General features: G+C 29.1%; 4 protein-coding genes across 7 annotated transcripts; 1 reads left to right on the top strand and 3 right to left on the bottom strand.

Moving 5' to 3' along the window:
- Positions 1-15,020: 15,020 nt before the first annotated feature.
- On the bottom strand, positions 15,021-48,636 carry LOC107445555 (angiotensin-converting enzyme). Of its 2 annotated transcripts, XM_087167808.1 has the most exons (15): positions 48,489-48,636; positions 47,745-47,867; positions 44,861-45,129; positions 38,645-38,806; positions 36,533-36,635; positions 35,624-35,755; positions 33,485-33,649; positions 33,159-33,256; positions 27,228-27,397; positions 25,021-25,145; positions 22,646-22,744; positions 21,785-21,929; positions 19,238-19,336; positions 16,438-16,560; positions 15,021-15,831 (listed from the first exon to the last, which is right to left on the bottom strand). In XM_087167808.1, exons 3-15 carry the CDS (start codon positions 45,086-45,088, stop codon positions 15,639-15,641), a joined length of 1,842 nt encoding a protein of 613 aa, XP_087023934.1. In that variant the 5' UTR covers positions 45,089-45,129; positions 47,745-47,867; positions 48,489-48,636; the 3' UTR covers positions 15,021-15,638. The 2 variants fall into 2 exon arrangements, with proteins under 2 accessions (XP_087023934.1, XP_087023935.1); XM_087167809.1 differs by lacking the exon at positions 47,745-47,867.
- Positions 48,637-57,971: 9,335 nt separating this feature from the next.
- LOC107444859 (angiotensin-converting enzyme) lies at positions 57,972-87,662 on the bottom strand. The gene is made up of 14 exons (XM_087167807.1): positions 87,528-87,662; positions 85,555-85,823; positions 80,740-80,901; positions 77,477-77,579; positions 74,334-74,477; positions 73,303-73,473; positions 72,970-73,067; positions 69,907-70,076; positions 68,020-68,144; positions 65,853-65,951; positions 64,982-65,126; positions 64,528-64,626; positions 60,151-60,273; positions 57,972-59,524 (listed from the first exon to the last, which is right to left on the bottom strand). Exons 2-14 carry the CDS (start codon positions 85,780-85,782, stop codon positions 59,332-59,334), a joined length of 1,860 nt encoding a protein of 619 aa, XP_087023933.1. The 5' UTR covers positions 85,783-85,823; positions 87,528-87,662; the 3' UTR covers positions 57,972-59,331.
- Positions 87,663-89,626: 1,964 nt separating this feature from the next.
- Positions 89,627-94,276, top strand: LOC122269396 (uncharacterized). 2 transcript variants are annotated; one of them, XM_087167790.1, is made up of 2 exons: positions 89,627-89,850; positions 93,825-94,276. In XM_087167790.1, the coding sequence occupies exons 1-2, from the start codon at positions 89,791-89,793 to the stop codon at positions 94,185-94,187; spliced, it is 423 nt and encodes a 140-aa protein (XP_087023916.1). In that variant the 5' UTR covers positions 89,627-89,790; the 3' UTR covers positions 94,188-94,276. The 2 variants fall into 2 exon arrangements, with proteins under 2 accessions (XP_087023916.1, XP_087023915.1); XM_087167789.1 differs by having other exon boundaries at positions 89,645-89,850; positions 93,801-94,276.
- A 1,041-nt stretch (positions 94,277-95,317) lies between these two features.
- On the bottom strand, positions 95,318-133,698 carry LOC107448427 (plexin A3). 2 transcript variants are annotated; one of them, XM_043042263.3, is made up of 21 exons: positions 133,496-133,698; positions 129,502-130,639; positions 126,487-126,669; positions 123,737-123,865; positions 121,736-121,839; positions 119,733-119,859; positions 116,164-116,326; positions 115,985-116,078; positions 114,356-114,467; positions 112,817-112,945; positions 110,245-110,352; positions 108,485-108,578; positions 107,320-107,507; positions 105,788-105,957; positions 105,405-105,534; positions 104,000-104,136; positions 103,674-103,865; positions 101,577-101,670; positions 99,558-99,821; positions 97,796-97,972; positions 95,318-96,118 (listed from the first exon to the last, which is right to left on the bottom strand). In XM_043042263.3, exons 2-21 carry the CDS (start codon positions 130,606-130,608, stop codon positions 95,792-95,794), a joined length of 4,029 nt encoding a protein of 1,342 aa, XP_042898197.3. In that variant the 5' UTR covers positions 130,609-130,639; positions 133,496-133,698; the 3' UTR covers positions 95,318-95,791. The 2 variants fall into 2 exon arrangements, with proteins under 2 accessions (XP_042898197.3, XP_087023914.1); XM_087167788.1 differs by lacking the exon at positions 112,817-112,945.
- Between the last annotated feature and the right edge of the window lie 312 nt (positions 133,699-134,010).

Genomic DNA, 134,010 nt, shown 5'->3' with positions numbered 1-134,010 from the left:
GTTGTATTGAACATTCCATTGACATTGTTTGGTCTTGAATAGTTCATATTATGATTCCTCTCGTCTGTTTATAAATTTATGCGCACAATTGTTTGAAAAAGAGTTATCTCTGATTTACTTTCAGAGCCTTTAAGAACATAGACATTGTTTGGTCATCAATAGTTCATATTATGATTCCTCTTGTCTGTTTATAAATTAATTAACACAATTGTTTGAAAAAGAGTCATCTCTAATTTACTTTCAGAGCCTTTAAGGACATAGACATTGTTTGGTCTTCAATAGTTCATATTATGATTCCTCTGGTCTATTTATAAATTAATTAACACAATTGTTTGAAGAAGAGTCATATATGATTTAGCTTATTTAAAACAATTTTAAACTTATTCAAAACAATTTGTTCTCTTTGCAAGGCCTCTCTTTTAAGAAATTAGTTTGAAGAATGAATCCCATGATATTCTTTCAGAATTATTTAAAGTTCGAAAGTATGATCTCTCGCTAGATAGTATGGAGAATCTGGACTGATTTTACTTCATTCTATTTCGGAAGAAATTGATTCGGATTTCAATGTCAATATTTTTTGGTGTCTATGCTTGCAATTTGCTTGTTTAAAAAATGTTTTTTGCACTAAGGTTTGGTCTCTCTGAACCTATATGAGTTGCTCCGATTTACCCTGTTTAATATCGAATTTATGGTTTTACAACAAAAATAAGAATGTTTCAGGATCGTCAGACTTATATTTAGGCAGAGTTGTATGCGTTTATACTTACCATTTAGATCAAAATTAAAATAAATATTTGTTTTTCATAGAAATTTTGAAAAGAAAATTTTTACATTTTTATTGCAAAGTGTTACAATTCCTTTAACAAAAAGGCGGCTCATGTAACCACATAAACTTAATTTCTAACATTATTATTCTCTTAATTATCTGAAAAAAATGGGAGCATTATATGATTTACTAACATAACATGTTTCGTACTTTTAATTCACAGTAGTACATTCCTGCTTAGCTATTTACTTATAGAGGATCAAATTTTTTTTCTTCTTTAGTTTGGAAACGTTTTGGGGAGAAAAAATTGCCTGTTGTGATTGGAATAAAAAAGAATGAAACTTTTAAAATCAATTAATATCACACATCGTACATAAAATTATCAAAAATTTAGAAAAAATCTACCTTTTTCTTAAAAAAAAAATAAAGTCTCCTAAAACTTTTTATATGAACATGGTTTAGTGTTTTGTGATTGTTTTAGGGTTTGAAAATTCTAAATAAATTAAATTTTGCTCAATAATTTAAATTTTTATGCTCGCACAAAGTTAAAAATTAGAGTTGTATCCAATTTTTTTCCTAATTTTCATCTTTACTCATGTTAACTGAAAACGATCCACAATTCACTTCATAGAGATGAGTGCTCGTCGAGTACCACTTACACTTTACTCAAAAAGCTATTCAGTTTTTTGTGTTGCGTTATATTTATCGCCATTTACAAGAATTTTCAATGGAGTAGGATTTTTCTGGCTTGCTGTATTGTTTAGATTTCTTCCTTAAATTTAGATTTCTTCTTTATATCGTAGAATACCACTTACACCTTACCCAGACAGCTATTCAGTTTTTTGTGTTGCATTATATTTATCGCTATTTACAAGAATTTTTAATGGAGTAGGATTTTTCTAGCTTGCTGTATTGTTTAGATTTCTTCTTTATATTTAGATTTCTTCTTCATATCGTAGAATACCGCTTACACCTTACCCAAACAGCTATTCAGTTTTTTGTGTTGCATTATATTTATCGCTATTTACGAGAATTTTCAATGGAGTAGGATTTTTCTGACTTGCTGCATTGTTTACATTTCTTCTTTATACTACACATTAAAGATAGATTTTTTTAGAGAACTGAAACAAATTGATCTTGATTTAAGTGTTACTCGAATGTATCAATCACTAGCATTATGTTCTCCTTTTTTATTTAAGGGCTCTGTTCTAATTTTGACACACTTTACTGTTTCAAAATTTAACGAAACTTTGGTATTTCTTAAATGAGCGCAGTGTTGGAATTGATAGAAGTGAATATAATAGTGTTAAAATTGATAATCGAAGTGATTTAATGTAATTTCCCTTAAATCTAGCAGCATTGGGGGATGTCATACTATACTAAGAATGATTTCAAAGCTATCCGAAGTTTGAAACTTAATCTTCGCTAGTGCGACATTTGTTCTTTGCGAAGCAAACTCCTGTCAACAAAGATTGTCGGTTGGACATTTTAAATTCGATTTCCTTGGGGAAGATGACTTCGAACTCTGTCCTATTCCAGATGTCTCTCTGTTGTCAAACAAAGTCTTAGGTTGCATATAAAAAGGATTTTAAAAGTAAGACAAACCATCCCAAGGAAAAATGCATGTAAATTTTGTACTATGGAAGATAAACTCTCAAACCTGATTACATTAAAATCATTAATTAGAATTCTTGTGTAATATCCTCCCAGAATGCTGCAAGACTTAAGGTTGATATATATATATATATATATATATATATATATATATATATATATATATATATATATATATATATATATATATATATAGCAGAATAAACAAAAAAATGTGTTAGTACGGGTATGGTCCCCTCTTACAGGTATACACGTCTTGCAGCGTGATTTATACTAGAAATAAGGCAGTTTATCATTTCCTGCGGCAATTGGCTTAAATTGTATTGTGGCAGTTTCATACCTTCCGATTCCAGATAATGATATGCACTATCATGCGGTGTGCATTGCAATTGTTGAATGGTTATTTGTTTTGTACTGTATTATTGTATCAGCGTATTTCTTCGTTGTATGTACGTATAGAATTTCATTAAAATCGGCATAGTAGTTTTAGAGATAATCGACCAAGTCTGCATATTCTCTAAATTTTCAGACGTTGTATTTTATTGCATTTTTAAGGTAGGAACTAACTATGATAAACTATTCCTAAAGTCACTGAACGGAATAGTTTCGATGTATGACCTTTTATACTGGATTAGTTAAATACTTTTTTAAGTAGCTTCTTAATAATTTGTAGCCTCTGGAACTAACTTAAATTATTTTAATTGTCTAGTATAATAAATAGTTTATTATTATTATTTTATTTATTTATTATTATTATTATTTTGCTAGAAGGGAATGGGCTCTGGTTTATAAGCAACCAATTCCGATGATTGCAGGTGATACATATAGATTTTGAAATTATGTAAGGATGTATGAATGAAGGATAAAGTCTATAAACGGCTTTCTATCCATATGTGCAGGCTCTGACTTTTAAATAAGTCCCCCTATGAAAGATGGGATAGAAATGAATGAGTTATTCCTTATTTTAGTCTGTTAATTCAATTATAACGTTTACCAATTTTTTATTGTAATGAAATGACTAAAATTTTCTTCTTATTTTGGGTTTTATTAAATTGTTTTTCCGAATAAGTTATTTTTCTCATAGATGGCAGCAGCAATAGTATCGACCAAATATATTTTTTAATTTTTCTTTATTCGATTCAAGCTATAAGCACAACTTTAAAGATTTTACCCCTTCACGAAATTTGTTAACTGTTTAATTAGTATTTTACTTTTAAACCTAAACCGCATTTCGCTACACGCTGTTAAGTTTCGTTACCGCTTTCTTTTATTTCATACTCTTTTTCAAAAAAAAATTTTTTTTGGGGGGGGGGATATCGACGCATATAAAGAATAATTTTTATCTTAGGATAATTATTCTTTATTCAGAAATATCGCATTTAATTATACCAATAGATGAGTCTTGAGGAAGCCTGTTGGTCTTCACCCATTTATAGTCTTCTTTTTTTTACATTATATATTTATTGCAGTCTATGTTCCAGAGTGTTATTCTCAGCCTGAACTCCCACTATAGAAGACAACTAGCGATGCGTCTTTTAAGAACTATGAAGTAAAACAAGAACACGGAATACAACATCTTATTCCTAGAAGCAATCGTTTTGTTCGAAAAATCATGGAGTCAAGTCGCACCAACAACAATCCTCAACTTTTTCCAACACGCAGTCATTTGGAAGAACCTATCACTCAGAGGTTAGAGGCAAAGAATATACATTTTTCCTAAAAATGTTACGGAACCATTTGAATGTTGCGATGATGAATTGTACATTTCTGGTAATTCTAGCGATGGTGACATTGTCACCGAAATTAAACAAAAGAACGAAGCTAAGAATGAAGACTTATTAAACGAAAATGAATTTTCAGGATTTCTAGGTATGAAGAGAAATAAGAAGTAAAAATTCTGAATATATTTTTTCTACAGAAAATGTGGAATTGTAGATAAGAAAATTTCTGAACTCTTCTTAAAATCAAAATGCTCTTATTCAAAAATCATTAAATTTTTTCATAAAATGTAAAAAACAAACCAATTTTTAGCAAAGAAGTTTTTCTTTCTGTAATATTTATTATCCGTTTAATAATTTTTTAAATAAAATATGCGAAGTGTGTGTTGCTTTCCCTATTTTCAATAATTCAACTATCATATGCAGCTCTCATATCAGATTTAGAAAACTTAAATTTTAAAAAAGGAGCAAATATTTCATGTCTTATTTAATTTTAAGAACGATGCGTGAACGGAAAACAATTACCGATTTAAAATTTTTATGCCATTCATATTATTATTGAAATTTGAACTTTTATTGAATATGGAACTATTGAACTATTATTATTGAAGTATTATTATTGAATATTGAACTTTTTTCGTACTAAACGTTCCGCAACTTATATTCCATATAAGACTTAATATTTCTTTTACTTAATTTACTATTTTAATACAAAGCTTGAATATTTTTTTAAGAAACAAAATCGAACTAACTTACTTGTTTTTCGTATACTGAAATTTCTTACATATTTTGAACTAAGTAAAAAACCGAACACAAGTCATTAAAGTAAAAGTGCGAAAACTTACTTTAATGACCTTATGCAATTTTTTTCCTCCAGAATTTTTTTAATGAGTAGAAATGATTTTCTAATTAAAATGCATCCTGTTATGATTTTGAACCTCAATTAAATATCGGAAGAGGAAATAATTAAAGAGGAAAAAAAAACACACAACTTGTAAATGTAAATTCTTCAAATATACTCTATCCAGTATATGGAAGAGAAGAGTTTGGGGCATGACGATAAGTTAGTACACACAAATTACAATTTAAAAATCAGAAATTATTTAAGATGTCTATTTAATTTTTTTTTCTTCCTGGGTGAAACATTAGAGAAAATATAAAGTTATTAATTAAAACACAAATTAAAAAGCATATTACTCCTAGTGTCGTTTTCCAATAATGCAATTTAAGATAAACTTATGTCAGCAACAACAACTATTATAAAATGATGTTCAATATCCATTTCTTAAGCAGACATAGTTCAAAGCTCATTTCACCACTCATTTAGTTTTTATTCAGTCCTTTTGTTTATATTGTTAGATTTAACTTCATTCGGCTCATTGCAAAAAGCATTTTGTTTATTTAAACTAATCACAGAAGAATTGAAACAAGTAAAACCAACAGATCATTGGATAAATAATGTAATTTATAGTTAAGATAAGTGGTCTCATTGCAAAAAGTTTAAAAACTGTCAAGCTATCTAGAAAACACTCGATACTTTTCAAATTAACCTAGCTAATTGTAAAATAAAAGGATGCTGTTCGTTAAGAACCATATTTTTTATTAATCCTACAATATATATATATACATTTTCAGAAGTAATAAGCAAAATACTGTTTTAAAAATGAACACGGAGAGAGATGATAATTAATTAAAATGCAAATGTGATGCCTATTGTTTTCATAAATTTTTAAAACGTCCAATGTATAATTAAATATTAGGTATGTTTTTTTGCAAGGCCCATTTTTGACTGATGCTTTAGAAATATTTACTACCCAGAAGAAGAAAATTTTATGAGATTATTTTCAAAATGAACATGAGTGAAAATATTTATTTAAAATCGAAATATCCACTTTACAGTTTTTTTAATTTAAAGTTTTTAAACTTAAAAAAATATTATATATATATATATATATATATATATATATATATATATATATATATATATATATATATATATATATATATATATATATATATATATATATATATATATATATATATATATATATATATATAAGTTCAAAATGAAGAATAAAACAAAGAAAAATTTTAGACATAATTACTAAAAATTCCTTTACTAAATAATTTCCCTTGTTAATCTATACAGTTTTTCTATGTGCAAATCCATGTCGGGCAAATCCGTGGATAAAATTGTTTGCTAAATATTTCTTTATTAATTTATACAATTTTCCATGTGCAAATCCATTTCGGGCAAATCCGTGGTTAAAATTATCTGCTAAAATTTTTTCTTTGTTAATTTTTCCATGTGCAAATCCATTTCGGGCAAATCCGTGTTAAAATTATCTATTAAAAATTTTTTCTTTGATAATTTAAATAATTTTTCTATGTGCTAATCTATATCGTGCAAATCCGCGGCTAAAATTATTTGCAAAGCAGGCAATTTATGTTTCTCTTTACTATTTATGATCAATTTTTAAAATTATCCAGTATAATATTACCTTGCGCACATCCATTTCGGGCCCATCCTTGGTAACTAACAAATCAAAACTCAGAATAACAAATCACTTCAGCAGTGCAGTAAGAACGACACTTTAAAATCCTCTTGTTACACTCAATTTGCGCTTTTGTTTTCATCTTTTGTTTTCATATTTTGTAATCTGGCAATCTTTCTGCGAAAATATTTTTAAATCATTCTTGAAAAATATCCGTCCATGTAAGTTGTTATGATTTTGCTACTCGCTTTATAGTCCCCCCTTTTTAATGTTTTTTCTTTTTCTTTTATTTTATTATCTGTTTTTACATGTTATTTTTACTTTTTATGATCTATTTTATTTGTAGTTATTTTATAAAAATTTTTTTTGAGTGCTCCTCACACTATTGTATTAATATATTTTGCTTTGGCTTTATTGATACAATATCAGAAAGCACTCTGTTTTGCGGATATAATCGTGTGGGCTGAAGAAAAGATTATATCTTTTTTTCCGGTTTTTTAATTAACATTTAATTTTTTATTTAATAAAGTGTTGTTTTTTTTTTTACTTATTATTTCCCACCCCCCTTTTTTTCATATGTCTATAATTTTTCTTTGTTTTATTCTTCATTTTGAACTTATCTAATGAGTGCTGTTTACTTGCAGCTTAAGCGCAATAAATGATACTTATTGTTTTTCTTAACTTTCTTAGTGTTTTCTTGTATTTATATATATATATATATATATATATATATATATATATATATATATATATATATATATATATATATATATATATATATATATGTATATATATATGTATATATATATATATATATATATATATATATATATATATATATATATATATATATATATATATATATATATATATATAGCTTTGATAAATCTGGTAGAGTTATTGGAAGTACGAATCAACATTCTCTAAAGAAACTATTTACATTCCAATGTATCAAAATATATTGAACGGAGTTTATTTTAAAAAACTTGTATCTTTTATAAAAACATAATTTAGCAGCACAGAATTACCTGGAAAATAATCGTAGTGCTATCAATACACGACTGTGGAATGCGCGGCGAAGAAACGTTGAAGAGTCAAGACGTTTAAATGAAAACGAATACCTTGGTGAGTCTTTATCAGTCATTATACCCCCTTTTTCCGTTGGAACATTCAGTGATGAATGTGTAAACTGTGGTGCTCTTTCGTTTCCAGCAGAGCATGGCAGAACGGAATTTAATTGCTGACATCATGGCAAAGTTGAGCTCGCCAATCTGGAATATCCAGAAGCATTAAGAGATCTTTTACTTGGCAGCCATTCTGATGCAATTAACTTTAAACAGAATGTTCTGTCGTACAACTCTGCATTTGCGATGGCAGCTTTTTGCCTATCTCATGATATTTCTTTTAAAAGGATCTACTGTCTTTCTTTTAAAGGTGATGTCAATGTTACTGCGACAACAAGCTTTATCCCTCCTAATAATCAAAATCACAAATTTGCTCAAATTTATATCCAGGACAGTGATTATATCATTGTCGAGTATAATTTCAGATAAATGCCTTAGATAGAAATATCTTTCTTAGAAATGTCTTAGATATCACCATATAGGGAGCTTCCGGTATCCTATAAGATCATCAATGATTTGAGTTAGGCTCTGACACGCGTGCTTCGGATACGGAGATTACTCTCCGGCTAATGTCCTATAGTAATGTGTTAAATAATATTACTTCCTCGCTTTATATAAGTTTATAATATCGTTTGTATTAAAGTTGCTTTATATAAGATTATAATGCTGATAATAAGCACCTTTAACATTTTGCAATCCTATCATATTCTCTCTATGTGATGTTGGTGCAGAAAAATTGCCAGCTAATCTCCAGGAAAGAAGACGATCTTAATTTTGTTCGCGAAGCAAACAAAAATGTAATTGCGTAGCAATTATCGGGGGTTGGCGAGCGGAGGCGAGCAGGAGGCGGAGCCCTCTAGTATATATATAAATTGCACTTTTTTTTTCTAAATTGCAAACGTTTCTAAAAATCTCAGTCAAAATTCGGGCAATTTTGAAAATTTTTTATTTACATATTTTCATTTTATTCCTTTATATGATTTTTTTTGAATATTTTCCTCACTATAATTTTTTTTTCATTTTTTCCACGCTTTTCACATATTCCTCACTATTAGCATATTTCCACTCTATGTACAGTCTGCAAAAAAAAAAGATATCACCCTGAATAACTTTCGTTCTAATGATCGGATTTTCACGAACTAAGTGTTAATCTTAATGGTTCCTGAGGGTGACCTCAAATATGCTAATTAATTAGTGCTAACTATAAATTAAGTTACGAAATCAGACACAAAAACGTACTTTCTCTGAATAAACATATATTTTTTCTTACATATTTGGATTCTTAACCTTCAAAATATAGGGGGTAGCCGCAATCTGGGAAATATGGTCTCCATAGTTTGGTCAGGAGAGCGATCCAAAGTTCGTACCCCTTAATGTTAATTTCACTTTTTACGTTTTTAGTCATATTTTAAAAACTAATAAAGCAATTCGAAGAAAATTTCACCCAGTCATAAAACTCATTTACCCTAAGATAATTTCACGAAAAAAATAATTTTTAATAATTGTTAATTATTTTTTATTATTTAATTAAATTAAGGATGAAAAATTTTTGAATTATAAGGTATGAATTTTTTATACCATATTAATCTACATATTTTTCAATTGAAAAATCTAAAGTTTCAACTGTTTTTATTTAGTAGAAGCTGAGAAAAATTAAAATTAATTATTTTTAAAAAAATTAATTTGGCGACAATGAAGAAATGATTAAATGGGGCGATTAATATTAAAATGTGATAAACTTGCGAGGAACTTGACTTCGCGCGCTTAGCATAAAATTTCATTCATATTTTTTTTCGCTAATAATCATTTGCTTATCTTTTCATTTTTATTTTTTTAAGCTATGAAATACGATGTTTCTTTTTTAGTCGTCTAAAATTCTATTTGCAATTTAGTAAAGAAATTTGAATAAAACATTTTATTGAATAAAATACATTTTATTCAGAGAATGTGGAGTTTTATAAAAGCATACTTCTGATAGAATATGATTATACAACAGATTGTGCTTCTTTAATGTGATTATTTTTTATTTTTTAGTTTTTTTTCTCAATAACTGATAAAATTTCAATAATATACATACGAATGAATAAATTTGGAATAAAATATTCATCAATTTCTTGAATATATATTTTATGAATATTAATAAAAATACGTAGTCAACATTTTTAAGCATCTCTCACAACATCGCAAATTTCTCAAAATCTTATAGGGTAAACTAACCAGTGAAGGAATACTTAAGTTTAGCTTGTCTTTAAAAAAAAATCATAAAAATTTCAACATTTGTAATTTTAGCTAAATGACGTATTTGTTATTAAATGCAAATTATGTAAAAAAAATTTAGATAACTTACATAATATTGTTTTAAGCTTTTGGTGGTTTAAGTAATAAGTAGTAAGATAACCAAGTGAAGGAACAGTTCTTGAATTGAATAAACACTAAATTTTCCAGTGAATGAACACTTAATTTTGAGAATGTTTGATGCTCGTTAGGAATCCTTAGGCCACACAGATATCTGTCGCCCTGTAGATGCCTGAATTGACGGTTGTTAACACAGGTGGGCATTAGGAAAAAAAAATCTTTTAAGTTTTCGTGCCCCCATTTCAGTATCTTAAGGGCCTTACGAGCTCTGTTTAAAAAGAGAGTATCATATCAGATATATATATATATATATATATATATATATATATATATATATATAAGTTCAAAATGAAGAATAAAACAAAGAAAAATTATAGACATATGAAAAAAAGGGGGTGGGAAATAATAAGTAAAAAAAAAAAAAAAAACAACAAGCAATATTTTATTTAAAAAAAAAAAAAAAAAGTGAAATGTTAATTAAAAAACCGGAAAAAAAGCCGGAAAAAAAAAAGATATAATCTTTTCTTCAGCCCACACGATTATATCCGCAAAACAGAGTGCTTTCTGATATTGTATCAATAAAGCCAAAGCAAAATATATTAATACAATAGTGTGAGGAGCACTCAAAAAAAATTTTTTTTTTTATTTTTTTATTTTTTTTTTTTATTTTTTATAAAATAACTACGTAAAAATAGATCATAAAAAGTAAATATAACATGTAAAAACAGATAATAAAATAAAATAAAAATAAAAAATAAAATAAAAATAAAAAACATTAAAAAGGGGGGACTATAAAGCGAGTAGCAAAATCATAACAACTTACATGGACAGTTATTTTTCAAGAATGATTTAAAAATGTTTTCGCAGAAAGATTGCCAGATTACAAAATATGAAAACAAAAGCGCAAATTGAGTGTAACAAAAGGTAACAAAAGGTAAGGTTGAGTGTAAACCAAATATATATATATATATATATATATATATATATATATATATATATATATATATATATATATATAGAATCTATATATAAGAAAACAAAAATAATCATAGTAGCAGTATTTGGTGATAAATGTAGCTTATCGTAATTGAAGAATATGCTGTGCGACATTTTATGGTGAATTTGCGAACGTAAGTTTCAGAATGTATCGAAACATGTGGATGCTATTTGCTAATCATCTTTATCCAAAGAAAACCATGTAACGTAAATATCTAGCAAAATGAAGCAATTTCTTAAACAATGAATCATACAATATGCAACATGTTATTTCAATATCTTATTCTTAAACATAACATATTTCAATGTTTTTAAAATGCCACTAAACATTCAGCAATTCATTGAGTTATAGAAAAAAGAAATATCGTAAATTATAGAAAACCTTGTGAATGTGCATTAGAATTACTATACAATCTACATTTTATTATTCAAGCACTTTTTTTTTCTTCAAACTTTCATGCCTAGAAGACTCGATTAAAGCTGTAAAAATCTCTATCCCTAAAATTTTGTATATAGCTATTATAAGTTATGTTAATTTGATTTTAGTATGAAATCCTCGAATAAACATAGCAAAAATAGCATAATCTAAATAATATCAGATAAAAAGTTCATGTATTTAAATTCTAAAAATTTTTAAATCGATTCAAATTTTCTTTTCAAAGGAGATTAAAAAAATTTTTCTTTTTTCTTTTCTTTTTTGCTTTTTGGACATAAATAAACTTAAAAATTGTCTATTGCCTAGAAACTTCGAGATGTTTTCTATTAACTATTAATTAAACCTCTCAGAGCAATCACAAAACATTATTTCAATTTTTTTACAGTCAGAAATTGGTTGCCTAGCAACCTAGTAAAATTAAGCGTTTCTCTTTTGAATCAGTCAATGGGTTATCTTAAAATATTTATTTGCGCTGGCGACTTTTTTTGGCGGTTTTCTGGACTATCGCCAAATATATAAACCTTTATTGCAACCCAATTTACGACCCAATTGTTTTAAAATTTTGTCTACCCCCCCTAATTCAAGTGTCTAGATTCCAAATATGTAAAAAAAAATATATGTTTATTCAGAGAAAGTACGTTTTTGTGTCTGATTTCGTAACTTAATTAATAGTTAGCACTAATTAATTAGCATATTTGAGGTCACCCCCAGGAACCATTAAGATTGACACTTAGTTCGTGAAAATCGGATCATTAGAACGAAAGTTATTCAGGGTGATATCTTTTTTTTTTTTTTTTGCGGACTGTACAGCTTTTTGAAAACAAAAAGTCGGATTTTTTGGCACATCCTAACGTCTGTTTGCACTAAATAAAAGATGACTTACAACTTTGCAATTTTTATCCATATCTCGCACCAATTTCTAGATAGAAGTGCTAACTGACAAAAGGCTCATCTTATAGGGAATATCCATTTTACCACACCTAGTAAATGAATAAATAAATCTCACTACCTCCTATAAAAGAGGGATAAGTCAGTCACCATAGTTTGATATATCTGAGTTTAGTTTCTTTAAAACTCTTTAATTAAACCTTTGAAATCATAATTTATGTCCCGTGATTCTTTGTTATAATTGAGAAACTATATTAAAATAAGAAACCGCCATTTTAAACTAAGTATTAAAATGTAAACAGATTATTACTATTATATTTCCTAAGAGGCATAGACGTTAAAAAATTAAATTTGCCAAATAATCAATAAAATGAGTGAAAGTTCAAAAGATCATTTTGATAGTTTTATCGTGGTATTTCAGAGCGTGGCATAAAAGCTAATTATTTGGCTTAATTTACTTTTCAGTTTTGTGTTTGTTACTAAATGTTTGTTAATAAGAACTATAATTTTGGAAACCAGAATTTCCGATGAACCATTATCATAATAATCAGTAAAAGTTCTAAATGAATGGTTTGAATACCATGTAAATTGCTAGAATTGTGAATTTTTTTTCAAATAAATGTCTTTACCATTAGAAGTATTGCTATTTTTGCAGAACTTTTCTCACCGTGAAATATACTAAATATACACTTCGAATATTCTACGTATTTTTAATAAGTAGTATTACTTATTACTTACTCTTGTGTTTTAGAAATAATCGCGCAACTTTCCTGACAACCATTTTTGTGAAAATTAAAAATCTAAATTGGATTATTATTTTAAGTGATTATCAGAAGATTATTTCCTCATGGCTTTTTATATAGTGATCAATGTTTACGTATTACGATGCAATCTCGATCATTCTAGGGAATTTTATTACTAATTTGTGCAGACAATACAAGCCCGTACTATCTTTTATTAAACATAAATTTTTTTCAACGGATCTGGATCTTTATAAAATATGAGTCTACAGTTTAAAAAGCATGGTTGACAATTTGGGATCCTTAAAATTAAGTTTTATATTTTGAGTACCTATTTCGTCATTTCTTGTACTAAACATAATTTTATGCAAAAATTATTTTTCACAATTATTTATTTGATAAGGAGAAAAGTTTTTGTTGGTTCATAAAAAAGTTGTATGAGACACTCACTTTTATACCAAGTAATTTTGAACGTCTAATTCAAAATTTGAAAGGTATTGATTGAATAGAACTGAAAATTCGAACTAAAGATTTTTTAAAAATTTTATTATTGAGAAACAGATCGGACAATTCAAATATTGCATATTTTCTTCCTAAGTTGCACTGTTTGAAATGGGATAAAAATTTTTATATCTTGTGATTCAAAAACTTTTCAACCATTAGTTATTAAATAATAAAAAATTATAAATAAAAAAATTAATATTTTGCATGAAATTATATTTTGCGAAGCGAATTATATAAATGCTTGCAAACAACTTTTTATTCACTTATACAGTTACAGACATGCAGCTAAATACTCAATAACTGAAATTAACATTAAGAGACCGAACTTTCTTTTACTATCTTTTTATCGAAACTAACTTTCTTAAATTGCAATTACCTACTCCTATATTTTCAGGATCAAGAAGTTATAGATTGAAACAAATAATTGCTAACTTAAAGTTAACGCGGTTTTGAATCTGCCCAAACTGAATTTAAAGAAAACGCATCTTCTACCAATAGCAAATTTAATCTTTGAAATTAAAATATCATGCTTCTGCGTGAAAATTGGATAATTAAATCAAAGTTATCAAATGTCATGTTTTTTACTATGCGTACTGTGCATCTCATTTATCCCCTTAATTGTTAGTTAAAAGGAAACGTTTAACAGTAAATAAATTATTGCCTGGCAGCCTTAGCCTTTTTTTTTATTCAATCGCAATAAGTCTTTATATTCCTTAGACAATTTTATGCGTCTTTTATAATCTTCAGGGCCAGGATTGCCTGGTTGGTAGGGCACTGGGCCCATGTCCAATAGGTCGTGAGTTCGATTCCCGCAGACCGAAAACCCTCGGTGTAGTAAATGGTGACTGATGCACTTTGAATCTGTCGGGCTCAAAAAGTCCTCCAAGTTTCCATAACAAATCACTACGTCTGGGGGTACTGATTCAGGAGTTCCCTTGTCTTCTGGATTGAGTTCAAAATTACAAGGCTACGGAGTTGAACATTGGTTGTCGTAAACCCAGAATTGGGTCTGTTGTTTAACGACGGTTATAAAAATTCATCTGAGAATAAAATATTTATCTTCAGATGCATTGAAGTTGATAAAATGTTTGAATTCACAAATTCAATAGATGCCGATTTTGTTTTGTTTTGATCTAGTTTTTCCGAGAAAAGGTTGGACTGTGCCATTTATAAAGTGCTGGATTAGTTTAATAGTTTTGGCACAATTAAATGAAGTTAGTACATAAATGAACGTTTGATTATGCATGTTTGATTGTTAAAAGGATTTCTTAAACAACTTTGTTGTAGTGCTTGACGAAGAGATTGGTTTCTTAAACAATCTTAGAAACTAGAACATTTTTTGAATCATTGGACACTCAATCCGTACATAAAACAACACGAAACAGAATATTTCAAATTATTTTATTTAATCGTCAATAGCTTTAATAGTAAATGATTTCAGACATAAAATATTTTGTAATAAAAAAATTAATAATATATATGCAAATGTTAAGCGAAAAATCATCCTTTTTTTTACACAAAAACGGCGGAACACAGAAAGATCTAATTAAGAAAAACATATAAATGTAGACAATATTATTTAAAGTCTTGACTTTAACTGAGTCATACCATCAACCGGAAATCACGAGAATTGTTAGTGTTTTATAGATATGCGAATCTATAATAGGAATGGGAATCTATAATAGGAATCTGTTGGATCACAAAATCCTCCATGTTCCCTCAATAAATCAATTGGAGATTGACCATTATCTGGTTCAGGGCAAAATTATGATCTGTGGATGTATTAATGGGTCCGCCCTATAAACGGGTTTTGACGTATATATGTGGACAAAGTCGAAATCTTGGCCATAGATGGCACCACTGGAAAATAAGAAGAAGCGCACCCTCTTGATATACTATATAATGGTATACTGGTATACGACAACAACAACTACAAATCCATAATGTAATTTAGATACCTAAAATTTAGACACATAAAATTGAGTTCCATTTTTAATCTTTACTATGGACACTTCATAGGATCGCCACTAGTGTTCCACCCTACAAATTCATTCCTGTTTTGCTTTTTTAACCAGGCATATAGAGGTTGAAAATATTCCAGAATTGAGGCAGAATCCATTTTATCAGTTTTTCCTTTTGTTATCAGTTTCATGGCTTCTGTCCATGGTACTGAGCTACCCAATTTGAGCATGTCACTGAAAACGAAATAATATCTTACTTTTTTTAAAAAAAGTTCTTCAGTATGTTTAGTTTTAACGAAATAACAGTTTAGAAAACAAAATTTTATTTAATGTCAAGAATAGACAATCGAATGGTTAAAAATCTATTCTGCGGTTCTGATTTAAAAATAACTTTACATTTTTATTTCTTGAAAAATGTGTATTTATTTATTTAACGTCGGTGGTTAGTAATTAAACTTGAAAATCTGAAAGAATATTCAAACTTATCTTTTTTTCGGTTTAGAAGTGTAACACTTATTGTTTGAAAGAAATATTAAGTAAAATATTTTTGGATGTATTTAATATTGTTTATGAGTTTACAGCTAAAAATTAAGAAAGATAAATAAAAGATATTCAGAAACTGTAGCCAGGCAATAGTCTCTGAAGTCAGGCTTAAGGAGCTTCGCTTTTGTCGAAATGATCCTTTTTTACCACATTATTTGGAAGCTTGGGCAATAAACAATACTTACGAGACATATTTTTGTTAAAATGCCAAGATAATAAAATTTTTTTGGAGTGTTCAAAATAGTGTAGTTTCAAAAGAAATTTAGTTACTGTTTTAATTAATGTTGCGATAATTACCTTAGAAGTTTTCCTGCCTTTTTGTTTTTATATATACTGCATTTATGTAGAGGGCCTTTGTGGCCGGCTTCCTCACAAAGAGCTTGATGAAATTGAAATTGAACTATTATACTTGCAAAATACCTGAAAATTATATAAAAAATATTTCATTATTCTTGATGTGACAAAAAAATGCAAAAAAGCAGTAGCAATAACAATAATAACTTTTCTAAATTCTTAATGTCTCATTTTATATAAAGTTACAATAGTTGGTTTACTTTATTTACAAATACTATTATCTCAGATTATAAGACTTTGTATTTATAAAAAAATTTAGATTTCTTCTTTTATACTTATTTTAGGTAACATTATTTTTGAATTATTGTGTCAATAAAAAATTAAAGAAATATAAACATGTATACAGTGAGCGAAATAAAAAAAGTGGGACATCCAAATAACTTATGGTCTAATTATCGGATTTATACGTTCTGGAATGAAATTGTAATGTTTTGAGAGATAAAATTAGAATATACAAGCTCAACAAACAATATCCTAAGTTATGGATTTAGATTCAAAAACTATACTTTCTCCAGATTAACATCGATTTTTTTCCGATGGATTCGCATTTGTAGCATAAAAAAATAGCATATAAAATTTCAACATCAGCTGTGAAAGAATGGAAATCTTTTCTCTTTTCTCAGGGTCAGCATTTAGAACGGTATCATATACCTCGATATCTAAAGTCAAAGCCTGCTCAAGTGCTCCGTTTGGGATGTTACCAAGTGCAGATTCATATGAATTAACGATAACCTCTCTACTTTGTTACAAAACAAAATGCATTAATCACATTTGTCTAGTTCATAAAAAGTAAAAACTTTCTTACAGCGATGAAGGCAGCCTTAAATGTCACAGTAAGGGATTTTTTTTCATTAGGCACAATATTTACTTCATCTTAAGTGCAAGTAGCTTGTTTCTATGTTCGTATAAAAGAATGCAATTTTTATTGTTTCCTAAGATAGTGTAACGAGGAAAATGTTTTATTTCGTCTTCAGTAAAAACTCGTGTTGAGCTATTTCTAATTAACGAGGCCCGACACTGACTTATAAATTCCTTAAAGATTTGTTAGAGCGTGATAAACCTATTTTTCGATATAAAATTTAACTTTTCTTGCTCATTCCATAATGCAACGTTTTGAGATAATTCAAGTTAATATTTGGTAATGATGTTAAATAACTGATATAAATATTTTAAATTCAATTCAAATAAAAAAAAATCCTCAATTCATTGCTAAAAAATCATTTAAGGAAAATTAAAAAGTTTGACATCATATTTTTTTATTATAAATGTTAAAACCTCACTCATGGGGAAAGATTTTTTAACACTCGAGAATTATCACAGGGAATTACTTGAAATTACTAATTGAAATTTTAAATTTGGCAGGTCTCTTGTAGATCTCGGAAACATTTTTAACTTAGTTGTTTCCGCCTGAAATCATACATAAAGTACAGTTCGCAAAAGAAAAAAAAATTAAATAAAAAAAAAACACGTACCTCCCTGAATAACTTTTGATTTAATGATCGGATCTTCACATTCTAGGACTGATTCTTAAGAAGGGGTCGTCTGAAATGTGCTATTTAATTAGCGCAGATGATATTTTAAGTTACGAAATCAGACACAAAAACGTGCTTTCTCTGAATAAACATATCTTTTTACAAAGGAATCAGACTTCTGATCCGCAAAATATAGAGATCAGCCGCAATCTGGGAAATATGGTCCCCATAGTTTGGTTAGAAGAGCAATAAAAAGTTAAGTCTCCTTAATGTTAATTTCACTTTTTGCGCATTTTGCCATATGTCGAGAATTTTCTGAGCAAATTGAAATTTTTTGTACATTATTAAAAAGGTCGTTTATCCAAAGATAAGAAAATTCCTTGTAAAAAAATTTTAGTAAAATTTTTTTAATTATTTTATTTAAGAAAACTCGAAAAAAATTTGAATTGTAAGGCATTTAGTGTTTTTACGTCACCTAAAAATACATAATTTTGCGTGTTAAAATACAAATTTGAGGAAACTCGTCGAATAGTTTCTGAGAAATCGAATTTTAAATAGGAGACTTCTTTAGAATTAAATTCCTCAGGAGCTATTCAGCCAATTTTGCTCAAATTTTACCTTTAAACCTTTATACCTTTTTCGAAGATTCAAAAGTTTTTATACCTTTCAATTTTTATACCTTTTTCGACTATTATTTTACAAAACAATAATAAATAATAAATATTTACTAAAATTTATTTTTGCGTGGAAATATCGTTGGGTAAACGAATTTTATAATTGTACACAAAAATGTCTCAATTCACTTAAAAGGTTCTCGAAATAGGATGATATACGCAAAAAGAAAAAATAACTATAAGAGCTCCAAACTTTGGACCGCTCTCCTGAGCAAATGATTGGGACCATATTTCCCAGATTGCGGCTACCCCTACATTTTGGTAGTCAGAAATCTAAATCAGTCGAAAAAAGGCATATTTACTCAGAAAGTAGGTTATGTGCCTGATTTCAAAATATCTTCTGCTATTTAATTAGCATCAATTGATCAGCCGTTTAGCCGGTGGTCTATTTTTTTTATTTTGCACACTGTACATTCGCAGTTGTTCATACGCAATTTTTTTTCTGTCAGATGTCTTAATATTTTTCCCTTTACCCAGTCCTTTTTTAATTCAAAATCCGCACATTAAAATGGTCTTCTATTAAGTCTCGTAAGATATTTAATTTCATGGTTGAGGAATAATTTTTTTTCTCATTTCTGAAATTATTAAAATAAATACCTTAAGTAAGTTATATCGGCTCCTACGTGGTACAATGCACCAGCATCAAAATCATCTTCACTTCGTAAAACCGGAGGACACACCCCCTGATAATCGAGCCTGAAAGAATATCAAGAATAAATATTATATTACAGTCAAACTTGGATCATTGGAAGTAGAATGAGTTAGAGAAAAAAACTCGAACAATCATAAATATGAATTGCATATATTCAACTGAACATAAGAGATAAATAAAAAGATTAGTTCAAAAATCAAAGGTGTAACACATAAACTTAATTATGACCGGTTTTACAATTTAAAAAAAATTATAAATCGAACCTTTTTCCTTGCGTAGCTATTCCAGAGCAATGAAACATTTAATACAAGTATGTTCCAACCGTATTGAATCTCTCGCAAGAAGTGGCTCTAAGACCGGAAAGAATATATATATATATATATATATATATATATATATATATATATATATATATATATATATATATATATATATATATATATATATATATATATATATATATATATATATATATATATATATATATATATATATATATATATATATATATATATATATATATGCATATAATTATATACACTGTTGGGGATACACTGCCTGCCAGCACACTGGAGCCTGGAGCCTCTGTGTTGTCAGTAGAAAAACCAAAGCTGACAGTGCCCCGAGACCCCGTAATGGATAGACAAATGAGAGAAAATTATTACAAGAATTGAAAAGCACGGAAAAATAATGAACCACCAAACACTACTTAAAAGTACACATAGTAAGATTTGAAAATGAAACTCCCACTTGTAAATAAAAAATAGTTACAGTAACAGTAAGAATGAAATAGAAATTGCCAAATCAGTAAGAAAATAATATAAATAAATCACGTGCTGATCCCTATTTGTAAATCTTGAACAATAAAACAAAAATATATTCAATGAGCAAAAATTTTTTTTAAAAAAGTGCTGCCATCTGCTTTGGAAACGAAATCCTAAATTTCACTGCCTATTTATGCGGCCTTCAATATCGGCCGAGCTATTTGAACGTTTTTAAAATATTTTGAACTAAAACATCAAAAATATAACAATTAAAATGAAAACTATTATTCTTTAAGGTAATCCTGAAAGTCCATACAGCTGAAAGAAAATCTGTTTTATTATTACAAATAAATTTAAACCTAATAGTGTGACTAATAAAAGTATTTTTCTTAAAAATCTTAAAGTAAAGGTTGGAATTAGAATGTGTTAAACTAATTACATTAAATTTAAAATACTTCCTTTTATCGTGGAATCCAATGAAAATTTTATTGTTAAGAATTTTAATATGATACAACGCAATGAATATTTATGATGCAACGAATATAAAATATTTAAATATCTAAGAATGTCATAAAATTCTATTTTTGGTTAATGAGATCTTTAAAACAGTGAACATCATTGATGCTATCTTAAAAATATTTGGAAAAAAAGATCAGTATAGTCTCTAGTTTTGTTCATATAAATGGAGCTAGATGTAAACGAATGAGAAAATTAATAAATCTCTCTCCTGAACGATCTAGAAGATTTTTGAACTATTTTTAGGATTGGGGGCTGAAAATTACACTTTTTCTTCACTGTCCAAACTTTGAGGACACTGCATGAATAGTTTCGGAGTTATACGGGAGAAAGATACACAGGCAAACTATACATTTTATTAATATAGATTGCAGAAATGATGGACATGTAAAATTCAGACCACATAGGTGAATATTTGTTGCAAAATTTTTAAGAATTTTCAATGATTTTAGTTTAGCGCCTAAAATGATTATGGTAAAAGACGTAAAGTATGATAAATATAGTTTCACTTTTTAAGGTCATTTTTTGTATTCTACCTGCTTTTTTAGCATGATGACATAAAACATTAAACGCGTCTTGCCAAAATAAAGGTCATCAAATGCATTGATGTCTTACTGAACCAAATTTCTAAATTTATCTAAAATTTATTAAATTTAATTTAAAATGATTTATTCATTTAAAATTCTCATAATTTTATTCATTATCTAAAAAACGTATCTACAATAATAGTCTGCAATTTAATTATGTGCTCTGTTGTGGATTATACAAAATTAAATTTTAAGTGCTAAAAAAGTCCCTGAATTTAGAGCCATTCTGCAAGAAAGTCACTTATAGAGAGATATATATGATCTCTCTCTCTCTCACACACACACTTATATAGAGAGAGATATTATATCTCTTAAGGGACTTTCCTGCAAAATGGCTCTAAATTTAGGGACTTTTTTAGCACTTAAAATTTAATTTGTATAATTAATAACAATGCAGATAATTAAATTGCAGATTATCATTGCAGATAAGTTTTTTAGATAATGAATAAAATGAATAAAATTTTAAATGAAATTATGAAATTTAATAAATTTTAAATAAATTCAGAAATTTGGTTTTATATATATATATATACGAAAGCACTAGGCTCCGCTAATAAATAGTTATGAAAAGAAGCAGCAGCTGAATAGAAATCAAAAAGCTAACAGGCGTATTTTTATGCTTTACCTTAATTTCCACCAAGCTTTATTGAGTTCACTTTTGTCTGTAGACCCATTAAAAATATTCGATCGCCAAAGATCTACGATCAGTCCATGTGGCTGAAATGCTATTTTTTCTAATGCCATGTAAAGTAGAATATTGATTTCAGTTTCTGTAGAACAAATAAATTAGCTTATTAGTACAAAACATTTGTTTTAAATTAAAATTTTAATGGTAGAATAAATAATTGTATCAGTAATTCGCATTTTCTACTAAATAATAAGTTGTTTATTTTAAAAGGAAACAATGATTTCCCTGAAGTAAAAGCTTTAAGTTCGGAAATACTAGTTACCATAGTTATTAAATATTATAAATAAATTTTTATTTGAATTATATTCAAATGTTTTACAATGAAATTGCTAAAATAGTGTTCTAGTAATATTTTAGGAATTATCTTTGAAAAGGCAACAAAGTCTTTTTTTTTTAAAAATTCCTTTCTGTTCTATTTTACAAATTTCTATGTTTAATATCATATAAAAGCTTTATGTTGCATTTGCTAGAAATGAAAAAAACCATAATAATTAATTACTTAAAGTTTTTAATTTGGAATAGACTCTATGATATAATTTACTTAATTACTCTTTTAAAGTAATTTATATGCATCTTTTTATTTCAGTAAGTTTAGCATAAAGATTTTATGTGACACTAAAGAACCATACCATGACTGAATAGAAAAAAGATCCAAGAAGAAAAAAGGCAAATACAGTTTCATTTCTAGTTGAATGTATACACTCATAGTAAAATTATTAAATAATTTTGTTTACATTGAACTCTATTTTGAAAATCATAAATGTTGTTTTTTGCTCTTGGTCATGTTGATCAAATTACCTGGATCGTCTGTAGCTTCTTCTAAGAGACCAATTCGTTCTAAATAATCAGTGGTTGTTACAGAAAGAGCTATCAGGTCACCAACAGCTTCATGAAATGCTAAAAGCAAAGGTGAAAAACGATTAAATAATCTCTCTCTATCACAAAATCGTTAGAGACCTCAACGTTGTTTAGGGTGGGCATTTTAAATTAAATTTTGCTTTGCTGATCAAAAACTTTTTAACTTAAAAAAATTACGGAGACTGTAGAAAAACGTACAAGTAATACGATGGAATAAGAAACTTAACATTAGTTAGTTTGAGAATTAGTATTTGTCAAACTTATAGCAAAAGAAATGCATGTAAAACTTCTTCTTTCGGGAATTTACATAAAAAATCATCAACATCATTTTTCAATAAATCAAGTGAATTTGTCTTAAGATGGCCTTACAACACGAAAACAAAACGTGAAAACATTTATTACGGTTGTTTCTACGTGATTGGAAAATTTCATCATTTATTTCAACAACCAAATTTCCGATATTCACACAAGAATTGGACTCCATTAAATTAGTAGTTATGTATGATTTGAATAAAAATTTAACCTTAAATAACAACACTTAAAAACAGAGATAAGGAAACCTATCTCCAAAATGTGTTCGTTTAATCCTTTTTTTTTGTGTCAATTGGTTACATCTAAGTTCTAACAAAAAGTTTGAACTAAAGATACGCTTTTAATGTAACATTTATGCAGTAGACAATTCTAATTGTAGTTGACACGGATCTATTGTTATGCGATGTCTTTTGAATGATTGCAGTGAAAATATGAGTTTTTTTTAATTGTTAAACCGTCAAAATCACCGTATTTACTAGAGAAAATAGTATGCTATTGTAAATTAAGTTTTGTTGGCGATAATTTTAACAGAAATAAGTTTTCCTCGAAGATAGTGGCGTTTCCACAAAACTCATGGCATGAATAAAACCTGAATAAGACTCAATTACGTACGTGTATAGTTTTTTTTTGAGTTTGAAGTTGTGTCACATACTATTTATTAATAGTTACTCTTTGATTTTGACGTAGTGGCACATACTATTTATTAATAGCTACTTACAGCCATTGAAATATAAATTTTATCTGACTCAACTACATAAAACTAATGCAACTACTAAAAGTAATACATGACATGCATATTATACATAAGAAACTACTTCCTTGATTATACCTTTTGTGATATTATGTATGGAAGGGGTATGTATGCAAGAGCATATGAAAGATATAGCAAACGGTACAGGGTACAGTACAAAACTGTACAGGAGAAATCTTTCAAGATGATTAAGCGAAAGTTCATTCTGAAATAATGCAGTTTTAACAGTTTATTTCCGTTTCTTTGATTTTACTTGCATACTAAGTAGCATAAAATGGTGGATATCACTGCAGTACCATTATTGGAATGAAAGCCTTTGCTCAAAATAATGATAAAAATAATTTTCAAGTAGTTTTGGAGAACGTTTTAATCGTTAAATAGCGCAGTTTCCATTTTAACACTTAGGTTTCTGAGTATTGTGCTGCTATCCAGTAGAAGATTGAAAAAAATCGTAAAGTACTTATCTGGTAACAATACTACGCAAGAGATTGATTAAAAAATATCACCGTCGTGTATTGTGTAGCTCTATAACTATACTGCTTCAACTCCATTAAGTGCATATAAACTGTAAAATAAGTCAGCTGTGCTAGTTCTTGAGCTACTATAGGTTGATTCCTTATTTTATTTTAGAGAAGACATTACATTGACCTAATTATGAGCTTACATCAGTACAAAAGTGAGTTTAATAATATCAAAGTTAAAATTCAACTCCGTAGCCTTGTAATTTTGTACAAAACCCTGAAGACAAGGGAACTCCTGGAATCTGGTATTGCTAAACCAATTCTTGATAGAAATATTCCGTATTTGCTTTACATGAAAAGGAAAAATACTAAAATTTCCCGCAGTTACGACAAGACAAGAGGACTCTATGGTCGACTTACCACTGAATATATTTTACGTTAGCACTGTGGTCAAGAAGGTGTATCGAGCAGTCATCGCTGGGATTCGAACCTGGGTCACCTTATTGGGAGGGGAGTGCTTAATTCCTTGAGCCATCCCCACTTAATTTTGATGAATAAAAAGTAACAGTTTCCATGTCAATATTTATGCATCTATTCATAGTGCTGTTTATATAGATAAATTATAAAGTAACTAATACTCGAAAACTGCGATAGTAGCTCGTCAGTTCCCGTGTTACTATCGGTAAATTTTTTATTTTATTCTTAAGAGCAGAGATTAAGTTGCAGATAAATTTAGTTAAGTGTAAAATATTCTATTTTTTTATAATGTTTTCCTAAACAGGAAATTATACCTGGATGAGCTCCATGTCTCTGATAAAGAGAAAGATCTTGTACATGCAAGTAGTATTCTATGTGTCCCATTTCATGATGCACAGTGGCTAAGTTATCCATATCAACTGAAGTGCACATCTTAATTCTGAAAAAAGCAATAAACTACTCATGCTGTGGAATACTGTCCATTACTTACAATTATGCTCTACACGAAAAATTACATTGATTTAAATTTCTGACTTAAACAAATTAAATCAAAATATTTATTTCTAAATTAAGGTGCTCTGCTTTCTGATCGCCTCTCTCATCATTCCCTTTTTCTTCAATCAGATTTTATCGCTTTACGATGAACGACTTGTTATAACTAAATTAAGAAGTGTTTAGTTGTAATATCTCGAAATGTTCAATCGTATGAATTGAGATTTTGTTTCACGAATTTAGTTTCCGATTCCTTCGAATTAAAATTTAATCTAATTATTCTACTTGGTTGCCATTTTTTTATACTTCCAATTTAATTTTTGGTTACTTTAAGAACGCGTTAAATGTTTTTGTCCCACGAGATTATTAAGTACTGGGGATAAGAGTCTATGCCTAATTCATGAATTATAAATATTCGCTATTTTAATAACGTATGCTAACTAGGCACATTTTTTCGCAAGATTGATAAAAGTAAATATAACGTATTTTTTATTTAAAAATTACAAAACGAGTAAAAATTATAGATACAGATTTAAATAAGTTTATCATTAAATGCTGAGAAAAGAGGTAATACCATAGAAATGCCTTTTAATAAAGATACGCCGCTTTTATTTTCGTTCTTTTTATTTGGAATAATGAACAAAATCGAATATTTAGTGAGAAAATAGGATAAATAAATATGATAAGTAAATCCCATTAAATTGGGGATAAAGAATATTTTATAGGCAAACAATACATTTATAACTTTCATTAATTTTTTACTGGTGGCAACAAAAGATAGCTTGATCTTTAATGAAAAAGCTACATCATACCTAACGATTTCTTTTTACAATGAGAATGTTCGGAGTGGTCATAATTTTCATGTACATAAATTATATAAAACCAATACAATAACTCATTGCATTATCTTTAAAAAATTATCTAAGTCGAAATTATTAAACATTTTGAAAGATCACGGTCAAAAAAGTTTTGAAAAAAGAAGTATTTGTTATGTGTTACGAAAGAATAGTGCTAAACAGAGACGCATTAAAATATCCATTGTGCATAAGTTAAGACTAGGGCAGTTCAAATGAATGTTGGAATTTTGCCAAATGGTAGTTTGCGAAAAAGGCAAAGCATAAACCTTTCTTCTTCAGAGACACTAAAGAGGAAAGCATTAACATCAAGTTAAATTATTCAAACTCACTAAAATTTCACTTAGTATCTTTTCCCAATCTTCTTTTTAATTGGTTCATACCAAATTCAAGTAGTATTTCATCAATTATTATGAATTTAGCCCTTTTATAATGAAATAAGAGCTCGAAATTAATTATTGATTTGTAATATTTGAATTTGAAGCCTCATTTAAAATGCATAAACATATATTCAGAACAGACATTTAATATAGGCTTTAGATTCGATAGTAAAAATGCAGCTTCAAAGTTGAAACTCAGAAGAAAAAGAAGGAAACAGAAAGATGCAGAAGAAAATTGCAAATAAATTACGACAAGGAAGAGAAAGATGCTTAACAGAGTAGAGGAACAAGATCAAAAAAGATAATCGAATAAAAGAAGGGATGTTTTGGAGGAGAGAATCAGATTTGGATGGAGAAGAAAACAGATTTCTAAACATCTGGAAAGAAAACGATACTGGAAAAGTAATTATCGATGAAATATTTCAAAATCTGAAATGAAATCAAGGTTGGTGTCTGAGGACTGGTAACCATTGTTGAATATTTTCTCCAATCCAATTCATATTTTCTCTGTTTCCTTCTTGTAACTTGTTAGTAATTTGTATCTCTGTGTGTCCTCTTTTCAATCTCAGTTTTGACCGTGATAAGAACCCAAATTGTATTATATATTTTTGTTGTCATTATTTGTTAATCACTAAATAATCTTTTCATGACAATAGCATTTTATAAAATAATCAGCGTTTTAAACATTAATAACTTATTAATCACAATTGAAATTTGAAGAAATATTTATAAATTCTATTTCAAATTTGAAAATTATTGTTCACAATAAAAAAGAAAACATTGTCTCCATCTCACCTAACATCGTTTCCATCAAAGAAATACCAAGCAGAGGGGTGGCACACCATTTCTCTGTTGAGGGGCTTTTCGATAATGGATTTATTCCAGAATTCTGGTGGCATAGGCTTCAAGCCAATAGACGTAAAGAATTTTTCAGCTATCTTGAACATATCCAGAGGAGTTATGTTCTAAGAAATATGAAGGAAGGAAATAAATTAGTTACCAGTTGTTCTTTGCACATTATTTTTGATGTATAATGCAGTTCCTTTTAAAACGCATCAAATATTTTGACAACAGTATTTTCATATAATTGTACAGTTTTTCTTAATACTAGTGGGCTGCGTCCCCTGCGCGCTAACGCTCGCCAACCCCTGAAAATTGCTACGCAATCTTATATGGTTTGCTTCGCGTACCAAGATCGCTTCGCTCGTTACTAACTTAGGTACATTGCAAATGCACACAATTCTAAGAATTCAAAACAATCATTCAAATCCATATACAATCCATTTTTAGTAAATACTAAGTCATTAAAATAAATTTGAATTCAAATAAATGACGTGTAATTCGTTGAACTTATTAGAAATGTGCTATAGTATAATTCGTGATGTAAATCAAAAATCGTCAAATAAATTCGTAATGTATAAATTCGTGAAAAAAAGCGCTTTCGACAAAATACTAAAATAGAGATCTATCGACGAAGAATACTCACTTCTGCCTAGCTTAATAGTATGAGATTGCCGCAGCTGATGCTCTCTGGTTATTTCAGTTTCCGTTTTTAAAAGCGCTATATGTTGAGTCACCTCAGATAGATTTGGCATGTGACATTTTTAGCGGCAATCATGGGTCGATTCGCCGTGTAACAGAAATAGTAGCGTAAGCAAAACAAAGCAAACGTTGCCACCGGCGGAAAAGAAATACAGCCAAAATTTGGGAGCCACGTAAGAGATATATATTAGACTAGGAGGCTTTGCCCCCTGCTCGCTGGCGCTCGCCAACCCCCGGAACTGTTTTCGCAATTCATTTCGGATTGCTTCGCAATCCAATGCTCGCTTTGCTCGCTCATTGGATACGTTCTTAACGTCTAGCTTTAGTATACTTTTTTGAATACTGGAGTTCCGAAAACTTTTCACTGTAGAAAATTCTAAACCTGTACATTTTAATATTAATTTGAAATTGCAAACAGTTCGCATATTTTTCTTAATCACACTATTCTAAATTTCAGTTGAGAAAAGTAACTGTTGTAAGTTTTGTTTTAAAGTCTTTCCCACCAGAGGGCTAAAGCCATGTGTTGTAAAACAATATAAAATAGTAGTCTGCCATTGAACGCGGGATGCAGAGCATCAGCTTTGATGAAGATAATTTTGTAATTTTAATTCTCTGAAGGGCGTCACCTTAATAATATGGAATTTGTAAAATAAATGTATATATTTTTGATTGTTGATGAAGCCCATCATTTTGTGTTTTCATCAGTGTTCAGAAGCAGAACAACTATAAGTTTTTTATTTTATCACAAAAATATAAAATGTATAAAAATCAAAGAAAGGAGTAAGAAAATGAGTATAGTTATAGAAAAAGTTAAAATTATAATATAGTATTTGTCAGTTAAAGTAAAACTTTTTGTTTAAGTCATTGCTAACAATTCAAATTTCTCCGAGGCAATTCTAAAGTATAAATTAAGGTATTATTGTTAAGTTGAAACACAATACTTTTAGTTTTGATGTCAACAATACAATTCAATTTTTCACAAAACTGATTGTTTCCATTGTTAAGTTCAATGTCAACAATTCAAATTTTTCTGAGGCAACTCTTAACCTCTAAATATTATTTTTTTATGTACACATTTCTAAATGTCAGTATTCAACCACAAAACAACTTAAAGTCCTCAAATTTACCATGAAGTTGTAAAATGTAATGAAAGAGGGTCATAGCAATAATGAAATAAGAAGTAAAGTAAGTACTGCAAAATTAAAACAATATTTTTAATCAATGGACCAAGTTCTTCTAAAAGCAGATGTGTAAGTAGGTTGTTTATTTAAAACTTTTTATAGAATTTTTTTAAGAACACAATTGTTAATTTGAGCATTTGGTGATACAACACTTTTAGAATTGAAGGATTTGTTACGTCAAGCTCTCAGGTATCATAATTTTGATCTAGTTGCGCTTCTATGTCATTTTGATTTATGTTGCTAAGTTAACTTTCAAAAAATTCTATGGCTGGCAACAGCATTTTTATTTTTTAAGTTGTTTAGTTTTATTTCTTTTAGAATTCTTTATTTTTTTAGCGAAATTTTTTTTAACCTAACAGAATTCTTTGCCGACTGTTTTCTCTATGAATGAAGAAAATAAAGTAAATATTTAACTGTTGTGAAAAGAATCTTATTTAGTTGTACAAAGTACTTCAGCCAAAATTTGGGAGCCACGTAAGAGAATTATATATATTAGATCAGAAACACATCATTAAAAGGCAGAATGCTTTGGTGTTTTCAAAACAAAGCAAACGTTGCCACCGGCGGAAAAGAAATACAGCCAAAATTTGGGAGCCACGTAAGAGAATTATATATAATAGATATTTAGATCTATTGGTAAACAGAAGTGATTTTTCTAAGTAATCATTTTTTAAAATAACATTTATGTTGTTATAACGTTATATTGTTGAAACAAATTTGATGAGTTCACATCCTTAATTTAATATTTTCACTTACCAAACGGTAGGATATATTAAAAATTTTTTTTTTGCCTGCATCTCATTGTGCATGAAGCTGATCCTTAAGTTCTAAATCATTTAACAGATCTCTTTAACTGTAATTTATAACAGTATATTAATGTTATTTGCTCAAAAATAATAATTGTTAGACCACCTTTCTAAATAACTTTATCTTAAAATGTAAGGCAGATTTACATTATAATACTAATAAAAAAACAGCAATTCTCTTAGTTTTAAACTCTTGAATTAAAAGCGTAATAATAGCAGTACAGGAAAATAACTTTAAGTTAGGGATTCAAAAATATTTATAGAAAAGCATGACTTTTATTAATTTTATGCTGACTACAACCAAAACAATAAGGAGACGAATGAGGAAAAACTGGATCACACCACGTGATTTTCTGGCCAATAAAAATGCACCGACAACAATGGAAAACTGCGACACCATCTATTATATATAATTCTAACACCAAAGCATTCTGCCTTTTAATGATGTGTTTCTGATCTAATATATATAATTTTCTTACGTAGCTCCCAAATTTCGGCTGAAGTACTTTGTACAACTAAATAACATACCTGCCAACTTTTACGCATTTGGCGTAAAATTTTATTTTTATATTTAAAGTGGTAGTAAACATATACTACTTTTTTCTTTAATAAACTTACTTTTTTAAATGATTTTGATCACCACTATTCTTAAAAAAATTAAGCATATACATTAATATGCGTTGTAATCCACGGTGGTCCGCTAAAGCGTTTTAAAATATAACAAAGTTTTTTGCTTACAATTGAAATTTTAATTCTATTCCACTACCACTGAGAAAAAACATAATGGAACGGATCAAAAGTTGGCAGGTATGAAATAAGATTCTTTTCACAACACTTAAATATTTACTTTATTTTCCTCATATATCAGTCGGCAAAGAATTCTGTTAGGTTAAAAAACATTTCGCTAAAAAAATAACGAATTCTAAAAGAAATAAAAATAAACAACTTAAAAAATAAAAATGCTGTTGCCAGCCATAGAATTTTTTGAAAGTTAACTTAGCAATATAAATCAAAATGACATAGAAGCTCAACTAGATCAAAATGATGATACCTGAGCTCTTGACGTAACAAATCCTTCAATTCTATAAGTGTTGTATCGCCAAATGCCCAAATTAACAATTGTGTTTTTAAAGAAATTCTATAAAAAGTTTTAAATAAGCAACCTACTTCAACTGATTCTTGAAGAACTTGGCTCATTGATCAAAAATATTGTTTTTATTTTACAATACTAACTTTACTTCTACTTTCATTACTGCTATGACCCTCTTTCATTACATTTTACAACTTCATGCTAAATTTGAGGACTTTAAGTTGTTTTGTGGTTCAATACTGACATTTAGAAATGTGTACTGAAAAAAGTAATTAGAGGTTAAGAGTTGGTTAAGGCGGGAAAGACTTTGAAACAAAACTTACAACAGTTACTTTTCTCAACAACTGAAATTTAGAATAGTGTGATTAAGAAAAATATGTGAACTGTTTGCAATTTCAAATTAATATTGAAATGTACAGGTTTAGAATTTTCTACAGTGAAAAGTTTTCGGAACTTCAGTATTCAAAAAAGTATACTAAAGCTAGACGTTAAGAACGTATCCAATGAGCGAGCAAAGCGAGCATTAGATTGCGAAGCAATCCGAAATGAATTGCGAAAACAGTTTCGGGGGTTGGCGAGCGCCAGCGAGCAGGGGGCAAAGCCTCCTAGTCATTAGAATTTTAAAAAAGAATAACTCACACTACATTATCTATCAGGAAAAAAATAAATGAAATGTTTTGAAACGCTTGTTAATGGAGATTATAGAGTTTAGTGGGAAAATTTGTTTAATGGCATTTTAGTGAATTTCCTAAAACTAGCTTTAAATTGTATAGAAATATAAAGTAGATATTCACATTTAATGGTAAAAAATTTAAATTTAAGTAGGTATTTACGTAGTAGGTATTATTTTTTATATTTTAAACCGCCTTAAATAACGACTAGGTTAAACTAAAAGATGTTCTATAATTAATTACATGCATAATATAAATAACAACATACATTTGTATAGTTAATAACATAAGTATAATTCAAACACGTCAAGTTGGTGATAGGCGGGAAAGCTTAGCGTAAGAGTTTGATTTCGATATCTATGTCAGAGAAATGCCATTCGGGAGGAGACGAGCTTTATTCGTGGTGAAATCAGCGATTCCACACAATTCCAGAGAAGTATCTATAATTCAAGGACACATTCAGCAATGTCCTACTCGCAAGAAAGAGATGAAGAATACAGGCTTCGGGTGCCATTAGGAACCTCTGGTGATTTCGAGAAAAATCTCAAATGCAGTTTAATCAGTGCATGAAAAATTGAACGCAGAATATGATCCTTCAAATTTAGCTTTTAATATACAATGGAATCCGCAAGTTAAGCGAAGACTAAAATAGCTTGTTACAACTGTGTTAACTTGTGTCTTTGTCATGATCTTAGAATTGTATTTATTTTGCTTATTTATTTTAAGCAATAAAAGAACTGAGTTGGTGTATGCTTATTTTGATCTCTTAACAAATATTCGAGGACTGTGTTAACTTGTGTCTTTGTCATGATTTTAGAATTGTATTTATTTTGCTTATTCATTTTAAGCAATAAAAGAACTGAGTTGGTGTATGCTTATTTTGATCTCTTAACAAATATTCGAGGACAAAAACTCGAGTACAAAGACTTGTCAATAGATTTAATGACGAAGCAGGAGTGCTTATCCTAATAAGTCCGTAGAAGAAAAATGCAGATTTAATGTTAAATCTGTAGCACACGGTTCCACATTAAAAAATCGCTATTGAAATTACGGTAAAAAGTAATGTGCCTCTTTTACAGTCAAATTCAATTTCATCGTAAAATTTTACCGAACAAAAAGTATTAAATACCGCAATGTTTACAGTAGTATTTACTTGATCCTTGTATATTATTATAAATATGTGTATATTATACGGTAAAAATTGCGAAATAAAACTTTAAGGTAAAAACGAATTATATGGTAAAATAGATTAAATGAATGCTGCCTTCAGGCTGCCAGTACTTTTTATCCGGAATTTTTTCAGCTCAAAAATCATGTGGTACATCCCAGTGTTACAAATACTGAGCTTATTAGTTATATGGGTAATGTGAGTAGTTATATGGATACCCATTTTCTTCACACATCATTTACTTTAGTAACACATTTTTTTCAATTACCTTTTCCCGCATTGCCTTTGTCACGTCTACTGATTTCTTATTCGGATAAGGTATAACAAGGTCAAAAATATTTCCCCAAGAATAAGCCCACAAGTTCCCTAAAATCAGAAAAGAACTCATTAATATGTTGCAAGTTCATTAATTTCAAGTAAATTATTTATTTCTATGATTAATATAAAAATAATGCCTTTTACCAGAAAACAAAGATATTATCTGAAATATAAACAAAAATATTAGGAAAAGATGAATTTAAAAAATACAATTATTTTTATTCAAGCATCAAACAGATAATAGGAAAATTAATCAAAAAGTTTACAAAATCTTACCTAATAAATGGGCTGGTATAGGACCATTAGGTTTTATGTAAGATTCTGAGTATTTTCCAATTAACTTTCGTCTCACATAAGCATGCAGTTCTCTGTATAATGGCTTGAGAGTTTCCCACATCAAAAAGTAGTCTTCATCTACTTCAAATTGCGTATTTGAGTAACCTGATAAAATATTTTTCTTATAATTTAGTATGATTAAATTGCTAGCAATACTGGTAAAACTTAAAATGCATAAGTGCTCAATAATTTTATATATACACCGAAGAGCCATTACATTATGACCACCCTACTGATAACATGTAGGACCACCTTTAGCCCTCGAAACTGCTAGTACCTGCCATGGCATTGATTCCACAAGGTGCTGATAGGTAGTCTGAGGTATCTGGTACCAAGCGCTCACCAACTGGTCCTGCAATTCCCTCACATTGCGAGGGGGTAGCGTGGCAGCACAAATTTGGTTTTCCAAGTAGGACCCCAAATGCTCTATTGGATTATGGTCAGGTGAATTTGGGGGCCAAGACATGACTTGGAAGTCACTGGTATGTTCCTCGAGGATTCGGCCCTTATGACATGGTGCATTATCCTGATGGTAAACACCATCCCCCGCAGGAAAAACTATTGCCATGAATGGGTGAACCTGGTCTGCAACTATGTTCAAGTAGCTTACAGACGTCAGGGATTGTTCTATGAGGATTATGGGTCCTAATGAGCCCCATGAAAATATTGTTCCTGGGCGAGAAACCATGAAAACCTGGGCGAGCCCATTGTTATAGATAGAGGGGGGTCAGGCTCTTCGGTGGCTCTTTGTAGAGGCTCTTCGGTGTATATATATTTATAAAATACTTGCCTGGCAAAGATCTTAAATTAGTATTTAATTAATGAAATATTTAAAATTTCATTATAGTATGACGAATCATTGTCAACATCAACCACAGCAAAGGAGAAACAACGCAAGCAGTTTGGTAAAACGATGAAATTGAAAACTGAAGATAATGAAAAGAGATTGTCAGAAATGCATCCCGTCAAACTGTTTCATATTTTTCTTCACTATTACCTCGATTAAGGGCTATCCAATTGGTACAGGAATAAAGATCTTCCTAATATGGCTAGCAAGGTTATAATCCCGAAAATGTTAGGTCGTTTCGAACAATACTGGCAGTTCTTACTGACGCAAATATCCCCTTCTCAGTCGCCGAATCATCGGATAGAACTCTTTTGTTGCCTAGTTTAACTTAAGTGGTTTTTATAGTTTTCATTTCCATGTTGTTCAAACGTTTTTTTCTTTTTTCTTTCTTTTTTTTTAATGGCGGGCACTTGGTTCTATTTTCCATTGGTCATAGAAAGTGCCAGAACTGCTAACTCTCCTTTCGTTGTTCAAACGCAGGTTATATTAATCGGAAGCTCTATCGGAATCGGTAATCGGAATCGGAAGCTCTATATCATCGGTGGCTCAAGCACAATGCTAGATCTAAAATTTCTCTTTTCTGCTGAGTTGGGTTCAACATTACTAGGTTACAAAACTAAACCATATTAGCTGATCTGGTCAACGCCGGTCATAAAATAAATAAAATGATTAATTATAGTTTGGTAAAGACTTTTTTCTCACTTAAAAGCAAAATCTGTAACTGCTAATGTTTATTTCATTACTTCATTTTTTGAAGGACTCTAAAAATCAAATATTAGAGCAGTGTTTCCCAAAGTGTGGTACGCCTACCCCCAGGGGTACGGGAACAGCTTAGCGGGGCTACGCGTTCTTATGCGAAATATCTTGCAACAAACGAAAATTTCAATTTTTTTTAAAAAACAAAGCTAGAAATGAAAATTTACGATTATGTATTTTTCAATTGGCTAGTTTTTGCAGAGTTAACAGTTAATAATTCGTTGCTTCAACAGACAGTAGTGATTTTTAACTTTAGTGTAATTTTTTATTGTAAAAAATGCATTCATTTTTTTATTAGTGGTACACAGCGTTACGATACACAAAAGTCAAAAGTTTGTGAAACACTGTATTAGAGGATATGAATGTTTATAGATTAATATATAGACATATTTTTGGGATTTGGAGGAGAAAAAAATGTCACTTTGCACTCTCTATATATATGTTTATAATTGTTATTATTATCATGATTATCTCACCATTTTCATTATTAAGATCGATGTATCTGAGATAATCTCCTCTCATTTTCCTTCCTGTCTCGTCTCGCCACTGAGTCCAAAAATGTTTGAGCTCCTGATAATTTCTTGATTCTTTCATAATTTCAGATATATCTAAAATCAAATATTAAAAGTAATTAAAATTTTTTGCATGTATAAAATGAAATTGATTTCGTTGGTGCATATATCTCAGTTTCTGAAAGTAGTCAAGATCATAGAAATCCGATTTTTAAATTTGAGAGGTTGCAAAAGATGTAACATTTATACTAAACAGATCTGTTTTAGTGTAATATTTCAAATTTAATTTTTTAATGGAAACTTCATTTTTAAAATAGTTACTCCATCTAAACATGTTTATATTTTAGTAAAATTTTACCATCGCAAATTTTTATAGTGATCGCTTTGGTCTTCTCATATAGAGAAAGAAAACACCGCAAATTTTACTATATTCTGGTAGTTTCGATCATACTTGTTTTCTCAGCGTGAAATAAATTTGAAAACGCAGAAGATCTCACTTTTATGAATAATGTTGATGTGACGAACTTGGAGAAAAACACGTGAATAGTTACAATGTTTAAGTACTCTCTAAATGAGTTATAAAGTTATGGTGCTACAATTTCAAGACCAACAGCAGTGTCAGCATTACGCTGAAGCGGCTTTTATTTCAGCTGGTACCTATCGATATGAAGCTGGGTGCGGTTTTTCAAGCCGCTACTGAGGATCAAATCCCAATCATTTGCAATGATAGCTCAGCGCCTTTTACCACTGAATCATCGCAGTTCAGTTACAATATTAACAGTTTAAAATATTTCCTTCTTACGCCCCTCAGCAAATTTTAAAAAAACAGAATATCATATACTGCGCTTTTGGGAAAAGGAATTTTATAATTACCTGGGTCTAATTCTAATGTACAAGGCTGGAGGAAAGTTGACAGGTAGCTGCATACTTTAGCTTTTCCATAAATTTCTTCCATTTCTGTAATAACTTTTTTGAGCTGCAAAAATTATAAATAAGCTACAAAATGATAAACATCTGGAATAAAAAGATCTTAGCATTTTTCAAACTAAGTATAGCTTTTACCGTTGCTGGAAATATGTTCTTTCCTTCGTTAGTTCGCAACATACATGTTACTGTAATTGTCGAAATTCGTTTTTATATGCGTAGACCAACGACTCCTAAATGGTGCTTCGTGGAATCCTGGAGTTCCCAGGAAAAGTCTTATTGTTTTTGAGCGTTAGTAAATTTCTTAACCAGTTATGATTTTCGAAACCTGTTATTAAATTTATATTCTATTAATAATTAATTATTTATTTAGTATTTCAGTCATTTTCATAAATTTTTTTTTATTAAGATCCTTTTTAAGAATGAAATTTCAAAACAATGTTTTGTATAATAATAAAATAAATGAATTATGAGGAAGATGCATTTATGAAAACAATTTAGTACCATTCTGCACCGAATAAAAGCATTCAAATTCAGGACTGAGGAAGTATTTCTCTGATAAAACTATTTTCAACTTTTATTTTCTTTCTTCTTTTTTGCTTGAATGAAAAACCTATTTCAGTTAATTCATTTTCAGCTTATGCAAACTATACCACTCCAGTTATGTGAATTTAATTGTTTGATATAAAACCCAATTTTAAAACTAATATTGTTAAAATCATTAAATGAAAAAATTTGTTCTTCATTCATTCATTCACAAAACGTTTTTTAAGTAATTAATACAATTTAGATCATTACTTACTTTAAATATAATTAATAGTCTTTCATTAATTAATATATTCAGAATTGCTAATGAAATTTGCTCATTGAGTAGCGGGGTTGCTAATTTAAAGTTTCAAAGCCCCCCCCCCCAAAAAAAAAGTTGGAAAATATAGGCTATTAAGAATGCGAATTATATATGAGTAACTGCGATTTTTTTTCGAGCGTTTTATCATTTGGTGCTGTTACAACAGATATCAATATTTGAGAGAAATTAAACATTCAGAGAAAGTATGTTTTTTGTGTTTGACTCGGTATTTTAATTAATAGTAAGCACTAATTAATTAGTATATTTAAGGTTGACCATTTGAATCATTATGTTTGGCACTTTGTTTGCGAAAATCTAATATTTAGTTAAAAAGTTATTCCGGATGACAATCTTTTGGCATTTTTAACTGGTTAAACCTTTCCAACTTTTAAAATATAGCAGCTGTTTTTACGCTGTATAGCAGGCCTTACTCGACTTCATAGTTAAAACTATAGTTAGAAACTCCATAATTTCACTTTTTTCTTACCTGTTCATTTATTTATTTATTTTCCAATTGAGGCACTCATTATGAAGTTCTTTCTTCCTAATTAAACTAACTTAATTAATATTAAATAAAATACTAATTGTGCATACACAACATGGAGGAAAAAATTCTGATAAAACTTCGGTACTGTACTACGGTAATGACATTTCTGAATGAAAAAAAAAACGCACAATTTGGGTTACAAAATCTAAAATATTTAAACCATTCATTTGAAAATTTTTCCGTTCATATGATAATGGTTTACTAGAAATTCTGGATTTCAAAATCACAACTTTCATGACCAAACATTTAGAAAAAAATATAGATTTGTAAAGTATATTTAACCAATAAATGGGTTTTATGTCGTGCTCTTAGGTCTCATGATAAAAGTACCAAATTTTATGTCATTTTCCAAATTTTATCACAGATTATAAAACCATATTTAATAGTTGATTTGAACAAATTCTTTTGAAAAAATTATCGAGCTTTTTAGTGTTTCCATCGAGCCAGAAGAATGATAAATTTTGCAATATTAAGTTAGTTTTAACCATTCTTTTTTTTTCTCAGCGTAGTTGACAATTACATACATTGCAGTTAACTATTACCTGCATTGCAGTTGATTATTATATAGTTTGTAGTTGAATATTATACATTAGTTGTTCAGTCTAAACGTCAATATTTTTTAAAATGCTATGAAACACTATGGATATCTATAACATGAAAACTTAACCTTCGCAGCATTTTCTACTACTTTTTCATCAGGTTTTTTGGACATATAAAGAAACCAATTCAATGCAGCCACATCAATATCCTCCAAGTTCTCCCATGCAAAGGAAGTAGCATTTTTCCTTGTTTCATCATGGAATGCCTTAATTTCTTCATTCATCTTATTCTAAAGATATGAATTAAAGATATAGACTTAATACCAATCCTAAAAGTCAAGAAAACAATCGCATTTTTTTTTACACGAAAATCAGAATTTTTTAAATAATTAACTGAAACAGACAGAAATTTATGCATATGTAGTAAAATAAATAAATAAATAAAATTAAATAAAATTAAATCAAATTAAATGTAATGAATAAATTAAGTAAAGTAATTAAAAAAATAAAATAATATAAATTAAATTAAATTAATTAATTTAAATAAATAGAATAAAATATATTAAATAAAATACATTAAATAAAGTATATTAAATAAAATAAATTAAATAAAATAAAATACATCAATTAAAATAAATAAAAAAAAAACACATATGTTAAATGTAATCTAATAATACAGATTACAATCTTATATATATATAATTCTCTGAATAACCAGAGAGCATCAGCTGCGGCAATCTCATACTATTAAGCTAGGCAGAAGTGAGTAGTCTTTGTCGATAGATCTACAATTTTAGTATTTTGTCGAAAGCGCTTTTTTTCACGAATTTATATATTACGAATTTATTTGACGATTTTTGATTTATATCACGAATTTATTTGTTTTATTATTGTTATTAGTTATTCATTGAAAAATGAGTCTCAGCCAATGAGTCTTTATTTGAATTCAAATTAATTTCAATGACTTAGTATTTACTAAAAAGATGTAATTTTTTTTAAAAAAAAAGTTGTTATATGGATTTGAATGATTCTTTTTAATTCTTAGAATTTTGTGCATTTGCAATGCATCTAAGTTAGTAGCGAGCGAAGCCAGCTTGGTTTGCGAAGCAAACCATATAAGATTGCGTCGCAATTTTCGGGGGTTGGCGAGCGTTAGTGAGCAGGGGGCGAAGCCCACTAGTATTGTATATTTGGCTGAAAACTTCTCGTGAATTACTTAAAACTTACCGTATCACTTTTACATTACCAAGTTTTCATGCATCCAGTTTGCATTAAAAAAATAATCTATTATATACAATTCTCTTACGTGGCTCCCAAATTTTGGCTGAAGTACTTTGTACAACTAAATAGGATTCTTTTCACAACACTTAAGTATTTACTTTATTTTCTTCATTTATAGAAAGAACAGTCGGCAAAGAATTCTGTAAGGTTAAAAAACATTTCGCTAAAAAAAGAACGAATTCTAAAAGAAATAAAAAAAAACTTAAAAAATAAAAATGCTGTTGTCAGCCATAGAATTTTTTGAAAGTTAACTTAGCAACATAAATCATAATGACATAGAAGCGCAACTAGATCAAAATTAAGATACCTGAGCGCTTGACGTAACAAATCCTTCAATTCTATAAGTGTTTTATCGCCAAATGCCCAAATTAACAATTGTGTTTTTAAAGAAATTCTCTCTCTCCCTCTCTCTCTCTACTATTCAGACTACTATTTCATATTAATTTACAAAACATGACTTTAACACTCTGGTGGGAAAGACTTTAAAACAAAACTTACAACAGTTACTTTTCTCAACAACTGAAATTTAGAATAAGGTGATTAAGAAAAATATGTGAACTGTTTGCAATTTCAAATTAATATTGAAATGTACAGGAACAATGAAATGTTTTTCAGGTACAATGAAATGTTTTTCAAAACTATATTTTCCGGTAAAATAATGCAGGTTAATAAGTAATTAAATTCAAAAATACTTAGATTCGTGTTGTTAAGAATAAAAAAAATTAAAAGCGGGAAGAAGCTCTTCATTTTTGAGTAAGCTTCATTATTCGCGATCGCAACGAACTATAGGGGGCGTTGTTGTATGAGACGCTTACCTGCGATTTCCATATGAACCGTCATTCAGTTACTCTGGAGACGTCGTTAATGTAGCGTGTAGCATTGCAACGTTCCTTCTTTAATGTGGCTTATTAAATTTAAAAAAGAAAAATGTTTGATCTTCTTTCTTGTACAACCGAAAACAAAATGGTATCTCTTTTTATTAGAGAAGGAATATCCAAAACACATCGGAAAAATATTTGTACATTAACAGAAAAAAATATGTATATTCTTATAAGAGTTAAAACCTAATGCCCGAGAAATAGTATTACTAAATGTAATGATATAACATGAAAGGCCCATTTAAACTTTACATTCTATAGTTTTAAGAATCATATTACTTCAAAAATTAAAATGAACAAAAAGTATACATAAGCCTCATAATTTTATGAAATTTAATTTTGTAAACAACGTTTTTTGACAACAATTTTTATCAAAAAATTTCAAGTTTCAATAAAAATCATTATTTAGAAACTAAGAAACGTAAAATAAAGAATGCTGACGAAACAAAACAAACAAAAAAAAAAAAACAATTCTTTTTTGTCGCCATTTTTAGTGCTACGAATATTCGTCTTTGGGATTTGCCAAAAACAAAACAAGATGCAATTTTATTTTTTCAGGAGGGAAATATTTTACCGAAAAAACGAAAATGTACCAATTCCCACAACATAAAACTTTATCTTGGCAAACGTACGTTTTGGAAATGTTATTTCATTTGGAATCTTATTCATCAGAGTTCATATGGCGATATGATTGTTTTGAATCTATGCTAAACTCTATATCGGCTCATTTTCCACCGGAATCCAATTAACTATTTTGATTTTAAATAAAGTGTTTTATTTTATGAACTGTCGCAAAAATTTTAAGTGTAGATTGGCGGCACTTAAAAACCGCCAAATCTGTAGCGGCGGTGGCGTTAATACGTCGTAAGTACCGAATTTTTATTCCATACTTTTCTGAATCATATTATTTCAAACATTGGAATATACAAGAAGTATACATAAACACATAATGTTATACCATTTAATTTTTCAAAAGTATTTTGAGAACAATTTTTATCAAAAAATTATAAACTAAAAAACGGAAAATAAAGAATTCTTAGGATAAAAAAAACGATTTTAAGAATTATTAACATTGAAATAAGAAGTTTCATATTGTTTCTTTTTTTATTATTCTTATAGTTCTTAATCAGACGTAAAAAACCATTCTGTAGAGAACCATCATCAAATGAAAAAAAAATATTTACAAGCAAATTTTTTATTGTAAAAATCATTGCACTTACCTGATTTATGATTCCCGGAGAATTCCAAAATGATAAGTTCCTTGTTTGAAAACTTTATTCTCAAATAATAGATGCATAGTTTATACCTTCATTACTTTTAGATAACATACTACACAGCAAAATTTTATAATTGATATGGATTTGAATATGTAGCTAAAAACAGAATAGCTGAATTCTAGTTGAACTTATTCTTTCAAAATTAAAAAAAACTTACCAAGAAAACGATTTAAATTAATTAAGAATCAGCACAAATGGCACTATTTCAAGTAACTTGGATAATTTTTTATTGTTGTTTTCCGAATTATATGGATACAGAAATATATACTATTCTATAACGAAGAAGAATATGCTATAACTATTACAATTCTGTATGTTCTGAATTCATATTTATTCACTGGAATGACGAAAGCAATGTTGACTTCACTTTAATTCGTAATGAATTGAAGACAGAAGAAATGCATTTTACCTTAATACACACATCTGTAACAGTATCCGAAATCGGAAGTCATCAGTTGCAAGTTTGTTGATAATAGAAATTAAAAATTATTGAGGAATTTTTCTTCAAATGTTTGGCGTGTTCAGTTCCTGAAAGATTTACTAATATTCTGGAGATTTTTTTCAAGTTCTTCGGCCTTTTCCTTAGGGAAATTTTGTTTCTTATTTGCTGCTAAAAAATAGCGTCTGATTCAGTCAATGACTTTGATGGAACTAAATGAAAACGTGATAAATTAATGTCCGATATTTACAGGCTCCCGCTAGACGGCGTACTCGAGCGTTGCGATCGCGAATAATAAAATATATGTTTATTGAAATGATTATGCCTGCCATTTTATTTGAGTAATATCTTATTAAATATTAGACAATTTAAAAAAAGAAAGGCAGAATCTAAAGATATGAATTAAAGAGATAGATTTAATACTAATCCTAAAAGTCAAGAAAATTGGAATTTGTTGAATAATTAACTGAAACAGTCGAAATTTATTCATGTGTGTGTAGTGAAATAAATAAATAAATAAAATAAGATTAAATGAAATGAATAAATTAAGTAAATTAAGGTGACCACTTTACCATAATTCCACTGAATTAAAATTCTGCACAAGCGTAACGTTTGGTGTGCTTCAACCAGTAATTTCAGCTTGGTTATTAAGAAACTGATGGAATACATGCATTTCTAAAATTGCACTTATTTTTATGAATAGTTTAAATATTACTGTAAATCTAAACATGGTGCTGTCAAACATAAATGAGTTTTACCCGCCAATGGATACCCGGTTAAAGTAGCTGGTTCTGGGAAAAACTTAGTAATCCTCAAAATACAGCAGATTGACATCCTGTCGTATTTTTAGTTCAAAAATTTCCTAAACCGTTCTTCCTCTTTGATCTTTAAATATGAGTCGGAAGCAACCACAGGGGCTGGTGAGCAACGCGGGAGTGGGTAGAGGGGGAGCATCTTTGCAATATATATAGTATCATATTCCTAGTAAAATCAGGTAAGATAAGATAATATATCAGGTTAGATAATATCAGTACTTTAGCATAACTTACAATAGTAAAACTGACATAGCTTTTATTTAAAACTGGATAATAACTGCACCATAAAAAAAAAGTTTTGCAAAATTCAGCTAAAATGTCTCAAAATAGCTCTGAAACAAATAATCGTCGAATCTAAAAACCCCATACATTAAAAATTGAAACAACATATACGCATTGTTGAGAAAAAAATGGAGTGAAAGATGTACGTTTCCTGCCACAGGATTCAAACCAAAGATCTTCGAGTTTTTAGGTGGAAGCTCTAAACAACATAGTAGTACAACCCAGACCAGGACGAGACACTATAATGACATAAACCCATATTTATTAAAATTAATAGGAGGTAGGGCCTCCTTTGGCTGCGATCACAGCTGCAACCCTTCTGGGCCTGCTTTCCACTAAATTAGCCATAGTGGCAAGAGGAATTTCCTTCCAAATGTTTAACAGGAAGTTCCATAGTTCATGCTTGCTTTTGGGGAGTGGGGTGCAAGCCCCCAACCGACGGTCTAATTCGTCCCAGAGATGTTCAATTGGGTTAAGATCAGGGCTCTGCGCCGGCCACTCCATGCGTTTAACGTTGTTGTTCAGATACCAATCAAGAGTCCTCCTTGCAACATGGGATCTTGCGTTGTCGTCTTGATTCAAGCAACCATCCATACCGTACGTTGCCCACAAGGTAGGAAGGACATGATTGTCGAGAATATCACATTATCCATCGGCATTCATCATACCATCAACCTTCACCAGTGGGCCAGCGCCATACCAGGAGAAACGGGCCAAACTTTACAGTTGTCCAGTCACTTTTTTCCAGATAGTGTATATAGCTTAGAAGTTTTAAAGTTATTGCGAAATAAGCAAAAAGTGGCATTGAAATTATCGATTTCCTGTGTGTTTTAAGATTTCTAACCTTAGTATCATTGAAGTTAGAAATTAATATTCCATTATGTGTTGTTCATAAGTCACTATATAAGGTTTCCGAGCTCTTCTGCAACAAGAGTAGTGCATCTTACTTCAAACCCGGATGTCGTTGGTTCAAATTCTGCCAACAGCCAACGAACATCGCGCTCAGTCTTTTCTCTCTTCACATATTTTTTGACACTATGCATTTTGCTGAAAAATGAGTTTATGGTGTTTAAATTTCTAAAGAATAGGGTTTCAAATTTGACTGTTATTTGTTCCGGAGCTATTTTGGCACATTTTTGCTCGATCTTGAGGAACCTTTTTTTACAGTGTGGGGTTTCAAATTTGACTATTATTTGCTCCGGTGCTATTTTGTGACAGTGTGGACTAAAAGCTTAATAAATTTTAAATTAAGTAAATACATTTTTTGACATGGAAGTGATGTCGTAGTGCTTGTATGATTTTTATAAGAATATTTAAATTTCTAATAAATAGTATTGAAAAACCTTACGAAACAAAAAAAAAAAATACATACGTATTCTCTTTTATTGTAGTCTGTCAAATTGGTTTTGTAGTTCCAAATTGATATAACTAATTTATTCATCATTTTTTCATGTCGTTTTTCGTAATTTTGGTACAGAAGAAGTGCGGCTTCCATATCGGTGTTATTTCCAACCTCGTAGTGTATGTTTCCTTCTAGCTCTAAAGTACATAATGTGATGACTGCGATGATGTTAAGAAGAAATATGGAATATGCCATCATTTTTTTAGGTAACTTTGAAACTTGTAAAAATTACTACTAATCTGAAAAAAAACATAAATAATTTAAAATTATTTCTGTACAACTTTCAAATAAGTTATGGACAAAACCAAAATGTATGCTTCGAATACAAATAGTCGTTTTTGTGTAAATTTATTTCCTCTTTCAATATTATGTAAGAGTCTTTTTTTTATTATTTTTCAGTTATTCGTAAAAATTGTTTTCTTGGGAAAATATTATAAATTATCGTTTTTTAATAAAATATATTTTGCTATAGAGAGATCAGTCGGGGATGTGTACAAGCGAACAGTTTTATCATAGTTAATAGTTCATATTATGATTCCTCTCGTCTATTTATAAATTTATGCACACAATTGTTTGAAGAAGCTGATTTACTTTCACAGCCCTTACGGACATAGACATTGTTTGGTTTTCAAAAGTTCATATTATGATTCCTCTCGTCTATTTATAAATTTATGCACACAATTGTTTGAAGAAGCTGATTTACTTTCACAGCCCTTACGGACATAGACATTGTTTGGTTTTCAATAGTTCATATTATGATTCCTCTCGTCTATTTATAAATTTATGCACACAATTGTTTGAAGAAGCTGATTTACTTTCACAGCCCTTACGGACATAGACATTGTTTGGTTATCAATAGTTCATATTATGATTCCTCTCGTCTATTTATAAATTTATGCACACAATTGTTTGAAGAAGCTGATTTACTTTCACAGCCCTTACGGACATAGACATTGTTTGGTTTTCAATAGTTCATATTATGATTCCTCACGTCTATTCATTTTTTAAAATTGTTTGAGGAAGAGTCATCTATGATTTATTTTTATAGCTTTCAGCTTATTCATAACAATTTATCCAATAGTGGTGGATTAAGACACTGTTCTCTTTGCAGGGCCTCTCTTTTAAGAAATTAATTTGAAGAGTGAGTCCCATGATATTCTTCCAGAAACATTTAAAGTCCAAAAATATGATCTCTTGTCAGATAGAAAGGAGAAACTAGACTGCTTTTATTTCATTCTATTTTGGAAGAAATTGATTCAAATTTCAGACTCATTATTTTTCGATCTCTGTACTTGGTATTTGTTTGTTTAAAAAAAATGCTTTTTTGCACTAAGGTTTGGTCTCTCTGAAGGTATATGAGTTGTTCCGATTTACCCTGTTTAATATCGAATTTATGATTTTACAGCAAAAATAAAAAAGTTTCAGGATCACCAGACTGTGCATGCAGTATTGTACGGGTTTATACTTACCCCAAATACATAAGCATATATTTTATAATTAAAATAAATTCTTGTTTTTCATAGAAATTTTGAAAAAAAAAATTCTTACTTTTTTATTGCAAAGGGTTACAATTCCTGAAATAAAAAGGCAACTCATGCAACGACATAAACGCAATTTCTAACATTATTATTCTCTTAGTTAACTGAAAGAAAAATGGGAGCATTATATGCTTTACTAACATAACAGGTTTCTTATTTTTAATTCAAAGTTACGTAAAGCAATTTCCTTTTGGAACATTCAAATTTAGCTATTCACTCAAAGAGGATCGACATTTTTTTTTTAGTTTGGGAACGATTTGGCGCGGAAAAGTTGCCTATTACAATCGGAACAAAAATGGTATAAAATTTTTAAAATCGGTTAATATCTTCCTGTTGCACATCGTACTTAAAATTAATAAAAAATTGGAAAATATCTACCCCTTTTTTTTTTAAAAAAAAAAAGAAATCTCCTAAAACTTTTCAAACAAACATGGTCTGATGTTTTATGATTGTTTTGTGGTTTGAACATCTTAAATAAATTAATTTCCAGTTAATAATTTATTTTTTTAATACTCGCATAAGGTTTTAGAAAAAAAATTAGAGGCTTATAAATTTTCTTCTAATTTTCATCCTTACTCATTATGTTAAATGAAAACGATCCACTATTCACTCCATGGAGATGGGTGCTCGTAGAGTATCACTTACACCTTACCCAACCAACTATTTAGTCTAATGTGAAGATGGTACTGAATTACTCATCAGTTTTGACACTACTTGCACTAAAGACGCATTTCCTGCCACTCCCAAGCTGTGTCAAACTTGTGACAAGGGTTTCGTCGGTGGACATAGAACTAGTGATAGATATATATACACAACACTGGAGTCTAGATCAGTTTTTTTCCTTATTCCTCCAAAAAAACAGATATTAAATGAGTAGAAGATAGTAAAAAGAAAACTTAGAAATTCAGTAGGTCAAAAAAATTTTTTATAAATAATATAATGTCACTATTAAGCGGGAAAATTGAATGGTTGGTGGGCTAGGGTAAGGGTCGTGGGTTCAACCACTTATACGTGGTGAATTCTGGATCGTTCTGTTCTAACACAGTTGCACAGTGGCAGTTACAATACATATATATATTTGGAACAGGGCGTTATTCTCAGCCTGAAGTCCCACTATAGAGGACAACTGGTGATGCGTCTTTTAAGAACTACGAAGAAAACAGAAACACAGAATGCATCTTATTTCTGGAAGCAATTGTTTTGTCAAAAAAATCATGGAGTCAAGTTGCCCGAACAACAATCCGCAATTTTTTCCTACACGCAGTTATTTGGAAGAAAGACTAGTGTGGAGGACGATGATGATGAACACAACTTACCTATCACTCTGAGGTTAGAAAATCAAAGAATATACATTTTTCCTAAAAATGTTATGAAACAATTTGAATGTTGCGAAGAGGAAATGTACATTTCTGGTACCTCCAGCGATGATGACATTGTCACTGAAATTAAACAAAAGAAACGAAGCTAAGAATGAAGACTTATTAAAAGAAAAGGAATTTTCAGGATTTCTATGTATGAAGTGAAATAAGCAGTAAAAATTCTGAATATATATTTTTTTCTACAGAAATTGTGGAATTATAGATAAGAAAATTCCTGAACGCTACCTAAAATCAAATTGTACTCAATCAACAATCACCAATTTAAAAAAAAGAAAAAATGTAAAACGAGTTTTTAGCAAACAAGTTTTTTTTCTCTGTAATGTTCATTATCCATTTAATTCGTTAATGAATTTTTAAACAAAATATGTGAAATGGTAATCCCTATTTTCAATAATTCCACAATCGCATGCAGCTGTCATATCAGATTTAGCAAACTTGAATTTTTAATAAGGAGCAAATATTTCAAGTTTTATTTATTTTTAAGTACGATACGTCAACGGAAGATAATTACTGATTTAAAAATTATATGCTATTTATATTATTATTGCAATAGGCAACTTTTTTTCTTACTAAAGCGTTCCGTATCTTAATTTTAAGACAAGACTTAATATTTTTTTACTTAACTAAATATTTTAACACAAAACTTAAATATTTTTAAGAAACAAAATCGAACCAACTTACTTGCTTTTCTCTACATAAATTTCTTACATATTTTAAACTAAATAAAAATCCGAGCAGAAGTCATTAAAATCAGAGTGCGAAAAGTTATTTTAATAACCTTATTGTAGTTTTATTTCACCAGTTTTTGTAATGAGAGCACTTAAAGTACGAATGATTATCTAATTAAAATGCATCCTGTTATGATTTTGAGCTTGAACTAAATATCGGAAGAGGAAATAATTAACGAGGAAAAAAAAAACACACAACGTGTCAATGCAAATTCTTCAATTATACTCTATCCAGTATATGGAAGAGAAGAGCTTGGGGCGAGACGATTGTAAGTTAGTGCACACAAATTATAATATAAAAATCAAAAATTATTTAAAACGTTTATTTAAATATTTATTTATTTTCTTCCTTGTTATAACATTGGAGAAGAAATAAAGTTATTAATTAAAACACAAATTAAAAAGCATGTTACTCCTAGTGGTCGTTTTCCAATAATCCAATTTAAGATGTCAATAGCAACAACTATTATAAAATGATGTTTAATATCCATCTCTTAAGCGGACATAGTTCAAAGATCGTTTCACTCCTCATTATATATATATATATATATATATATATATATAATAAAAAAATAAATACAAGAAAACACTAAGAAAATTAAGAAAACAATAAGTTTTGATTGTTAAGTTTTGATAAGTTTTGATAAAACAACAAGATTTTACTGTTTTATTGAGTGACATATACCCTGAGGAATTAATCTTACTTCGTAATCATGATGATAATATTAATTTCAATTTTTTGGATTTGGGTATTATGAAAGTTGAAAATATCTGCTTTGTTGATTTATACGATAAAAGAAATGATTTTAATTTTAATATTAATAAACTAGTTACTTGGAATTCTAATGTTTCTAGGAGCATCTATTTAAATACCACTTTTAATGAAATGAACAGAATTAAAAGAATATGTAGTAATATTTATTTATCCAAAATACAAATCGATAAACTCTTTCAAAATCTGATAAAAAACAATGGATACCCAACTAATGTAATAAAATTTTATATAAAATCATTGAATTAATCGTATATTTTGGTGGATATATTTTCTAAACATTTTTTTGTTAATTTTTATGATTTTCCCATGTGCAAATCCATTTCAGGCCAAAATTCATTGCCAAAATTATTTACTAAATAATTTCTTTGTTAATTTATGTAATTTTTCCATGTGCAAATCCATTTCGGGCAAATCCGTGGCTATAATTATGTACTAAAATTTTTTCTTTGTTAATCTTTCCATGTGCAAATCCATTTCGGGCAAATCCGTGGTTAGAATTATTTACTAAAAATTCCTTTGCTAAATAATTTCCCTTGTTAATCTATACAGTTTTTCCATGTGCAAATCCATTTCGGGCAAATCCGTGGATAAATTGTTTGCTAAAAATTTCTTTATTAATTTATACAATTCCATGTGCAAATCCATTTCGGGCAAATCCGTGGTTAAAATTATCTGCTAAAATTTTTTCTTTGTTAATTTTTCCATGTGCAAATCCATTTCGGGCAAATCCGTGTTAAAAATTATCTATTAAAAATTTTTCTTTGATAATTTAAATAATTTTTCTATGTACTAATCCATATCGTGCAAATCCGCGGCTAAAATTATTTACAAAGCAGGCAATTTATGTTTCTCTTTTCTATTTTATATTTTTTCTTAAATAAACATCTATCTTCTAAAACTATTTATGATCAATTTTTAAAATTATCCAGTATAATATTACCTTGTGCACATCCATTTCGGGCCCATCCTTGGTAACTAACAAATCAAAACTCAGAATAACAAATCACTTCAGCAGTGCAGTAAGAACGACACTTTAGAATCCTTTGGTTACACTCAATTTGCGCTTTTGTTTTCATTTTTTGTTTTCATATTTTGTAATCTGGCAATCTTTCTGCGAAAACATTTTTAAATCATTCTTGAAAAATAACTGTCCAAGTAAGTTGTTATGATTTTGCTACTCGCTTTATAGTCCCCCCTTTTTAATGTTTTTTATTTTATTTTTTCTTTTTATTTTATTTTATTATCTGTTTTTACATGTTATATTTATTTTTACGTAGTTATTTAATAAAAATTTTTTTGAGTGCTCCTCACACTATTGTATTAATATATTTTGCTTTGGCTTTATTGATACAATATCAGAAAGCACTCTGTTTTGCGGATATAATCGTGTGGGCTGAAGAAAAGATTATATCTTTTTTTTTTCCGGCTTTTTTTCCGGTTTTTTAATTAACATTTCCTTTTTTTTTTTTTTTTTTTTCTTTTTTTTTCTTTTTTTTTTTTTTAAATAAAATATTGTTTGTTGTTTTTTTTTTACTTATTATTTCCCACCCCCTTTTTTTCATATGTCTATAATTTTTCTTTGTTTTATTCTTCATTTTGAACTTATATATATATATATATATATATATATATATATATAGTTTTTACAACAATAGGTTTTTTGCGATATCGACACATATAAAGAATAATTTTTATCTTAGGATAATTATTCTTTATTCAGAAATATCGCATTATTTATGGCAATTAGATGTGTCTTGACAACGACTATTTGCTTTTACCATTCTTGTTTCTCTACCATTTAGTTTTTTATTTTTATTTTATTCATGTTTTTCATGTTAATTTGTGTTTATATATATATATATATATATATATATATATACAGTCGGACATCTATTTAACGAACTCGCTAAATCCCGATAATAAGGATAATAAGTTCGTTATATGGGAGATTCATTTTGAATGGAAAATCATCTTTTGAAATGCTTAAGCGACACAAAACAGGTTTCAAATTCATAAATACTAGACATATTTAAAATAGCAATGGATACATCTTTATTATTGTAAAGTAGTATCCACTATTTATATTATAAATCTTAATCATAAAAGAAATCTGCATGAAAAGCAAGTATAGAGCAAAACATTATCCAGTGTTACACAATCATGCTCCATACATTTTCAACTAAAAAAACCTGAATATATGCATAAAATTATAGCTGCATTGATTATAAAAGTAATTTTAAACATACATTATCACATGCGTTCTAAAGTTTAATTGCTACTGATATAATTCGTTAATTTTGTCGCTTGTGTTAGTTTGAAATGCGAACAAAAAGAGAAAGTGATTTTACTGCTTTCTCTAAAAGTTACGTGGCTTCGAAATTCAATTCAAGGCTATTTCCCCAATAGAATGCGTTAAGAAGTTTAAAATGTTCTGAAATAATTTGAGAAATAGGGAAAGTAGATCTCAACGAAAAATTCGTTAAATAGAAAATTCACTTCGCTTTTTGGAAGTTATTTGACGAAGAAATTTCCACAATGTTCTTGGTTTCCAGAAAAAATTCGCAAAATAGAGAAATTCGCAAAACGGAAGTTCGCTATATAGAAGCCTGACTTAATATATATATAAGTATTTTTTTTGGGAATAAGATTAACATTAAAATGAAAGAAGTACTATCTAAATAAACATTATTACGAATTTTTTTTTATTTTTCTAAAGAAGCCTTAGTATTAAAAGCATTATTTAACTAAACATGTAATTTTTTATCATGTAATAGTAAATATTTATTTATAAGACAATTTATTGAGAGGTTTTTAAATAATATTTAAAAAAAAAACATGTAAGCTTTTTGATATTAAAAAAAAATTAATCAGAGGAAATGATTTAATTTTAATTCAGGCTTTTTCCCAATTATGGAAATTATTAGATTGATTTGTGTAACAGCATTAGTTTTTTTGATTTGCTTAATCAAAGTAAGTATATATTTGTTATACTATTATTATATAAAAATAGTTCTTTATGAAGGTATGAAATGCGCTATAAAAATAACTCTTTACGAAGGTGTGAAAATAATAATTCTTAGCAAAAGAAAAATTTTATTTGCGTGCCATAATATTCTGAAAAAATACATAGAAATAATTTTTTTATTACTGCTTTTCTTAAGTAATTAATTTATTATTTGCTTAACAAAATGAGTAAAATAATAAAAATGAAAACGAGTGTTTCCAGCAAAATCGAAGAGTAGCAATAAAATTACTGACAATGTTTGTCAATTGTAAGCTACGTGTGCGAATTATTATAGACTTTACTTAGATATTGTACGTGTAATCGTATACAATACCTAGGCATCGCTTAGAAAAACGATATCTTTATAGGCTAAGTATGATTTAGTCTGTTTGCTAAATTGCTCTCACCACCAGAATCTTAAGTTGTCTGTTGCTACGGAAACACGATTGTTTACATGTTAGAGAGGGAGGTTTTGATACTTTCTTCGCTGACCCCTGTCAAAATTTGTCCGAAATGTTTATCTTACATCTTTACTTGAAATCGTTAAACTTCGTTTCCACAGTCAAATTCAGTGCTCCAGTCAATTGGCGAGAGGAGTTATTTAGACTGATTATAATTTATTTAGATATATATAAATCATGGAGAGAAAAAAAGAATATTATTTTTCTTCGCTTTTTTTTTTGTAATATATATTACGGATATTATTGAGTTGACGACCAAATAAAAATAACACCTTCTTCATTCCATAAATACTTTTTTCTTAACCGACTTATTAATAGTAATATCCAATTAGGTAAAACCTCGTCTGTGTAGTGAATTCCAGAAAATTGTTTTTTAGTTTAAAAAACATGAGCATAGGGAACGACCCATACATACAGTTTTTCCAACTAATTCAATTAAGTTATATTTAATAACAGACAGTGATTATTACACAATGTGTGAAAAGCTTAACCATTTTAAATTTTATTGAAAGATTTTCGGCCATTTTAGAAAATACCGGAATTCCCACTTCTTCAGTCACATACACAATAACCTTGATATATTGCGTTATCAAAGACTGTTCCCTGCTTTGATCCAGAATTTTCAATTTTCAGACACACACAATTATTTTGATTCACAATTCCTTCACAAATCATTTAAGGCTAGTTGTGGTGTTAATATTTATATGCTATATGAAATATGCATTGTCCTGTCTTTCTTGTCAGTCAGTGTTTCGTTTACAATATTACAGTCATATTTCTTTGCTTGTGTTTAAGTTGGGGGATCTTCTCTTGTTTGATTGTCTTACCTTTTGTACCAGCAAGTATTTTTGATGTTGATTTTACTTAAATTGGTTTCACTAAAAAATACGAAAGGAAAACACAAAGCAAAAAACTCTGTTAAATATGAAGTTCCTGTACAAATGCTTATAAACAAGTATACCGTAAACGGTTTTTTTTTCTCTTCCTGTATAGTGAGCAAAAAAAAAAAAAAAGAATACGATGAATTTGATTAGGATCTAAAATAGGATTTTTTAGTCACTAAGATCATATAGATGAAACACAAATTGAACAGGCTCATCACGGTATTTTTGGTGTTCAAAATGAAACCATGTGACTGGAGCATGAATCAAGGAAAAAAAATTTCTAACTTTTGTTTCTCCTTGTTATTTTAATGGAAGAAAATCAAAGTGGGAATTTAAAAATGTGGTGGTTTACTGTGTTGTATTTGGTTTAGTTAAAAATGTTTCGAATGAGGACCTAGTACATTTTCTAGGTATGTTAATTTATTACTTTTTGAAATTGCAACTGTTTTATTCATTACATAAACGTTACCTTTAAATATACGACTTGTAGTTTGATTTTTCAGAAACTATTCGTTAGATATCACTCAATTATTGTATTTTGTGATAAAAATTTGCATTCCTTAAAATAATGAAGAAATTTGCTTAAATATAATTCCAATTCATACTTTTAACACATTGATAAATAAAATAATAAAAAATAATTATTAAAAATTATTTGTTCCGTGGAATTACTTCGGATAAACTCATTTTACTTATCCGAGCAAAATTGTTCGACTCATTTAAAAATTTCTCGAGATATGATGAAATGCACAAAATATAATATCAACATTTAGGGGACAAAACATTGGTGCACTCTCCAGACGAAACTATTGGGACTATATTTCTCAGATTGTTGATATTTCCAATGTTTCGGGAGTACGAAATCTGCTTCTGTCGAAAAAAAGGTGCGTTATTCAGAGAAAGTACGTTTTTGTGCCTTGTTTTGGAACTTAAAATATTTTCTACACAAATTAATTAGTATTTTTAAGGTTAGGCTATAGAATCATTAAAATTAAATCTTAGTATTCGAAAATTTGATCATTTGATCAAAAGTGCTCCCTTTTTCCCTCACTGTATCTTATTCTGAATGTACTTTTTCTAGATATTTCAATGTATTATAATTTATTTATTAAGTAGTGTGGGATAGGTAGAGTATCGTCTGCCACGATTAGGACCGGGGTTGATTCCCGTGCTAAAATCTGGAGAAGGGGGGAGGCTCCGACAGGATTGTAGTTTCCCTGTTCGTGTTTTAACACCTGAAAGACGAATGAGGCCTGTTTCGACCCTCTCGGTTTTTCTTCTTTCGCTGCTCTGTAATTCAAAAAACAAAAAATAATGACTGATTCAAATCATTGAGCATTTTTGACTTTTTATAATTTGATCCAATTTATGTACTCATTTAATCATTCATAAGTTAGCATTATAAGCATGCGTATGTAGAACCTTAAAATTAGAATAACGGGAGGGACCAGAGTGGCCCTTAAGGGACTTTGGTAGATATTCCATGACCCCTGGAAGCTTCGTGTATAGGGTACTTTTTGGTAGGTATAAGGTATACCAGTTTCATTGAAAAAAAAGAGTATATTAACATAGCTTAAATGTAGGGTATAGCCATAAGAAAGTTCTTCATACTGGTGGCTCGAGCACAATGCTTGATCTAAAATTTCTTTTTTTCTGCTGAGTTGGGTTCAACATTACTAGATTACAAAATTAAACATTATTAGCTGACCATCTGGTCAATTCCGGTCTCGAAATGAATAAGGTAATATAATGAATGAATATAAGTTAAAGGAAACTCAATTATCTGAAAAATTATACGTAATTGAAAAGTCAATGATCGGTTTAATAAAGTATTTTCATTAACGAAGAAAAAAAAGCCCACTATAAAAAATAGAATTTTAGCAATTGAGTCTCTAATATACTTTTATTAAATTAATTATGAATATATTTTAATTGGATGTCTAATTAATGTACGCACAAACAATCTAGGAAGGGTCACACTGACCATCCATCAGACTTTATAGGTATCCATCAGACTTTATTGTTTAGCCTTTTCTAGTGTTAATGGCTTGGATTTCATAATGTCTTTGGCAATTTCAGAGCGGGGAAGTACTTTATTTTATAAATCTGTAGAATTCTTGAACATGCATAAGTGTTAATATTGTTCTGAATTTTTACAGAAATTGTCCAGTTTTGAATTTTCAAATTTTGCATGAGACTACTGATATACGATTACCCGTGGGCTCTCATGTATTTAAAGTGTTTAAAGTGGATGTCACTTTTTCAGAAACTATTTTTCTTTCCTTTTTATGACGTTTGGTTGTTTAAAACATTCCTCTGAAAATTTAGATTGTAATATTGATTTCATAGTAATAGGGTTATAACGTTAACGTTATAGCTTTGAAACGGCACATTTTAATGTTTAAAACGACTCCAGAATGAAAATTCCGATGAATAATGGGTTTTAGGTATTTTATAACAATAAACGATTAAAATTGAATTATTCTCATTTTTCAACAAAACCAATAAATTTCAAAATTAACGTAACATTTATTAAGTATAATAAAAATGGTATTATACTGAATTATTTGTTTAGCAAAATTAAGTTTTTCTAAATATTAATTGAAAAAATAAAATAAGAATAACATTAAACAATTTATCTTCTAAAAAAAAAAGGTTGTAATATGTTAAACATAATCTGATTCTGAAAAATTTAGATATCTTTAGAGATAGAAATCTAAGAGATAGAAATTATTTCGGGAGATTTACTTTGTTAAATGATTTGTTAACTGATTAATGGTTCTTTGTGTTTTACTGTTAACTTGTAAAAATTTAAGAAACCTATACACCACCAAGAACTTGAATTAAGTGTTTTAAGATAAATAAAATGATCAGATATAAATTAAGCTGTTATTATTACATTATAAAAGATTAATAGTATTTTGACTTTTATTTTTTAAAATTGTCCAGTGAAGAAGATTTCCATCGAAGAGAATAATATAAAATACCAGATATACCAGGGAAATACTTTTTTTACGTTAACAGCACATCATGTGATGTGAAAAGAAGACAAAAACAAAAACAGCAAAACAGCAAACAAAAACAGCAACAAAAAAAAAAAGAAGTCAAAAAAAAAAAAAAAAACAGCACCAATGACTACGATTTTGGTAATTTGGAAGATAGTGGATATCACAATGTATACGGTGCTGAAGATAAGGTTATAATAACACTCTTGTTATAAAATTAGAATTCTTTCAGCAAAATGTGTATATTTTTCATATCGGGTGGTCAAAATTTTTTGAAGACTTTAAATATCATTTTATGAGAAACGGAAGGAGACAGAAAAGCATAGTTTGCTGCTGTCTGTTTTGGCAACCATGCAGTGTATTCTAACCAAATAGTAAATTAGTTACAGAGTTCTTCAAAAATGAGACTGCTTGCTGAAAAAAAAATGATAAAACAATGATCTTTAATGACCATTTTATCTGAATATAGACTGTTAGCTTTTAACATTTTTTGTCCCACAATTTAGTGTTCGTAACTCACGGCACCAAGAAGATCACCTAAGTCAAGCATCATTAACTGCAATTACTGAAGGAATGGGAGATCATTTTAAGTAGCTTGCGAAGGAATCAAGGGTGTGTGGTATCGGTCTCCGTTAAACTGTTCAGTGGGGGAGCCATCCTCTCTGCAGATCGAAATTGTGATGGTATACGTTTAGAAAATTATCAGGAATGTTTATCACGCCATTGCAAATAATCCATTGTGAGACCTGGTGGCTCAGGGGACAGAACACCGAAAACTCCCCATATAGTAAGTGGTGACTGATGCACATTAAATCTGTCGGGGTCACAAAGTCCTCCAGGTTTCCGTCTGGGGGTACTGATCCAGGAGTTCCCTTGTCTTTTGGATTGTTGGGTTCAAAATTAAAAGGATACGGATTTGAACATTGGTTGTCGTGAACCCACTATTGGGTCAGTTGTTTTACAACGGTTATAAAATAAAATATTTATCTTCAGATGTATTGAAGTTAATAAAATGTTTGAATTCACAATTTCAATGTCGATTGTTTTGTTTTGATCTAGTTTTTCCGAGAAATGGTTGGACTGTATCATTATATAAAATGTTGGATTAGTTTAATAGTTTTGACACAATTAAATAAAGTTAGTATATAAATGAAGGTTTGATTATGCATGTTTGATTAGTCAAAAGATTTCTTAAGCAACTTTGTTGTAGGACTTGACGAAGAGATTGGTTTCTTAAATAATCTTAGAAACTAGAACATTTTTTCAGTCATTGGACACTCAATCCATACATAAAACAACGAGAAACAGAATATTTCAAATTATTTTATTTAATCGTAAATAGCTTTAATAGCAAATGATTTCAGCAATAAAATATTTTGTATTTTAGAAAATTTATATTATATGTGAATGTAAAATTAAAAATAATATTTTTTTACACAAAACCACCAGGACAAAGATCTTCTTAACAAAAACATATAAATGCAGACAATATTATTTAAAGTCTTTACTTCAACTGAGTCATACCACCAATGGGAAATTACAAGAATCGTTAGTGTTTAATGACTGCTTTTAATTAAATCTTGTAGTTTTTAGTCGTTTAGTTAAAAGATTACATTTAATTGAGGCTCCTTTTTCAACGTTACGTGAAATTCGAATTTATTAAGATTGTTAAAAATATCGTCATATGTTTGTAATTAAGCGATATAAAAGTCAATTGCAAAAATTCGTCTGTTCTCTGACCCACAAACTTTCAGAATAAATTCCTTTTACTCATTGAAAATTTCATATTAAATTCATTTTATTCATTGAACATTTCGTATGAAATCCATTTCATTGATTAGACTCCAAATAGGATTAATATCATTCATGGAATTTAAAATTGAATTTTCATTCTTTGAATATGAAACGGAACAGTCCTTGTTGAATTCATGCCCCTTTTCGGACTGGATTCCCAGCATTCAATTTTTCTGATCAGACCATGCACGACATTTTAGATCTAATAATCTGGAACTATTGTACTACAATTTTGAATTGTTTAAATTGTGTAAACTCAAAGTAAAACAAATAATAAATTTAATATCAGACCTTTGCAATCAAGCCACAAGCACCCGACATTCAAGCTTAATTACATGTGCTGCATAATCAAACACCAGATAATCTGGAACATTTACTTAAATCTCATTCTGAATTATTAAAAGTTAATGAGTTTCTTTTCCTATTACATCATAAAAATTTATAATGTGGGTTGGGATAGCTTGATAACTAGGATCTTGGGCCCATGTACAAGAGGTTGTTAGTTCAATATATGCCGGATGAAGATTCCCGATGAAGTAGATGGTGACTTTAAATCTGTTGGGTCACAAAATACTCAATGTTCTCATTACAAATTATACTTTGGGGGTTTTGAATAAGAAATTGACCATTCTATGGTTCAGGCTAAAACTACGACCTGAGGATGTATTAATGGGTACGCCCTATTAACGGGTTTTGACGTATATGTGTGGACAAAGTCGAAGTCTTGGCCATAGATGGCGCCACTGGAAAATAAGAAGAAGCGCACCCTCTTGATATACTATATAATGGTATACTGGTATACGACAACAACAACAACAACAAATTTGTAATGTAATTTAGACACCTAAAATTGAGTTCCATTTTTAATCTTTACTATGGACACTTCATAGGATCGTTACTAGTGTTCCACCCAACAAATTCATTCCTATTTTGGTTCTTTAACCAGGCATATAGAGGTTGAAAATATTCCAGAATAGAGGTAGAATCCATTTTATCAGTTTTTCCTTTTGTAATCACTTTCATAGCTTCTGCCCATGGCACTGAGCTACCCAATTTGAGCATGTCACTGAAAAAAAAAATTATTATTTGACCTTTTTTAAAAAAAGTTCATGAGTATGTTTAGTTTTAACAAAATAACAGTTTAGAAAACAAAATTTCATTAAATGTCAAGAATAGACAATCGATTGTTTAGAAATCTATTCTGTGGTTTTGATTTAAAAATAACTTTACATTTTTAATGCTTGAAAAATACGTATTTATTTATTTAACGTCGGTGGTTAGTAATTAAACGTGAAAGTCGTAAAGAATATTGAAACTTATCTTTTTTTTTTCGGTTTAGACCTGTAACACTTATTGTGTGAAAGAAATATTGAACAAAATATTTTTGGATGTATTTAATATTATTTATGAGTCTACAGCTAAAAAATTAAGAATTTCAGATAAAAGATATTCAGGAACTGTAGCTTGCTATGAAGTCAGGCTTAAGAAGCTTCGTTTTTGTCGAAATGATCCTTTTTCATTGCATTTTTTGGAAGCTTGATCAATGTACAAAACTTAAATGCGATATATTTATGCTAAAATGCCAAGATAAGAAAATTTTTTAAGAGTGTACAAAATAGTGTAGTTTGAAAATAAATTTAGTTAGTGTTTTAATTAGTTAGTTAGTGCTTTAATTAATGTTGTGATAATTACCTTAGAAGTTTTCCGGCTTTTTTGTTTTTATATATACTGCATTTATGTAGAGGGCCTTCGTGACCGGCTTCCTCACAAAGAGCTTGATGAAATTGAAACTGAACTATTGTACTTGCGAAATTCCTGAAAAAATGTATAAAAAGTATTTCATTATTCTTGACGTGACAAAAAAATGCAAAAAAGTAGTAGTAATAACAATAAAAACTTTTCTAAATTCTTGATATCTCATTTTATATAAAGTTACGATAGTTGGTTTGTTTTATTTAAGAATATTATTGTCTCAGATTATAAGACTTTTCATTTATAAAAAAATTTAGATTTCTTCTTATACTTATTTTAGGTAATATTATTTTTTAATTATTGTGTCAATAAAAAATGAAGGAAATTTAAACATGTATACAGTGAGCCAAATAAAAAAAGGGGAGAAGTCAAATCTCCTTTTATATAAAGTTACGATATTTGATTTACTTCATTTAAAAATATTATTATCTCAGATTATAATTTGTATTTATAAAAAAAGTATTGATTTCTTCTTATACTTATTTTAGGTAATATAATTTCTTAATTATTGTGTCAATAAAAAATGAAGGAAATTTAAACATGTATACAGTGAGCCAAATAAAAAAAGGGGAGAAGTCAAATCTCCTTTTATATAAAGTTACGATATTTGATTTACTTCATTTAAAAATATTATTATCTCAGATTATAATTTGCATTTATGAAAAAAATTGATTTCTTCTTATACTTATTTCAAGTAATATAATTTCTTAATTATTGTGTCAATAAAAAATTAGGGAAATTTAAACATGTATACAGTGAGCCAAATAAAAAAAGGGGAGAAGTCAAATCTCCCTTTATATAAAGTTACGATATTTGATTTACTTCATTTAAAAATATTATTATCTCAGATCATAATTTGTATTTATAAAAAGAAATTGATTTCTTCTTATACTTATTTTAGGTAATATAATTTCTTAATTATTGTGTCAATAAAAAATTAGGGAAATTTAAACATGTATACAGTGAGCGAAATAAAAAGAGTGGTGAAGCCGAATAACTTATGGTCTAATGATCGGATTTTTACGTTCTGGAATGAAATTTTAATGTTTTGAGAAATTAAATTTGAATATACCAGCTAAACAAACAATATCTTCTTAAGTTATGGAATTAGATTCAAAAACTATATTTTCTATTTTTTCCCGATGGATTTGGATTTCTTTATGGGGCATGGGTTAGGATCTTAATTTTATTAAATGGGTACTAAGACATGATCACGTCTACCCCTCTATTTTGAAGACCAAAAATCAGAAACAATTGGTAAAATGGTATGCATATTAATAGAAAGTATCTGATTTTATAAGTTAATTACAGTCGGACCTCGTTATGACAAAGCCGAAGGTCAAATTTTTTTTTCCGTGTTAACCGTTACTAGTTAAATTTAAAAAACAAACAAACAAATCACTATTGCACAGATATCAAAGAATTTAAATATCTTACTGATGACAAATTAACTTCTAAATCACCATAAAGTTGTATATTTTATGTTGATTTTATATTTATCTCTATTTTTTACCGAAAAGATATTTTTACGCCCTACGAACGTACTAGCCTATACTCACACAACGTGTACACCTGACGGTTGCATTTGTACTGTACTATGCTTATTAAAAATAAATGTCTAAGGAGAAATTGTTTAAAAAATTTGAAATTTTTTTTTCTCCTTTTCCCTATTTTTTTTAAAAAATCGCTTATAGATATTTGTTTGAAATTTGTATTCTACATGCTTCTCTTATCCACCCTAATGAAGCAACGTAAATGTCTGTATTTTTTGCAGACCTCATCAGTTTTCCTGTATGCTCTAAATGATTAATTGCACAAGTAGCTTCAATTTATTCTCGATTATCAATGATTAACAAAAGAGTACTAGCACATATACACCGTGCTTTACTGCAATTGCTATATTTTCAAAATCCCATCATCAAACCCCCCCCCCCCCCAAAAAAAAAAACTTTCTGCTTTATTTCCAAACTAAAAATATTTTTATCCGCTCGATTTCGCACTTAAAATTTCACTTCACCTAAAATCAACAAACGTTCACAAAAAATAACTAACATTAAAAAAATTTCAACATCAGCTGTGAAAAAATTCAAAATTTTTCTCTTTTTCCAGAGTAATCTTTTAGATCGGCACCATATACCTCGATATCAGAAGTCAAAGCCTGCTCAAGTGCTCCGTTTGGGATGTCACCAAGTGCAGATTCATATGAATTAACGGTGGCCTCTCTACTTTGTTACAAAACCAAATGCATTAATCCCATTTGTCTAGTTTATAAAAAGTAAAAACCTTCTCACAGCGATGAAGGCTGCCTTAAATGTCACAGTAAGGGATTTTTTTTCATTAGGCATAATATTTACTTCATCTTAAGTGCAAGTAGTAGCTTGTTTCTACGTTCGTAAAAAGCAATGCAAATTTTATTGTTTCCTAAGATAACGTAACGAGGAAACTGTTTTATTTCCTGTTCAGTAAAAACTAGTATTAAGCGTTTTCGTCTTAACGAGGTCCGACTGTAACTTAGAAATTCCTTAAAGATTTGTTAGTGCGTGATAAATTGAACTTTAGATCAAAAATTAAGTTTTTCTTACACATTCTATAATCTAACGTTTTCAGGCAGTTCAAGTCAATATTTGGTTATGATGTTAAATAACTGTTATAAATCTTTAAAATATAATCGAAATACAAAAAAAAACAACATCAATTGGTATTCATTGCTGAAAAATCATTTAAGGAAACTTTAAAAGTTTGATATCATATTTTGCTATAAATTTTGACACCTCACTCATGGTGAAAGATTCCTTAACACTCGAGAATTATCACAGGAATCCTACCACTTGACATTTTAAATCTGACACGTCTCTTGTAGATATCGGATGCATTTTTTAAGTTAGTTGTTTCCGCTTGAAATCATACTGAATGTACAGTTCGCCAAAGAAAAGAAAACAAAAAAATAATTTTAAAAAAATGGACAGCCCTGAATAACTTTTGATTTAAGGATCGGATCTTGACGTTCTAGGACTGATTCTCAAATATTCGAAGGGGTGGTCCGAAATAGGCTATTTAATTAGCGCAGATGATATTTTAGGTTACGAAATCAGACACAGAAACGAATTTTCTCTGAATAAAGACATCTTTTTAAAACAGATTTAGATTTCTGAACCCCAAAATATAGAGGTCAGCCGCAATCTGGGAAATATGGTCCCCATAGTTTGGTCAGAAGAGCAATCCAAAGTTAAGTCTCCTTAATGTTAATTTAACTTTTTGAGAATTTCGTCATCTGTGGAGAACTTTCTAAGAGAATTAAAAAACTTTTGTACACTATTATGAAAGTCGTTTATACAAAGATAATTCCTTGTAAGAAATAAATTTTAGTAAAAAATTTTTTATTATTTTATTTAATAAAAGTCTGAAAACATTTGAATTGTAAGGCATACAATTTTCTTGCGTCACCTTAAAATACGTAATTTTACATGGAAAAATAAAAATGTTGAGGAAACTGGTCGAATAGTTTCTGAGAAATCGAATTTTAACTAAGCGACTTTTTCAGATTTAAATTTCTCAGCAGCTATTCAGCCAATTTTGTGATTCGTCATGTGAAATTACATACTCTAAAAATTATGATGTAAAATTTTTTATACCTTTTAATTCAATATTTTTCAACTATTATTTAACAAAATTATAATATATATTTATTAAAATTTATTTTTGCTGGTACATATCTTTGGATAAACGAATTTTATAATTGTGTGCAAAAATGTTACAATTAATTTAAAAAGTTCTCGAGATATGGCGAAATACGCAAAAAGTAAAAATAACAATAAGAGGTCCAAACTTTAGATCGCTCTCCTGAGCAAACGATTGAGACCATATTTCCCAAATTGCGGCTACCCCTACATTTTGGTTGTCAAAACTCCGAATCCGTTGAAAAAAGGCATATTTACTCAGAAAGTAAGTTTTTGTGCTAGATTTCGTAATTTAAATTATCGTCTGCTAATCAATTAGCATCAATTTGTTGTCTATCAATTAGCATATTATAGGTCACCCTCACGAACCATTGAGATTGAATTCTAGGGCGAGATGAAGAGACCTATTATTAGATCAAATGTTATTAAGGGTGGTCAGTTTTTTTTATTTTGCACACCGTACATTCTTAGTTGTTCATACACAATTTTTTTCCGATAGATGTCTTCTCGTTTTCCCCTTCACCCAATCCTTATTTTAACTCAAAATCAGCACATTAAAATGGTCTTCTATTAAGGCTCGTAAGATATTTAGTTTTATGGTTGAAGCGTAAAAGTTTTAATAAATAAATATAATAAATACGCTATGTAACTGCAATCAGCTCCTATGTAGTGCTGTGTACCACCATCTAAATCATCTTCACTTCGTAAAACCGGAGGACACACCCCCTGATAATCGAGCCTGAAAGAATATTAAGAGTAAATATTATATTACCGTCAAACTTGGATCATTGGAAGTAGAACGTAATTATAAATACGAATTGCATATATTCAACTGAACATATAAGATAAATAAAAAGACATATATATATATATATATATATATATATATATATATATATATAATATATATATATATATATATATATATATATATATATATATATATATATATATATATATATATATATATATATATATATATATATATATATATCATGTTGCAACAAAATTGCTTTCGAAGTACTAGGTTCCGCTAATAAATAGTTATGTACAAGTATAAATTAAAAGCAAACAGGCGTATTTTTATGCATTACCTTAATTTCCACCAAGCTTTATTGAGTTCACTTTTGTCTGTAGACCCATTGAAGATAGTCGATCGCCAAAGGTCTACGATCAATCCATATGGCTGAAATGCTATTGTATCCAATGCCACGTAAAGTAGGTTATTGATTTCAGTTTCTGTAGAACAAAGAAATTAGAGTATTAGTACAAAATATTTGTTCTAAATTAAAATTTTAATAGTATAATAAATAATTGTATCAGTAACTCTTGTTTCTTACTAAATATTAAATAGTCTATATCAAAAGGAAACAACGATTTTCCTGCAGTAAAAGCTTTAAGTTCGGAATTACTAATTACCATAGATATTAAATATTAGAAATTAATTTTTATTTAAATTATATTCAAATTTTTAACACTGAAATTGCTAAAATAATGTTCTAGTTATATTTCAGGAATTATCTATATAAAATCAACAATGAGTCAGTTTTTAAAATTCTTTGATGTATTATTTTACAAATTTTTATGTTTATTACATAAAAGCTTTAGTTGCATTTACTAGAAATAAATAAAATTAAAATAACTAATTACTTAAAGATTTTAAATCGGAAGTAAACAATATTATAAATTCTATGATATTATTTACTTAAGACTTACTCTTTTAAACTAATTTATATGTATCTTTTTATTTCAGTAAACTCAGCATAAATATTTTATGTAACATTAAAGAACCCTGACTAAATAGAAAAGAAAATCGTAATCAAGAAGAAAAATGCAATTATAGTTTCATATTTTACTTGAATGTATATACTTCTTTTACAACTATTAAATGGTTTTATTTACATTGAACTCTATTTTTAAAATAATAAATGTTGGTTTTTCTCTTGGCCATGTAGATCAAATTACCTGGATCGTCTGTAGCTTCTTCTAAAAGACCAATTCGTTCTAAATAATCAGTGGTTCTTACTGAGAGAGCTATCACGTCACCAACAGCTTCTTGAAATGCTAAAAGCAAAAGTGAGAAACAATTAAATAATCTCTCTCTAACAAAAATGTTTTGTTAGAGAGAGAGACTGATTACTGAACAAATATAAAATTTGTTTGGGGAACTACAAAATCATGCTACCAACCCCCGGCGAGCGCCAGCGAGCTGGGGGCGAAACCTCCTAATTACAATATATTTCATTACCAAAATGATCATTGCTATTTGAAAAAGGTGATTTTAGAAAAAGAAAAAAACAGTGATAAGCAATCACGGGGGTTGGTGTGCGAAGTGGTGCTGGAACATCGCAATTATTGAAATTGCAGCTTAATTACATATATGCTGGCTAACAAAAAATACAGATTTCATGACGTTTTAATAAATTAGGTCACCAGGCAGAGAAATATATTTTTGCTACACTGTTAGCACAAAGATTTTGCACTGTTAGCAATTGGTAAAACTGATAGCAGAGGGCTTTTAAACATAATGCTGGATATTTATAGAGTAAACAAATATTTTTTACTCTATAAATATTTACATTTTCTAGCCGCTAGATTATTTTTTTTTCTTTATAAAGCATCATTTATATAAAAAATAATCAAGACATTACATCATTTTTCATTAAATCGAGTAAATGATTTGTTTTAAGATGGCATTACAACACAAAAACAAAACGTGAAAGCATTTATTACGGGTTTTTCTACGGTAGTATGTTATTGTAATTTAAGTTTTGTTAGTAATAATCTTAACAGAAAAATTTTTTCCCCGAAGGTAGCGGCGCTTGCACAAAACTCATGACATGCATAAAACATGAATAGACTCAATTAAGTACACATATAGTTTTCTATTTTGAAGTAGTGTCACATACTATTTATTAATAGTTACTTCTAGCCATTGTAAATGTAAATTTTATCTGATTCAAGTACATACTAAAAGTAATACATGGCATTATACTTAAGAAACTACTTCCTTGATTATACCTTTTATGATATCATGTATGGAAGGGGCATCCATGCATCCGCATATGAAAGATATAGCAAACTGTACAGGAGAAATATTTCAAGATGATTAAATACTAAACCAATTCTTGATAGAAATATTCCATATTTGCGTTACGTGCTGCGTACATCTTACGTTAGCACTGTGGTTCATGCGAGCCAAGTGCAGAATACTTCTTATAGAAGATGTGCAAGATTTGAACCTGGTTTAAATCAGGTGGTGGCAAACTTTTATCTCCTGAGTCATCGCTGCTCAATTTTGATTAATTTTATTTTATAAACGTCATTTAAAAAGCCGACCCACTTTAGAGATTTCGACTACCAATATTTATCTCCATAGCCTTATAATTTCGAACCCAATTCAGAAGACAAGGGAACTCCCGTATGAAGTATTGGGAGAAATTTAACTTCATGGAGGAATATTTGATGAAATTTACCCGCTTTTTGTGTTACATGGAGAAGAAAACCACGATTAGCCTGATGGATCCATCTTCCACTGGGTATATTTTATGTTAGCACTATGGTCGAGAATTCGTATCGAGCAACTCTCGCTGGGATTTGAACCTGACCAAAACCCAAAAGACAAGGGAACTCCTGGAATCTGGTATCGCTAAACCAATTCTGGATTGAAATATTCCGTATTTGCTTTACATGAAAAGGAAAAATACTAAAATTTCCCGCAGTTACGACAAGACAAGAGGACTCTATGGTCAACTTACCACTGAATATATTTCACGTTAGCACTGTGGTCAAGAAGGTGTATCGAGCAGTCATCGCTGGGATTCGAACCTGGGTCGCCTTATTGGGAGGGGAGTGCTCTATTCCTTAACCACCACCACTTAATTTTGATTAATAAAAAATAACAGTTTCCGTGTTAATATTTATGTTTCTATTCATAGTGCTGTTAATATGGACAAATTATGAAATAACTAATACTCGAAAACTGCCGATAGTAACTCGTCAGTTCTCGAGTTACTATCGGCAGATTCTTTATTTTATTTTTAAGGGATTTAAGAGATTAAGTTGCAATTAAATTTAGTTAAATGTAAAAAATTCCATTTTTTATAATATTTCCCTAAATAAGAAATTATACCTGGATGAACTCCATGCCTCTTATTCAAAGGAAGATCTTTCATATGCAAGTAGTATTCTATGTGTCCAATTTCATGATGCACTGTGGCTAAGTTAACCATATCAACTGTAGTGCACATCCGAACTCTAAAAAAAAAAAAAATAAATAAATAAGCAACAAACTACTCATGTTGTGGAATATTGTTAATTACTTACAATTATACTCTACACGAAAAATTACATTGATTTAAAATTTTGATTTAAACAAATTAAATCAAAATGTTTACTTCTAAATTAAGATGCTCTGCTTTCTGATCGCTTCTCTCATTCTCCTCATTTTCCTCAATCAGATTTAATCTCTTTACGATGAACGACTTGCTATAACTAAATTAAGAAGTGTTTAGTTTTAATATCTCAAAATGTTTTATCGCATGAATAGAGATTTTGTGTCACGGATTTAGTTTCCGATTCTATCGAAATAAAATTTAATCTAATCATTCTATCTGGTTGCTATGCATCTGGTGGCATTCTATCTGGGAAATTCCATTAAATGGGAGTTAAAGAATATTTTATAGACAAACAATACATTTATAACTTTATTTATTATTAACATTATTATTAACATTTTAATTTTAAGCTTATTCATTATTTTAAGCTTTCATTTATTTTGATCTTTAAAAGGAAAACTACATCATAACGATTCCTTTTTTCAATGAGAATGTTTGGATATTTCATGTATCCATAGTATCATGTATCCATGTATTATATAGAACCAATGCATTAACCCGTTGCATTATGTTTAAAAAATTATCTGAAAAAAAATATTAAACATTTTGAAAGTTCGCGATAAAAGAAGTTTTGAAAAAAATAAGTATTTGGCATGCGCTACGAAAGCTTAGAGCTAAACAGAGACACATTATAAAAATCCATTGTGTGAACAGTTCAAATGAATGATGAAATTTTATATATTTTGCCAAATGGTAGTTTACGAAAAAGGCAAAGCACATACCTTTCTTCTTTAAAGACACTAAAGAGGAAAGTATTAACATCAAGTTAAATTAATCAAACTCACTAAAATTTCTCTTAGTATCACTATCTAATCTGCCTTTTAATTGGTCTATACCAAGCTCTAATAGAATTTCATAAAATATTATGAATTGAGTCCCTTTATAATGAAATAAGAGCTCGATATGAATAAACTTTGAAGATTTTGATTTGTAATATTTGAATTTGAAGCTTCATCAAATGAACATATAGGAACAACAGACATATGATATAATTTAGAATCGACAGTTAAAATATAGCTTCAAAGTTGAAACTAAGAATGAAAGAAGGAAACTCAAAGATGCAGAAGAAAATGACAAATAAATTACAACGAGGAACAGAAAGATGTTAATCAACAGAGTAGAGGTAACAAGATCAAAACAGATAATCAAATAAAATAATGGATACATTGGAGGAGAGAGTCTTTGATGTTGCTAGATGTGGAAATTAAGAAGAAAATCGATTTCTAAACATTTGGGAAGAATAAGATACTAGAAAAGTAATTATTTATGAAATGTTTCAACATCTGAAGTGATTTCCAGAAATCAAGGTTAGTGTCTGAGGACTGGTAACTATCGTTGAATTTTTTCTCCAGTCCAATTCCTCTTCCTTGCTGTAACTTGTTAGTAATTTTCTCCCAAACCCAAATTGTAGTATATTTGAGTATGTGTCGTTATTTCTTATAAATCTTATAAAGAATCTTTCTTTTTATGATAATAGCACTTTATAAAATAATAAGCATTTTAAACATGATAACTCATTAATCATAATTTGTAAACTTATTAATCATAGATTTGTTAAATTCTATTTCAAACACAGAAGACTATTGTCTACAATCAAAAAGAAAACATGGACTCCATCTTACCTAACATCGTTTCCATCATAGAAATACCAAGCAGAGGGGTGGCACACCATTTCTCTGTCGAGGGGCTTTTCGATAATGGATTTATTCCAGAACTCTGTTGGCATAGGCATCATGCCTATAGATATAAAGAATTTTTCGGCCATCTTGAACATATCCAGAGGAGTTATATTCTAAAAAATGAGAAGGAATAGAACAAATTAGTCTCCCGTTGTTCTCTGCACATTATTTTTTATATGAAATTCAACTCCTTTTGAAACGCATCAAATACTTCGCCAAAAGTGTTTTCATACAATTGCACAGTTTTTCTTAACAAAAAAGAAAAACTCACACTACAATATCTATCAGAAATAAAATGAATGAACTGCTTTGAAGCGTTTATTAATGTAGATTGCAGAGTTTAGTGGGAAATAATGTTTAGTGGCATTTTAGTGAATTTCCGAAAACCAGCTTTAAATTGTATAGAAATATAAAGATATTTACATTTAATGGTGCAATATTTAAATTTAAGTAGGTATTTACGTCCCATTTCTTAAATTTAAAACAGCCTTAAATAACGACTTAATCACATGCATAATATAAATAACAACATATATTTGTATAATTAATAACATTACATCAATTAATAACAACTTATCGGAGGAGTTCAATTTTTCATAGTGGAAGAAATGAAAGCAAGTTAATTATTAAATTTGTTAAATTTTTTAATGAAGAAATTCCAAAGTGGCATACAATTTCGATTTTTTGGTTTACTACGATCGAAAGTTTTTTGCAGAGGTTGTTTTATCTCCCGTAGAAGATTCGCTTGTATTAATTTCTATTTTTTTTTTGTTTACATCATCTTTCAACTTATTTCTTTTAATACAATTTTTCGTTTTCTATGGCGAAAAATTCATTTGCAAGTGGTGTCAGTTGTTTTGCTTTTGGGTGCACTATGCATCAAAGCACTAATTTGCAATTTGAAATTAAGATACTTCAATTCCTTTAAGAACTATCACTCCGAATTTAATGGAGGAAAGACTGGAAAAAAAAGAAATAACCGCGTACTACCATGACGTCACAGGGGGACAGCTGGACTTCTGTAGGATTTGTTTGTTTTTATTTTTAGGACAGATGATGAATAACTATCCTTTTTCTCTGCCATCAAATACAAAATATATTTATGATAGATCACAAGCAACTTTTACCATTGTTCTTAAAATGCCAATTCAGAAAATGTTTTCAGTGCTTTATGAAAATATGCATTATAATTTTATTACAAATGGTCAAATGGTTTAAATGTAAAATGCTACCATGCTGTTACTTTATTTCTGACCTTTTTTCATAAACTTATATTATGATCTGCCATTGTTCTTAAAAGAGCTGTTATGTCAAAAAAACCATAGTTCTAACTGTAACATCAATTTTTTTGAAAAACAAGGTTTTGTTTGCAAATTTAAACAAACATATTCTTTTCAAATATAATAGAAGAAACTAATCATGTGAAACTTTTTAATTTCAGAAAATATAGATAAATATCGGGAGAAATTACAATGTTATGAACTTGCAATTTTCCTCTTATTTGTTCTATTTAAAATATATAATTTGTTGTGTAAGGTATTACCATAGCGTTTTGTTTCCCTGAAAGTTATCTTTACCAACGTATCTTTTCCATTTAAAACAATAATAAATACTTTCGATCATATTTGAATTGCATTTCATTAAAAAATATAAACTTTTATGAGTGATACAAGTAGTTGCAGACAAAAAGAAAAACAATTTGTGTTGGTGTAAGTGAGAAAAATAAGCACGCATACTCAAACACAGAGTTCCGATGTGATCTCTTTGGGCCAACAGACTGATAAAAAAGAGCTTTATACATGCGTTTACCAATCGATGAAAAATGCAAGAAAAAGCAATAAATCGGTCTAGGGGACACAAAATAATCTACCCCTTTTTTAATTTTATCAAATTGTAATGAAATTACGTAAGGTATAAAAACTGCTGTCTATTTGAAGTTTAAGATTGAGGCTGGGCAAATAAGTCAGTTGGAGATCAAAGTCTGTTTTAACATTCTTGTTGACAATTGCTTGTTTTCAATCGCCACCTCAGCGAACGCTACCTCTGTTTGGTAGAAGACGAGCTTGATTCGTGGTAAAATGAGCAATACCACTCAGTTCCAAGGAAGTATCTATATTTCAGAGACACAATGAGCAATGTCCTTTTCGCGATAAAGAAATGGAGAATAAAGGCTTCCGGTACCACTAGGCTCCTTAGGTGATTTTGAGAAAAACCTTAAATGCAGTTTAATTAGTATGTAGAACATTGAACACTGAATATGACACTTCAAATTGAGCTTTCAATATACAATGACATACACAAGTTCAACGAAGACTAAAAAAATAGCTGGTTATAACGGTGTTAACTTGTGTCTTTGTCTCGATCTTAAAAATGATATTTATTTGATTTATTTATTTGAAGCAACAAAAGAACTGAGCTGGTGTTTGCCCATTTTGATCTCTTAACAAATCTTCGAGGACAAAGACTAGTCAACAGATTTACCAACGAGAGGGGAGTGCTTATCCAATAAGTCCATAGAAGAAAATAATAGACTTGCAGTATGTGTACCGATACATATTCCGACACCGAAGTATACCTGTACAATGTATACCGATTGAATGATATACCTGTAGCACATGGTTCCACTTTGAGAGCTTCCTAATAAAATTACGGTAAAAAGTACTGCGCCGCTGCCGTTTATAGTCAATTTTAATTTTATCGCAACATTTTACAGAACAAAAAGCATAAAATACCATAATGATTACAGTAATATTAACTTTATCATAGTACATTATTATTATACGTGTATTATAAGCAATATCACTGTAAAAATTACGGCATGAATTTTAAGGTGAAAACGGATTGAATGGTAAGATAGATAAGCTGCATTCAGACTGCCAGTACTTTTTATCCGGAATTTTTTCAGTCCATGAATCATGTTCAAGTACTTTACTTATTAGTTATAAGGGTTATGGTACAGATTTTCGTCACCCATCATTTATTTTAATAACACATATTTTCAATTACCTTTTCACGCATTGCCTTTGTCACGTCTACCGATTTCTTATTCGGATAAGGTATTACAAGGTCATATATATTTATCCAAGAATAAGCCCACAAGTTCCCTAAAATTAGAAAAGAACTCATTAATATGTTGCAAGTTCATAAATTTTAAGAAAATTATTTATTTCTTTGAATAATATGCTTTTTGAAAATAATGGCTTTTTCCAGGTAACAAAGATACTATCTGAAATATAAACAAAAATGTTTAAAAATATAGCATTAAAAAATTCAATAATCTTTGTGGAAACATTAAGCAGATTATATGAAAGTTAATCAAAAAGTTTCCAAAAGTTTTACCTAATAAATGGGCTGGTATAGGACCATCAGGTTTTATGTAAGATTCAGAGTATTTTTCAATTAACTTTCGTCTCACATAAGCATGTAGTTCTCTGTATAATGGCTTGAGAGTTTCCAACATCAAAAAGTATTTTTCATCTACTGCAAATCTAGGTTGCGCATTTGAGTTACCTGATAAAATAATTAATATGATTAAATTGCTAGCAATGCTTGTAAAGCTTACGATACATAGTGTTCAATAATTTCATACATATTTAAGTATTTAAGTTATGAAAAATTGAAAATCGCATTATAATCTGACGAAGCATTGTCAACAACAACCACAGCAAAGGCGAAACAACGTAAGCAGTTTGGTAAAACGATGAAACTGAAAACTAAAGATAATGAAAGGTGATTGTTAGAAATGCATCCCATCAAACTGATTCATATTACCTCGATTTAGGGTTATCACTATTACCTCGATTTAGGGTTATCGAATTATTACATGAATAAAGCACATTCTAATAACGCGAGCCATAAAGATGGTTGGTCGTTTCGAATAAAACTGCCTGTTCTCACTGTTTTCATTTACATGTAGCTCAAATGTAGGTAATATCCATCAGAAAGTTTTTCACACTGGTGGCTCGAGCACAATGAGCGATTAAAAATTTCTTGTTTTCTGCTATGTTGGGTTCAACATTACTAGATTACAAAATTAAACATTGTTAGCCGATCATCTGAATAACGCTGGTCATGAAATGAATCAAATCATTCATTAGAGTTTGTTTACTAGAGTTTGTACCAAGATAAAGATTCATTAGAGTTTGTACCAAGATAAAGATTTTTTTCTCACTTAAAAGGAAATCTGTAACTGCAAATGTGCTTATTTCATTACTTCATTTTTTAAAGGACTCTAAACAACATATATTAGAGAATATGAATATTTATAGATTAATATATGGAGACATATTTTTGGGGTTTTGGTGAAAAAAAATATGATTTTGCACTCTCTCTTCTGTTTATAAATTTTATTATTATCAAGATTATCTCACCAAGTAGTTGATTTCTTTCATTATTAAGATCAATGTATCGAAGATAATCTGCTCTGATTTTCTTTCCCGTCTCATCTCGCCACTGAGTCCAAAAATATTGGAGTTCCTGATAATTTCGTGATTTTTCCATTACATCAAATACATCTAAAATCAAATATTACATGAAATTAAAATTTAATGGATGCATAAAATGAAATTGATTTCGTTTGCGCATATATCTCAGTTTCTGAATGCTTAATAGTAAAGATGATACAAATCCGATTTTAAAATTTGACACCTTGCAAGAGATGTAACATTTTATACTAAACAGATCTGTTTCTGTGTAATATTTCAAGTTGAATTTTTTTTAACAGAAACTCTATTTTCAAAATAGATAATCTGAATAAACAACATGTCTATTAAATGATTTATGTACTTTTTTTAAAAAATATAATTATAAATTTAATGCATATTTTAAATAATTATTACCAGTTATTTTTCCCTTTCAAATGCAATTATACCAAACAATTACATCTAAGTATTGCTGAGAAAAAATTTCGGTAAATAAAATCATAGTATGTTATAGACATATCTGATAAGAAAACTAGAATTTCGGTAGTAAATATCAAAAATTGAACCATTTATTTGATCACTTTTGCGTTTGTCATGGTTATGGTTAATCGGAAATTGTGGTTTTTGAAATTACAGTTTTCATTCCACACATTTGCAGGAATCAATATAGCACTTAAATAAAATCAATATAAAGAAATTGTTTTCATGTCATACTTTTAAAAACTCAATAAAATATATCAGACTATTCTTCAGAATTTACCATTTATTTTATCACTTATTTTTTAATTTAAGGTTGTGATAGAAATACATTTCACCAAGTATACGAATAATGAACATTTTAATCTGTTTACTATGCTTTCTAGTAAGGTTTATTAAAAATGCAGCACGATGTTCATAAAAGTACGATTATGTACTCAATTTTTAATCAAGTAATTTAACCATTTCTAATTATTTTTTTCTTCTACATAAAATTCTTCAAATTTATCATAAGAAAAGGGGGCATAAATAATAGTCTCAAATGCGTGAACTTGAAGTCAAATCATGCACTCGACTTCACAGCCATTGCGCAAAGGAAAAACCCATGTATCAGTTATTCAAAAGTTCGACGGTTCAAGCCAGGTAGTTGTTATACTTTTTCTGTAAGAATTGTTTGCTTGCTATTCCTTTATTTTTGTTGTATTTTTGTATTAGGTTTTTTACTATTGCACTGCTTAAATGATTTTAAATTTATGTTTTTATTATGTATATATTTTTTATTTCATGTAATTTTTAAAAATTTTAAACAGTGAATATTTTTAGTAACGATGATGAAAAAAATGTTTCTGTTTCAAGATATATGCAAAGGTAATCATAAAAGCTATAAACTTTTTGGCAGAACTTTTACAAAAGTAGTAATGACTATATAATAATAAAAAACGTTATGCAAATTATCTTGATGTTCCTCATTATATTCGAATTTCTTAAGTGCATAGCAAATTATAATCTTTGTATTCTGATGAAAACTAGTTGAAACAAACAAAGTCGGGTCTGGAGGTCATTAAAAACATTTTATACTACCTATAACAGGAAAAAAATTGCCATCACATAATATCGCATCGGGAAAATTTATAATTTTTTCGAATTACTGGTCTAGGTTCTAATCCAAACGTAATAATGGTAGTAAAGATTCCATGTTTACTGTCTTCCAGTGCAGTTTCTAAGCACTGAAGAGCCGGCTAATAATAATATATTTTATTGGAAATTTCATAACCTAAATCAGTATGAAAGTGCTGGGCTAAAAACTATACTGTAAACACTATGTCGTAATATCTCGCCAAATATGATGTTGAACAACTAGAAAAATTGTGGGATAGAACACTTTATTCCGGGTTAATGTTAAATAGAACATTCATATCCGGTTTAAACAGGGAAATTTAAGTCTAAATAATTAAGATTGAATAAACTTGCACCAAATTTTCAAACTTGTACACCACGAGAATTCCTTACTTTTCTGAAAACAACAATGTTTGGCACTCCTTGAAACAAGAAACACCAAGTGGAATATTGCGAGCAGTTTGTTTACAATCTGGAATGAACTGGCGAGAATTTGATGTCATTTTCAACGCTGGTATTGATAAATGGGAATAAATTTCACCTTTAAACATGTATGTATGTTTTTGGTTATGTAATAAGGAAAATTATATTTTAAATCTCTGAGAACTGCCTTAACTTATTTTAATAATGCATAATTTCAATTTTCTCCCCGTCTGTTTAAGTCTAGTTCGAATTCGTCTTAAAATTCTCTCTGTGTTATGCAGATGTTTGATTTGCAAACTAACTTTTCTTTAAGAATTAATGTGTATATACCATCTAAATGACTGATTCTTACTTTGTATTGTAAAAATAACTTTACTGACTCTTATGTGAGTCTTATTTTAATGTAATTAAAAATTTTAATATTGTTGTATAGCAAAATTGAATGACAAAAATTGCAGCAGCTGCTTTTCACCAAGTAGTGTAAAAGAACATTGGTATACCAAAACAATAGACCAAGAGGGTGTTTCACTGCACCACATTTTGGTTCCCACCATTTTTGGCCAAAATACACCAAAGTTTTTACAATGATCGTTTTGGAGTTCTTATAGAACCAGAAAACAGCGCAAATTTTGTAGTTTCGATCATACTTATTTTCTCAGTGCTAAATAAATTTGAAAACACCTTAAACAACTTGATCGCACCTTAATGAATAATGTTGATCTGACGAATTTGGAGAAAAATGCGAAAATAGTTACAATGTTTAAGTATTCTCCAAATAAGCTATAAAGTTATGGTCCTACAATTTGAAGAACAACAGCAGTGTCAGCATTACGCACAAGCCGCTTTTATTTCAGCTGGTACCCATCGATATGAAGCTGGGTGCGGTTTTCCAAGTCGTTACTGAGGATCAAATCCCAATCATTCGCAATGATAGCTCAGTGCCTTTTACCACTGAACCATCGCAGTTCAGTTACAATATTAACAGTTTAAAATATTTTCATCTTACGCCCCTCAGCAAATTTCAAAAGCAGAATATTATATACTGTGGTTTTGGGGGAATGGAATTTTATAATTACCTTGCTCTGATTTTAATGTACAAGGCTGGAGGAAAGTTGACGGGTAGCTGCATACCTTAGCTTTGAGCAAGATTTCTTTCATGTCAGTAATAACATCTTTGAGCTGCAAAAATTATAAATTTGCTACAAAACGATAAACATCTGGACTAAAAAGATTTTATAATTTTTCGAACTAAGTAGAGCTTTCACCATTGCTGGAAATATGTTCCGTCCTTAGTTCGCAACATACATGTTACCGTAATTATCGAAATTCGTTTTTATATGCGTAGACCAACGACTTCTAAAAGGTGTTCCGTGGAACCCTAGAGTTCCGAGGAAAAGTCTTATGGTTTTCGAGTGTTATTAAATTTTTTAACCAGTTATGATTTTCGAAACCTGTTATTAAATTTATATTCAATTAAGAATTCATAATTTATTTAGTATTTCAGTCATTTCATAAAATTATTTTATTAAGATCCTTTTTAAGAATGAAATTTTAAAACAATGATTTGTATAATAATAAAATGAATGAATTATGAATAAGATGCATTTATGAAAGCAATTTAGTACCAATCTGCATCGAATAAAAGTATTCAAATTCACCACTGATGAAGTATTTCTCTGATAACTATTTTCAACGTTTATTTTCTTTCTTCTTTTTTGTTTTAATGAAAAACCTATTTCAGCTAATTCATTTTCAGCTTATGCAAACTATAACACTGCAGTTATGTGAATTTCATTGTTTGATTTAAGACCCAATTTTAAGACTAATATTGCTAAAATCATTTAATGAAAAAAATCATTCTTCATTCATTAATTCACAAAACGTTTTTAAGTAATTATTATGCAATTTAGAACATTACTTACTTTAAATGTAATTAATAGTCTTTCGTTAGTTAATATATTCAGAATTACTAATAAAATTTGGTCATTGATCAGCGGGGTTGCTAATTTAGAGTTTCAAAGCAAAAAAGAAAAAAAAAATTTTTTAAACGTTGGCTAGAATGCAAAGTATATATGAGTAATTGTGAATTTTTTTGAGCGTTTTATCATTTGGTGATGTTACAACAGATATCAATATTTGAGAGAAATTAAACATTCAGGAAAAGTAGATTTTTGTGCTTGACTCAGTATTTTAATTATTAGTAAGCATTAATTAATTAGTATATTTAAGGTTGACTATTTAAATTAATATGCTTGGCACTTTTTTTGCGAAAATCTAATATTTAGTTAAAAAGTTATTCCGGATGACAATCTTTTTCTTTTGCTTACTGTACATATTTTAATTCTCTGGCATTTTTACCGGTTAAACTTTTCCTTCTTTTAAAATATAGCAGCTGTTTTTACGTTGTAGAGCAAGCCCTACTCGACTTCATACTTAAAACTATAGTTGGAAACACTATAATTTCACTTTTTTGTCATCTCTTTATTTACTTAGTTATTTTTCAATTGAAGCGCTCATGTTAAAGTTTTTGCTTCCTAATTAAACTAACTTAATTAATATTAATTAAAATACTAATTGCGCATACACAACATGGTGTAAAAAATTCTGATAAAGTTACAGTATTGTATTATAATGACATTTCTGAAAGAAACGAAACGCACAATTTTGGTTATAAACTCCGAAATATGCGGTATTTAAATTATTTATTTGGTAATTTTTTCCGTTCATATGATAATGGCTTACCGGAAATTCTGGATTTCAAAATAAAGCTTTCATAACCAAACATTTAGTAAAAAATACAGAACTATAAAATAAATTTAGCCGATAAATGGTTTTTATGTCTTACTCTAAGGCAGGGGTTCCCAACCTTTTTGTACCTAAGAGCAAATACCAGAATATCGGTCGAATGGCGGGCACCATTTATTTTTTTTAGATAAATTTATAGTTGATAGACGTAGGTAATAATACACACTACATATAATGCTCAAAAAACTTTATTTTAAAAATTAATTTAACTTAGGAATTTATTTAGTATTAATATTCTTGTGTAAAATAAATGATTACTAAATTGCTTTTTCAATCCATACGAAGCATAAAAATTATTTATAAAGTATATAAAATACAGTCAATGTGGTCTTTAGCATTGCATTTCATTGGCCAGCTCTTCATAATTGGGAGAATATGGTGAAATTCCTCCTCGCAAGCAATCGTCAAGGTGTTCATCTGTAAGTCGGGATCTATATTTTGATTTTATGATATTTATTGTCGAAAGCAGTGATTCACACAAGTATGTGGAACCAAAAAGCGACTTTATTTTATATGCTGCTCTTTTTAAGAATGAAATTCATTTCTGACAACTATATTCCAGAATTTCTCATCTGATATAATAGTTTTGAGGATAATGTCATTCTGAAGATCCAAAATTTCTATCTCCACTTCTCGCCTTACTTGAAGAAATTCTGAAATGTGTGTTGCTATTACGGTTACGTTTATTTGGTTAGTAAAAGGATTTACAAAATATGTGATGAAATATCTCGATGATATTAAACTGTTGAAAGCGCTTTTCAAATTGATCATGTATGGAAAATGCACAAGAGACTTCATTTTCAAATGTGATATCCACAAAAGCTCTGAACGAGTTTATAGCCCCTATCATTCTTGCTATATGTTTGTTTATTCCCTTCAGCTCCAAGTTTTAATTATTTAATTTTTCCGTTATGAAACACAAATCTGTTAGCCAAAGAGGATCTCTTAGATCTAAAAATTTTAGGCACCAAGATAATTTTTTATTTCTTCAGTTAAATCTAGAAATCTATCAAGAACTTTACCTTTACTGAGCTAGCGTACTTATGTATGTATTTGCATAACATTTTATGGGGAAATGGAAAACTGAAATATTTTATCGTTGGGCACAAGCAGCGGGCGCACCTAGACCGATCGACGGGCGCCATGGTGCCCGCGGGCATAGGGTTGGGGACCCCTGCCTAAGGTATCATGATAAAAGTACCAAATTTCATGGCATTTACCAAATTCTATCACAGATTATAAGACCATATTTTATAGTTGATTTGTACAAATTCTTTTGTAAAAATTATCGAGGTTTTTAGTGTTTCCATAGAGGCAGAAGAATGGTAAATTTTACAATATTCTGTTAGTTTTGACCATTCTTTTTTTTTCTCAGCATAGTTGACAATTATATACATTGCAGTTAACTATTACCTGCATTGTAATTGACTATTATATAGTTTATAGTTTAATATTATATATCAGTTGTTCAGTCTAAACGTCAATATTTTTGAAAATGAAAACACTATGGATATCTATCATATAAAAACTTAACCTCAGCCTCCGTTTCTTCTACTTTTACATCAGTTTTTTTGGACTTAGAATGGAACCAATTAAAAGCATCCTTGTTCCATGAATAAAAGTTCTCCCATGCAAAGGAAGTAGCATTTTTCTTTGTTTCAGCCTCGAATGTCTGCATTTCTTCTTCCATCATGATCTAAACATATGAATTAAAGATATAGATTTAATACCAATCCTAAAAGTCAAGAAAACAATTGTAATTTTTTTATTACACGAAAATTGGAATTTGTTGAATAATTAACTGAAACAGTCGAAAATTTATGTATGTGTTGTAAAATAAATAAATTAATAAAGTAAAATGGAATAAAATCAAATGAAATGTAATGAATAAATTAAATAAATTAATTAACAAAAATGAAATAAAAAACAAACAAAATAAAACGAATAGAATACAATAAATTAATTTAAATAAATTAATTTAAATAAATATAATAAAATATAATGAATAAAATTTATTAAATAAGATATATTGAATTAAATTAATTAAAATAAATAAATTAAATTAGATATATTAATTGAAATAAATAAAAAAAACACGTATGTTAAATGTAATCTAATAATACAGATTACAAAATTGTACATTTGTATGAAAACTCTTCGTAAATTACTTAAAACTTGCTGTGTCACTTTTACATTATTACATTAGTTTTACATTAGTTCTCATGTATCAACTTTGCATTAAAAATAATTATAATTAATTTTTCAAAACTATATTTTCCAGTAAAATGATGCAGGTTAATAGTTAATTAAATGCAAAAATACTTAGATTCGTGCTGTTAGTTAAGGATAAAAAAAATTAAAGCGTGAAGAAGCTCGTCATTTTTGAGTAAGCTTCATTATAATGAAATATATGTTTATTTAAATGATTATGCCTGCCATTTTATTTCGGTAATACCTTATTGAATATTGCACAAATTAAAAAAAGAAAGACAGAATCTAAAGATATGCATTAAAAATATAAATTTAATTCGCGATCGCAACGAACTATAGGGGGCGTTGTTGTATGAGACGCATACCTGCGATTTCTATATGAACCGTCTTTCAGTTACTCTGGAGACGTCGTTAATGTAGCGTGTAGCATTGCAACGTTCCTTCTTTAATGTGGCTTATTAAATTTAAAAAAGAAAAATGCTTGATATTCTTTCTTGTACAACCGAAAACAAAATGGTATCTCTTTCTATTAGAGAAGGAATATCCAAAACACATCGGAAAAATATTTGTACATTAACAGAAAAAAATATGTATATTCTTATAAGAGTTAAAACCTAATGCCCGAGAAATAGTATTGCTAAATTTAATGATATAGCATGAAAGGCCCATTTAAACTTTACATTCTATAGTTTTAAGAATCATATTACTTCAAAAATTAAAATGAACAAAAAGTATACATAGACCTCATAATTTTATGAAATTTGATTGTGTAAACAAACTTTTTTGACAACAATTTTTATCAAAAAATTTCAAGTTTCAATAAAAATCATTATTTAGAAACTAAGAAACGTAAAATAAAGAATGCTGACGAAACAAAAACAAAAAAAACAATTCTTTTTTGTCGCCATTTTTAGTGCTACGAAAATTCGTCTTTGGGATTCGTCAAAAACAAAACAAGATGCAATTTTATTTTTTCAGGAGGGAGATATTTTACCGAAAAAACTAAAATGTACCAATTCCCACAACATGAAACTTTATCTTGGTAAATGTACGTTTTGGAAATGTTATTTCATTTGAAATCTTATTTATCAGAGTTCATATGGCGATATGATTGTTTTGTATCTATGCTAAACTCTATATCGGCTCATTTTCCACCGAAATCCGATTGACTATTTTGATTTTAAATAAAGTGTTTTATTTTATGAATTGTCGCAAAAATTTTAAGTGTAGATTGGCGGCACTTAAAAACCGCCAAATCTGTAGCGGCGGTGGCGTTAATACGTAAGTACCGAATTTTTATTCCATACTTTTCTGAATCATATTACTTCAAACATTGGAATATACAAGAAGTATACATAAACACATAATGTTATACCATTTAATTTTTCAAAAAAAGTATTTTGAGAACAATTTTTATCAAAAAATTATAAACTAAAAAACGGAAAATAAAGAATTCTTAGGATGAAAAAACGATTTTAAGAATTTTTTGCATTGAAATAAAAACTTTCATATTGTTTCTTTTTTTATTATTCTTATAGTTCTTAATCAGACGTAAAAAACCATTCTGTAGAGAACCATCATCAAATGAAAAAAAAATATTTACAAGCAAATTTTTTATTGTAAAAATCATTGCACTTACCTGATTTATAATTCCCGGAGAATTCCAAAATGATAAGTTCCTTGTTTGAAAATTTTATTCTCAAATAATAGATACATAGTTAATCCCTTCATTACTTTTAGATAACATACTACACAGCAAAATTTTATAATTGATATGAATTTGAATATGTGGCTAAAAACAGAATAGCTGAATTCTAGTTGAACTTATTCTTTCATAACTAAAAAAAACTTACCAAGAAAACGATTAAAATTAATTAGGAATCAGCGCAAATGGCACTATTTCATGTAACTTGGATAATTTTTTATTGTTGTTTTCCGAATTATATGGATACAGAAATATATACTATTCTATAACGAAGAAGAATATGCTATAACTATTACAATTCTGTATGTTCTGAATTCATATTTATTCACTGGAATGACGAAAGCAATGTTGACTTCACTTTAATTCGTAATGAATTGAAGACAGAAGAAATGCATTTTACCTTAATACACACATCTGAAACAGTATCCAAAATCAGAAGTCATCAGTTGCAAGTTTGTTGATAATTGAAATTAAAAATTTTTGAGGAATTTTTCTTCAAATGTTTGGCGTGTTCTGTTCCTGAAAGATTTACTAATATTCTGGAGATTTTTTTCAAGTTCTTCGGCTTTTTCCTTAGGGAAATTTTGTTTCTTATTTGCTGCTAAAAAATGGCGTCTGATTCGGTCAACGATTTTGATGGAACTAAATGAAAACGTGATAAATTAATGTCTGATATTTACAGGCTCCCGCTAGACGGCGTACTCGAGCGTTGCGATCGCGAATACCAATTCTAAGAGTCAAAAAAATAATTGTAATTTTTTTAATTAACGAAAATTTGAATTCGTTGAATAATTAACTGAAACAGCCGAAACTTATTTATGTGTGTGTAGTAAAATAAATAAATAAATAAAATGAAATTAAATAAAATAGCGTGGAATGAGTAAATTAAGGTGACCACTTTACCATAATTTCACTGAGTTAAAATTCTGCACAAGAGTAAAGTTCAGTGTGCCTCAACCAGTAATTTCAGCTTGGTTATTAAGAATCTGATAGAATACATGCATTTCTAAAATTGCAATTATTTTCATGAATAGTTTAAACGTTACAGTAAATCTGAACATGGTTCTGTCAAACATAAGTGAGTTTTACCCGACACTGGGTACCCGGTTAAATTAGCTGGTTCTGGGAAAAACTTCGTAATCCTCAAAATACAGCAGATGGACATCCAGTCGTATCTTTAGTTCAAAAATTTCCTAAACCGTTCTTCCCCTTTGATCTTCAACCATGAATACAAAGCAACCACGGGGGCTGGTGAGCAACGCTGGAGTGGGTAAAGGGGGGAGCATCCTAGCAATATATGTTGTATCATATTCCTAGTAAAATCATATTATCATGTAAGATAATATTAATACTATAGCATAACTTACAATAGAAAAATTTACATAGTTTTTATTTAAAACAGGATAATAACTGAACCGTAAAAAGAAGTTTTGCAAAATTGAGATAAAATGCCTCAAAATAGCTCTGAAACAGATAATCATCGAATCTAAAAACCCCATGCATTAAAAATTGAAACATCACATACTTATAGTTGAAAAGAAAAACATATGGAGGGACAGATGTTAGTTTCCTGCCGGCAGCATTCCAAACAAAGATCTCTGGATTTGTAGGTGGAAGCTCACAGAATAGTAGTACAACCCAGACCAGGGCCAGATTGGAATCTTTTTATATTATATATAGCTTAGAAGTTCTTAAGATATTGCGAAATAAGCTAAAAATGACATTGAAATTACCGATCTCCTGTGTGACTAAGTTGTCGGAATTATATTTTTAAAATTTCTAACCTTAGTACCATTGAAATTGGAAATGAATATTTCATTATGTGTTGTTGGGTAAGTCACTATGCAAGGTTTCCTAGCTCTTCTTGAACAAGGGTGAACAACGGTAGTGCATCTTACTACGAACCCGGATGTTGTTAGTTCAAAACCTGCCAACTGCTAACGAACATCACTCTTTTCTCTCTTTACATATTTTTTGACACAATCAATTTTGCTAAAAAATGAGTTGATGGTGTTTTAATTTCTAAGAAATAGGGTTTCAAATTCACCTGTAATTTGCTCCGGAGTAATTTTGACACATTTTTGCTCAATCTTGAGAAACCCTTCTCTACAGTGTGGGGTATCAAATTCGACTATTATTTGTTCCAGAGCTATTTTGACACATATTTGCTCAATCTTAAGAAATACTTCTCTACAGTGTGGAGTTTCAAATTTAACTATTATTTGTTCCGGAGTTATTTTGACACATTTTTGCTCAATGTTGAGAAACCCTTCTTTACAGTGTGGACTAAAAGCTTAGTAAATTTTAAATTAAGATAATAATTTTTTTTTTGACATGGAAGTGATGTCTTACTGCTTGTATGATTTTTATAGGAATATTTTAATTTCTAATAAAGATTATTAGAAAATCTTGCAAAACATAAAAAGTACATACGAATTCTCTTCTATTGTAGTCTGTTAAATTGGTTCTGTAGTTCCAAAGTGCTGTGATTAATTTATTTTTCATCTTTTCATCTCGTTTTTCGTAGTTTTGGTACAGAAGAAGTGCGGCTTCCATGTCGGTGTTATTTCCAACCTCGTAGTGTATGTTTGCTTCTAGTTCCAAAGTGCATAATGTGATGACTGCGATGATGATAAGAAGAAATATGGAATATGCCATCATTTTTTTAGGTAACTTTGAGACTTGTAATAGTTACTTGTAATCTAAAAAAAGCATTAAAAACTTTAAATTGATTTTTGTACAACTTTCAAATAAATATGGGCAAAACCAAAATATATATTTCGAATACAAATAGTTGTTTTCGTGTAAATTTATTTCGGTATTATGTAAAAGTCTTTGTTTTTATCATTTCTTAGTTATTCGTAAAAAAATAAGAAATGATAAAACAAAGTCAAACAAGGTTGTTAAACCCAAACCCTTCTGCTTCAAACTCACTGTTGTCAAACAAGGTCTTAGGTAGCATATAAAAAGGATCTTAAAAGCAAGACAAACCATCCCAAACAAAAGTATTCGCAAATTTTGTACAATGGAAGATAAACTTCCGAACCTGATTATATTGAAATCCGTAATTGGAATTCTTGTTTAATATCCTCTCACAATGCTGTAAGACTTATGTGAAGATGATATTGAATTACCCATCAATTTTGACACTACGTGTACTAAAGACGCATTTCCTGTCACTCCCAAGCTGTGTCAAACTTGTGAGACAAGGGTTTCGTCTGCGAACATAGAACTAGTGACATATATATATATATATATATATATATATATATATATATATATATATATATATATATATATATATATATATATATATATATATATATATATATATATATATATATATATATATATATATATATATATATATATATATATATATATATATATATATATATATATATATATATATATATATATATATATATATATATATATATATATATATATATATATATATATATATTGAAGTTCATGTACCAGGGCGTTATTCCCTTTCAGAAGTCCCACTATAGAAGACAACTAGTGTTGCGTCTTTTAAGAACTAAGAAGAAAACACGAACACAGAAGTTACTTCTACTTCTAAAAGCAATAGTTTTATTCGAAAAATCATAGAATCAAGCGGCAGCAGCAACAATCCACAACTTTTTTCAACACGCATTTATTTTGCAGAAAGATTTTATTGGGGAGAACGAAGATAATGAAGACAACTTACCTATCAGTCTGAGGTTAAAAAAAGAATATACATTTTTCCTAAAAATGTTACGGAACAACAATTTGAATGTTGCAATGAGGAAATGTATATTTCTGGTACCTCAAGCGATGGTGACATTGTCACCGAAATTAAACAAAAGAATGAAGACTTGTTAAAGGAAAATGAATTTTAAGTATTTCCATGTATGAAGTGAAATAAGCAGTAAAAATTCTGAATAAATTTTTTTCTTCAGAAAATGTGGAATTGTAGATAAGAAAATTCCTGAACTCAACTTAAAATCTAATTGTACTCAATCAAAAATCACTAAGTTCTTATAAAATGTAAAAATAAAACCAATTTTCAGCAAAGAAATTTTTTGCCCTCTAATGTTTATTATCCATTTGATTCGTTAATAATTTTTTAAGCAAAATATGTGAAATGGTAATCCTTATTTTGAATAATTCAACAATCATATGCATCTATCATATCAGATTTATCAAACTTAAATTTTAAAAAAGGAGCAAATATTTCAAGTTTTATTTAATTTTAAGTACAATTGTGAGTAGAAGACAATTACTGATTTAAAAATTTTATGCAATTTATATTATTATTGCAATAGGTAACTTTTTTTCTTACTAAAGCGCTCCGCATCTTAATTTAAAAATATACAAAACTTACATATTTCTTAAGAAACAAAATCGAACCAACTTACTTGTTTTTTCTACTGAAATTTCTTACATATTTCAAACTGATAAAAAATCCGTACTGAAGTCATTAAAATAATAGAGTGAATAGTTACTTAAATAACCTTATCATAGTTTTATTTCTCTAGTTTTTTTAAAGAAAGCACATGAAGTACAAATTATTTTCTAATTAAAATGCATCCTGTTATGATTTTGAATTTGATCTAACTAACGGAAGAGGAAATAATTAGCGAGGAATAAAAACATACATCGTCTAAATCTAAATTCTTCAATTTTACTCTAATAAGTTAGTACGCATATATTATAATTTGAAAATCAAAAACTATTTAAGATGTATATATAATTATTTATTAATTTGTTTACTGGGTATAACATTTGTGAAAAAAATAGATTTATTAATTAAAACTCAAAATAAAAAGCATGTTACTCCTAGTGTCTTTTTCCAACAATGAAATTTAAGATAACTTATGACAATAACAACAACTATTATAAAATGATGTTTAACATCTATTTCTTAAGCGGACATAGTTCAAAGCTCGCTTCACCACTCATTTAGTTTTTACTCAGTTCTTTTGTTTGAATTAGTAGACATAACTTCAGTCGGTTTATTGCAGAAAGACGTTTCGTTTATTTAGACTAATTACAGAGGAATTGAAATAAGAAAAACCAACGATGCATTGGATAAATAATGTAATTTAGACTTAAGATAAGTGGGCTCATTGCAAAATAAAGGATGCTTTTAAGAGATGAACCCGAATAGAAGATAATTAAATAAAATGTAAAGGTGATGTCTATTTCCTTTATAAATTTTTAAAACGTCCATTGTATTATTACATATTAGGTATGTTTTTTAGTAAAACCCATTTTTGACTGATATTCAGAAAATATTTACTACTCAGATCAAAAGCTTACGAGATAGTTTTGAAATGAACATGTGTAGAAAATATTTATTAAAAATCGAAATATCCACTTTGCAATTTTTTTTATTATATATATATATATATATATATATATATATATATATATATATATATTCAAACCTTTCCTATATTTGTGTATTGCTCTTTCGTTTTGTTTTTTCTAAATCGCAAAAGTTTATAAAGATCAGTCAAAATTCAGACGATTTTTAAATATTTTTTTCATATTTTCTTCTTTTATATGATTTTTAGAAAATATTTTCCACTCTATGATTTTTCTTTCACATTTTCCGCAATTTACACATATCCCATGTTATTTACATATTTACACACTATGAACAGGGTTCTGAAAGCAAAAACTAGGATATTTTAGGCTCATCCTAACGTCTGTTCGCCCTAAATCAAAGATGACTTACAACTTCACAATTTTTCCCCATATTCCCGCACTGATTTCTAGATAGAAGTGCTAACTCTGCTATTTATCTCCTCGTGTAGTGACAAAAGGCTCATCTTATAGAGAATATCCACTTTACCGCATCTGGAAACAGCTTCCATATTTTATTACAATATCTGCTTTCGTTTAAAAAATATGAGAGAGGTTCAAGATTTTAGTGGGTCTACTGTATATACAAAATTTAAGTAGCTTTATCGAAATTTTGCTGATTTTGTTAAAATTTACTGTTTAAAAATCTGCTAAGGGAAATAGTAGCACAAAAGAACAACAAAAATGTTTTTCGTTTCTGAAAAGAGTATGAAAGTATATCTTATGCAACTGAAATAAAAATTAAAATTGCTTTGCAATCTTTGAAATCCGAATTTCTTGAAGAATAAGTTAAAAATGATTTTTTTTAATCGATAAATAGTCAATAGTTAATAAAAATAGCGTTTATGCATGCAAATTTGACATTGCAATTTCTTGCTGATTCAGATAGTAAAACAGATTCAACAGGAAAACAATTGTTTCTCTAAGCAAGATTAATACTTATTTTTGAAAGCGATTTATGTATTAATTCTTCGAATTATTTTGTTTTTTTTTAAAAAAAAAGAAATTCGTGTCACGAAATCCGGATGTAAGTGTTTTTTAGGAATAAGATTAACATTAAAATGAAAGAAGTATTATTCAAATAAGCATTATTACGAAATATTCCATTTTTCTGAAGAAGCCTTAGTATTAAAAGCATTATTTACCTAACAGGTAATTTTTATCAGGTAATAGTAAATGTTTATTTAAGACAGTTTATTAAGAGGTTTTCGAATAATATTAAAAAAGCATGTAAGGTGTTTGATATTTAAAAAAAAATTAATCAGAGGAAATGATTTAATTTTACTTTCAATTATAGGCTTTTTCCCAATTATGGAAATTATTAGATTGATTAGTATAACAGCATTAGTTTTATTGATTTGTTTAATCACAGTAAGTATATATTTGTTATACTATTATTATATAAAAATAGTTCTTTATGATGGCGCGAAATGCGTTATAAAAATAATTCTTAATGAAAGTGCGAAAATAATAATTCTTACGCAAGAAAAAATTTATTTGCGTGCTATAATAATCCGGAAAATAAATCGAAATAATTTTCTTATTATTTGTTTTTATTAAGTAATTAATTTATTTTTTGTTTAATAAAATGAGTAAAATAATAAAATTGAAAACGAGTGTTTCCGGGAAAATAGAAGCGTAGCAATAAAATTACTGACAATGTGGACAATGTCTGGCATTTTTAAGATAAGTATGCGAATTATTATGTACTTTACTTAGACATTGTACGTATAATCGTATACAATACCTAGGCATCGCTTAGACAAACGAGATCTTTATAGGCTAAGTATGATTTAGTCTGTTTACTAAGTTTCTCTCGAAACAGAATCTTAAGTTGTCTGTTGCTACGGAAACAAGATTGATCACATTTTAGAGAAGGAGGTTTTAATACTTCCTCCGCTGACCCCTGCCAAAATTTGTCCGAAATGTTTATCTTACATCTTTACTCTAAATTGTTAAACTTCTTAACCATAGTCAAACTCAGTGCTCTAGACGATTGGCGAGGGGAGTTATTTAGACTGATTATAATTTATTTAGATTGATGTAAATCATGGAGGAAAAAAAAGAACATTATTTTTATTCGTTTTCTTTTTTTAAATATATATTATTGAGTAGTTGACCAAATAAAAATAACATTTTCTTCATTCAATAAATAATTTTTTGCAATTTCTTTTTACCTTAACTGACTTATTAATAGTAATATGCAATTAGGTAAAATCTCATCTGTGTAGTGAATTCCAGAAAATTGCCTTTTAATTAAAAAAATATGAGCATAGAGAGCTACCCATACATCTTCTAACTGTTTTATTGATTAATTCAATTAAGTTATGATTAATAACAGACAGTGATTATTAAATAACTATATCTTTATCATTAAAGAAAGCAGAGTCAAACGTCAACATATTTGTTGCACCAAGAAATTAATTTAAATACTACAAATCACAGTTATATTAATTTAAAGTATTAAATGATCCTATTTGTTACTTTCCATTGTATACAATGCATAGACAATGCGTGAAATGCTTAACCATCTTCAATTTTATTGAAAGATTTTTGCCCATTTTCCCACTTCTTCAGTCACATACACAATAACCTTGATATATTGCGTTACCAAAGACTGTTCCCTACTTTAAACCAGAATTTTAAATTTTCAGACACACACAATTAATTTGATTCACAATTCTTTTACAAATTTTTTAAGACTAGTTGTAGTGTTAATATTTAGATGCTGTATGAAACATACATATTTCTCCTGTCTTTATTGTTAGCCAATGCTTCGTTTGCAAAATAACAGTCATATTTCTTTGCCTGTGTTTAAGCTGGGGCCTCTTCTCTTGTTTGTTTGACATACCTTTTGTATCAGTATAAACATTTCTGATGTTGATTTTACTTAAATTGATTTCACTAAAAATATGTTAAAAAAGAAAGCAAAAAACTTTGTTAAATATTAAGTTCCTGTACAAATGCTTATAAGCAAGTCTACCGCCTGTATAGTGAGCAAAAAGAAAAAAAAATTAAATACAATGAAATTTATTTTGCATCTAAAATAGGATTTTTCAGTCACGAAGACCATATAGATGAAATATAAATTGAACACGCACATCTCGGTAATTTTTGTGCTCAGAATGAAATCACGTGACTGAAGCACAAATCATGTAAAAATAGTTTTTAACTTTCGTTTCTCCTTGCTATTTTAATGGAAGAAAATCGAAGTGGGAATTTAAAATATGGTTTGGTGCTGTATTTGGTTTAGATAAAAATGCTTCAAATGAGAACCTAGTACACTTTCTAGGTATGCTTACTTATCACTTTTTGAAATTGTAATTGTTTTATTTATGATTTTATTGTATTTGTTTCATTTATTTTATTTATTGCAATTGTTTGTTTTATATAATATCCATCTTTAAATACAAGACTTAAAATTTGATTTTTCAGAAACTATTCGTTAGATATCGCTTAAATGTTGTATTTTGACATTAAAAATTACATTCCTTTAAATAATGTAGAAATTTGAATATCCTATTATTCCAATTCATACTTTTCAAACATCGATAAATAAAATAATAATAGATAATTATTAAAAATTATTGTTTCCGTGGCACTACTTTGGATAAACTTATTTTACATATCCACTCAAAATTTTTCTACTCATTTAAAAAGTTCTCGAGATATGATGAAATACGCAAAATATAATATCAACATTAAGGGGGCTGAACTTTGGAGCCTTCTCCAGACCAAACTATTTGGACTATATTTCTCTGATTGCGAATATCCTAAATGTTTCAGGAGTTCGAAACTTGCATCCGTCGAAATAAAGGTATGTTTATTTAGAGAAAGTACGTTTTTGTGTCTTGTTTTTCAACTTAAAATATGGTCTGCACTAATTAATTAGCATATTTAAGGTTAGGCTATTGAACAATTAAAATTGAATCTTGGTATTCGAAAATTTGATTATCAGATAAAGTCTTCCCTTTTCGATAAATGAGTACCAAGCATGTTTGGGAACCAGTGATGGGCATCATTCACGAAAATTTTATTCATGACTAAATTTATTCTGAATGATTATTCAAATGAAAATTTAGTCATTATTCATCATTCATTATGCAAATGTATAAAAATTTTTGAATAATGATTGATGAATGAACTCATTAGTCATGACTAATTTTTCTGAGTAAAATTTTGGATAACCAGCGAAAAATGCAATCCATATGTCTTTTTCTATGACGAGAAGCAAAACATCGTTTGCTCCTAAACGTCTTATTTTAGGAATTTAACTATAAAACTAAGACAAGTATGAACATTTATTTTTATGTTATTTTAACTTACTCCAACGTAACATACTTAGTTGTGCTAAAAAGTAGGTTTATAACAGTTTAGTTACTTAAGTTCATTTTAAAATTTTGTTCTAAAATCTATAAAACACAATTTCTTATAGTTTTTGAAAGCGAACGATAATCTTATTTTAAATTTTTAAATAAAATTTTAACTTAAAAAATTAAACGCTTTTTTGCCATGTAACCATTTCTCAAAAGTATGCATTATGTTAGACAAAAGTAAATTTCCTCAAACATTATATAAATATACTTGAAAAGGATTAACGTTTTATTTGTAGTAATCATAATCGTAGTCAATTAGAGTATTCCGTGCCCATTTTTGTTGACCAGTGAAATTATTCAGTTATTCTTGATTAATGAATGAAGGATACTGAATAAAGAATAATGAATGATTTATTCTTTATTCAAAATATTTCTGACTACTGAATAAATCTTTATTTATTATTCATTATTCAGATTTCGAATAATTATTCATCATTCTTTATTCATTATTCTGAATGACAAATGCCCATCTCTGTTGGGAACTAAACACTGGGGGTTCCGCGTTCGCCTGACCACTCGACCGGAACATCTGCTCCCGCACCCCAGAGCTCAAGGTCAAGAAAACTGAGATGGATACAGTAGGCCTTGGCCCTCTATGGGATGTCGCGTCACTGAGTTTAGCTTAGTTTAATTAAATGAATTAAAATAAGTATAAAATTTAGCTTAGAACCTTCTAGAAATAAAAGTTATAATATGTTAAATATAATCCTGTTTCCCCAAAATCTGAAGATTTAAATTTTAAATTATTTCAAGAGATTGACTTTGTTAAAAAATACAATGATTTCTCCGTAGACAATGAAATGATTCTTTGTGTTTTTCTGTTTACTTGTGATTTTTCAAGAAACCTATACACAACCAAGAACTTAAATTAAGTGTTTTGAGATAAATAAAAATAATAAGTTATGAATTAAGGTGTTATTATTACATTAATAATAAGATCAGAAGTATTTTGACTTTTATTCTTTAAAGGTGTCTAGTGAAGAAGATTTCCATCGAAGAGATGGGGGTTCTAAAATACCAGGTATACCAGGGAAATACTTCTTTTACGTTAACTGCACATCATGTGATGTGCAGGGAGGACTGGTTCTGAATCACGAAAGCAGCGCCTATGACTACGATTTTGGTAGTTTGGAAGATAGTGGAGATCACAATGTATACGGTGCTGAAGATAACGGAAATGTGACACCAAGCCAACAGAATGCGATGACCCCCTTTGAGACAACGCGATTTGTGAAAAAGAATATGAGAGCCAGGAGAAAAGGAAATCGTCTCAGGAAAATGAAACAGTCGGAAGACAAAAAAATTCCAACACTTAATTTGACAGTGGATTAGATATTTCAAAAAAGAAAAATGTTTATCATCAATAATTTCTAGTGGTGGAAAAAAATAGCTTAAAATGAATAAAAGTTGTTTTAATTTGAGTCATTAGTTGTTTGAGTAATTTGAGTTCAGTGATTTCATCATTAACTTTTTATACAAAACAAAAATAAAAAATAAAATATTTAGTATTTGAAATTATACCTTAACACCGTATGTATTTGCAATTATTACATTAACTATCTTATCCCATTTTTATTAAATATTGCACTTGCTTTCCAGTCAAAATTCAATAAAAAATATAATGTTTACATCTGGTTGGTTGGTTCTAATGCCACTTGATACACGGGCAAGCCTGCTGGGTGAAACCGAGCAAATTTAAGGCAGAGTGTGCGTTTCTTGTTTTTCAGTGGCGCCATCTATGGCCAAGAATACGACTACAGCCACACCAAACGTCACACCCGTTTTATAGGGCGGACCCATTCATACATCCGTTCATTCATCCACAGATCCCAATTTTTGACATTTTTCAGAGAACGATCGATCTCCAATCCAGTACCCCCAGAGGTATTGATTTGTTATGGGAACATGAAGAACTTTTGCGACTTGACAGAATTAACGTGCATCAGTCACTTTACAGCACGGGGAGTCTTTGGCCGGCAGGGTTCGAACCCACGAACTCTCGGACATGGGCCCTACCGACCAGTCTATCCCGGCCTATTTCTACATCTGAAATATCTCATTGACTAAACACTTGTGAGTTCAAAGTCTAGAGTAGATATATCTCATGTGAGCAAAAGTTGGAGTAGGTAAGATGTAAAATGATTACAACATTGCATATTATTTATTATCTTTAGAAATTAATAATACTGCATAAGTGAGAGAGACAGGTCCTGGTAACACTTCTCTGAATAAAAACTATCTAACTGTAAATTAGGTAATTTTCTTCAATTATTGATTATTGATTTACTAATTATTCATTTATTGATTGTTCAATTACTTATTTGTATGAAGAAAATAAAATAATTTCAAATATTTTCTTCTTTTCCTCATTCAAATTTTCAAAATGTTTCAACACATACAAACAATTTACATTGCCCCCTAAGCAAGCAATAAATTTTAGTTTAAAGCACATATAAATTTGGTCTGTGAATTCTAAAATAATGTATATTTTTTCCAATAATGTTACTGAATGTATTACAAATTGATCAAAAAAATATATTACAGGAAAAGAAAATAATACTAAAAATATTAGAGCAATAAAATTTTTTTTTCACATTTTGATCAGTTTCAACTGCGACAAGCTTAAGGCAAATGACAATACTTATTCAGAAAAAATAAAATACATAATTTAATAATAGATTTGCTAATCAACTTTTTTAATCAACTGGAAGATACAGTTTTTCATTGAAAGGAGAAAAGTTTTCATGTTTTCTAGTTCGATATTCAACTACACAGTTTCAATGACTACTTTCGATTGCAAGTATCCAATGTGAGTTCAAGTTTTGGGAAACTTTTTATGCATAAAGTTGTACAAATTGAGGTTTAAGGCGTACAATGTTGATCCTTGAATAGTAAGTCTAAGTGCTTCTAGAAAATTGAAGCTAATAAGACCACTATCAAGTCGTTATTTTGTTAACCTTAGGTCTTACATATTTTCTTGCTGGTACAAATTGGGGTGCATCCTCATCACCATACATGTTCTTTCTCCATACATCAGGTGGATTTTCTAATCTTTTTGATGCGTTTTCAAGATGGATTACAAATGATTCCTTATTTTTCATTCTTTTCCGATAACAGTAAAGCAAAATAATTAAAATTATGAGAATTAAAATGACCAGACTACTGGTTACACCAATTAACACTGGATTTCCTAGAGTGAATGTTTCCTTTGAACTGTATTTCATCTTTCCAATGGTGAAATTCAGTCCATCACCTATTTCTACCTACAAGAAACAATTAACAAAACAAATATTAATACACCAGCAAAATAATTTCATAAATTTTACACATCTTAAAATTCTTGTAGGTACAAAGTTCTTACATCTTATAATAAATACATAAAAGAGGTGTATATTATTTGATATAAAATGTGTCTCCATTTATGGTGTTTGTATTATAACAAAGTCCTTATTTCCTGTTTTATTATTTTGCATCTTTCATATAGGCCTGCAGGTAGAAAATTAAACTTTTTCGAATAAAAAGCTAGTATTGCTCATCTTTTTTATTAACCCCTTAACGATCGGTTAATTTTCAAGAAAACGGTCATAAAAGTGCCTATTTTTTATTGGTGCTATTTGATTAGTGTTGACATCTAGTTTAAAATAAACTAACTATCTACAATTATTTTAAAAATATCCTGGTACTGCCATCTGGTGTGTAAAATAAGAAATAAAATGTTTTCTGGGTAAAAGAAATGAATTAGTTTTATTCTTATTGGTGTGTTACTACTGAACACTCCAACCTGGAAATATCACGGGAGCGAGAAATAGAGGGCGAAACCTCACCCCGTCATTTTCACGGGAGCGAGGAGGAAGGGGTTAAAGAAATATTGTAGAAGGAAGAAAACTACATTAACGGAAAAATCGGTTATCCTGCAATCGGTAATTAATAATAAAATACTCAAAAAGCAAAAATTTGGATCAAAACTTTGGACCACTTTCCTGACCAAACAATGGGGAACATTTGAACATTTGAAACATTTTGAAGATCAGAAATCCGAATCCGTTTAAAAAAAAAGTATGTTTATTCAGATAAAGTAAGTTTTTGTGTCTGATATTTAACTTAAAATGTCCTCTGCACTAATAAATTAGCACATTTGAGTTCAACCCCTCGAATTATTAAGATTGAGTCCTAGAAGGTTAAAATCTAATTATTAGATGATATTCTGGGTGATCCTTTTTTTATATTTTGAACACTGTACTAAAAGGCAATATGGATATTGTTTATTTTTACTTACTATTTTAATGTGTTTTTTTAATTTATTATTTTTCTTAGAAACTGAATGTTACAGGAGGTTTGACCCATCATACTATATCATATATTTTAACAGATACTCCTATCAAACAGGAAATCGAGAAGCGAGACACACATTAAAAATATAAAAAAGGTTCTCAAAGCATTAAAGAAGATCAAGAAACAAACTAAAAAGTGATAAATAAAAAATCTTCAGACATTTCAGTTCACAGAAAACAATATCAGTTCAGTATTTTTTTGTGTCCTCTATAAATAAGTATATGGTATTTCTTTTTAAGCACAATTTTTGCTTTTAGCAATTATGTATTTAGATATGTAATGGTATACTTTTTATGTACCTTTTTAATTTCTGTAGTAACAAAGTAAGTCAAACTTCCCATAAGTACAGAGTTTCAAAGCAGTTTGCACATTCTTGAAAACGCAATAATAAGAAGCTTAGTTTATAATTTTTAAGTAAACAGTAGTATAGGAATCATTTTGACGAATATTATAAGCTATCAAACAATGTCAAATTAAAAAAAAGATATAATTAAAAAAAATACTTTCACCCCCTATTTTCTCCTTAAACCTAATTTTCGTTCAGCTTAAGTTTGCCCAACTCACAGTTTTTATCTTTTTGTACAAAGCCACTATTTAAATGTACTTACCACAATTTCAAGAAGCTCATTTTCATAAAGGTCACTGTTTGGATTTTTGTCAGCAAAAATGGTACTTTGTGGTTCACACGTAATACGGGATGGGGTCAAAGACGTCAAATTGCAATATCCTGTTCCAATATGAACTATAATGTCACTTACTTGAAAAACATAGTTCATGTTATTTCCCTACAACAAAAATGTGTCAATATTAAAGCTATGGCGCTTCTTAAACTCTAAGTAAAATTAAACGTAAGAAAAACTAAGTAAACTAAAAGTATACTTAGCTCTTCAATTCATTTTCATGAAAAATAGATAATAGATGAAAAATAGATAAAAATAGAAATAGATGCCATAGAAACTATAAAAAGTGTAAGTCAGAATGAAACGAAACGTTAGTACAACGTTGATATTAGAAAGTGATAAAAAATCAAAGCAAAATAATCATTTATTGGAGGAAAAAATGCAAATGAGCTGAGGTTTTAGCACCCTTTTCTTTATGTACCCTCTAACACCTCTGGTTTGAATGCTGGATGTGATCTGTTCGGGCATAAGGGATTTAAAACTCTTATGATGTCCTGCGGCATCTCGTTCCATAGTTACTGTGAAAACACTGCGACATACACCAAACTCGGATGTTGTCTTACTTACTGTCCCAAGAGGTCCCAAGTATGCTTGTTCAGTGATAAATCTGGGGATCAAGCAGGCTAGGAACGGTGGCAATATGGCAAGGGCATTACCGTAACACCGTTGCTGCCTCTGTCAGAGCAAAACTAGCCGACATGTTGAAAAATGACTCCTGTGAGCCCTGTCAGGAGAGGGGACACGTGTAGCGGAAGGAAGTCACGAACAAGCATAGTCGGTGCTGTTATGGCACCGTGAATCAATGTTGGAGATTATCGTATATGCGATGACACCTCTTACCATTATACTAGCGTAAGAATTATTGTTCTGTCGCGCAACGTAGGTAGGATTGAGGCATTCTCCACGGGGCCTTCACACTCATGCACGATGGTCATTATTGTCCGAATTAAATATGAATTTATAACTGAAGACAATATGGATCCATTCGGTTGGAGTCCAGTCATGTCGACAGTGAAACAACTGCAAAGGTGAGTGGGTTTTAACCCTGCCTATGGAGTGCAGCAGCACAGCACTTTTACAACTAGTGTTTTGGTATGAGATTCAATTGCATACGGCACACAATCACTCATAATATTGATTCAGGGTGCCATTACAACCCAGAAGTACGTTCATGACATTCTTCAAGCACATGTGTAGCCACTCAGGACAAGGCTTCCAGAAACCATTTTTCCACAAGCAATGATGGGTCAAACTCAGCAAGGGCGTCAAAGAAACGCCTCCATCACGTTATTCATATTCTCTATCTAGCTCGATCTCCAGATTTTTTACAGAACCAGCATTTATGAGACCACATAATGCTGCAAATTGAACAGTTTCCGAGTTTAGTCGATTTATTGGTTCTTTTACAGTAACTGTAGAACAAGATGCATCAGGACATCATATCGGATTGGAGGCGACAATGATCGACACTATCGCACCTTGCATTCACACTAGAGGTGGCTGAAAAGGGTACTTCATTTTTTTGCTGGTAATAAATGTTGATTTTGCTATGATTCTTTAATCATTTACTTATTTAATCGTTGTAATTACGAATGTAAACTTTCGTTTCATACCGAAAACTCTTTCGGTGAACGCTAATTTTCACTAAATTTTATGGCAATGGATGCATTTCGGGAGTCAAATTACTAACCTCAATAACGAGATTTTCTCCACGGTATTGTATGATTCCATTATTTTCGGTGATAGAGTAAACAACTGGATCTGGATACATGAAAAATTTAGAAAAACCAGGCCGGTTGCTTAAATTTGTCACTCTTTCAACGTTATCCATTCTGATGCCATACTCCAGTTGTATGGGTAGCGTATTGGTTCCATCTTTAACAAAATTCAGCTTTTCAATTGGTACCTTTGGACTAGGACACATAATTTCTGTTTCAGATAAAAGTTCGCAAGTCTAGATAAAAAAAACACCAGTAATTAACATTTACAATTATACATTTGTTTTATCGAATTCATTAAATGTTACAAAATATGTGGATGAATTTTGCTGCAGAAAACACTATAGATACTCCATCCTCCAGCAATACCTCATGTCATTGTATCCGGTCTACTTTCTCGCCATTTGGTTGTCGTGTTGGACTTTTTGAAGTTGTCGGTTTGCTATTAATTATTTAAACTAGAATTTCATTTATTTTCGTTTATAGAAATTTTCATGCATTTTATGGTATATGTATCGTGTTACAGAGAATACTAATTTAATTTAATAAATAAATATCTGTGTGAATATAAAAGAACATATGTTATGAAGCAAATATTACTTTTCGATGAATAATCTTTCTCCTAATTTCAGCAATAAGCATAAAATTATTGCTTAAAACACATTCGTTAGACTAAAAAAACAACTCTTACTGCAAGATTTGAAATATCTTAGCTATGTATGCAATAGCAAAACAATCCAAAAATTTAAAAACAAATCAAAATGAAGGTTGCTTTAGTGATTTCAATAAAGATTAGGCGAAAATTTCTTTCAAAATTAAAATCTAAATTTACTGAGATTGTCTTATTTACTTGATAAAATAAATATCTTAAAACTTTAAATTGATACTCTTATTTACTTTTATATTCAAATGGAGAAAAAACTGAGTATTTTACAATATTGCCTCATAGGATAAACTTTTATAAGCTAGTGGTAACTTTCCAACCAGAACTTTTCTTGGCGTATTTCTGAGGTTTTGTGTACGCTTACTTCTGTATGGAAATCACCATCAAAAGTAATTTTTCCTTTCAATTTTGCAAAAGTTACAAATTTAAAAATGGCGAACAAATAATGAAAGATTATTTCAAAAATTAATTGAAGAAAACATAAAATTGGATAAAAAAAATTGTACGATTAAATCCTTTTTTGCTTTTCCTGTTTGTAATAGTGATATGTCATAGTTTCAAAATATTTTTTCCGTTCTTAAATATTAGTTTAGGACTTCTAATAAAGACAACGCAGTTATTTTTTACTTTCTTTTCACAAGATTACTAAAAATATAGATTACGAGCGATGATAATTAATCACCAATAGTGGTACACAAATATTTTTTTTTTATTAAGGGTTTGGTTTAAGAGGTCCATTTCATTTTTTTTATGTTCTCATAAATTCTATATTATATTAACGAATGCAATAAAGAAAAACTTAATTTGGAGTCAGCTCTATGTTACGCATCACGTTAAACAAAAAAAAAATAGTGAAAAATAGGGAATAAAAATGTATTACATTAAGCCTAATTATTAAAATGTTTGTTACTTCATGTAACTATGTGTCTATTAACAAACAAAATATAGCATCAAACAAAATGTGATAACTAGTGAAATTTAATAACGGGAATAACTCAGGTTAAATTCTTATCATACTTTAATAGTCGATCATCTAGCATAAATTTTCAAAACCATTCCTCGAAAGAAAAAAAAACTATGCAGTAAGTTTTTTTTATTAATTAATTTATTTTAATTGTTATTGTTATTGAATTTTTCCGTATCTATTATAATTCTTATCTTTTATTTTTTTTCAATTGGTTACCATGACAAAAAAATTAACAATGGTCAGATTTAAGGAAATAGATTAAAATTTATTATTGTACTACTTTGGAAATTTAGTATTTATGAAATCGTGAAGAACAAAAGAAAGAAAAATGATACATAAAATCAATTAAAAATTACTTACATGATTAAATTCTACTTCACCTACTACAATATAGATGTGATGAGATGGTACTGTGTGAAAATTTTTTCCTTTTACTGTTATTTTGATTCCACCGCTAAAATTAAAATAAAGACTGATTTAAATATTTATGATTACATTTGTTTAAAAAAAACGTAGAAACGCACAAAACTAGTATATGTTTTGTCAGGATAAAAACCTTCGATTAGAATTATTCAACGTACAAAATGTCTTGACTGAATTTCAATTAATCTATTTGAATGTACAATACAGTCACAAGTATGAGGACATGTCAAAAGTCAGATTGACCAACTTTCACAGCAGAATTTCATAACGTTGACTTGGATAAAGTGCAATGGAATTCCACTATAAAATTCTCTGGACCATTATGCTGCTTCTTCTAGGTTGGTCTTCTTCCAGCAATAGAAGAAGGGTGTTTACTATCGGCTAATTTTCGCTTTATACACCGGCGTTTATTTTGACCGATACAGCATAAAATGTGAGCCATTCGATTAGAGAAGCCGTAGTGGACGTCTAGTTGTGATACTGTTTTCCAGGCTTCGCAAACAAGGGACACAAGTCAGCATAGGGGCTTTACCAGGTGATCACAGAAGAGGCTAAAATCTGCCACATTCTCTGCATTATCATTTAGGAAACATTGCTGGCAACCTTCACTTAGAACATTTGTATTTCTCATTAAAGGGCAATAGATTGGTCCCAAGTTACATGTATATTCACCTGAACTTCTACCATTTTACACGGTGCCATTTTTCAATGTTGCGCATATCTTTACCATGCAAAATTTTTAATATTAGTTGTTTTAAAAATGCATATGGAAGCTACTGATGCAGCAAACGATCATGCAGTTTTAGTATTAGACCTAGAATTACAAAAGTTTCCCCTTGAACTGAAGTTTTTACGGAGTTCCTGTCCACAAAGCCAACTCTCGACTCCCTTTATATGCTAATGATTATGGGCAACGAGAATTGTGACCCTAGCAACCCTAGCCCACTGATGCCTAGCTTTAGCAATTGGTTATTATATGTCAATGTAGAATGTAGGTGATAGTCATCTTAATAAGAATGGGACTGTGCATATGCCTAGTTTTAAGAAATCAATAATATTCCAAATACTTTGAAACAATCTACCGTAAAATATATACAATTCCAGAAGTATTTTTTTGATTGTAAAAGAACAATTAAAGGTTTGATATCGGAACAAAATATTTCGAATGCAAAACCTTGAGGTTAAAATCACTTTTTCATGACGCGTCATGAGCGTGTATGGAGTTGCATTCACAAAATTAAAAACGGAATACTTCAGATCTCATTACTCATTATTTAATTATTATGTTCTATGATGCAATACTAAATGTTCAAGAGAATGACCATAAATAGGCTAGTTAATTTGGTCAGAATATATTTAAAGTACCGAAATCAAATACACACACAAAAAGATTTTTTCCCGATAGATTCGAACCTTTGATCATTCAAACATGGAGGCGTCCGTTATATAAGGAATAAAATACTTGAAGTTTAGTCAAAAGTGTATTAGAAAGTTTCAGTCTCTTATTGTTAAATTTACTTTTTCAAATGTTGTCATATAAATAGAAATATACAAGCGAATCGAAGAAAATTTAAAAATGACTTTAAAATTTGTTTATCTAATCTTATTATTTTATGCTAAAATTTTTTTTGCTGAAAATACAATTTTTTTTCTTTATTTTAATAATCATAAATAGTTTAATTGTAGTAATATTAATTAGCATCCATCTTATATGTGAGTTATATGTGACTATACTTGTTATCTTCCATATTCAGGCTACACACTTTACTTTGAGTGTCAAAAATCCGAAAAGGTATGATTATTCAGAGAAAATAGATATTTGTGTCTGATCGGGTAACATTAAATAATTCCTGGGTTAATTAGTGTATTTAAAGTTTATTTTCTGAATAATTTAGATTGTATGTTAATAAGTAAAAAGTTCAGTCGTTTGTTCAAAAGAATTGTAATTTTGCGTTCTGTATGCGAATACCATTATCAAAGGCAGTGTAAACAATGGAAACTATTTTGAAAATAAAAATCATAGGGATCATCGACCTGGGAATTCCTTTGGGAATATCTTTTTGGCCTGAGGAGCTAGATTCTACAGCTATGACAATAGGATCTTCTACATATTCAAACTTCTGAGAGAAAGAAATTCTCGTCCCACTATCAAACTGAACAGCAATAGTTTGTCTGTTGGTCTCTTTGGAAGCTGGAGAAATGCACTTTATTTTTCCTGAGTCACGACTATGAAGGAGGAAATTGCTATGTCAAACATTTTAATTACATTTTTTTTAATAAATTTTAATATTTAGATGCATATGTATTTAGTGAACAAAATAAAAATATCTTCAAAAAGAAAAAATCTTGAAATAATTTACCTGTGAACTATGCAAAGCTGTTTGCCAATAAAGACCTTAGCTTTGTTGCCAGTGTCCATATGCAAGCCCACTATAGTTAAAATGGTACCACCTGACTTTGGTCCCTTGGTTGGATCAACATTAATTATTCTGGAGCTCTAGAAGGATTAAAATTTTAGAAACTTTCTATCCAGTTTTGGAATTATCTTTTCATGATTACTCAAAATTTTAAGAAGTTTTGCACAATACAAGAAACACATCTTAAATTGCTAAAAGTTGTATAAATCTTTCTCAAAATAAATTAATAATAATCTCAAATTAAATGAATATTTTGCAGAATATTATTAAGTAAACTAGTAGAATGTAATGAAATGCTTAAACTTTATGAACTGTAAATAACAAAAAGTATCCACGCTGATGGCATTAAAAAATTTCAATGCAAAATTTAATCAAACATTATGAAAAACATTCTCGAATTTTCTTTCCTAAATATTGCAAGATGCAAATGAGTTCCCTTATTACAATAATTAAAACTAAAATTTAAAGCATTAAAATGAAATTTGCTTAAATAAAAGTAAGATTAGTCTAGTAAAATGTTAAATTCTTTGAGATGTGGAGGTCTTCTTTTATAAGAAGTGTTATGCTATGCAGAGGTTGCATTTCGACTTCGAATGATGTCCTTAACTCAAATCTTCAAACACGACTTCTGCAACAATTTGATAATTGGTACAGTTTTAGTTTAAGACAGAATTTTGCTCTCTTGAAATTATTCATTCACAAAATAGACATAAAAATAATAATAATAATAATAGCATCATCGTGACAGAATAATCAACTTAAAATTAACTCAGGCACTTTACCATAATTCAAGATGAAGATAAACATATTCGATTTTATTTTTCTCATCAAATCGCAGTACATTTTCAAAAAAATTCAGTGAAAATCTGAACTATTCTGGCTTTTAGTACTATTTTTCATTTTTTAAATTCGAGTGATTTAAAATTTTTTTTCGGCGAATGACATTAAAAGTATGATGTTAGAAATTTTAGTGTGCGTTGAACCCCATTATCGTTAAAGTTGGCTACAGTTTTAATAAGATGTCTAATTGAACTATATTGTTTTGAAAGCTAAGCTATGTTATATTTGATTAAGTAACACTATTTTTTTACTTACTGAGAAACTTATAATACATTGTAACTTAACGCCTTCTAAGGATTGCAGCGAGTATGCCAAATATCATGATTCAACGTTGTGTTCATATTTTTAAAGAAAGCTTTTACTTTCTGATTACAGAGTCGGATGCTTTGTTTAGAACAGAGTAAATTTAAATTTTGTTGTTACATGGAATTTTAATTAAAAAAAAAAGGAAATAATAAAATCTTCGTTTGGGAACAATGTTACATAAAACTTTAATCAGTTGACTTACCACAAAAGAATATTGTTCTTTGGTCCGAGCAAAATACTCTCTCAGAACTCCAACTTCAATGAAACCATCCAGACGGAGTTTGGTTTTTTCATCAGTAAAATTTAACGGTTTTTCAACTTTACAAACGATCCTGGTTACAAAAATAATACAATTAAGGATGCAAAATTACAATAGTGTCGCAGTGAAATTTTTATTTCAGCATTTTAAAATACTTTCTATGGAATGAGTTACGTAAATTCCATGTAGAGAAAGGCAGCTGAAGTGTGAGAGCATTATCTCACAAAACAGCAATACCCAGACAAAAATAAAACAGTAATACTAAACAAGCAATACCAGACAATGATTTAAAAAAAATTAAAGTATGAAAAGCGTTTTAAACTTACTGTGTACTTTTGACATACAATTCCTCATAAGTAGTGCATTTAGCAATTTCCTTCCCGTTACCTTGAACAATTCGCACGTTACTCTCTATATCATAATAATGTCTTCCTAAGTTGATTCCATTAATGGTAATATTTGTGCCGCCATCCAATGGTCCAGATTTCGGGATAAACTACAAGGAGACAGTTCATACAGTGAGCAAAAAACAAAAAAGGAACAGAAAAAAAAAAACGTTCTGGGACTCAGTTTCAATGGTTCAAAGAGATGGTTTCAAATATGATAATTAGTAAGTACAGACAATATTTTAAGTTACGAAATCAGACACAAAAACGTACTTTCTCTGATTGAACAAACAATTTTTTCAATGGATTCGGATTTTTTATCCCCAAAATGTAGGAGTATGGTCTTGTATGGTACGCAATCTGGGAAGTATGGTACCCATAGTACGCCTACCCTGTACGCAATTTAGGAAGTATCGTCCCAATAGTTTGACTAGGAGAGCGATCCAAAATTTGTACCCCTTAATGTTTACTTTTACTGTACTTTTCGCGTATTGAAATATGCCTCTCGAGAACTTTTTAAGCACTTTTAAGAACTTTTTTTTTACCATATCTCGAGAACTTTTTGAGTGAATTGAAATTTTTTTTGTACAGTATTATGAAATTAGCTTATCCAAAGATAATTTCATGCAAAAATTAAATTTTAGTAAATATTTACTACTATTTTATTAAGCAATAGTCGAAAAAGTTTTGCATTGTAAGGTATATAATTTTTTACAGCATTTTAAAGTATGTAATTTTAAATGGGAAAATACAAATTTTGAGCGAAGTCGGTTGAATTTTTTCTGAGATATTGAAATTTAAATGTATGACTTATTGAAGCTAGAACGCGATCATAAATATTCAAGGTGGTTCGTTATAAAAATTTTTCGCATCTTTCGCGTGATATATTTCGTCATTATATTAATTACACGATATTTAGATTAAATATCGCGTGGACAAAATATCTTGTTGACTATATCACGAGTGGACTAAACAACTTATGCCACGTGGAATTTTTTTTTCATGCATAGTTTTGTCCAAGCGAGAATTCGGCCGAACGCCCCTTTATGTTTATCCGAAAAGACTAATGATGCCTAGGATATAATTTACTGTCAAGCAACATCCGTTAAGTATTTGTTATTGCTTTTAATTTGGGTACTAAACTAAAATATATCTTGTTAACTATTTAATAAAAGTTAAAAAAAAATTACTGTGTATTGGAACTTCAGATATGCATGCTTTCTTACAGAAAATTAGAAATTTCAAAACGGCCTATATAATCTATAATTGCTGATCTATCCCCCTCTTCCTCCATAATACAAATTACTACAAATAAATGACTTCAGAATTAGCAATTTCTTTACCAGATACTGGATATAACTATTTTTTCTGATTAAATTGTTTTTTTATTGTTATATTTCCGAATAAATTGTAAGATTTTATTGAAAGGGAAAATAATTCATCGAATTATTTTTTTCTATCAAAATACATACACTTATTATTTGAGGATTCGGGCATATGTAATCCTGATCAAGCCACAAATTCATCAGGGTGTGATTACAGTGTTCATGAACTTGACAAGACTCTTTGTCTTCCTGGCACCAACCACATCCATATTTTTCGGGTAGTTCCAAACATAGCGCACAGCTTTGAGCCATTTTGGAACATTCATAAATGAGCACTGAAAAAGTAATAAATTAATAAGTAAAATCTTTTAATAATTAATCTCTAGAATAGAACAATAGACTAATGAGTGCGTACTGATGTCCTCCCAACAGTTTCAGGTAAATAAACAGATGCAAAACTATATTATTTGGAACCAACTGCCATTTTACAAGACAACATGTCTAAATAAATAAGCTCAATTTTGAAATTTAAAGATAGTATAATTAAAACATATTAATTTTAATTATTTTTATTTTAAGTAAATAATTTCGTTTATTTTAAATAATTGAGCTCGAATGTGAATGAAGTTAGATTACTATTGGTCATCTTTGAAAGTGAAAAAAAAATATTTGTGAATTTTACAGGGTATATAATGTTTCGCCGTATTGTCAGAAAAAATTATTATGACTTTGCCAGCGATGTACTTCAACAATTAAAGATTTTGAAACTACCAGAAACAATATATTTTATTTCTCAGTGCAATAAATAATACTATAAATAAACTAAGTTACAGCCAATTTTATAAGATTTCTGCACTTCATGATATAGTTGTTTTATTTAAAGTATCTATTTAATGCAGGCAAAGTACCACGAAAAGAATATTTTTATCTGTACATTTTTTCAAAGATTCCAGAGCCAATTTTAAATTTCTTGTCCGAATTCTAAAGATAATTGTGCTATTTAATAATTACTATCCCATTTATTTAATTTAAAATAAATTTCTCAAAATGATAAGAAAAATTTCTAATTAAATTTATGTTTTTTATCACATTTTAAACCATTTTGTTCTCTATGCGTTAAGTTATCTCTAAAGTCATTTTTATATATTTATGTAGTTCATTTTTACTCATTATAAGCTTTTATTTGTAATAATTTCAGATACTCGAGTTTAACGAGTACGCTGCTTTAATAAACTGATTGTTCTGATACCCGATATAAAGTAGTTCGACCATAATACAATTATATGCAAAAATAAAATGACTAAAAATTTACCTAGAATGTTCTCTGGATTATCTATCAATTTATCTTCGTCATACAAAACAGAAAAATTAGCATAGGTACTTGCGTTTCCAGAGCTAAGAGAAAACTAAAAAATAAATATGGTTCATTAATTTTAACTTCATGTAATATGCAGATATTACGTTATATTTATTGCCGTATTTTCGACACTCTTGTGCTTTTATAAGAAATAGTTTCGTAATTACTTCATGTTGGTTTTTCTACCAATTTTTTTCATTAAATAACGCTGCATAGCATGAAAAAACAGAAACTGACTGCATTCCTGCTGAATATGTAAAATAAAGTCTTTAACAAGAATATAAACCCAATTTTCTCCCAATCACTCACCATTTTCTGGGTGCTCTTCTTCCTGTGTCTATCATATTTCGATGATTTCATGGCCATGAAAAACGTTATTTGAAAGATGGAAACTTATATAGATGGAAACTTTTCCCGTTAGGTTAAGGCTATCGATGACCAGAAATGAGTGTTTCAGTCAATGACTGTAAAAATAAACGTATGCTCGAGAAGCTGTCAAGACCATAAAATTACTGGTCTGTTCGTAAATATTTTCTCTCAAAATATATGGCCACTGACCGTAAGTTAACAGTAAATGTAATTACTAGTAAATGTAATTCTGAGTTCAGGCCTTCAGACTAAAATGATTTGTTTGTCGAATAACTGTGAATTGTGGAATAAGACGAAGTGGTGTAATGCTGCCATCTATTGAGAAGTAAGAGAGTTACGTTAAGAGAGTTACATGGGAAACAGTCTGTAAGAAAAATAATATGTCTCGTCCCGGTCACCAATGTAAAAGGAATAGGATCGAGATTTTCTTTTTCATTCGCTGGAATCGGACCCCATCAGTGCTGACGTAAAAATATCCTCAATGGCAGACGGATCATGGGTTAGAGTCCCCTTCCCGCAGGGCTAATCATGGGAGGTTTCAGTGGTTTTCATCTTCATGCACCGGAAATGCGGGTTTGTTCCATCAAAAAGTCCTCCACAAAAGCAAATTTCTCCCGATACTTGATCCTGGAGTTCCCCTGTCTTCTGAATCGGGTTCAAAATTACAAGGCTGTGGAGTTGAACATTGGTAGCTACAAACTCAAAATTGGGTCGGCTGTTAATTGATGGTTATAAAATAAAATATACCGTGATGGAGCCGAGATGGCTCAGGGGATAGAGCGTTCTCCTCCCAATGAGGTGAAAGGGGTTCGAATCCTAGCGATAGCTGGCCAATCCCAATTCCGCTTCAGGCTTTGCACCGCCCACAGTTCTGACGTAAAAATATAATTAGTGGCAGACGGATCCTGGGTTAGAGTTCCCTTTCCATCAGGCTAGCCGTGAGAGGTTTACGTGGTTTTTCTCTCCATTTAATGCAAAATGGGCTTAGTTTCATTAACAAAGTCCTCCATGAAGGCAAATTACTTCCTATACTTGATACAGAAGTTACCTTATTTTCTGGATTAATTTCAAAATTACAAGGTTATGAAATTGAACATTAGTAGTCGTAAACTCAAAATTAAATTGGACAGTTACAAAATAAAATATACGCAAGACCCCACAGACAAGAAATCCGATGTATACCCCAGGAATTATTATTTGTAATATGTTTACGTTGTTTATCTTTATTGTGTTTTCTAATATGGTAGTCATAAGAATAATAATCATTAACATTTGATTTTATTCAATAGTGTGTTTTTAATTACTTGTTTGTTAAAGATTTTAAAAGTTATCTTACTATTGCTTACCGTTACTTCTTCACAGGATAATAAATCACCATTTAGAGTTGCCTTGACCTTTTGAACTACTTCTTCAATAATGAATTGGCATAAGAAGTTTTTATCTTTCATGTAAGACTGTGAAAGAAAAAGCAAAATTGTGCTACTAAGAAATAGTATTATTTAACATAATTTTAAATGCGCATTATTATATCTAAATTTTGATGTACTTTCAAAATGCCCAATAAGTGTCGATAGTTTTATCGACAAGAATTCAATTCTTGCATTTGATTGTCCCGTGAACCCTAAAATGTGCGTCAATATTTTTCCCTGTTAAAGTTTAGCGATAGGTAAACTTCTTGAAAACAGAGCTCTAAATATTAATTTTAATCCGCATTTAGAATCATTATCTATCAGTATTTTAAAATAATACTGATTTGAATCAGTATTTGCAGTATATTGATACGGCAGAAAAGACAATTTTTGATTAAAAATATTTAGCTTAGAGGAAAATAAACAAATAAATGCAATTTTTTTAAGAAAACTTCAATTAGTTAAAAAATAGTTGATAAGTTTAATTATTTTATAAAACTTATTTGTCTTTTTAGCATTATTTACACATTATGGAATACTTTTATAGTACATATTTCTGTACATTTTGATTATGAAACGAAATCCCATGGACTCCAATAATAAGACACTTATATTCCATAAAACTGTGCAAAAAGTTGCTGGAATCAAATTTTTTATCTTTCTTATAATTTTTTATTGTTAATTAAAAACTTCTATCAACGAGAGTAAAACCTATTATACTTATTCGTAAAGACGCACAATGATCCAGAATCTTGAAATTTTATTTTTTAAGAGATATAATACCAAATGTTTCTCTAATACATTAGATGTTAGGTCTGAGATGACATGTATTTGAAATTTCGTATATGCCATGTCCACTCCAAGTCGGAAATGTCGTCACGAGGACATACTTAACATCCCACAACAATATTGCAATTAGAGCATCGTAGGGATGCAGCTGGGTTGCCTTTACGCTCACCTACTTAAGTTTTGATTTCTTCTCGTAAGGAGCACTGACAGCTACCAAATACACTGCTACTGCAATAGTCTGTCTATGGAAAGAAACTCCCCTAGACATTCGTCAGAAGCAGTGGCTGTGACTATGGTTGCGAGATTTAATTACGAGGGTCATCCAGAAAGTAAGTTTCGCTATTTTTTTTTCTAAAAAAGGAACTCACACTTTGAGGAACATGTTTACTGGCAACAAGTACAGCAATGTTTCAGCTATTTTTCAACATAGCCACCACCAGAATTGAGACACTTGTCGTATCGTGGGATCAACTTTTGTATCCCTCTGTCGTAGAGCTCTGCCGCTTGTAAATGGAACCAGCGTGTGACAGACATCTCTGCAGAAATTGCGACGTGCCATTCAAAATAAGAGGCGTGGAATGCTTACAGTACGTGTTGTGCTCCTCCATGACAATGCTCGTCCACATACGGCTCGACGCACAGCAGCTGTTTTGACGGAATTTGCTTGGAAGTTGTTTGATCCTCCACCCTACAGCCCTGATCTTGCTCCCACCGATTTACAAGTTTTTTTGCACCTCAAGAAATTCCTGTCCTCAGGTGAGCGTTTTGGCAAAGACGAAAAGCTGAAGACGTATGTCACACGCTGGTTCCATTCACATGCGGCAAAGTTCTACTGCAGAGGGATACAAAAGTTGATTTTTCGATGCGACAGGTGTCTCAATTCTAACGGTGGCTATGTTAAAAAATAGCTGAAACATTGCTGTACTTATTGCCAATAAATATGTTCCTGAAAGTGCGAGTTCTTTTTTTTTTTTAAAAAGTAGGGAAACTTACTTTCTGGATGACCCTTGTATTTCAAGTAGGGTCGTTGGATCATGCTTAAGACAAGCTTTGGCTCAAGATGGGGAAGAGGGGAGTGAGGGGAGTTCTTTCCATGGAAAAACTACAGACAACGCGGAATGTTTCATCTTGTATTAAGATATGTAAAGACTTGCCTCATGACCTTGAATATCAAAGGAAGAATTCTTTCACATCTAGATAATAGTTACGATTTTTTTTTTCTCGAGCAAATCTCATTATGTAATAGAACTCGTTGTACCTCTTTCCTGACGAAAAAGATTGAAGCAAGTGTTTACTAACATTTGAGAGTTGCTCATCACGTGTTTCTATTAAAGAAAGTGTTATAGGGTCCAGCAATCAATGCTTCATTCAAGATCAAGCACCTGAAGTAACATTACGAAGGCGCTATTAGCACACATGCACATAGCAAGCATAAAATGCAATATAACGTATTAAAGCAATATTAACTAATTTTTGACTAGTTGTTCAAATGGACCCACTTTACATTTGGTGTTTTAATTTTTGTGATCATTTTTACTCCATCTAGTTGACTTAACAAAATTTTCTTATATCTTCATCTTAATGCCTTCTAAACATTTATTTATGGAAATAACGCTATTATTTCTGTTACGTATACACAAACAGAGATATACTTTGGAATTTTCCTTGCACAATAAATCGAATACGAACTAATGATATGGTATACGTTAACACTACACACTTTTATACCATCAATTTTGACTGAAATTCGTTCTCTGTTTCCAGATGGAATTAAAATTTCTGTTGATTTGCCAGCTTTCAGAATTCTTGGGCAAGAATTAGGCCCAGATACAGATTTTGGGTTCAAAGCCTGCAGAAGAATAAAGAAACATATAAAATGAGCATTAATTACATTTTTGTTTATACTGATTTAAGATTATTGACAACATAACATTGACAACGATCAATTTAAGTAGATGCTGATTTAAAAATTAAAAATATCTTCGGAAAAAGTACTAAAAAGATATTTGATCCTGAGTGACCAATTTCTCCAGGAAATCATTTGAAAACAGAAGGTAAGATTTGTTTATAAAATTTATCTCCTCATTAAGGTTCTTTTTTAAAACTGTAATAGTTTAATGTCTATAAAGAGCTCATTAAAGGTTTTTTTTTATCAATTAACAGAGCAGTTGTATTTATTTTAAGCTCCCTAAGACGTATTACCCGACTAATTTATATTGCCTCTCAAATATTTATGTTTATCAATAAATTATATTTAATTGTCAGTCATTTATATTTTCATTAAAAGCAAAATTTGCTCATAATAAAGTTTTAACAACAGATTTTCAATTACGCTAATACTTTGCTTAAATACTTTATTTTACGTTTGTCTTCTTTAAATTGTACTTCAATATCTTTTTTTGAATAATACTTTTAAAATATCAAGCAGACTTTCCTTGAAGATGAAAGAGAGGCAATGTAATGTTTGTTACAGTGCTTCAATATATAATGTACGTTGGTAAAATTACATGTAAGATAAATTTACAGAAACATAATTGTTTTTATTTAAATGACTCATTATTTTAAAAACTGTTCAAAATTTAAAAAAAAAATCGATGCAGTTTATTTTAAATATGCACATTTTAGCTTGAGATACTTATTGTTTAAAACTACAAATGGAATCAAAACTAGATTAAAAAATTTCTAGTAGCATACATAAATGACTTGGTAATACACGACAATGCAGGGATAGAAATGCACCATAGAAATTTTTTTCAGATCTGACTCTAAGTCACTTTCACGCATACTCTCTTTACAAATAAGTATGGAGTTTATAAGATGAAAAATATTAATCCTTTGTGAATTCGAAATAAAATTTACAGACCATAAGTTTAAAATAAGGCCGGAATGCCCTGGTATCGAGATTACCTGAAGTTTCCTGAAGCATGCAGTGAATGGAATATCAAACAATTTGAAATGCTCTGAACAGTTAGAAATGGGGCAGCTACCACAAATGATGATTCCACGTCGACTAAGTGTATCTCCCACCAAGAAGTCTGTTCCTCTATGTTTTGAATTATTTTGTAATACAATAAGAACTGTGAGTAATTTCATACAATAGCGTTAGGAATGCATCTTCCCTTTTTATCACAAATTTACGAACTTCTTAAACACTTTATATTTTTGAATCACTTTATATATTTTTTACCTTTCTGCGTTACTAAGTTCAAAATGTAAAATGTTTTCTTTTTTTAAATTTTTTTTAATAATTAAGACTTACAGAAATGGGTTCTATAAAAGCATCCTTTTGACATTCTTCAGTGTTATCAATGCAGGTATAGCTGTTTATGCACCAACTGCAAGGGAACTTACTGGAAACACAATCAGTACAACTAAAATAGTTAAAACATATACCATTAAAACTAATAATGAGTAACTTTTTTAATTCTTTTTGTCTTTACACAAGAAATATAAAACTGAATTTCTGAATAACAACAGATATTATTTATCTAAATATGAGTTCTTTTTTATAATTAAGTGTCACTTAAATATATTTTTTTTTTCTTGAAGGTGTCCGAGAATTTAAATATATTTTCTTTATAGCACGAGCATTAATAAAACTCTTTCCAGTTCGAAAAATAAAAAATAATTTGACTCTATTTATGAAAATATATTAATTTTTGGAAGTTAGTTGAAGGGGAACTGAAAATGTAGCATGTAACAGCTAAAACTTTTTCTCAGAATTACTTTTCAGAAATGAGAAGCTCTATCTTTTTACTCGTTATAAACATGTAAAGTACTCTAAATTACATACATCCTGAAATTTTAAAAAAGAAAAAGCCAATTGGAATATTTTACGAAAGGTAAAGGTGGGTATTTTTTCAGAATAAAAAATATAGGTAAAATGATTTATTTCAGAATATTTTCAGTCATGACTGCTTTTTAAGCATAACTATAAATACCTCCCTACTCAAATAGATAGCATGCCCGTTACCATACACTGTTTGTTTTTAAAATTACGGCGCAGTTAAACTTTATGATTGACTATGCTTATTTATTAGTAAAGATCGTTAAGAAAATAAATGTGAACAGCTGTTTCTGCATTTTATTGATTTAGCAATTACTTTCTAATGATATATACTTTTTCATTTTGTCATATCTATAGCCATAATAAGTACAAATGTTTATTATTTAAAAATATTTATTATTTAAAATATTTATTATTTAAAATATTTATTATTTAAAAATATTTATTATTTAAAAATATTTATTATTGAAAAATATTTATTATTTGAAATATTTATTATTTGAAATATTTATTATTTTAAATATTTATTATTTAAAAATATTTATTCTTTAAAAATAGTTATTATTTAAAAATATTTATTATTTGAAATATTTATTATTTAAAAATACTTATTCTTTAAAATATTTATTATTTAAAAATACTTATTATTTAAAAATATTTATTATTTAAAATATTTATTATTTAAAAATATTTATTTATTCGTATTATTATTACACTGTAGGTTTTTTTCTTTTGTTGAGGGCTCGTTCAAATAAGCATAAGACTTCCAAAGAAAAAACCCATAACGTTTATTTGGAAAGTTGCTCTCGATTACCAATTTGAAAATTATACCAATAGGAAATAGCACAACATTTCTCGAAATCTTTCTCAACTATGCGTTGTTCTTCTGTATAGCGATCCTTGTTAAATAGCTCTAAATTGTCAGCTGCCTGGCATTCTTTTATTCGTTTGCCACATTTCACTGCACAAATCTCACAAAAATTCAAAGCTTACGCAAATTTTGGGGAAAACATTTAAAATTATTATTTCACAGAAAATACGATATTTCACTTAAAAGAAAAAATTATTTTTCTTATAAGAAAATTGTAATTAACCACTTACGTCTTCAAAGAGTCGCACTCATAAAAGGTAAAATTAGTCACCGCTACATCCCAATCAATATTTGTTGTTACAGTTAATTTAGAAGTGTAGTAATCTAAAGAAAAGGCAGTTATTAGTAACAAGCACTTTTTTTAAAAAATAAATTTGGACAAATTTTGATTTAAAAAAAGAAGTCTTACGTTGTCCTTGGACTATATTTGGTAGCGATGGCACTGGGGGCGTAGGACACTCAATAACGCCATTTATTTCTGTAGCTTCCATCTTATAAGATTTCTCAAATATTTTGAAGTCACAGAAATATTTAGTCTCAAGTTGGGGCAGATTACTAAAGTGCAAGCTAACCTGAAAATAAATAAATGATATATTTATATATTTTCTAGCATTGCTTCGCAGTTATTATTCTTGTAAAATACGCGAGGAAATTATCATATCAACTTACAGTAATTCTTATAACTTAAAACAAAAATGAAATTCATAATTATTACAGTAGGTTCTTTAAAAATATTTTAACAATGTAGTGATCTAATAAACACACAAAAATATAATGGAAATCAGAATTATGTTCAGAAATTTGCATACTGATCACAAAATTCTTGCTCTGTAAAGACATGCAAAAAATTTAAAATGTATTAAAAACAAATGTAGTCATCCTTGGATAGTTAATATTTAGATTGTTTCATTTATTTTGCTGACTTGAACGCAAAATCTTAGCTTTATCTTATATACCTTGTACTGTTTTATACAATACCATCCATTGATGAACTTAAAAGCTTTAAATAGTGCAGGGTTACACTTGTTACCCAAAATCTTTACACATAATAAAATAAATAATTTGTGTGTGTCTGGAAATTGAATTGCGGGTAAGCCGTATCTCTAAAAATACAACACTGAACATGGAGCTAAATGATTACAATTGTAAACAAATTGCGATTTCCAATTTTCGAATTTTTTAATTACATTTTTAATTCAGCTAATTTAAAAAAAAAGGAATTTGCTCATTGGTTTAGGAAGCTATTGCGTTAAAGTAAACTATAAGATAATAACTATAAGATGCGTTACTATAAAACTAAATAATTTGAAATTAATAATTGAAATCAAAAAATATGTTTTGTATTGAAAATCGAAATTAATGGAGAAATGGTACTAATACCTTTGAGGATAAACGTAAAAAAATACCAATATTATTATTGACTCCAATGATATAAATTAATTGAAATTAAAAAATATGTTTTGTATTGAAAATCAAAATTAATGGAGAAATGGTACTAATACCTTTGAGGATAAACGTCAAAAAAATACCAATGTTATTATTGACTCCAATGATAAGTTATTTTGGAATTGAATTACAATAATGAGCTATAAAGGCAAAATTGATGGAAAAATAGCACTAATTCGTTTAGGAGCGCGTAAAAAATTGGCAAACTATTACTGACGTAAATGATGCTTAATTAACTATGGTAATAGGTACGAATTGAAATATAAAAATAAGTTATGTACTAAAATAGCAAAATTAATTAAAAAAATGTATTTATTTGTTATGGAGAACGGCAAAAAGTAGTCATACTATTATTTACTTCGATGGTTTTGGAAGCAGGCACTGTTGGCATTATGAAAATTGATGCAGTTTCAATATACACCACATATGAGCAATTCTACAAGTAAACGCCAATTAGGCTGCCAAAAAAAAATTTTAAAATTTTGGGGGGCACACTATTTCTACATGAATTTTCTTCTTTTTTACACCTTCAAATGGCGAGAAAAAATCGTGAACATGAAATTTTTTCTTTGTGACAAACTTTAAATGTGACATACTCTTTCTGACATACTTAGATAAATCTGAGCCATTTATTCAGATAAAACGATTTTTAGATAAATTTAATATTATTTCTCTCTAAAATGTATTTATAGAGATTTCATACTATAATATTATATTTAAGTATAAAAATTGGCGTTTATTTGTAGAATTGCTCATATCGTCGCTTTGAAACTAAACCGTGCTAACTCAAAAAAGCAAGTTTTTCAGGAGAGCAATTTCTTCGATTTTATTTTATTATTCCTTCCGCGCTAATGCTAATCGCGCCAATGCGATAACGATCTGCTCTCTAAATTAATTTTATGGAACTATGAAGATAACACTTTGTTTCTCTAAAAGGGTGATTTTTTTTTACACAAAATGACCCAAATATCTCATTTTTCGATTTACTACGATTAGTTTCAAAGCGACGATATGAGCAATTATAAAAATAAACGCAAATTAGGCGGTGGAACAAAAATTAAATGTTTTTTTTTGGGGGGGGGGCATGCTATTTCTACATGAATTTTCTTCTTTTTTGCACCCTAAAAAAGCAAGAAAAAATATTAAACATGAAATTTTTTCTTTGTGACATTCTTTAAATGTCAAAATATCAATTTCAAATTTTTCCCGATTTTTTAAATTTGGGAACTTTGATAAAATTTTTTTATTTTTGTTTTTTATACTAAAATATAATCTTATAGTACGAAATCTCTATAAATACATGTTAGAGAGACATTATAATAATATTATATTTATGTAAAAATCGTTTTATCTGAATAAATGGCTCAGATTTATCTGAGTATGTCAGAAAGAGTATTTTACTTTTAAAGTATGTCACAAAGAAAAAATTCCATGTTCACGATTTTTTCTTGCCTTTTTAGGGTGTAAAAAAGAAGAAAATTCATGTAGAAATAGTGTGTCCCCCCCAAAAAAAAATTTTTTTTGACCGCCTAATTGGTGTATATTTGTAGAATTGCTCATATACTCTTAAATAGGGACAAATTATTTTAGGACTAAATTTAGTTCCTATTACGGCTAAATCAATACTTTTATCATAGATACTGAGGAAATAGGTTTTTACGGCTACGGCCGTAAGTACAAGAGAACGTAGCTTGATTGCTGTAAATTTCATATATGATGACTTGCCTAGAGCTACAAAATTATACCAGATGATACCGAATGCAGTTAATTTTTATTTTTTATGGGATGAACCTAAGTGCGTGTTTTGTATTCTAATAACGTAAAGCTGCTGAGAAGGGCGACAAATAATAATAATTAAGAAAAGATTGAAATTATTTTAGCCTATTATTTGTCTTACAGTTTTGTGCATGATTTTCTGGTGTTGTTCAGTGCCAATTTATTAATGCTTCTTTTTATTCCGTACGAAGAACTGATATTTACCTAGTAATTAATAAAATTAGTGTAACTAATAAAATAGTTTCAAACATTGGCGTAAATTTTATCCCGGCAACCATCATGGGGCCATTCAATTTCAACCTAGATTTGTATTCCTACAATTCTTATTAAAAAGATACTCAGCTTATAATAAATAGTACAAACATATTAATTTTTATTATTTTTTTAATACTTAACAAAAATATCCAAGGTAAATTTGATAATAATAAAGTTAATAAATTAGTTAAATAAAGGTAAAGTTATCTTACTGTAAGCAAAATTGTAAGACGAAAATAGTATTTAAACTGATGATTTTGGGTGAAAAGCTATTACGGTTGAAGACAGTGAATAACGTTTAAAAACACAGAAAAAAATTCGCATTTTTCCTTAACAGTTTTTTTCAATGAAAAACATAATTTTTTTCCAGTAGAATTTACAGTTATTTCCTACATTGTATACACAAAATAATGTTTGGTTGGATCATTTATAAAAACAGTTGCATCGGATTATATCATTACTATATATATTTTTTCAGATATTCTAATAGCATATGCTTACAACTTGTGAAGCTGTTTTCAAAGTCTCTTGTGGTTCGATTGCGTTTAAGTATATGCAGTGATCAGTTACAGATAGCCAGTACAATGGAACATATTCAGCTTCCGCACACTCTGAATTTAAGCTGCATCTATAATCAAAATAATTATCAGTGCAAATATTATATTGTTTGCTCATTTTCTGTGCGTTGAGAAAAATACCGATCGGTAATATGTAATATAATACACGGCATATTTTTTGATTTTTATATTGCAATTTTGGTCAAAATATTTTTTTCCTAATTGCAAATAATCGCGCACTGTTAGAAATTTCTCTGAAAAAATGGTTAAATAACAATTTATTTAATTGTTATTTTACCATTTACAAACAAACAGTCAAATAACACTAAATAAACTTGTATTCAAACTGTCAATTGTAAAAAAAACCGTTTATTAACTGCTGTCACCAAATACGGTCAAACTCAAGCAAGTGCATATTGAATCCTGCTTCCCCCGAACACATCCTTGATTTTCTGGAATTTTTCCTGAAGGACATTCTTAATTTTTCGACCAATTTTAGTGTGTAACTTTTCCAGAGATTTTCGACTCATGGATTATGTAGCGGAAGCTATATTGTGAAGGATTGAAAACAACAACAACAACGGCTGTAAAACCAGAACTTTATCTCACTAACTAGACCAACCTAACGAAACAACTTAGTTCCTTGCAGATCAGTGTTGTTGTTCTCATCCCCATGAGCAGCAGAGCTAGATCAAGTCCATAAGCTCTTTCACTCTGAGAAAGTCTAGCACCAACAGGGGAGCTTGAACTAGATCCCCTAATCAGTACATGTTACAGTGGGGAGGGCGAATCTATCAATTTTATGATTTACAGAAAGGGAGTTTATTTATTAGAATATGATTCACACAGATGGCAACACCATAAAGCTGCTAAATTACCTACAGAGTCCTGTTTAATTTCTTTTGTTTTTGAAACCATGATGGTTGTAAATAATTAAAAAAATTGTATTGTTTTGTATTCATGGTTTTCTAACCATACTAGATGCAAACGGTTTCAAAACCGTAAGTTAAGAAATGTTCTTTTTACCGTAAATTTAACGGCTAATTGAATGGACAGGCTGCAACTCGCTATTTAACCATAATTTCAGAATCAGAATTTTGACAGCGTGTCTTGATCTGATTATGAGATGATCTTATGGATATGTGTGGTACATTGTGGTGCATTTGCATTAAGTGCGCAAGTAAATTTAGCTTACTCAAATGATACACCCGTATTAATATGTTCTCCTTACGGTTATTTTTCTTGATATTGTAACATAACACAAATGAGTCTTCTGTTTTAATACTTTTTTTTGTAATACATTTGTGATTTGGCTCTTTTTGTTCAACACAATAATAATAGTATTTTACTACAACACGTTACACGTTGCAAAGAGGAGCATTTGGTGTCAATAACAGGTACAAAGTAAAAAAAGTTCTGGTTTTAAAAAAAGCCGAATTTATATTGTTTTCTAAATATAGTATTGCATTGTAAATTGGTTTCAAAATGCATTAGTTATGCATAAAGGCACAGAGCTTATTTTATTCATGTCTATATAAAAATATACTTATATGTCAAAATTTAAAGTACATATATATTTGACTTAGATATAGTAAAACTAAAACAATAGTTGAATGTATAGTTTTTTTAACGAAAAAAGCATTAAAAATTGTCAACTATTTAAGGAAATGTTAAGTAATTAAATATTCCATATGTCTAAAATATTGAAAGTAATATTAATTAATCAAATATTTGAAATAAGAAATATTTGAAAAATAATAGTAATATTTCAATTCAATGTTAGCTACACTTACATTGCAATTGAAATTACTGCCAATAAAAAATTCTTAAATTGTATTTTTACTTTATCAATTGATTTCAAAATCTAATTTTCTCAACGATTAAACAAACTGTTAGCTGAGAATGATACTTGTTTTTGTAAAGGGTGCTATAAGGTGAAGTTGTTACTTATTTTGGGAAGAACACCAGCCGCAATAAGGATCATTAGCTCCCAAGCAATCCGTGCAAGATTCAAACAAATGACATCTTCCCTGAGTTTGTACTTTGGTTACCTGAAAATATATATTTTGCTTTGAAAAGAAATCATGTCAAAGTATTTAACTAGTGGGAAATTTCACAGCCCTAAAATCAAAGAATATGGAATCGAAATCAATTCAAGTTAATTCTTTAAAAGAAAATATTTATTTTTATTTCTAACTCGAAAGATTATGTCACATTGTTTGCAAAGTCTCATACATTAATAGCATGCTTGCAGATTCACAATATTATAACTTAATGAAGAAAAAAAAAGTATTCTAAATCATTTTTACTTTTAAGACAAGCAATCTCTATAGCTACCGCTAATATATTCCAAATAATTTGCGACGTTCTAAAACTTTTTATGATCCTGTCAGCCATCATTTTAGTTTCCTCGAAACAAATATTGTTTTCATGATTTAAATAATTCTTGACGGACAATATTTAAAGACGGTCAACTTTGACATCATTTAAACTCTTATCTTCAAGTTTCTTCATATCTAACAGGCCGTAGCGCCCTCTAAATTCCCTTAAAGTAAACGGTTATCTGATATTGCATAATTGGATAGTTAACATTTTACGGTTTGTAATTAGTGCATTGTTACATTTCTGTTTACTTTTATATAATTATATTTCTTTATAGAAATTCGACTGGGTGTGGTGAAATTTAGCATATTTATGGATCGAAGCACGAGGAAGATCACTGTCGACATTAGAACATTCTATTACCAGTTGTTTCAGCAGAATGAGCGAAAAATGAAATGGAATTTTCTGATAAGTTAATCGTTAGCCATTTTTTTATATTTAACTATAGACGATTATTTTTTCCAAATATTTTAAAAATAACAATGATATTTTGCTACCTAATAGCTCTATTTGATCAAGAGAAGAGTTTTATATTTAGTTAATTTTTTCTCTTTATGTTAAATAATATCAATGAACAATGTGAACGTGGTAGCATAGGAGGATTGCGCACCAAAATTCCTAAGGTAATCTGAAACCACATGTTTATTTTGTTGATAGTTATGCTTTTAAAACATGTTATTATGAAACTAAATAATTTAAAATTAATGATAATTGAAATAAAAAAACATGCTTTGTACTGAAAAGCAAAATCAACAGATGGTGCTAATACCTTATCTAGAACGCCAATATTATTATAAAAAAAACGCCAATATTATAATAGACGTCAATGATAATTAGTTTTATTAATTTAAATCAAATAATGAGGCATGTTGTGAAAAGCAAAAGGAAGACTGCGTCACCAAATTAGTATTCCTTGGATTATCTGAAATCATATGTTTCCTTTGTTTATTTAATTCTTTTAAAACATGTTTCTGTAAAAGTAAATTCAATGGCAATTGAGATGAAAAGATATTAGTTATGTATGGTGTTGGCTTCTCATGAAATTAATTTAACATTATAATTCACAATTTTTATGTGCTTACAATTGAAAGGGCAAATTAATGGAAAAGTAGTACTAATTGGTTTATAAGAAACTTAAAATATCACCGAACTATTATTGACGCTAATGATGCTTAATTAATTTATGTAATAGATACGTAGCAAAAAATGAAAAAGCTATGTACTAAAAAGCAAAATTTATGGCGTAAAAGCACTTAAAGCACTTCATTTTGGAAAACAGTCAAAAAGCGCCATACTATAATCGGCACCTATGCTTAGTTAATATAGGTCATAATTATTAATTGAAACAAAAAATATGTGTTATTAGTACATTTTTGTTTTATAATAGTTTTATAGCTTCAATATCGGCAACACACTTTCACCATAAGAAATACGAATAATGAATGTAAAATAAATTTAAATTCTAAAGAAAGAGAAACGCTCTATAGTATGAAAAAAAGTATGGAATATACACTTTTACAAAAAAGAAGTATAAAATGCCTTTAAAAACAGAGAAGTATAGAATACCTTTCTTTCAGACATGACAAACAGATGAGTAGCATCTTTATTAAGAAACATATCAGCCTTAATTGGACTTCCTTCGTCTATTACTAGATCTCCGAATTCCCAAGCTTTTGATTGCGTTTCTACAACAGCCTTAAGCGAGATCAAAGCAATCAGAAAATCATTAACTGTACAGTAATAATAGAAAAAAATTATGACTTTAGGATTTATATTTTATTAAATCAAATAAATTTTCGGTAATTTTATATGGCCCAGCTGTACCAAATTTCAAAAATGCTTCAACCTCATTTTTCATCTCACCATGCGTGATGATGCTTTATTTAAACTGTTGCGGGAGTCCCCAGTTTAATAAGTGAAGAGTGATAGATTCTTAGGATGCCCGCTAGGAACTTTGTCTTGGTGCTACGCGACCTAGCACGTGTTTTTGACCGCAAACAAATTGCGGTTACTAGCTTCCGACATTCGAATCGCCTCGTGACAAATGGAGATCCCCTGAAAGATAAGACCCCCGAAGATTCTCATGCACGTGGCAATTTGATTATAGAGAGATAGCGACCACAATTTGTTTGTGGTTTAGAAACGCGTGTGGAAAGCGCGTGCTAAGAAAAAGTTTCCAGCGGGGAGCCTTATACACTTACACAACGTTTCTTTTCTCCTATTTCAAAATGCTCACTTAAGTTTCGTCATTTCAGTGCTTGACTGTATCTGTTAGCATTTACTGCTATTAGAACGGGAAAGTTTATCTACTGTATCTTTAACAAAAGAACTCCAGCGGCGAAAATGTCAGGGACTGACCCGCGATGGTTCAGGGCATAGAGCGTTCGCCTTTCATTGAGGTGAACCGGGGTTCGACCCCGGCGATGGCTGATTGATACGAATTCCTCATCCGGCTTGCACCGACTACAGTTCTGGCTTGAAATATCCTCAGTGGTAGACGGATCATGGGTTAGCTGGTTAGTTCTATCAAAAAGTCCTCCATGAAGGCAAATTTCTCCCAATACTCGATCCAGAAGTTCCCTTGTCTTCTGGATAGGGTTCAAAATTACAAGGCTACGGAGTTCAACTTTAATAGTCCTAAATCCAAAACATTGGGTCGGTTATTCAACGACGAATATAAAATAAAATGTCAGGGACTGTGTGCTGTTACAGAAACTAGTAAGAGTACATTCCAAAGAAGGGAGCTTTTGATACTTCTTACGCCCGAGTATAAATTTGTTTTAAGTGTATACTCGACATTCGCATTCGATTCACTTTGATCTGGTTACCATAGTTATTGAAATTTCTCCAGTCCACAGACAAGGGGTGTTCCGCCCAAATTATAAAAATTCTTCTTCGAAAAGAGCTAGAAAAATGAAGTTTAACAATCACTCTTTCAAGTAGATGATTAAAACAGGTTAGACACCGACGTACAAAAACTATTGCAGAGTCAACGATAATGCATAGTTCTTTTTGGCAATTAAGTAGAAACATACACAAGTTTTCAATCTTTTAATTTATGTAATCGGGTTTTCATTGTAAATGTAATCGGGTTTTCATTTACTAAGAATCGATCTTATTGGATAAAGGACATAATCATGGTTGGTTGGTTGGTTCTAATATTACTTGCCACACGGACAAGCCTGCGTGGGGAAACCGAGCAAATTTAAGGCAGAGCGTGCATTTCTTGTTTTTTAGTGGCGCCATCTATGGCCAAGAATACGACTTCTGCCACACTAAACGCCGCACCCGTTTTATAGGGTGGACCCATTCATACATCCGTTCATTCACCCACAGATCGTAATTTTGACCTGAATCAGAGAACGATCGATCCTCAATCCAATACCCCCAGAGGTATTGATTTGTTAGGACATAATCATAAATTTGGTAGTTAGTGCAGGTTATATTAAAGTTACGAAATATGGCAAAAAAAACATACTTTCTCTGAAAAAACTTACTTATTTGATGTATTCGGAGTCTTGATACTTATTATATGGGACATATTCCGCAATCTGAGAAGTATGGCTCTAATTTAGGCAGGAGAGAGGTTAAAAATTTGGTCCCCTCAGCGATAATTTCACTTTTTGCGCAATTCTTCGTCATTCCAAAGATGCAACATTTATCCCAAACATGACTGAAATGATCCCCTCATCTCGTTGAAAACAATTGAGCATATTCTCTCCAAGTTTTGGATTTCATCATTTAAAACTACACCGAAATTGGTAAAAAAATTTGTATACCTTACAATTCAAATTTTTTTTTGACTATTAGAAAATTAAATAGCAATAAATAATTCTAAAAAATAATTTTTACCAGATTTTAAATTTAGATATAGTTCATTGGTAATTGGGTGCAAATATCTTTCGATTCTCTTCATTAGTTTCAGAGATATGGCGTAATGAGCAATAAGTAAAATCAACACTAAAAGGCCCAAACTTTCAACCTCTCTCCTGATAAAATTATGCGGACTATAAATTCCAGACTTTGGCAACGCCCTTTCATATTTTGAGGGTTAAGAATCCAAATACATCGAAATAAATATATGTTTATTCAGAAAAATTATGATCATATTTCGTAACTTAAAATACTATCTGCTTTAAGTAATTAGCACATAAGTTAGGCCACCATTAAGATTCTTAGCAATTGTTTGAAAATCCAATCATTGGATCAAAAGTTATTGAATGTGCTTGCTTTTTTTCCTTTTGCACACAGCAAATTATATATTTTACTTGTTTTTTTTGTGTGTTTTCTTAATTTCATTGGAAAATCATGTATACCTTTTTAAGATGTCCATTAGATGTTCCAAGAAAGACAACAGTATGGTTGTTAAGTGCAGTCGCCGCCACGGCTGTTAAAAGGGTGCCAGAAAAACGTAAAACAGGCGAAGCTTTCATAGGAACGCTGCCGTCATGTGGTGTATCTAACTGTAAACCGCAGATATCATCTTCTTTCTTTAAACTCTAATGTTCATAAAAATTTAATAGTTATTGTAAAATTGAAACTTAACTAAAATACCTAAGATTTCGTACTCACATTTATGCGGATATTTATCGTTGCTCGCAAGTGTATTAGAGGTATTGCAGCAACAAAATTATTCTTTTAGAAGTTTTGAGAATTCATAAAACATTTTAAGAAATATCAGTGAATTTTGGAAATAAGATTTCATATAAAAATGAATCTTTGAAAATAATGTGCACTTTAAAGTTTCCAAAGCAATTTCGAGATTATTTTATTTTCCTTAATCTTGTAAACGTTTCGTCTTATAAAGTTATCAAAACAGCTAACAGGTTTCAAATTTTCAAAATATCATAAGAATATAATTGTCAAGAACCATTTCTGATTGTTGTCAGGCCATTCTCATCACTGTGGACAGAAAATTTACGCGATATGATGATTAATAAGCAGAGACTATCCGGCGGACATCTTTGACTATCATTATAAAATCATAGTTTGGCTGAAGCATAAAAGTAACAGAAGTCATAATATACATACATACATACATACATACATACATACATACATACATACATACATACATACATACATACATATATATATATATATATACATACATACATACATACATACATACATACATACATACATATATATATATATACATACATACATACATACATACATACATACATACATACATACATACATACATACATACATACATACATATATATATATATATATATATATATATATATATATATATATATATATATATATATATATATATATATATATATATGGGTCATTCTCACGAAAACTGTCATTTTTCAGTTCATAAAATCCCAAAAAAGTAAAGTGAATAGAAAGCTCTGAAACTTTTTATATTAATAGAAATATGTAATGGCATTATAAAGAAAGTATATGTGACCTATACTTATACTTAATATTTAAATTAATTAATTTTTTAAATAATTAATTTATAATTAATTAATTTATAATAATTAATAATTAATTTAATAAATAAATTAATTAATTTAATAAATTAATTTATTATTTTTACTATTTAAAAAGTGCGGGAATGACACTAATAGTGAGGGAATGATATTTTATTTTAATACATGTTTTTATCTAAGTTACATCTACCTAAAGTTTGAAAATGATAACATACTAAGTATATCTAATATTTATTATAATTTAGTCTTATATATTTAATAGTTTTTACAGGTTTGGGAAATAAAATTGGCTGGCACGATTGAGCAAAAAAAAATTTGATAATATACTCATATTGAATCATTCCCTCACTTCAGCGTCATTCCCTCACTTTATACACTAGTGAGGGAATGACGAATTCAATAAAATTTAAAAATAACAGTTAGGCCTAATTAATTTCTGAAGTTAATCACATACAATTATATTCATACAAGAAAGCAACATATAATTATCACCTTTCTCGATGAAGTTGTATTTTATTTTACTCTAAAAAATGACATGAGGGAATGACAAATGTAAAAAATTTTACCTGGTTTGATTCATTCAAATTTATTCCACAGCAAAGCTTCCTTAAGTTGAAGATGGAAACATACTGCAATTTTGTTCTATGATGCCAGTTGTTAACTTCTGAAGTTTTTATTAAAATATTTTTATTCTAAGAAGATTGCAGGTGATAAGAACATTGTAGTGAGGGAATGACGCGAAACACTGGGGACAAAGTTTAAAATAGTGCTGCGTTAATATTTTTATCAGAAATTAAACTTAAAATTGATTTTCTGAATTCTATATTTCAGTATTCTGAAATAAAAAACACGAATTTGTAAAAAAAATTTTTTTATTTCAGTAACAATTTTTTTCTTTTTTTAAATCAGCAGTGGGGACAAGTGAGGGAATGACATATTGGTATATTTTAATTACCTAAAATAAATAAAAAATAAAAATTGATAATTTTATTTTTATTCTTTTGTTAGCTTGCATTCTGAAGGACACTTTCCCTGAATTTTTTTTTCTCGTAAGCTGTAAAACAAACATAAAATATACTGGGGACATGAAGATGACTGTTTTTGTGAGAATGACCCATATATATATATATATATATATATATATATATATTGCAACGGTAACCGAAGAAAAGGACTAAGGTTTAAGTTGCTTCGGCTTTAAATCATAAGTAGAGTTGGTGCTGATGCAATTAAAAAATTCCGTATCTTTCAATTAAATGCTTTTTAATTATAGAATAAGAATATGCTTATCGTGAGGAAACGGAAATGGAAGCACAGCTGTTGTAGATGTGAGAAAGAGAAGTAATTATAGGTCCCTTAGTTATATCTATTCATCTATACATAATTATATGGTAATTTTAATAATTATTTTAGTTAATTATAATAAAACTAAATAAAGTCCCTGGTTTTGGCTGCATTTCAGATGAATTGATGAAGAAAAGGGAGTGTAATTTTTTAGTCTTGATATTTTAACTTTAAATACTCGTATTTGCTTACAACATCAAACTTACTATAACAGCCATTTCATCTGTTATTACGTTAACGGATTTTTAACGTATAATTACGGTGGTTTATAGAGATTCAATGTTTTAAAAAAGCCATAATTACAAAATTTATTACCAAAAACTTTTAAAATAAGTAGTAAAACTTTTTGAAGCAGTATATTTTTGATACTTAAATATTTATTAAGCATTTATTTTAATTTATTCTATTGAAAAATTACAAGCTTATGATCCTATGAACAATCACTTATTTAATATTAGGTTTTATAATATTTTTAATTCGTTAAAAATATAAGTGTAGAGCTATAATAAATATTATATGAAAAGATGTATTTACTGTGGTGTAGCATGGTTGACTTTTCGTAATGTAATCCAGACCGGTCCACCCTCTACCATCTGCACAAGTCTTTATATTCATTGCAAATTGTCTATTTATGTGTGGTAAAGCATACAAGCATAGAGCAGAATTAGAACTGTGTTCATCATAAAATTCTGTATCAACCTTAGACTTAGAAAAAACTGCAAAAAGAACACTGTCTTCATCGGATATTCCCAAAGACTTAGCTAATATAACTCCAGGCTTACCAACATGGGCAGCTTGCACGAGGTTGTAATCCACACCATCCACACTGCAAATGAGTTGCATTTCTGCATATGAAGAGTAATTAGCATCATTTTGACAGACACGCACAATTTTTGACACAAAATGCATCGGATGATTTAGAGAGAACTGTTGTACAGTTAGAAAGTGTGAAAATCCATACTTGCTGAAGCCGTGGACGTAAGTTATTGGATAAATACTCCTTGACATACGGTTAAGCGCAATCATCGTACCTGGGTGGGTGATCTCGAACATTTTACGAGGATTCAAACTTCTACTACTAATAAGTGGCAGTTTTGATTGATAGGGGCCATCCCTTGAATATGAAACTCCCACATACATGACTTGTCTTTTTAAATGTGGTCCAGGTGCTATGAGAGCGACTGATGAAGCTGTGGTAGAGTTAGTTACAACAGCCATGGTTGATGGTGTCCTGAAATATGACACATTTTTAAAGTCGTGTATCGTACACGCACCTTGGAAGAGATTTCCACATGCGATTAGTTTGTTAATGGAGTTGTCTAAAACTAAAATTTTATTGTAATAATCTGTGAGATTTTTTCTTACACCCGGGCATTTACGGGATGCTGGACATTTCGGACTGTCCATTTGAGGTCCCATTTCAACCACAGATTCAATTTTTAAATCTGTGGATAGTTGATAAATTTTATTAACTCCACCAATGTATATTTTATTATGAATTTCATCAACCACCAAATGGCTAAACGTTCTTGTACTGGAGACTTCGAATGTAGAATCAGGTATGTATTGAAGCATTTTTACCACTGGAAATAGCGTGTAAGCTAATATGAGAAGCAACCATTTTTTATGTTTTTTTTTCATGGCAACAAATAATAAGAGAACTTCAAAATATCTGAAAAGAAATATGAATCATAAATACATTCTATTTTATTCTGAAATATTAAATTGAGAATATTTTTTGATAGCGGGTCTGTTCCATGACACGGAGATTCTGGAGCATACTCCAAATTTAATTTTTTTTTAATTTATCGTTTGACGGTATCAAACGATTCTTAATCATTTAACTATTAATTTTTCGATTGATTCAATTCACAATTTTCAGACGAAGTCAATGTTCCTTGTTTATTAATAATTCTTTATCAATACTTTAAATATTTCTTTCAGATATCTAAACCACAATGCAAAAGTTTAAATATTAAAAAAATACAAAATACAAACTACAGTTTTTACATTTGATCACTCTACTTTAAATGCACAAATCAAATTCTCAATTTCTTGATATATATTTCTTGTGAATTTTTGTTTTGATGAAAAAAGTAGCAAAAATCACTGTCAGTGCAGCTTTGGAAGATATTTTGTATTAAAATAAAAATAAAATGCATTAAGAAGAAAAATTTGTAGTAAAAATAATATAATTCTACACAAAATCGTTTGCTTAAAACAAAACAAAACAAAATCTCCATTTCTCACTTAAGAGAAAAACTGATTAAACTTTTCTGTTTGTTTTTGAACGGCATCATCAGAACAGTTCGGAGCAGACTCCAACAGCTCCTTGTAGTGGAACAGATCTAATGTTTATTTACATGTTTCCTTGCGTTGGTAAGACCTTAAAAATTTAATAATTGAACAAAGGTAAAGTGGAGTACATTATACTGTTTCATTTACTGTAAACATGCATTTAAGTTGCTATATTTGTACAAATAACTTACTGTCTCGTTTTTTCCTTTCAAACGATTTATGGTGTTCTTTGTTTTTTTAATATAAAATCTATAGATTCTGAGAAGCTCATGAACTTTTGCAAAGCTAAAAACAGAAAACTTCCAAAAACTGCGCTCAATTGTAAATTAATCTGTCACTTCGGCTAAAAATTTCAGTTATTTTTTTAATCAAGTAAGAAGCAAATTTAATTACTCGATTAAAGACTTCATTTGCTTTAAAAATATACATTTAAAACATTTAAAGTAAACATTTTTGAATTTGTATACATTTGAAACGAATGAATTTTTGAAACAGGTAACATCGTACCGCTTCAGTTTTTTGGGATTATTTATCAAAGTAAACTTTATCTTTTACAATGAGACAAAAATAAGTATATAACAGAGGATTATACTTATTTGCATTCCTTTTTTTTATTTCACTTCTTCAATTACTTTGAAATTTGAATATGAACATGTAAGTTTCAAGAAGTTAAACAGTAATAAATTAGGAGTAATTTATAGGGCAATAGCTTATATTTTAGATTTAATTTCAAAATCACAAAAAATAGTTTTTCTTAAAAGATATATTTTTTAATAAATTAGCTCACAGGTTATGAAATAATAAATTTTTATTAAATGAAAAAAGTAGATTGTTCAGGAGGGAAAAAGGGCATTTTCAGAAAATAGTTATTTTTTCTAAATAATTTGTTATGATTGCAAAGCATACAGGAAGATCTGCAATGGTCTACATTAATCTATATTTTTACTTTCCATGTAAGAAATCAAGTAAAACAAGTATACACATTAAGGGTTGCAAATTAATATTAAGACCCAGAAAAAAATGCTATCCAAATTTGTCCCATTACTAGTGACAAAGGCAAGATGAAAAACAGATCATTATTATGATTGCCTCAAACTGGGAAAGGTTTCTAAGAATTGTTTTTGAACTTCCTTCTGCTCAAGCAACCAGACAGGTTTTGATAATTTTAGTCCCGCCTCATTCAACAATCGGTTGATTAATTCCAATAGTGTTTTAGATCTTTGTGTCTCAACTCCTAATGTGTAAGCTCCTTGATTCCTAATACGTGTGCTTTTCTGCCCACAATTTCGATAAGAATTTTAAAAAAATATGTAAAATAACTGAATGTCTATTGTTCATCCTTTATCAATTATAATTGTTTCTTCAACAAATAACTATATCATTGAAATTATTTTTTACTTAGCAGTAGAGTTTGTCTCCTTATGCATGGCTTGCCCTATTTCGTTAACACAAAAAAATTTATTTTTGACTATTTGTTTCTTATAGTTTAATTTATTAATTTATTATGTTACTCCTTAGAAAATAATTTTTTAAGTTAAAATAGATAATTTCTAAAATAGTTTTCCAGAAAAGATGATGTGCTTGATATTATTTTGAATTGCTGCAGAATCTCAATTTTTTAAATATTATTGAAAAAAACAAGGTCCAATTGTTTTTTAATATTAAAGAAAAATACTTTTTATACTTTTTTAGCACTTTTTATACTTTTTTCTCAAAAAAAATATATTGTAACAAAATTTTAGAAGAACGGAATTAAATATCCATCACTTTTTCAAAATTGGAAGTTTAACAAATGTAAGTATATGTTATACAGATATATGTACGTAACAAAATAGAAGCATTTAGAAAACTTGAAAAACCCTGTAGATCGGGAAACCCCTTATTTTTATTGGTGCATATACATGTGATTTCATAGATTTTTAAATTTAATATTCTCAATTTTCTGAAGAACTGATAATTTTTTAAATCTGAAAAATTTCGTTTTAATTTTTGTTTAGAGTAAAAATAATTTGTCAATTTTTTAAAAAAAAAATTCTTTTCGCATTCCATTTTGCTTCCCTTTTTACAATTCCACTACTTCTTTTTAAATATTAATTTCATTTTCCTTATTAATAAATTATTTTTATATTCAGCAGGAACTATTATGGATATCTTTTTTTGGAGTAAGCAAAAGCATTACTAAACCACTGCATGAAATGAAATAATAAATGAAAAATAAAAAACAGCTTACCTTTATTTCCAATATTTAAAAAAAAAGTGATATTTCAAACCGAAAAGTATGGATAGTAACCCATAAACCAGAACTTAATTTTTTGAAAAGATTTTTACCTTATAAGAAGTTGATTTATTCTTATTCAACGTTATTAATTTAAGTTCATGACATGTTGTCAAAACGTTAGTTTCACTTTAATGAACTTGTTGACTTGTGCAACCAAGATAAGAGATAACAAGGTTTAGGAGTGTTTGAAATTATCATTTTTTGTGATAAAAATTCAATTATATCATGTTCTTTCTCATCGAACTTGGAAATGTTACTTTCAAAATGAAAAGATTAAAAGTACAAGTACTTAAAAACGACTTAGATTTTAATGCATGCCGTGAGTACAATTTTACAGCAACGTGTACAAGTGAAAGTACTATTAGAACAGTACTATCTGTCTTTTAATGTATTTATTTCATATTATTGTATTTTGCTGAAATTATTGTACATTATTTTTGTATTTCTTGTATTTTAAGATGGGGAAT

This window comes from Parasteatoda tepidariorum, chromosome 7, assembly GCF_982258835.1.
Source record: "Parasteatoda tepidariorum strain Cologne lab strain chromosome 7, Ptep-v5.0, whole genome shotgun sequence".
In the NCBI taxonomy this organism is placed as follows: Eukaryota; Metazoa; Arthropoda; class Arachnida; order Araneae; family Theridiidae; genus Parasteatoda; species Parasteatoda tepidariorum.
The sequence above is the reverse complement of the archived record's forward strand: the minus strand, read 5'-3'. Positions and strand labels throughout refer to the sequence as shown.

Bases quoted from the DNA above. Each gene is read 5' to 3' on its own strand.
- LOC122269396 (XM_087167789.1), top strand. From the start codon at position 89,791: ATGGAAATTATTAGATTGATTAGTATAACAGCATTAGTTTTATTGATT. The intron at 89,851-93,800 runs GTAAGTATATAT...TAAGATCAGAAG, and splicing joins TATTGATTTGTTTAATCACA to TATTTTGACTTTTATTCTTT.
- LOC107448427 (XM_043042263.3), bottom strand. From the start codon at position 130,608: ATGAAAAAAAAACATAAAAAATGGTTGCTTCTCATATTAGCTTACACG. The intron at 119,860-121,735 runs GTAACAACTTCA...TTTTGATTATAG, and splicing joins TGGTGTTCTTCCCAAAATAA to ATGCAGCTTAAATTCAGAGT. The intron at 114,468-115,984 runs GTAAGTGGTTAA...TAACTATTTTAG, and splicing joins GAGTGCGACTCTTTGAAGAC to TTGTACTGATTGTGTTTCCA.
- LOC107445555 (XM_087167808.1), bottom strand. From the start codon at position 45,088: ATGATGGCATATTCCATATTTCTTCTTAACATCATCGCAGTCATCACA. The intron at 33,650-35,623 runs GTGAGATAATCA...ATATTTTATCAG, and splicing joins CGATCTTAATAATGAAAATG to GTTACTCAAATACGCAATTT. The intron at 25,146-27,227 runs GTGAGATGGAGA...TGCTTTTTTCAG, and splicing joins TTTGATGGAAACGATGTTAG to AATTAAGATGTGCACTTCAG.
- LOC107444859 (XM_087167807.1), bottom strand. From the start codon at position 85,782: ATGATGGCATATTCCATATTTCTTCTTATCATCATCGCAGTCATCACA. The intron at 77,580-80,739 runs GTTAAGTTTTTA...TAATTTTTGCAG, and splicing joins TAGAAGAAACGGAGGCTGAG to CTCAAAGATGTTATTACTGA. The intron at 60,274-64,527 runs GTATTTATTATA...ACATTTTTTCAG, and splicing joins GCTGATTGCAGTTACATAGC to GAATTTCGCAAGTACAATAG.